The 124,916-nt window shown below is 42.6% G+C and overlaps 7 protein-coding genes, 1 long non-coding RNA gene and 4 pseudogenes across 13 annotated transcripts; 8 read left to right on the top strand and 4 right to left on the bottom strand.

Annotated features, from left to right (window-relative positions):
* Positions 1-12,219: 12,219 nt before the first annotated feature.
* Positions 12,220-16,223, bottom strand: LOC115132820 (cystein proteinase inhibitor protein salarin). Its single transcript, XM_029665559.2, has 13 exons — positions 16,120-16,223; positions 15,791-15,915; positions 15,011-15,153; positions 14,747-14,782; positions 14,603-14,660; positions 13,863-14,005; positions 13,622-13,730; positions 13,365-13,507; positions 13,211-13,237; positions 13,042-13,102; positions 12,808-12,950; positions 12,616-12,651; positions 12,220-12,294 (listed from the first exon to the last, which is right to left on the bottom strand). Exons 1-13 carry the CDS (start codon positions 16,149-16,151, stop codon positions 12,289-12,291), a joined length of 1,062 nt encoding a protein of 353 aa, XP_029521419.1. The 5' UTR covers positions 16,152-16,223; the 3' UTR covers positions 12,220-12,288.
* A 3,706-nt stretch (positions 16,224-19,929) lies between these two features.
* LOC115132809 (bile salt export pump-like) lies at positions 19,930-32,218 on the bottom strand. Its single transcript, XM_029665550.2, has 29 exons — positions 31,953-32,218; positions 31,772-31,851; positions 31,642-31,660; positions 31,204-31,233; positions 31,074-31,125; positions 30,326-30,588; positions 29,760-29,847; positions 29,531-29,664; positions 28,856-29,027; positions 28,415-28,539; positions 27,787-27,961; positions 27,491-27,604; positions 27,259-27,369; positions 27,033-27,158; positions 26,629-26,832; positions 26,068-26,238; positions 25,609-25,810; positions 25,374-25,440; positions 25,106-25,193; positions 24,698-24,871; positions 24,504-24,608; positions 24,174-24,335; positions 23,763-23,966; positions 23,075-23,316; positions 22,742-22,898; positions 22,465-22,662; positions 22,116-22,322; positions 20,823-20,969; positions 19,930-20,561 (listed from the first exon to the last, which is right to left on the bottom strand). The coding sequence occupies exons 2-29, from the start codon at positions 31,839-31,841 to the stop codon at positions 20,361-20,363; spliced, it is 4,008 nt and encodes a 1,335-aa protein (XP_029521410.1). The 5' UTR covers positions 31,842-31,851; positions 31,953-32,218; the 3' UTR covers positions 19,930-20,360.
* On the top strand, positions 28,479-30,007 carry LOC135574089 (uncharacterized). The gene is made up of 2 exons (XR_010465174.1): positions 28,479-28,558; positions 28,769-30,007. It is a non-coding gene; the product is annotated as an uncharacterized LOC135574089 (long non-coding RNA).
* A 4,188-nt stretch (positions 32,219-36,406) lies between the features above and the next one.
* On the top strand, positions 36,407-42,939 carry LOC115132792 (retinol dehydrogenase 7-like; annotated as a pseudogene).
* Positions 42,940-44,987: 2,048 nt separating this feature from the next.
* LOC135574069 (ATP synthase subunit beta, mitochondrial-like) lies at positions 44,988-48,697 on the bottom strand. The gene is given in 8 exon segments (XM_065024946.1): positions 44,988-45,397; positions 45,715-45,916; positions 46,260-46,472; positions 46,605-46,790; positions 46,792-46,887; positions 47,922-48,106; positions 48,195-48,316; positions 48,498-48,697. Coding segments are annotated over 8 exon segments (1,251 nt in total). The 5' UTR covers positions 48,647-48,697; the 3' UTR covers positions 44,988-45,299.
* A 1,402-nt stretch (positions 48,698-50,099) lies between these two features.
* Positions 50,100-56,282, top strand: LOC135574066 (retinol dehydrogenase 7-like). 2 transcript variants are annotated; one of them, XM_065024926.1, is made up of 5 exons: positions 50,100-50,206; positions 54,510-54,824; positions 55,030-55,288; positions 55,464-55,627; positions 55,867-56,282. In XM_065024926.1, exons 2-5 carry the CDS (start codon positions 54,512-54,514, stop codon positions 56,088-56,090), a joined length of 960 nt encoding a protein of 319 aa, XP_064880998.1. In that variant the 5' UTR covers positions 50,100-50,206; positions 54,510-54,511; the 3' UTR covers positions 56,091-56,282. The 2 variants fall into 2 exon arrangements, with proteins under 2 accessions (XP_064880998.1, XP_064880989.1); XM_065024917.1 differs by lacking the exon at positions 50,100-50,206 and adding an exon at positions 50,996-51,035.
* Positions 56,283-58,329: 2,047 nt separating this feature from the next.
* On the bottom strand, positions 58,330-70,564 carry LOC115132781 (ATP synthase subunit beta, mitochondrial-like; annotated as a pseudogene). Its single transcript, XR_010465172.1, has 9 exons — positions 70,415-70,564; positions 69,370-69,543; positions 62,112-62,286; positions 61,809-61,930; positions 61,536-61,720; positions 59,947-60,229; positions 59,602-59,814; positions 59,057-59,258; positions 58,330-58,739 (listed from the first exon to the last, which is right to left on the bottom strand). The product of XR_010465172.1 is annotated as an ATP synthase subunit beta, mitochondrial-like (transcript).
* Positions 62,281-68,420, top strand: LOC135574067 (17-beta-hydroxysteroid dehydrogenase type 6-like). 2 transcript variants are annotated; one of them, XR_010465173.1, is made up of 2 exons: positions 62,281-63,822; positions 68,116-68,357. XR_010465173.1 is itself a non-coding variant. In XM_065024940.1 (2 exons), the coding sequence occupies exons 1-2, from the start codon at positions 64,638-64,640 to the stop codon at positions 68,403-68,405; spliced, it is 315 nt and encodes a 104-aa protein (XP_064881012.1). In that variant the 5' UTR covers positions 64,510-64,637; the 3' UTR covers positions 68,406-68,420. The 2 variants fall into 2 exon arrangements, 1 of the variants encoding a protein (XP_064881012.1); XM_065024940.1 differs by lacking the exon at positions 62,281-63,822 and adding an exon at positions 64,510-64,662 and having other exon boundaries at positions 68,116-68,420.
* On the top strand, positions 68,505-69,213 carry LOC135572474 (short-chain dehydrogenase/reductase family 9C member 7-like; annotated as a pseudogene).
* A 7,136-nt stretch (positions 70,565-77,700) lies between the features above and the next one.
* On the top strand, positions 77,701-106,381 carry LOC115132755 (collagen alpha-1(XXVIII) chain-like). 3 transcript variants are annotated; one of them, XM_029665494.2, is made up of 36 exons: positions 77,701-78,019; positions 78,194-78,341; positions 79,328-79,902; positions 82,543-82,563; positions 82,694-82,753; positions 83,510-83,563; positions 83,652-83,696; positions 83,877-83,903; positions 83,994-84,038; positions 84,544-84,588; positions 84,792-84,845; positions 93,238-93,306; positions 93,407-93,475; positions 93,613-93,681; positions 95,816-95,884; positions 98,815-98,883; positions 98,992-99,060; positions 99,175-99,243; positions 99,355-99,426; positions 99,537-99,605; positions 99,739-99,810; positions 99,904-99,972; positions 100,084-100,152; positions 100,301-100,369; positions 100,454-100,522; positions 100,650-100,718; positions 101,483-101,551; positions 101,659-101,727; positions 101,816-101,896; positions 102,028-102,063; positions 102,152-102,188; positions 102,323-102,880; positions 103,393-103,646; positions 104,058-104,292; positions 104,591-104,782; positions 104,882-106,381. In XM_029665494.2, exons 2-36 carry the CDS (start codon positions 78,200-78,202, stop codon positions 104,884-104,886), a joined length of 3,645 nt encoding a protein of 1,214 aa, XP_029521354.1. In that variant the 5' UTR covers positions 77,701-78,019; positions 78,194-78,199; the 3' UTR covers positions 104,887-106,381. The 3 variants fall into 3 exon arrangements, with proteins under 3 accessions (XP_029521354.1, XP_029521360.1, XP_029521366.1); XM_029665500.2 differs by having other exon boundaries at positions 78,186-78,341; XM_029665506.2 differs by lacking the exons at positions 77,701-78,019; positions 78,194-78,341 and having other exon boundaries at positions 79,703-79,902; positions 82,645-82,753.
* Positions 106,382-107,715: 1,334 nt separating this feature from the next.
* LOC115132772 (kelch-like protein 41b) lies at positions 107,716-111,914 on the top strand. The gene is made up of 6 exons (XM_029665514.2): positions 107,716-109,006; positions 109,240-109,397; positions 109,523-109,630; positions 110,583-110,768; positions 110,951-111,097; positions 111,488-111,914. Exons 1-6 carry the CDS (start codon positions 107,897-107,899, stop codon positions 111,597-111,599), a joined length of 1,821 nt encoding a protein of 606 aa, XP_029521374.2. The 5' UTR covers positions 107,716-107,896; the 3' UTR covers positions 111,600-111,914.
* Positions 111,915-120,529: 8,615 nt separating this feature from the next.
* On the top strand, positions 120,530-121,770 carry LOC135572565 (2-oxoglutarate receptor 1-like; annotated as a pseudogene).
* The last annotated feature ends 3,146 nt before the right edge of the window (positions 121,771-124,916 follow it).

Here is a 124,916-nt window from a genome sequence, read left to right as displayed (position 1 = left end):
TAATCGAAACAGAAACCAAATCTCCATGTGACACAGTCGAATAAAATGATTTATTTACCTCTCCGTTATGCTTTCATGTGTTTGGAAGGGCTGGTGATTCAGTCTTTATTTACCTGTGTAGGAAAGGGAGGGACTAGGGATGTACTGACTGGCAGAGAAATATTACCCTCTCAACAATCTAAACATTATCATCCCCTTTTATGTCTCTTTACTATATCTCCCTTATATAGGTACATGTAAGCCCTGATCTGTGAACAGTACTTGTCTTTATCTGATCATCGTTATTATCAATTCCAAGCTCAACTGACTGCAATCTAACATCTGAAGATCTGCACTCAGATCAGCATGCCCATATTGTCACAGTGTAGTTCCACCTTTATGGGATGTTTCAGCTAAACGCATACAACTGTCCAAAAGATTAATAGCTGGCCTTGTCATTTTTTCATTTCAAGGGGATTTGGCTCAAGGTTATGGTGTTTCTTCAACTTAAGAGGAAAGAAAATATGTGTTTGTGCGTGTTTGCGTGTGTGTGAGTGTGTGTGAGATCGAGAGAGCGCGAGAGAGAGAGAGAGAGAGAGAGAGAGAGAGAGAGAGAGAGAGAGGGGAGAGAGCGAAGGCAGGTGTTTTATATGCAGACAGGTTTGTGGCTGTGAGGACAGAATGAGGCATGAAAGAAAGAAAATTAGCTGATACCATCTGTTCATCAGTCTCCTGTCCAAAACCCAAAAGCTACAAGGGTATTTCAGAGCGAGAGCGAGAGGGGGGTGCGACGAGTGGAAGTGTTTGGAGTGTCACACGGACAGTGATGGATCTTTGGTCTAGAGCTTCAATTTCCTCGGTGTCCAAATCAACAAGGACTTAACATGTCGATCTCAAGGCGCAAGAGGGTGGAGTGGATGGCCCAGTACATCACCGGAGCTGAGCTCCCTGCCAGTCCAGACCTCTATACCAGGCGGTGTCAGAGGAAGGCCCTGGAAAATTGTGAAAGACCCCAGTCACCCAAGCCATAGACTGTGCTCTCTGCTACCACACAGAAAGCGGTACCGGAGTACCATGTCCTGGACCAAAAGGCTCCTGAACAGCTTCTATTGTACCCCCAAGCCATACACTTTTTTCACCGTTATTTAACAATGATGGCTTACACCAGCCAAACCCGGACAACACTGGGCCAATTGTGTGCCGCCCTATGGGACTCGCAATCACGGCCTGGATTCGAACCAGGGTGTCTGTAGTGATACCTGATGCAGTGCCTTAGACTGCTGCGTCACTCGGGAGGCCATAAGACTGCTGAACAGTTAATCAAATGGATACCCAGATTATTGAATTGACCCTTTTTTGCACTGACACGTTTACACTGATTCTATGCACACTCACTGGACTCTACCCACACACTCCCACATGATTACACAGACACTCCAACACACACACACACACACACTACATATGCTCACACACACACTACAACACACATACACACACACACACTGTCCACATACACTGCTGCTACTCTGTTTATTATCTATGCCCCTACCTACATGTGTCATGGCCCAGGAGAAGACCCAGATGCAGACAGTTCGAAGTAATAAAAGTTTATTCCAAAAACAGGGGGCAGGCAAACGACAGGTCAAGGGCAGGCAGAGGTCAGTAATCCAGAGCAGAGTCCAAAAGGTACAGGAGGGCAGGCAGGCTCAGGATCATCCAGAATGGTCAAAACTGGGAAAAGTTTTTTTTAAATTAGAACGGGAAAAATGCTGATAGGCTCGACGAGACAAGACAAACTGGCAACAGACAAACAGGAGAACACAGGTATACATACACAGGGGATAATGGGGAAGATGGGCGACTCCTGGAGGAGGATGGAGACAAGCACAAAGACAGGTGAAACAGATCAGGGTGTGACAACATGTATAGTCGTAGCCCAAAAGTTTTGAGAATGACACAAATATTAATCTTCACAAAGTTTGCTGCCTCAGTGTCTTTAGATATTTTTGTCAGATGTTACTATTGTCAAGGTGCTACTGGTGGAGAAGTCCAGCGCAGAGTTGTGAACAGGTGCACACTTTATTAGGCAATAAAACAGACAAGACGCCACTGTGTCAAAACCACCAGCCAAAGGTCAAAGGGCAAAGAGCGAAACATTCACAAAAATGAGCAAATGTTTTACAATAAACATCCTTCATGAAAATACCACGGACTAACGGGAACAACCCAGCCTGGCGCGTACACACGAAACACGTAACAAAAGAACATGGGGGGGGGGGGACAGAGGAATAAATACATGCAGTGTGATTAGCGAATGTAAACCAGGTGTGCAGGGAACAAGACAAAACAAATGGAACAATGAAAAAATGGAGCGGCGATGGCTAGAAAGCAGGTGACGTCGACCTCCGAACGCCGCCCGAACAAGGAGAGGAGCCGACATCGGCGGAAGTCGTGACAACTATGGAATAATAAGTATAATTACAAGCATTTCATACGTGTCAAAGGCTATTATTGACAATTACATGAAGTTGATGCAAAGAGTCAATATTTGCAGTGTTGACCCCTCTTTTTCAAGACCTCTGCAATCTGCCCTGGCATGCTGTCAAATAACTTCTGGGCCACATCCTGACTGATGGCAGCCCATTCTTGCATAATCAACGCTTGGCGTTTATCAGAATTTGTGTGTTTTTGTTTGTCCACCCGCCTCTTGAGGATTGACCACAAGTTCTCAATGGGATTAAGGTCTGGGGAGTTTCCTGGCCATGGACCCAAAATATCGATGTTTTGTTCCCAGAGCAACTTAGTTATCACTTTTGCCTTATGGCAAGGAGCTTCATCATGCTGGAAAAGGCATTGTTCGTCACCAAACTGCTCCTGGATGGTTGGGAGAAGTTGCTCTTGCAGGATGTGATGGTACCATTCTTTATTCATGGCTGTGTTCTTAGGCAAAATTGTGAGTGAGCCCACTCCCTTGGCTGAGAAGCAACCCCAGACATGAATGGTCTTAGGATGCTTTACTGTTGGCATGACACAGGACTGATGGTAGCGCTCACCTTGTATTCTTTGGACAAGAGAAAATCAGAGAAAATTACTTTACCCCAGTCCTCAGCAGTCCAATCCCTGTACCTTTTGCAGAATATCAGTCTGTACCTGATGTTTTTCCTGGAGAGAAGTGGCTTCTTTGCTGCCCTTCTTGACACCAGGCCATCTTTCAAAAGTCATCACCTCACTGTGCGTGCAGATGCACTCACACCGAGCCTGCTGCCATTCCTGAGCAAGCTCTGTACTGGTGGTGCCCCGATCCCGCAGCTGAATCAACTTTAGGAGACGGTCCTGGCGCTTGCTGGACTTTCTTGGGCGCCATGAAGCCTTCTTCACAACAATTAAACCGCTCTCTTTGAAGTTCTTGATGATCTGATAAATGGTTGATTTAGGTGCAATCTTACTGGCAGCAATATCCTTGCCTGTGAAGCCATTTTTGTGCTAAGCAATGATGACGGCATGTGTTTCCTTGCAGGTAACCATGGTTGACAGAGGAAGAACAATGATTCCAAGCACCACCCTCCTTTTGAAGCTTCCATTCTGTTATTCAAATTCAATCAGCATGACCGAGTGATCTCCAGCCTTGTCCTCGTCAACACACACCTGTGTTAACGAGGGAATCGCTGACATGATGTCAGCTGGTCCTTTTGTGGCAGGGCTGAAATGCAGTGGACATTTTTGGGGGGGATTCAGTTCATTTGCATGGCAAAGAGGGACTTTGCAATTAATTGCAATTCATCTGATCACTCTTCATAGCATTATGGAGTATATGCAAATTGCCATCATACAAACTGAGGCAGCAGACTTTGTGAAAATTAATATTTGTGTCATTCTCAAAACTTTTGGCCATGACTGTACATATTACCTAAACTATCCCTGCACATTGACTTGGTACCGGTACTCCTTGAAAATATTCTCTTTATTGTTGTTTATTGTGTTACTTTTCATATTTATATTAGCACATTTTCTTAACACTCTTTTTAACTCTGCATTGATGGGAAAGGTCTCGTAAGTAAGCAGTTCACGGTAAAGTCTACTCCTGCTGTCTTCAGCGCTTGTGACAAATAAAACTAGATTTGATTCGATTTGATTTAAGTTAGAGGAGCTAAAGTAAAAGTGCAATATCAAAAAGACCAGTTTGGATGAACACAAGGTCAGTGATTACATAACTTTGGGTGTTAGTCATCTACCCTTTCCTTTCCAATCCATTTCATTTGGGGGAAGCTACCCGTCCCGGCTTCTCTGCTGGGGAAGATAATGGGAAAATGTAATTAAGGCGGTTGGCAGTGGGCTCTTGTCACAGGGGGATTGTGGGAGATATGGCTTCTGTGGGCTGATGGGGAGATAATCTGTGATAGGATAATGGCTGACAGGAGAATAGCACTGAGGTTCTTTATAGCAGTAATAATCAGTACCTCGACTGGCACTGCAAGGTGAGACACACACAAGCATGCATGCACACACACACACACACACACACACACACACACACACACACACACACACACACAACAACAACAAAAACACGTGCAGGGGCGGACACACACACCTGCATGCTGACACCACACACAAACACCCACACAGGGCTGAATGATATCAGTGTCAGCTGAAAGACTCCCTCCTGGAGTTGTATTGACTCAAAACACTTAGAGGGGCTCTACACTTACCCAATCATGACAAATCACTGTTCCCAATGTCTGGCTGTCACACCTGAGGGGACTGTAATGATATCTCAGAGCAAGGAAGGAAAGAGCCCTTCAACTCATAATGGAATCATTGGACCAATCATGTGTTCTGCTTTATCTTATTGCTCCTCCTTTATGTCAATTTGTGGTGCTGTACTGCTTTATTTTATTGCACCGTATGTCTCAAGTGCTGTGATTGGCGGATGCTTGTGTTGTGCGGTTGTTTCAGCCTGCTAATTTGAGTGCTTGTATTGTTGCTCTGGGTGATAATAGTGTCTGCTTAGTGACTAAAATGTCATGTGCATGTAGATGTAATCGTAATGTACTTCAGTAGGCGTCATCTTGTTGCTTCTATTGGAATGACCATAGATGACACTGAGAATGGATGTTCAGCTCTCCTAAAGCCTATATTTTTCATTATGTATGGCTATAATGTATGCTAGAGACAACGTTGCAAATTCAGGGTACAGGGACAAAAAATGGAGACAGTGTGTGCCATAGTCATTGCACATGCAAAAAAAGCCCTGCAATGTAATTACTGCCTGTAAACATCAGTCACACACACACATTCATGCACACATTCATGCACACACACGCACACACACACACTCTTCTCTTGGCTGTTGCCACTCTGTCTTCTAATCAAATTGAGCAGAAGTTTACCATAACCTACACAAAAACATGGCAATGTTGCATCTACTGCTCATGTTTATTGGTGCGATTTTGGGGAGACAAGAAAACTGGGTTGTGTGTGTGTGAGTGACGTTTGATAATGCAATGGCTCTGAACTGACTGAGAAAACTCTGCCCTCTATTGGTCAAGTCCACTTAATGTCCCACCCACATTCCAGGGATCAAATCAAATCAAATCAAATTTTATTTGTCACATACACATGGTTAGCAGATGTTAGTGCGAGTGTAGCGAAATGCTTGTGCTTCTAGTTCCGACAATGCAGTAATAACCAACAAGTAATCTAACTAACAATTCCAAAACTACTTTCTTATACACAGTGTAAGGGGATAAAGAATATGTACATAAGGATATATGAATGAGTGATGGTACAGGGCAGCATACAGTAGATGGTATCGAGTACAGTATATACATATGAGATGAGTATGTAGACAAAGTAAACAAAGTGGCATAGTTAAAGTGGCTAGTGATACATGTATTACATAAGGATGCAGTCGATGATATAGAGTACAGTATATACGTATGCATATGAGATGAATAATGTAGGGTAAGTAACATTATATAAGGTAGCATTGTTTAAAGTGGCTAGTGATATATTTACATAATTTCCCATCAATTCCCATTATTAAAGTGGCTGGAGTTGGGTCAGTGTCAATGTCAGTGTGTTGGCAGCAGCCACTCAATGTTAGTGGTGGCTGTTTAACAGTCTGATGGCCTTGAGATAGAAGCTGTTTTTCAGTCTCTCGGTCCCAGCTTTGATGCACCTGTACTGACCTCGCCTTCTGGATGATAGCGGGGTGAACAGGCAGTGGCTCGGGTGGTTGATGTCCTTGATGATCTTTATGGCCTTCCTGTAACATCGGGTGGTGTAGGTGTCCTGGAGGGCAGGTAGTTTGCCCCCGGTGATGCGTTGTGCAGACCTCACTACCCTCTGGAGAGCCTTACGGTTGAGGGCGGAGCAGTTGCCGTACCAGGCGGTGATACAGCCCGCCAGGATGCTCTCGATTGTGCATCTGTAGAAGTTTGTGAGTGCTTTTGGTGACAAGCCGAATTTCTTCAGCCTCCTGAGGTTGAAGAGGCGCTGCTGCGCCTTCTTCACGACGCTGTCTGTGTGAGTGGACCAATTCAGATCATCAACTAGACTCAGCCATGGTCCGATTTCTTCTTTAAGCAGATGGTTGGGGGAGCGGAGCATAATTACAAATCATTTGGAAATTGCAAATTTACTGCAAGAAGCCCACACAGATATAATACTTGACTAAAACATCATATTTTCAAATTATTACATTTGTATACGATCACGTCTCTCTATAGGGAATACTTGGGAACAGAATTCCAAAATTAAAATCTTTGTTCAGTCTTTTATGAGTAGGGGTGTCCAAACTTTGGACTGGTACTATATAGTACCATTCCATTCAGAGGTTTTTCTTGATTTGTACTATTTTCTACATTGTAGCATAATAGTGAAGACATCAAAACTATGAAATAGTAGTAACCAAGAAAGTGATAAGCAAATTTTTGATTCTTCAAAGTAGCCACCCTTCGCTTTGATGACAGATTTGCACACTCATGTTATTCTCTCAACCAGCTTCACCTGGAATGCTTTTCCAACAGTCTTGAAGGAGTTCCCACATATGCTGAGCACTTGTTGGCTGCTTTTCCTTGACTCTGCGGTCCATCTCATCCCAAACCATCTCAAATGAGGTGAGGTCGGGTGATTGGGGAGACCAGGTCATCTGATGCAGCACTCCATCACAGTGTCACCAGCAAAGCACCCCCACACCATCACACCTCCTCCTCCATGGTTCACGGTGTGTCTCACAAAGACATGGCGGTTGGAACCAAACATCTTAAATTTGGACTCAGTGGATAGATTTCCACTGGTCTAATGTCCATTGCTCGTGTTTCTTGGCCCAATCAAGTCTCTTATTATTATTGGTGTCCTTTATTAGTGGTTTTTTTGCAGAAATTTGACCATGAAGGCCTGATTCATGCAGTCTCCTCTGAACAGTTGATTTTGAGATGTGTCTGTTACTTGAACTCTGTGAAGCATTTAATTGGCCTGCAATTTCTGGGGCTGGTAACTCTAATGAACTTATCCTCTGCAGCAGAGGTAACTCTGGGTCTTACTTTCCTGTGGCGGTCCTCATGAGAGCCAGTTTCATCATAGCGCTTGATGATTTTTGCAACTGCACTTGAAGAAACTTTAAAAGTTTTGGAAATATTCTGAATTGACTGACTGACCTTCATGTCTTAAAGTAATGATGGACTGTTGCTTCTCTTTGCTAATTTGAACTGTTCTTGCCATAATATGGACTTGGTCTTCTGTATACCACCCCTAACTTGACACAACACAACTGACTGACTCAAACGCATTAAGAAGGAAAGAAATTCCACAAATTAACAAGGCACACCTGTTAATTTAAATGAATTCTAGGTGACTATCTCAGGAAGCTTGTTGAAAGAATGCCAAGAGTGTGGAAAGTTGTCTTCAAGGCAAAGAGTGGCTACTTTGCTTCACCTGGAATGCTCTCAAATTTAAAATTCATATTTTTGTAAGCAATTTTTTGGTTACTATATAATTCCATATGTGTTATTTCATAGTTTTGATGTCTTCACTATTCTTCTACAATGTAGAAAATAGACCAAATGAAGAAAACCCTGGAATGAGTATGTCCAAACTTTTTTCACATTCAGTTTTTATTATTTCAATTCATAGGATTCATACAGTACATTTACAGATATATTTTTTCAATCCCCCCCACCCCTCACCGGCAATCTGATAGCATGTCAAATAAATTACGAGATAAAAACAATTAATATTACATAGTACATCTGCTGAACAATGCATCATATAGCCTCAGAAATAGTGACACATTATTGCTACACACTCGTGGATGTAAATGCCCGTTGGTTAAGAGTTCAGAAATGTCCACTGCTGCTTTTTTCCATGTGTCCAGAGTGGACACCTTTGGCCCTGTGGATCCTGGCCGTGGAGAGCTCCATAAGTACAATTTCCTTAAATGTGAGCAGCCATTGTTGCAATGGTAACTGATGAGGTGGAACCCACCTTTGTACAATCTTTTTCTTAACAGCTGTGGTTCCTACCAACCACACTCTCTGTTGCCTTTCTGACAAGTGCAAATCAGAGACATCACAAAGCAACATCCCTATTGGATCTAAGTACAGAGACGACATGGTTGACTTTCCCCCAGAATTCAACCACACCCAGTCATTTCCACAGCACATGCTGAAAAGTACCAAGGTCCCCTGTGGTGCAAAACTCACATAATGCTGATGGACTAATACCATGTGATGTCTTTTTGGAGGTGTTAGATAGGTTATATGGCAAAATGTTTTAATTCATTGGTGATTGGGGTTTCTAGATGATCCAAATGTATTTTCCATATTGTCTCCCAATTTATTTGTCTGTCGGCAAGAGTAAAATCATTTTCCCATACAGTGGATAGAGTTAATGGTTTTTGTGCTGCCAGAGTTAATTGACTATAGATATTAGACACTCCTTTTGAGGGGCGTCTGTCCGTTAGAAGTTTGACCAATGGGTGTACTGCTAGTTCTGCTGCCCAGGGGACCCCATAGGCTCGCGTGGATAGGCGTTGAAGGTAAAGACAAAATGATGAACCTGGACATTAAAACACAGGCGGATGTCATGGAAACCGAGGAGTCCATTCACATTGAATATGTCTTTGAACGTATAAATACCCTTCTTAGACCAAGACTCTGATATAAATGGTTTCTTACACGCTAAGAATTGTTTATTACGCCATCTTGGAGATTATGAAAGCCATTTAAGATTAGATCTCATATGCTTCTCTGTAGCTTTCTACACATTTACTGAGTATGCTATAATGGGTCCTAACAATAATGCACAACAACAAACAATAATGAGTCAATCCAGAAAATAATCAATCTTGTAATCTGAATGGTGAAACTATTGAATCTTCTATAGCACGCCAAGGAACAGAAGTCTTTGGGTTTCACCAGGTCTTCAGGAAATGAATTTGGAAAGTTAGGTGATAAAAATGTGGATTTGGAACTGTAAATCAACCTGATGCTTCCGTTCTCTGTCGTGTTGCATATTCAATCTGTGGTCTCTTTCCTCCCCCAAATGAACTTCTTTATGACAGAGTCAAGTTTAGACCAATAGTCTATAGGAGGCGGCAGTGGGAACATGGAACTCATAAAATTGATACGAAGGAGGACATTCATTTTAATCATTGAGATTCTAGCATGCAAAGAAGTGGCCATAGCAGACCATCTTTTTATGTATTTCTGGATATTCTGAAAGGTTTCTAAGTAGTTCTTCCTGAAAGTAGTGTGGATAGAGGGGGTTAAGTAATGTCTAAGTAGGTGGTTTGTTTCTTCACTGGGATAAAGGGTGGTAGTTGCTTCCCTTAGCTGAGTTTAAGAGGTAGTAGAGCTGTTTTAGACCAGTTGATCTTGTAACCAGACCGTGAGCTGAATGATGTGAAAATATTTTCTGAAAATGTTCTGACGTGAATGTCATCTGCATACGGAGAAATTGCTTGTTCGGTTTGATTTTGAAATGTGAAGAAGCAGAATTTTGACATATGCTTTGTGCCAGCGGTTCAAGAGAGAGAGCAAATAGCATAGGGGAGGCAGGACAGCCTTGTTTACGTCCTGGTTGTATGGTAAATGGATTAGAATGGGTAGTGCTTGTTGGTATAATAGAAGAAAGATTCACATACATTGTGCGAATCATAGGTATGACTCTAGCCCCAAAACCAAAATGTTCAAGAACATGCCATAAATATTCCCACTCAAAGGCTTTCTCTGCATCTAATGATAACACAGCACATGGGGTATCCAGAATGGAAGCCTCAGCAACCACATTGAAACAGGCAGTGCATGTTACTGGCTGCATGACTATCCTTAATAAACCCTGTTAGGATGTAAGAGCTTGTTAATAACTTTCTCTTGGCCAGGTTTTCCTAAACTGGAATACCCAGAGGTACGAGCAATGTCATCGGGGGTATGCCAAAGTTTTTGTAAAAAAAAAAAAAATCCTTCACATTTTCAAACAGTACATTTATATTTTCCAACGGGGGCTATAGTTTTTTTTCTCCGCCTGAATAGCCTCGTTTCACTACCAAAAATTAAATTAAACCATCTAGTGTTCAGCGAAATAACAACACAATGTCAAATACAGGGAGCCTAGTCAAATAATTAACATCCAATCACATTAACCGTTACTCTTTCGTGGGAAACCTTCACTCTTGCTCAAAAATTTAGAAATGCAACATCACAATTTGAAAAATAAGCCACGGGAGTTTTTTGAGCAAGAATAAAGATGACTTTCGAGTAGTAAGACAGATACCATTAACAAGAAGGGGCTAGAAGCGTCTTATATGTTGAGCTACCGTGTGGCGAGGACAGGCAAGCCCCATACTATTGTGGAGGACTTAATTCTTCCTGCTGCCGCAGATATGGCTGCGACAATGCTGAGGGAAGAGGCCCCAAAAAATATACAGACAATGACTTAATCAAACAACACTGTTTCACGACTCGTCAGTGACATGGCAGGAGATGTTTTGAAACAATTACTGCTTCGCATTCAAGCCAGGGAATTATATTTGTTACAGCTGGATGTTAACATACATGGCGAGCCTGGCACAGCTCCTGGTATATGTCCGTTACGTTTATGGGGGGTCAATTAAGGAAGACATCCTCTTCTGCAAACCACTGGAGGACAACATGAGAGGATATTTTTAAAGTACTGGACAGTTTGCGCTGTTCTGTGAAAGGAGTAGTACATAGCGTTGTACAAGATCTTCAGTTTTTTGACAATTTCTCGCATGGAATAGCCTTCATTTCTCAGAACAAGAATAGACTGACGAGTTTCAGAGGAGGTCTTTGTTCTGGCCATTTTGTTCCTGTAATCGAACCCACAAATGCTGATGCTCCAGATACTCAACTAGTCTAAAGAAGGCCAGTTTTATTCCTTCTTTAATCAGGACAACAGTTTTTAGCTGTGCTGACATAATTGCAAAAGAGTTTTCTAATGAGCAATTAGTCTTTTGAAATGATAAACTTGGAGGAGCTAACACAACGTTCTGTTAGAACACAGGAGTGATGTTTGCTGATAATGGGCCTCTGTACGCCTATGTAGATATTCCATAAAGAAATCTGCCGTTTTCAGCTACAATAGTCATTTACAACATTAACAATGTATTTCTGATCAATTTGATGTTATTTTAATGGACAAAAAAAGTGTTTTTCTTTCAAAAACAAGGACATTTCTAAGTGACCCCAAACTTTTGAACCGTAGTGTATATACATATTTTTTTTAAATACTTGGGTGTAACGATTCTCGTCCTCCTCTTCTGAGGAGTAGTAAGAAGGATCGGAGGACCAATGCGCAGCGTGGTAAGTGTCCATATTGTATTTATTATATGAACACAAAACAAAAAACAATGAGAACAAAACGAAACAGTCCTGAACGATGAAATACAAAACAGAAAATAATCACCCACGAAACACAGGTGAAAGAAGGCTACCTAAGTATGATTCTCAATCAGAGACAACTAACGACACCTGCCTCTGATTGAGAACCATACCAGGCCAAACACAAAACGCAACATAGAAAAATGAACATAGACAACCCACCCATCTGACGCCCTGAACATACTAAAACAAAGACATAATAAAAGAACTAAGGTCAGAACGTGACATTGGGGGGAGAAATAAAACCACCCACGGGCCAAATTCAGCCTACTGTCAGTTGGGGAAACCTGCCGTATAGGCTGATATAAAATAAAGGAAAAAATGGACACAAGAATTGAAAGTGTAGTGTTTATATTTATTGTAAATTTCAAAATTGTTCATTCCTCATAGTGTCAAAGCTTCTTCATTCTGTTGGAGGAAAAAGACAGTCTGTCAATATCTGATTCTTTTGTGAATTTAGGAGTGTAACATTAGTAAATGTGAAGGTTTCTTTAATATTTTTTAAAGACTATGGTCATTGTAGTTAAGGGTTGTGAATAGGACTGTAGTGAGTACAATGTTAGTAACTTATGTGACTGGAAGCATACCCTGTGATGAGATGAGTGGTCAGGGCCAGGAGGGTGAATGGGAAAGAGAAACGAGAGTTAACACAAACTTTACATCACTGTAAGTTCAGTTAAATGACATTGTTGCATTAAACTCATTACGTTTTGAAATGCTGATACCTTACCATGGGTAAAAGCCCTCTAGGAACCTCCTCAGTAGTCTGGAAGCAAAAAGGCGACAAACAACTTGTTTGAGAAATCTTATATCAACTTATAACTTATATCAACATAGTAATGTAATGTATAACTACAAATAACAACCCGGATTTCTTTCAGACTCATCTGAATTAATTTCACTATTAATAATAACACCATACCAAGTCAGCAAAGTGATTGACTGCCAGGGTGTAGCTCTCCAGGCCATTCTCTGCTCTCCGGTTGTGTTCCGTCACCATCTTCCTAGCAGCTAACCAGATCTCCTTACGCTTAGCTTCCTCCTCGGTGGACGGATAGGTCTTTCCTGCAAGCATGAAAAACGTCAACTTATTTCATGAGTTTGACTTTAAGTATACAGGAAATATCTATTTCAGTTAGTGGTGAACCAGTTTTACCATATTTAACTTTCCATGTTTGAAACTCCTTGTGCACTTCTGTTTCCTCCCCATCTTGAAGCTAAGGAATAGGAGAGTTCTCAATCATACAATTACCACCATAAATGATTGATTCATATTTTCACCAACCTTATAAGTGCAGCGCATTGCAGTAAGTGCGTGACCCTACCCTTCGTCCTGTAACCTCCGCAGTAGTCTGTGAAAGGAAGCAACATGCATTAGTATCAAGAAAGCCTGTAAGAAAAGTACCATCAGTAACCAAGGAAGCAGCCTCCAAGTTGAACTGTTTTATATAGTAGGCCTCTCCCTGACAGTGATCATACCCGGTCGGAAAGATGATTCATCCCCATGGTGAAGCTCTCTGAGCCATTCTCTGCTCTCTTGTTGTGCTCCATCACTCTTGCCCTAGTAGCTAACCAGATCTCCTTACGCTTGGCTTCCTCCTCGGTGGAACCATAGCTCTTCCCTGCAAATGGTCAGATAACATTGAGACGGAACGTCTGTATTGTTCAAACTGTTGTAGTCAACCATCACTGGTGTGTATTTTTGTTTCTTTCAGTGAGTATTGAACCCGTTTTACCGTGTTGAACCTTCCACGTTTCAAACTCTTTATCCACCTCTGCTTCCTCCCCTCCATCTCGACTGGGAAACACAACCAGAAGTCCTCCTCTAGGAATCTCCTCAGAAGTCTGGGGGTGTAAAAAAGACAGACTCAAAAATAAGACGATAAAATGTTAGACAAGCTGTTTGTAGCAGAATATTCTAAATACTTGAATCAATTTGATAATTATTTTGACAATAAATAACTGGTACCACCTTACCATGTCAGAGAAGGAATTCATCCCCATGGTGAAGCTCTCTGAGCCATTCTCTGCTCTCTTGTTGTGTTCCATCACTCTTGCCCTAGTAGCTAACCAGATCTCCTTACGCTTGGCTTCCTCCTCGGTGGAGTTATAGGTCTTACCTACAAACATGTCTCTTTAGTAAATATTAGCAGCCTAGCATTGGTGAATGCAGATAACACCACACTTTATTTTAAAAGCATATTTCCCTTTAATTATTTAGGGGCCATTGCACTACTACCAGTGGAAACAGTAGCCGTCTCCGAATACCAATACTAGCGTACTAAATAGAATACGACATTTAAAAAAAGAACAGTACTCCGAATATGTAATCTAATGCGCAATTGCGTTGATTCCCACCATTCATTCGTTTTGGTACAGCGCAACAATTTATCTGATTACCAGCTGTTGTCAAATACTTGAGTCGGAAGAAACAAGTGATTTCTACTAGATCATATGCCGAAATTAGTATGCATTTTAATTATGTAGTACGCTATTATGGGTATTCTGACACAAATGAAGCCTCATTCAGTCACAGGAGGCTAGTAATAATGGCCGGAATGGTGCAAATGGAATGGCATCAAACACCTGGAAACCATGTGCTTGTTGTATTTGATACCATTCCACTCATTCTGCTCCAGTCATTACCACGAGCCCGTCCTCCCAATTACGGTGCCACCAGCCTCCTTTGCATTCCGTTAGTATTAAACCAGTTGTACCATTGTGAGTCTTCCACATCTCAAACTCTCTGTCCACCTCTTCTTCCTCAGGTCGAGGCTGAGACAGAAGACAGAGTTCTTCATCATACTATTATTGTGATTAACCATATAGGGAATTGCGCTGTAATGACGGTGGCACTTTACCATGGGCAAAAGTCCTCTAGGAACCTCCTCATTAGTCTGTGAGAGGAAGCAAAGACACGGAGACTCAACAAAGAGACTCAACAGGGCTGCTAAGAAAATATCACAGAAGTAACTGACTAAAATATAAATCAATCATTTAAACTAAAACTATGGGCCTAAGACGGATTTGGAAATGTCATTGTAAAGCCAGTGGCGGAGATATAATTTCTAAACTAACTAACTCAATTGAAAGTTAATAATTGACCAGTAAATATTGAACCGTACCAGGTCAGCAAAGTGATTGATCGCCATGGTGAAGCTCTCTAATCCATTTCCTGCTCTCATATTGTGTTCCATCACCCTCTTCCTCGTCGCTAACCATATCTCCTTACGTTTGGCTTCCTCCTCGGTCGACGGATAGCTCTTCCCTGCAAATGTACTGTAAATGTATCTTTCTGTGTTGACATTTTGACAACTAATTCATTGTCAATGCAATTATACAAAGAGTATACCAAACACTAGGAACACATTCCTAATATTGAGTTGCACTCCCTCTCTAGCCCTCAGAACAGCTACAATTTGTTGGGGCCTGGACTCCACAAGGTGCTGAAAGCGTTCCACAGGATTTCTGGCCCATGTTGACGTCAATGCCTCCCACCTTTGTGAAGTTGGCTGGATGTCCTTCGGGTGGTGGACCATTCTTGATACACAAGGGAAACTGTTGAGAGTGAAAAGCCCAGCAGCGTTGCAGTTCTTGACACAAACCAGTGCACCAGACACCTACTACCATACCCTGTTCAACAGCATTTCAATATTTTGTCCTTGCCCATTCACCCTCTGAATGGCACACAAACAGAATCCATGTCTCAATTGTCTCAAGCGTCTCCTCCCCTTCATCTACACTGACTTAAGTTGATTGAACAATGAATGGTTCGATAAGGCATCACAGCTTTCACCTGGATTCACCTGGCCAGTCTATGTCATGGAAAGAGAAGGAATTCTTAATATTTTGTATACTCAGTGTAAATATCCATTGGTGAAATATTAGTACTGAACCAGTTTTACCATATTTAACTTTCCATGTCTCAAACTCCTTGTGAACCTCTGCTTCAGAGTCTTCAGGGAGGGGTTTAGACAGCACAGATGATACAGTAACAGCCACCAATAGAAGGAGCACGAGAGACTTCATTCTAGAGATGAGCGGAAAAGGTAGAAACACATGGAAAGATCTGGGTCCAGCTCAATATACTCAAATAGGCCATATTGATATTGATACACTCAAAGGCTTATCCACATCCTTTTACTTCTACCCCAAAACCACACACACACACACACACACACACACACACACACACACACACACACACACACACGACAGCAATGTTTTACTGTACCTTCTCCCTGTGATCGTAGACTCACAATGCATACCACTGCACACTGCTACTTTATATCCACCAGTGGCACAGTAGACAAACAAAACAGATGAACTCTGTACCTCTTTCAAAATCACATTGCACAAGCACACAATGCTGTCTTTCACAATCACTTACAAAACAGCCTTTTAGAGAAGTAAAATGAACCCTATGATTCGAAGTCACCTGGTAGGCTAATGACTCATCACTTTACAGTTTCTCTGTTCAAATAAGTGTCCTGTTTATATAAGTGTCCTGTTTAAAGCCCTGTTTATACCTGGTTCTAACTTGTGTCCTTTATCCTGATCTTGTCCACATTCTGATTGTGCCCGTATTTTTAGACAGGTGAAGATGAGTAAAAGGCACATTGTGATCAGATCTTCCTGGCCACCGTCAGAAAGGGATAACATATACATTTGAATACCATGTGTAGTCACATTTCTGGAAATGTGGGCACGATCAAAATGTAGACAAGATAAAGACACATTAGCACAAGGTATAAACAGGGCTTTTAACAGATGTATGTTATACAAACAACAACTGGCCAATTTCACAATCCGCTCCATGGTCATTGCATAGTCCACATTATTTGGGTTGTTCCACAAATAGTGCATTTTGATATTTTAAGTAGAAATGGTGCACCAATAGTGAATTTTAAAAGCCTTTTATATTAAATGAAATGCCCTTTAATATAGACTACATGAAAAATTAAATCAATCTGATAGTACATGTTCTACCTTGCTTCTACTCATGGTCTACACTCTGTTATTACATTACCAATTCAGTTCACTATAATACTTATGAAAAGAATAGGATACAATGCCACCAAGTGGTCAACTAATGCCACTGAGTTTACCACTAAAGTTTCATGTAATGCACTCCCAAGTGAATCAAATTCCATCTCCAACCAATTCCAACCGTGGACATGGTCTTAGATTTTTTTTTTTTAAATGCATCTAATTCAATACCAAAGCAACTTCAATCTCTGACAGGGCCATTTGGGAGCAGGCCTACCTACAGTCTTTGATTTAGTTGGACCCCTGTTCCTCATTCTCGTTGAGGCCCCTTGTGTCATCGGTGGATGATGGAGCATTAGAAATACAGAGGTCTCTAAATCACATTTACTGTCGCTGCTTAATACAAATGCATTTACTGTTCAATAATAACTTGGTGGGTGCTTGTATTTGTCTGGTTTCACACATGTACAAATATGCATGTTTGAATTGGAAATGTGTTTTCTGCATATCCCACTCTCCCTGAGACAGGGTCTGCCGTTATCAACGGCAACCCTGGGGCAATTAGGGTTGACTGCCATGCTCAAGGGGGGATTTTTCACCTTAATTCAAACTAGGTTCCTTACGGTTATTGGCCCAGCACTTTAACCGCTATGCTATCAGCCACCCAGTAGGTAGTAATGACATGGTAAGTGTGTTAAATCTTCTGAGGCTTGACTTTTCACCAGGGTGGAGGCTGAGGCATATGGAGAGACAGAGTAGGAGAGACAGTATAGGACTAGTAGGACAGAGACAGTATAGGACTAGTAGAACAGAGACAGTATAGGACTAGTAGGACAGAGACAGTATAGGACTAGTAGGACAGAGACAGTATAGGACTAGTAGGACAGAGACAGTATAGGACTAGTGGAACAGAGACAGTACAGGACTAGTAGGACAGAGACAGTATAGGACTAGTAGAACAGAGACAGTATAGGACTAGTAGGACAGAGAGAGTATAGGACTAGTAGGACAGAGAGAGTATAGGACTAGTAGGACAGAGACAGTATAGGACTAGTAGGACAGAGAGAGTATAGGACTAGTAGAACAGAGACAATATAGGACTAGTAGAACAGAGACAGTACAGGACTAGTAGACAGAGACAGTATAGGACTAGTAGGACAGAGACAGTATAGCACTAGTAGGACAGAGACAGTATAGGACTAGTAGGACAGAGACAGTATAGGACTAGTAGGACAGAGACAGTATAGGACTAGTAGGACAGAGACAGTATAGGACTAGTAGGACAGAGACAGTATAGGACTAGTAGAACAGAGACAGTATAGGACTAGTAGGACAGAGACAGTATAGGACTAGTAGAACAGAGACAGTATAGGACTAGTAGAACAGAGACAGTACAGGACTAGTAGGACAGAGACAGTATAGGACTAGTAGGACAGAGACAGTATAGGACTAGTAGAACAGAGACAGTACAGGACTAGTAGGACAGAGACAGTATAGGACTAGTAGGACAGAGACAGTATAGGACTAGTAGGACAGAGAGAGTATAGGACTAGTAGAACAGAGACAGTATAGGACTAGTAGGACAGAGACAGTATAGGACTAGTAGAACAGAGACAGTATAGGACTAGTAGAACAGAGACAGTATAGGACTAGTAGAACAGAGACAGTATAGGACTAGTAGAACAGAGACAGTACAGGACTAGTAGGACAGAGACAGTATAGGACTAGTAGGACAGAGACAGTATAGGACTAGTAGAACAGAGACAGTATAGGACTAGTAGGACAGAGAGAGTATAGGACTAGTAGGACAGAGACAGTATAGGACTAGTAGGACAGAGACAGTATAGGACTAGTAGGACAGAGACAGTACAGGACTAGTAGGACAGAGACAGTATAGGACTAGTAGAACAGAGACAGTATAGGACTAGTAGAACAGAGACAGTACAGGACTAGTAGGACAGAGACAGTATAGGACTAGTAGGACAGAGACAGTATAGGACTAGTAGGACAGAGACAGTACAGGACTAGTAGGACAGAGACAGTATAGGACTAGTAGAACAGAGACAGTATAGGACTAGTAGAACATAGACAGTATAGGACTAGTAGGACAGAGACAGTATAGGACTAGTAGGACAGAGACAGTATAGGACTAGTAGAACAGAGACAGTATAGGACTAGTAGAACAGAGACAGTATAGGACTAGTAGAACAGAGACAGTATAGGACTAGTAGAACAGAGACAGTATATGACTTCAAATCTGAGCTACAGTAGGTCAACAATAAGGTCAGGGATGGTGACTCATCTTTACAAGTGGATAACATCCTGGAGGTCGATGACTTGAGATTGAAAACACAAACTCAGTCCTTCTGCACTGGGCAATAGTGGATAAGACATATTAGAGCACGTTAGCCCCACTTCTCACCCATGAAGTCAACAGAGACCCAGACACTCACCACCACACTTGATTCCAGGACCTGTCTAAGGCGCGCCGGTATCAATCAATATTGTATTGACGCTACATGGCACAAAGTAAAACAGTGTCCTCTAAGTGTACAGGATGTGAGCAGAGAGCCAGGAAAGATTATATTGCTTCACCGGCATACTGATTCACCCCTGTCTGGGTGCTGGGAATCTGGGATGCACTGATGAAGACTCCATTCCTTAAGGTCAGAGCGGTGTGTGATCACATGGATGGATGCAGCAAATCTCATCCTGGTGTCAGGTCAGGGCGTCACGGTGTCAGTCATGGAAGCGTCAACAAGACCCGATGTAGAGAATACTGTAGTACTAGTCTGCCGTACTAGTCTGTAGTACTAGTCTGTGGTACTAGTCTGTCCCAGGCTCTTCAATGAGTCTGTTACCTTAACCTTTGACTAAGGAAAATCAACTGTTATAGAATGTATTATCGTCTGCAAGCAATTTAAATGCACCATATTTGGTTCAAAGAATAAAGGTTCAATTTAAAAATCAAAAACATTTTAAAATCACAAATGTATAATGGTAAGCACAGCACAAACGGTCGGCAATCGTAAACAGTTACTTCATACCCTCAGTGTAGATATTTTGGATTCAATTTATTCTTATGCAATACAGTTAATTACAAAAAAAAGTCAAAAGTCAAATATAAAAAAGGTAGCCACTCAAGACCTGCAGTACGTCTCAGACTTAACACTGGCCTGTGTCAATGTAAGACCATGAATAGAGCAGAATTATGAACCCCGGAAACCCCACCTTGAACACATGTCTTCAACAAAGTCATTGAACTAATCCTTCATGTTGTACACCACAGTATGTACAAGTAATGAATGCATACCAGCCATAGTTCTGTTTAAATGTAACGACAACGAATGAACACACAGCATGACCAATTAAAACTAAAGAATGTGTGACGGTTGACCGGATTCCTTCTGCAAAATAAATACTATATGACCCGGTGTGATGACCTGAACAGGCATTTCCTGGTTTGGCTCCTATAACCCTGAGGAGTTAGCTGATTGGTGCACCGGTGGTGACAAGTTTGTAATAGGCCCCTTTGAGAGCCATGAGCTGGTCGTGTGGTCCCTGTTCGATGACGAAGCCCCTGGACATAACGGCGATGATGTCAGAGTTCTGGATGGTGGAGAGACGGTGGGCGATGACGATGCAGGTTCGGCCCTCCCTCGCTTTATCCAGCGCCTCTTGCACCGTCTGTAACGCACGCACGCATATACGCACACACACACACACACACAAAGCTTTTAGCTGATTTCACAATCACCCATGACTCACCATGATTACTTGATTACTGCCTCTGCCCCATTCAGGCAAATTGCATGCTTGCCTCGCCTCGTACCAATTCTAAAGCTATTTGGAATTGAAAGATCTGTATAAATTGAATCTATCCTTATCAGGTTCAAGACTTATTCTACGGCTTGTGGTGATGACAGGCGGTTGTCATGGAGACATTACCTTCTCGCTCTCCGTGTCCAGGGCTGAAGTGGCTTCGTCCAGTAGCAGGATCTTAGGGTCGCGGATGATCGCCCTGGCGATTGCTATGCGCTGCTTCTGTCCCCGAGAGAGCTGGGAGCCCTGGGAACCTACGTTGGTGTCGTATTTCTAAAGGGAGAAATTCAAACTTTAAAGACTACTGTGTCAGACAAAGGGCTACAGATGCAGGGTATACTGTGACAGAGTTTTTGTGACTAGAAGTTTGGCACAAAAACTGGACATTTGTATTTGGATCTTAGTGTGCAGGTATCTTTGATAGAAACGAAGATGTTAGAATAACTGGCCACAACTGATTTAAATGCCATATCTAAATCGTTGGCGTTTCCTTCCTAATGGTGCTTCAAACTTGCAATTTTGTCTTGTTTTAAGTTAGTACACTGACCGTGTTGTTTTAAGTTAGTACACTGACAGTGTTGTTTTAACTTAGTACACTGACCGTGTTGTTTTAAGTTAGTACACTGACCGTGTTGTTTTAACTTAGTACACTGACTGTGTTGTTTTAACTTAGTACACTGACTGTGTTGTTTTAACTTAGTACACTGACTGTGTTGTTTTAAGTTAGTACACTGACCGTGTTGTTTTAAGTTAGTACACTGACCGTGTTGTTTGAAGTTAGTACACTGACCGTGTTGTTTTAAGTTAGTACACTGACCGTGTTGTTTTAAGTTAGTACACTGACAGTGTTGTTTTAAGTTAGTACACTGACCGTGTTGTTTTAAGTTAGTACACTGACCGTGTTGTTTTAAGTTAGCACACTGACTGTGTTGTTTTAACTTAGTACACTGACTGTGTTGTTTTAAGTTAGTACACTGACAGTGTTGTTTTAAGTTAGCACACTGACTGTGTTGTTTTAACTTAGTACACTGACTGTGTTGTTTTAAGTTAGTACACTGACAGTGTTGTTTTAAGTTAGTACACTGACAGTGTTGTTTTAAGTTAGTACACTGACTGTTTTGTTTTAAGTTAGTACACTGACTGTTTTGTTTTAAGTTAGTACACTGACAGTGTTGTTTGTAGTACACTGACAGTGTTGTTTTAAGTTAGTACACTGACAGTGTTGTTTTAAGTTAGTACACTGACAGTGTTGTTTTAAGTTAGTACACTGACCGTGTTGTTTTAAGTTAGTACACTGACAGTGTTGTTTTAAGTTAGTACACTGACCGTGTTGTTTTTAAGTTAGTACACTGACCGTGTTGTTTTAAGTTAGTACACTGACAGTGTTGTTTTAAGTTAGTACACTGACAGCAGCATTACCTCAGGTAGTGTCATGACAAAGTCGTGGAGCTGGGCTTTCTTGGATGCGGAGATGATGTCATTCATGCTGACTTCGCGCAGGTTGTCTCCGTACTTTATGTTTTCTCCGATGCTGCAGTCAAACAGAATGGGCTCCTGGGATACGATGCCGATCTTGGAGCGCAGGTACGAGACGTTGACCTGAGTCGAGTCATGGCCATCAATAATCTGCAATGCAACGTGGAAAATCCAGTCAACTTTCCTGTGAACTAATCCAGCTCCCAGGATACCCCCACCCTCTTACAGTCTTTATACCTCTAGAGACATATATGGGGATATTGCGTGCTGCTGAGATCAACTGAGGACTCACCACTTTGCCCTGGTCGGGGTCATAGAATCTCTCCAGTAGCTGGACGCTGGTGCTCTTCCCACAGCCGCTGCTGCCCACGAAGGCCAGCGTCTGGCCGGGCTTTACCGACACGTTGAGGCCGTTCAGCACCTGGATGTCTGGCCGGGTCGGGTACGTGAACTTACAGTCAATGAACTCTAAGTTCCCTCTGAAATCAGGCTGGACGAGAGCGAGAGGGGGCGTGAGCGAGAGAGAGAGTGAGTGTGTGTTTGTGTGTGCGTGCGCGGGTGACATGTACCCATTTGTCCCCCTCGTTGCTGTAGACGCGGATCTTTGGCACGCGGTCCAGGAGCTGGAAAAAACGGGCAGCTGAGATCTTGGCTTTGGCGTAGTCTGGGGTGTAGGAAGAGGCTCGGCCCAGCGCTGTGCCACTGGTCACTATGGCTGAGATCACTCTGAACCAATCACAGAGAGACAATGGGGTTTAGTCAAGTTCATATAAAGAAATAAACAAAGGTGGTGGAGGTAGTACAATACATCTTGGACAATGTGATTTCATGGTCTGTTTATATTGTTGACAGGTATGCAGGTAGACAGGCAGACGGACAGGCAGGCAGACAGTTTCTCTCACCTGAAGACCAGGCTGAAGTGGAGGCCCTCCTGGCGCACCAGGTACCCTCCAAACCTGTAGGAGGCGCTGTTGGCCATGAAGACGACACACTGGGCGAAGCCGTAGCAGGCGCCGTACACCTTGGCCTTCTGCTTGGCGGCCTGGTACGGAGCCTCCAGGTGAGCCTCGTACATCTCCACAAAGCGCTGTTCCTTCCCCAGCCCCGCGATGGTGCGGATGTTGTTCAGGGCCTCGCCAGAGATCTACAAAAGATACCACAGAGATGTCACAACCACCCACCACTACCACCTTGTAAGTCTAGAACAGGAAGTAGGAACTGTCTACAGTACAGGGACTACACGCATTATCTCTACCACACTGTAAGATAAGCTCTCCAGTGGGTCTACTGTGACGAGGATTCAGGAAGCGCTCACCTGATGTCTATAACATTACAATAGTTACAGGCTGAAATATCTTACAATCTGACACAAGGGAAGTTCTGTGGTAGTGACTTTGCTTGAATGACCCTAACAGAAGCTTTCGAGACACATGTTGATAACGTATTGATAACTCATGTGAGAAGTTAGTGTACAGCCTTGCTTCAATGACAATTCACTTCCAGTCACAGTAGCACTATGTGACTCCAGCCTGTGTTACAAACAGCCCTGGCCAGTGAGTCGGTGGAGTACGGTGGAGTACTGTAGCCTACCCGTCCTGCATCCTCCATGGCCTGTTTGTCCTGCTTGGCGAAGCCAGTGAGCATCTTAGCCTGGAAGCCTCCGGACAAAGCCAGGAATGGCAGGAAGCACAGGATGACCAGGCTGAGCTTCCAGCTGAAGTAGAAGGAAATGATGACGGCAACGCCAATGTTGGTCAGAGAGTTAACGATCATTCCGATCTGAGAGCCAGTGGCCTAGGAGAGAATGAGGGAGCGGTATCAATCAATCAATTTGGGTTCGGAATAGGTTATTTACCCAGAATGCCAGATGGGTGAGGTTGTCTTTTAGGTCTGCTGCATTAGTTCCACTCCATTAAATCAAGTATTTGAAAGACACTAGTACTATTTGGTCTGGGGTCTGGTAACTGCCCTCTATGAGGACTATATGAGGTCCATACTGACCCCTTGGACCTGGGAGGCATCAGTGGCCAGCCGTGTGGTCAGAGCCCCGGGGCTGTTCCTGTGGTCATCAAACCAGCCCACCTCCTGACCCAACATGGCGTGGAAACCCATCCTCCTCAAGCGCCTTGTCAGCAGCTCCCCAGACTTAGAGAAGGCATAGCCCTGGGGCAGACACCGACACCATCAGATCAGGTTAAGGGAAATGAATGACAAAAAACACAGAGAAATAGGCTTCACTTGTCGCAGAGTTTAGAGAAGCAGGAGAAAGGATCTGGTTGATGTGAAGATTAAGAAAGGTGAACATAAAGGATGGAAGGGAGGGACATGTACTTGGAGCATCTGGGTGATGAAGGAAGTCACTCCGACCAGCACAAAGAACATGCAGATGCCATTGATCTCCCTCCTCTGAGCCTCTGGGTCTGGTATGGAGAATGTCTACAGCAACACACACATACACTGATTAAGCTAATGAACCGATATTCAATGAATACTGTCTTGGTCAATACTAGAGCCCTCCACCTTACCGCCAGAATCTGACTGAAGAGCAGAGAGTACACTGGGTTGACTCCTCCGTTGACAGCAGCTCCGATGGTTCCAAACAGCATGTAGGGCCATTCAGGGGCATTGTACTTCAGGATCCTGGTCACTGGAGCAGGCTCAACTTGCTCCTCCACCTCTTCCTCCTCCACAAAGGCACTCTGGACACATTAAGACATATATATATATACATACACACACGTGTACGGACTATGGATACATGCATAACAAATGCCCACATGTCAACTGTAGATTACCTGGAAAGAGTAAGTGGCAAGTAACCCAGTTTAACTCTGTTGATGACTCCAACCTCCTTCTCTCTCTCTCTCTCTCTCTCTCTCTCTCTCTCACACACACACACACACACACACACACACAAAAACACACACACAGACCTTGCCCGCGTCTGCCTGAGATATGAAGGATTCTGCTTCTGGAATGAGGTTGGACAGCTGTGAGCGGGTCCTCTTCCTGATAGAGGATCTGCACAACAACAGACAAGCACCAAGTCAACGCACTACCGAGACGCAAAATGACACCGTCAGTCAGCATTCTGGCACAAAATGTCTGCCGTGCTTCACCCAGATGTGTGTCGGATTCACTGTAACCAGATATGAGTGAGGCCTTGTGAAGTGCATCATGAGAGACGTAGTTCTACAGTACCTGAGACTGGCCCTGTAACTCCCGGCCCTGGATAAACTCTTCTGCTCTGGCTCGTCATTCCCCGCCACTGACACAGGCAAAAGGAAGGAGGTTATTATACAAAATGTTATAAGAAATGTTTTGTTAAAAGTGTTCCTGCACATTCATTTCTCTCTTAATACTTTTTTATGTTGACAAAAGTGTGTGCAAGTCAACTTTATAATTTTGGCAGAGGATTGATCTCATAGGGACCTACTCTGTCTGGCCTTCTGGTTGAGAGCCTTGTCTCCTTGGCTTTGTAGGGTGACCAGAGTGAAGTAAACACCCTTCCTCTCCAGCAGCTCATCGTGCTTGCCCCTCTCCACCGCCCGCCCATGCTCGTAGCCCACGATCACGTCCGCGTTCTTAATGGTGGACAGGCGATGGGCTATGGAGATGGTGGTGCGGCCATTGCGTACCTTATAGGAGATAAACACGAGACCGTTATCCTACCTGGCTACTGTAAATATGGTTATTTTCATGGTTGTTTTTTCTACCATTTGTCACGTACTTAGGTCTGATCATGTTGTATGAAAGATGATACAGGAACACAATCTATCATCAGAGTTATCCTAACTATTATTACTATAATTAATTGATCCTAGCAGAGATACTTCCTGGTCACTTCCTGCTTTATTTAGGGAATATGGTGCTATTTGGGATGCAACCCACTCACTTTGTCCAGTGCCTCCTGTACCACAGCCTCACTCTCATTGTCCAGAGCGGAGGTGGCCATGTCCAGCAGTAGGATCCGGGGGTTCCTGACCAAGGCCCGGGCGATGGCGATACGCTGCTTCTGACCGCCGCTCATCTGACCTCCACCCTCTCCCACCAGCGTGTCAAATTTCTGTTTCACCAATCACAAGTCTTTATGTCATTGAACTGAAAGGCCATGTGACAGTAGATAGACAGTAGACAGTAGATGTTGACGTTTTTATGCCTTTGAAAAACACTGGAGACAAAAGTCACAAATAAGTAGACTGGGTTCCAGATCGGACTATCGTTGTCATGTTAGTGTAACAGTTTTCCTTCCGTCCCTCTCCTCGCCCCTGCCTGGGCTTGAACCAGGGACCCTCTGCCCACATCAACAACTGACACCCTCGAAGCATCGTTACCTATCGCTCCATAAAAGCCGCGAAACAACTACTTCAAGGTCTCCCCCCGCTAACTAGCTAGCCATTTCACACCGGTTACACTAGCCCTCAATGTATAGCGCGCTAAATGCTGCCAACCTCACCTGTGGTAGGTCCATGATAAAGTTGTAGGCATTAGCCTCCTTGGTGGCGTGGATGATGTCATCCAGGTTGACTCCGGGGCGACCGTAGCGGATGTTCTCCGCGATGGTTGTGGCAAACAGCACAGGCTCCTGCTCCACGACGCCCATCAACGAGCGTAGCCATTGGATGTTCAGGCCTCTGATGTCATGGCCATCCAAGGTCACCTGAGACAAGGCATAAACAAGGAGAAAGATAGAATTGGAGGGAGAAAAAAAGGGACATTTAAAATGTCTCTACACTATTTCCTCTAAAGACTCTCTCAGTGATACACTTTAGTGGAGGTGCGCTATTGTACTGATAGAAGTAGTATTATTTTACTAATGTGTTACATCATGTTAAATATATGTCAGGGACGATAACATACCATGCCCTCCTTGGGGTCATAGAAACGTTGGATGAGCTGCACGGCAGTACTCTTCCCAGCTCCACTGGGCCCCACAAAGGCGGTCGTCTCGCCAGAATTCACTGCTACACTCAGCTTGTCCAGGATCTGGCAAGACACAAAGCAAATTACAGACTGCATCTTTACGGAAATATTCCACAATAATCAGATGCATGTCGTCGTTATAGGAAATACTAAGCCACAGTACCACGACTTCAGGTCTGGATGGGTAGTGAAAGGTGACGTTATGGAACTCAATGTCCCCTTTGACCTTGTCCAGTTTGTACCCTGCTTCTGAGAGGCAGTCGATGTCCGGCTCCTAGGCACAGTGACACAGCCAGACAAATGGCAGTGTTAACCCCCAGGGCTGTGTAAAGTGAGCGTGCACACACAGTAAATTGATATGAAATGAAATTCTCCAACAATGTTGAGATTCCCACCCTGTCGATGGTCTCAAAGATGATGGTAGCAGCTCCTCTTCCTGCAGCAAATGCCTCCAGACATGGAGATGCCTGCCCTAAGTTCAGGGCTGCTATCAGCACACCAAAGAAAACCTGCGATGACAGACAAGACAGTGCACAGGACAGATGAGGTGATCATTATTTTTTAAGCTCTTACTGTTTATTATTCATTCATAAACCAAAGAAATTTGATTCACAGTCTATAGCTGAACTACATATGGACTCTTTATAAAGTATACCTTCATGGTGTTGGCCGTATGTTTATTAAATAGTACCTGTAACAGTGTTCCGGGGCTGTACTCGTGCGTGTCCACCACTAGGCTGGATCCGTACCAGAAGGCCAGGGCGTAACACAGGAAGATGATAAACCACATGTAGCCTGTGAAGAAGCCCATGATCAGGCCCTTCCTGATGCCCCAACGCTGAGCTGAGATCAGGTTCTTGTCATACCTGGGAGAGAGAGAGAAAGGGTTAGAGGGTTAAAGATGCAATCCGGGATCTTAAGCACAACAAAATCGTAACATATCATACAAAATCCAACGAACAATTGTGCTTTTTTTTGTTGCAGGATTGGAATTACACAATTGGATGACGTAGTACACAAAAAGCAGGGGCCCGTTTTGGCTCGTGAGCACTACTTTCAAAACTACTGGCTGAAATTATACAAAATTATACAAAAGTCCCTTTAAACTGGGATAGAGGCCCAGCACTCAATATAATATGTAAGGTGGTGCTACTAGTTGCCCCTTAAGGAGAAAACAATGAATGGAATTTAACAGTATATAGTGAGGTTGATCAAGGTAAAGAATGTCAAATCTGTCTGGCGAGTATTGGCACTTAGAAATTCAGCAAATAGCTAAAGGAGAAATTGTTAGGTCAGTTTCTGCTATGCTATTATATTACCTTTCCACTTCCTTTAGCTCTCCTCCGAAAGCAGCCACTGTTCTGATGGAGGTGAGCACCTCGTCGGCCACGGCTCCAGCCTTAGCATAGGCCTGCAGCTCCTGACCCGTCAGCTTGGCCACAAACTAGACGAGAGCAGAGGTGGTAAGTAGAAAGGTGCAGTCAGTACAGTACACTTACTAACTCCCACATCAATGGAGCTCATTGAGAATCGACACATAGTAAATTAACAATGTAAATTATAGGCCTAGTCCTAATACTCATAAATGAGCTTTCCTTGTCGCCTTTAACTTTCATTGTCTCCTTTACTAAGTGACCACTAGTAAATTGCTTTCATCTATCCATTCCTAACAGAGTTAAACGGAGAGGAGGGAAGGAAAGGGACCGTTTCAGTTTATTGGGACAGGAAGTGACCACATTGATTGACGTTGACCATCCTACCAGAGCCATGAGGGCGGCCCCGACTCCAATTAGAGGGCTGGCTGCGATGATGACGAGCGTTAACTTCCATCCCTTCACAAAGCCCATTGCAAAACCGCACACGAAGGTGGTGAAGCGCTGGATAAAGATGCTCACTTGATCCGCAATGGCGTCATTGATCTTGTTGATGTCACTGTGAAATAGCGGAGTCACCACAGACAGAGACATGAGAGTCATTAGCGTTTTTTCAGGTCAGGTCAAATTCAAGAACAACTACAGATATATATTCTTAATTTGGGCCAGTTTTCTAAAGCAGAAAAATAATCCTGCAGCAACAGGAAATGTGAATTATTATGTGGACCATAATTAATGGACATTTTTGTAGGAATTAATACATGTTTTGTTAGGGCAAATAAAGTCTGAAATTTCAACGCCCAACCAGGGAACAAAATTATTGGATCCGAGTACCTGTATACTTTATAGAACTGCAGAATTTCCCTAACAGTTCTTTTTAAAACTCAAATACACTACAATTATATATTTCCTGCTGTGCAGGAAAATTCTCAGCAACTAAAGAGTGATCAAATTAAGATCCTACATCTGTACTGGTCCTAAGCATGTTAGGAAATGCAAATGTTCCCAGAAATGTTTCTATTAAAACTAAACAGGGGAATTTGGTCTGTGTTTTTCTCTTACTCTGACATGCGTGTGTTTAACTCTCCAGTCGAGTTGCAGTCGAACCAGCCGATCTCCATCCTCATCACCTTCCTGAAGTACATCTTTCTGATGATCTGGATCTGTCGCGCTGCAGACGTCACCCACAACGAGATCTAAAAGAGAAATAAGGCATTCAAAGCAATCAAGATCTAGAGCTCTGTCATCAAACTGCTTGAACTCAGTATGTTGATGCCAACGATATACTTACTTGAAGGTATCCTAGCAAGAAAACTGCGCATCCAATGGCAACGTAATAGTAAGCAAAATTGGTCATCTCATACTCAATGTCCAGAAGCCTGAAAATGAGTGTCATACAGATGTAGGATCTTAATTTCAGCCAGTTTGCTCCAGCAGGAAAATAATCCTGCAGTTACAGGGAATGTGAATTATTATGTGGATTCTAATTAATTGATATTTTTGTAGGGGTTGTTACATTTTATGTAAGGGAAAATCAAGTCTGACATTTCAAAATGGAATTATAGCCATCAGAAGCTTTATTAAACCTTGAATACACTACAGGTTTTACATGTCATGCATCGCAGGAAAGTTTTCCTGCAAATTAAGAGTCTACATCTGTACACAAATTACAAAAGACAACAGCTTGAGACCCTAACCTTACCCTAAAATACATAAAGAGACAATTTTCCCTGTGCCCATGACAGTAGGCTACTATAGTTGTCAAATAAAATACATCTTTCTATCCTTAATCCTTGATATAGAAATTCCATGTACAGCAACGTCCTACTCTTGTGCGCAGCAATGAATAGGACTTACCCGCATGTTAAATTCTTCATCTTATCAGTGTTATTGCTGTCCAGCCAGTCTGTCCATGCTGACTGGTTCTTCCACTGTATGGTGTTGTTGATACATTCCTTCCTGGGGTCCAGGAGCTCCTGTAACTCGATGTCGTACTCGATGAAGGTGTCGGTGAGCATCCCGAACACCAGCAGCATGAGAGGCTGGGCGGAACCGTGGAGGAAGGCACACACACTACCCCCCAGCATCATCAGGGTCTCCCGGCATGTGGCGAAACGGAACTGCAAATACACACACACACCAAACACACACACACACACACACACAACCAACCAATGGGTCAGTCATCACAACAGGCGTTCTGATAATCTGACCTACCGTCTCAGAATGTACTACCTGGACAAAATATGCATGCTTTAATCACTGTAACCATGTAGATTGTAATATTGTCATTGCCACAACAAAGGCACCCCATTGGAACCTGCCTGTGTGTGATAAGTCTGGCCCATGATGCTCCATTCTCATATTGTACTACCATTCTTATACCCGTTTCTGAAGATTTCCAGTCCAGTTGTGGTTTAAAGTTCTTATGTACAAGAGTTATGAACCAGCTCTCCCACACATGAGATAACATAAAAACATCTTCATGTGACCTTCACACTACACTACACAACACAACCGCACAGTGAATTCACAGAAGGAACCATAGAGTTAGATACTGTTTTGTTTCATCTCTATGAAAAGAAACACAAATAAAAGACTTTACCAGCTGAAAGAAGCCAATCCTGATAGCAGCTTCATTCTTCTTGTTTGGAGACCTGGGACAATCACAGAGAAATGAGTCAAAGCCTAAAGGACATGAGGGGGAATAATGTAGGGGGAGAAGAGAGACTTACTTTGTGTCCTGTTTCGTGTTCCCCATCATCCTGCAGCAAAGAAAAAAAGAACATACTATTAATGTGTTTTTATGTGTCACAATTCTGAGAAACATTATAAGAAATGGGCTCCAGAGTGGCGCAGCGGTCTAAGGCACCGCATCTCAGTGTTAGAGGCGTCACTACAGACCCTGGTTCGATTCCAGGCTGTATCACAACCGGCTGGGATTGGGAGTCCCATAGTGTGGCGCACAATTGTCACAGCATTGTCCGGGTTTGGCCAGGGTAGGCCATCATTGTAAATAAGAATTTGTTCTTAACTGACTTGCCTGGTTAAATGAAAAAAATCCATAAACTTCTTTTGTTTAATTTATCAATTTTACCAACAAGAACACAAACCACACAGAATATAAGTCATGACAAGTGTTTGTTTTTTTAATCTGAGGAAGATGCACTTACATGTATGCGTCGTTCGGTTCTGTAATAAAGAAATTATAAAGAAATATTATACTTTTCAAAAGCATTGTTTATGTCAGGAAAATGACATCAAAATGATGCATTGAACATAATCATATTTATGCAGGTGTACCTTCATCAAAACCATTGTTTTCTTCTCCCAGCTTTTTGATGCTGTGTAATTTCACTGATCCAGCAGGCATCCTGGACTGTCTACAATACATTTGTAAGAGGAAAGATATATACTAAAAATGAATTACAAAGCCAAAATACATCCCATTTGAAATGTATTGTATTGTCACTGAGATACCTACCAACTTGTTGTTTCCCAAATCCAATAAAAAAAACAACGTATCTCCTCTTTGCACTAAAATCCTTTTGGAATCTGCTTCTTTACATTATAGCCGATCCAATTGTACAGTACACTAATGGTATCCAGTCCGTACTAAGACGTGCTGCCGAGTTCCCCTGACAGCTTGGTGCCACCACTGTGTGTCTGTAGAGATGGCAGGTGGTCACTGATAGTGGGTAAAGAGTAGACTGATAGGGTGACTGTGGGCTGGAAGAGGCTGAGGCCCTCTGCACCACGTACTTATTGAACAAACAAGCCAGGTCTAGGCTGGAACTTGGGGTCATACGATCGTGTTTAGAGGTAAGTGTCCTGTCGGCTTGCACTGCCCAAGGGGCCGATGACCCAGCTATGCAAAGAGTAGGAGAGAGCGTGGTACAAAAAAACAATCCAGACTACATAGCTCTCCTTGCAATGAAAAGGAATCAGGTCAAATCACTTGCATATCAGGGTTTTACACTTGCAATTGCACACACGGTGATGTGTGTTTTTCTTACTTTCTTTAGTTTAGTTTAGTTTAGTTCATTTTATTTTATTTTTACAGGGACAGTGCACATTAATCAACGTTTCAGTAAAAGTGCCGGTTTTAGCCAGCCGGCTAATTTTCAACCGCAGTCCCTGGGCAGGTTATTAAAAACAATTACAATATAGACAATAGCACCATAGAACAAGCAAGACATAGCAACATAGGACAAGCAAGACATAGCATACAGACAGAGCAACATAGAACAAAAAGCAGCAAGACAAAATTCATAAAAGCAACAAAGTGTTTCCACACCTCACAAGCTACAGACAACAGACAACATGGAAAGCGGCAACACACAGCTAGGGACCATGTTCACAAATCTGATTGACCTTCAGCCAGGTCTTCAAGCATTTTGTGAAAGTGTGATATGTGGTGCAGTTATGTGTGTCTGATGGCAGTGTATTCCAGACATGGGAAGCTCTCACAGAGAATGCAGATTTACTAAAGGTGCTTTTCCTTAGGGGAACTATACAGTCACCTCTCATGGCAGACCTTGTGGATCTGCTGCCATATGTCTGGGTTTTCTGTTTAACAAAAATATTGAGTGGAGGGGGAGCCAGGCCATTAAGGATCTTGAATACAAGACATGCGTCGGTGTATTGCACAAGATTTTCCCAACTCAAGAGCTCATGCTTTCTAAGGATGTGACAATGATGATGGCTATTGGGTTTCCTATCAAGCACTTTGAGAGCCTGTTTGTAGACAGACTGAATAGGTTTTAATGTTGTACAGCAAGCTTGGGCCCAACTAGTCAAGCAGTATGTTAAGTGGGGGAGTATCATAGATTTGAAGTACAGTTTTGCTACCTCTGTCGACCATAAATTAGGGCTAAATGGGTGTTATGAGAATGTCAGATAATCATTTTCAAGAATACATAACAAGTCATGATATTAAGCCACAATCACCATCACAATCTGAGGTACGACCTACTTTTGTTCTAGGATTTTTTTTAAGTGATCAAAGACCATGGCAAAATATATAAGACATCCATCGATGATTGGGCTCAGTGTTACACATTCATCGTATCACATTGATTACTTCTAAAGATATTACAGTTTATCGACCCTTCTGCATGTAAACACAAACCGTGTGCAAAGACAGAATACTTTCCAAGAGTTGAAGCTAAGTCAAACAACTTCCAGGTCATCACCCTCAGGGCTGCTGTCCTCTTCAGTCCTAAACAAGCCAATATGATCTGTCTGAAATTATGGTCATACATTTCTGTTTCATTTGCATTTTAGCAGTCTTGTCATAACAGGTTTTCTCCTAACTGGGATGTTTTACCTTAACACTGTTGCTTTTATTTGCTTTCATGGGGTTGGGAAGCCATTACTAACGAGCAACAACACTTCCAATTTGAGACCACAACCTTATTCAAGGAGTAGTATTTTAACTCAAACCAATTTTCCTTTTTGTTTGTGAATTGCGACTGTAAATGGTATGTTTTCTCTCACCATTGGGAAGCAGGTGAATAGGCCTGTGACACAGTGCTTGTGAAGGCTACTGACAGGTGAGGGAAAGGTTCTGGAAACATGCTTGTGAAACATGCCCAAATAAGCGAACAGTTTGTTACGTAATGATTAACTCCCAAAGTAAGTAGTGTTGCCCATTATAGCAACATTATGATAATTGACATTGCAGACCATTACAGGCCACTGCAAGCATTGTTCCTGCTCTATTGTAAACTATGGCTATTCAAATGGCTTGGCAGATAGTCATGTTTACTGACTACTAATACAGCTTGCCTAGATCAGACCTACGTCTATAGTAGTTCATCGATTAATGTAGCATGTTCTGTCCATTAAAAACCTAATACAAAAAATGTACTTAGAGTGGTAGATAAGGTGATAGATAATTGACTGACACAGATTTGGATGTGGTCAACGAATGTACAGATGTAGGATCTTAATTTTATCACCCTGTTGCAGGAGAACTTTCCTGCAATGCATGAAATGTACAACTTGTAGTGTATTGGAGGTTTAAAAAGGCTTCTGAAGATTGTAATTACTTTGAAATTTCAGACTTGATTTTCCCATACGAAAAATGTATCAAGCCCTACAAAAATGTACATGAATTATAATCCACATAATAATGAACATTTCTTGTTGCTGTGGGATCCATTTCCTGCTGTAGCAAACAGCCTCATATTAAGAACCTAGGATGAGCAGAAATGATTTATATTATTGATAATGCCCATTCTCAATAGCCTACAAGTATTTGCCACCATCTAGTGATCATTATAATACAAGGCAAAATATAAACGCAACATGCAAGACATTTTATTGAGTTACAGTTCATATAAGGAAATCAGTCTATTGAAATTAATTCATTAGGCCCTAATCTATGGATATCACATGACTGGGCAGGGGAGTAGCCATGGGTGGGCCTGGGTGGGCATAGGCCAACCCACTTGTGAGCAAAGCCCAGCCAATCAGAATTAGTTTTTCCCCACAAAAGGGCTTTATTATAGACGGAAATACAACTAAATTTCATCAGCTGTCCGGGTGGCTGGTCTATGGAGGTCCTGGGCTGGCGTGGTTGAACATGGTCTGCAGTTGTGAGGCCGGTTGGACATACTGCCAAATTCTCTAAAATGATGTTGGAGGCAGCTTATGGTAGAGAAATTAACATTAAATTATCTGGCAACAGCTCTGGTGGACATTCCTGCAGTCAGCACCCAATTGCACGCTCCCTCAAAACTTGCGTTGTGTGACAAAACTGCACATTTTAATGACCTTTTATTGTCCCCAGCACAAGGTGCACCTGTGTAAAGATTATGCTGTTTAATCAGCTTTTTGACATGACACACCTGTCAGGAGGATGGATTATCTTGGGAAAGGAGAAATGCTCACTAATTGGGATGAAAACAAATGTATGCACACAATTTGAGATAAATAAGCTTTTTGTACATATGGAAAATGTTGTGATCTTTTATTTCAACTCAGGAAACATGAGACCAACACTTTACATGAGTATGTCAAGAGTCAAGAGTATGTTAAGAAGTTTGAAGTTCCTACCAAACGATATCTAATCAAATCATTGTTGACCTTGTTAACTCTAATGACATCACTTGGCTCCGATTGGCCAGTACTAGACATGTGACGTCCTCGGGCAGAGTTTGGTCTTGCGTAGTTTCTGAAAACTGTTACTTTGTTGCGCTGGTAAGGAACCTCTCCAACAGGTACGACTTCAATATTCCACCAGACTGTAATGTTCTTGAACATGTAAAAGTTGAGGATAGGCTATCAATCACAATCTATCATCATTTATCGAACAAATCTTTATTATTATGTCATGTGCAGGGCTTTCAATTATGTAATGCGCCCTAACTTTCCATATTGTGTTATTTGAAACATCGAACGCTTGCATTTAACATGATATTCACATTACAATCAAATGGGAATATAGGAGTGTTGCACTTATTCCTTCCAGTTTATTTGAACCACATTTTTAATAGTATTTGTTAGTTGTGGTTTAAATTACCTTTGGCAAGTTTTGCAATTGATTACAGATAGCAATTGCACAAGACAGCCCACAGTGCACATTGAAACCGGTGTTGTGCCAGAACCCCTCCCTATTTCTATTGTCCTTAATTTTGTGGCTAGAGTCAAATACTTTCTGTAGCACACATCAGAGTCAAATACTTTCTATAGGACAAAATTCACGCAACCGAAATGAATAATTAATGTATCTGTGTTATATTAAACAAAGAGGGAGTCAAATGTTGGCAAGCAATAAACATTTCAGGGCGGCACCTTGCCGGGGACGGCACGGGGCGTCCCCGGGTGCGTGCGGGCGGGCGCTAAAGGAGGGGTTCGACCAGGGCGCCATACAAGCCAGAATACAAGCCAGAACCGCCACATACACTTGAAACAAATAGCCTAAATGAAAACTATTGACAAAAAATGCTTTCTGCTACTAAGATCAGTGATATGTAGGTTTAACTGACAACGAAGTGAAAGAGCAGAAATCTCAACTAGCAAGCAAGTCGCAGCAATGAATAAGGGGGGATTCGGGCAGGGTGAGATCTTAGGCACAACACCGGCATTAATAACTGTTGATCCTTGCTCTGTTCAATCCTGTCTCTGTCATTCCATGCGCTTCAATGAACTCTCCCTGAATGTGGTTGATCTTAAAATTATTTTCCTGATTATCTTATAGCTACAATAATGTTATTACTATAAGCTACTGTTATAAGATGCCTATTAGTGATGAACTGTAAAAGGCAGGTGCTATCATCCCACTTGATTTATGTCTAACCTCATATTGCGTAATGTGCGTATTTCTGTAACTTCCCGTGATGACCCTGGCATTTTGTTAGGTATACTGAGGAATGGGGGGTGGAGCTGGGTAGATGTGACTAGGGCTGTGACGGTCACGACATTTCGTCAGCCAGTGATTGTTAAGCAAATAACTATTGATCTCACAGTAATTGACCATTAAATTAACATAAACACATTTAGCATCTCCTGGCTTCCATACATTTTAAAAAGCCTAATAAATCCATGTAATAAGTCAAAGTAAAGATACCTTAATAGAAAATGACCCAAGTAAAAGTGAAAGTCATCCAGTAAAATCCTACTTGAGTAAAAGTATACTTAAATATACTTAAGTATCAAAAGTAAATGTAATTGCTAAAATATATCTAAGTATCAAAAGTAAAATTATAAATCATTTCAAATTCCTTACATTAAGCAAACCACATGGCACTATTTTCTTGTTTTTTACATTTACAGATAGCCAGGGGCACATTCCAACAGAATGCACAAAGCATTTGTGTTTAGTGAGTCCTCCAGATCAGATACAGTAGGGATGACCAGGTATTTTCTCTTTAAGTGCGTGAATTAGTGTCACGCCCTGGTCTAAGTATTTTGTGTTTTTCTTCATGTATTGGGTCAGGCCAGGGTGTGGCATGGAGTTTTTGTATTGTGGTGTGTTTTGTCTTGGGGTTTTGGTGTGTAGGTTAGTGGGATTGTAGCTTAGTGGGGTGTTCTAGGAAAGTCTATGGCTGTCTGAAGTGGTTCTCAATCAGAGGCAGGTGTTTATCGTTGTCTCTGATTGGGAACCATATTTAGGCAGCCATATTCTTTGGTTGTATTGTGGGTGATTGTCCTTAGTGTCCTCGTTGTTAGTTTGCACCAGTTTAGGCTGTTTCGGTTTTCACATTACGTTTATTGTTTTTTTTGTAAAGTTCGTGTTTCTTTATTATTAAATAAACATGGATTGCAATAGCCACGCTGCATTTTGGTCCGATCCTTGCTACACCTCCTCTTCCGAGGAGGAGATAGAAGAAAACCGTGACAATTAGACCATTTTCCTGTCCTGGCAGGAAAAGGGGGATGCTTGCAACATCTCAAGACATCAGTCAGGATGTTAAAGCTTGGTTGCTAATGGTGATCCCAAGCATACTTCCAAAGTTGGGGCAAAATGGCTTAAGGACAACAAAGTTAAGGTATTGGAGTGGTCATCACGAAACCCTGACCTCAATCCTATTGAAAATTTGTGGGCACAACTGAAAAAGTATGTGCGAGTAAGGAGGCCTACAAACTTGACTCAGTTACACCATCTCTGTCAGGAGGAATGGGCCAAAATTTACCCAACTTATTGTGAGAAAATTGTGGAAGGCTACCCGAAATGTTTGACCCAAGTTAAACAATTTAAAGGCAATGCTACCAAATACTAACTGAGTGTATGTAAACGTCTGACCCACTGGGAATGTGATGAAAGAAATAAAAGCTGTAATAAATCATTCTCTCTACTATTTTTCGAACATTTCACATTCTTAAAATAAAGTAATGATCCTAACTGACCTAAGACAGGGAAGTTTTACTCAGATTAAATGTCTGGAATTGTCAAAAACTGAGTTTAAATGTATTTAAGTGAGTTTAAGGTGTATGTAAACTTCCGAATTCAACTGTACATTTGTCTTATTTTATTGAGTTTGTCCATAAGGCCTATGTTTGTCCATTTGCCATATATGATCATAGGAAGTCGGCTTCCGAACCCAAAAGTCAGTGAACCATGTGCAAATGGCATATATAATGTCGAGATGGCCTATATACTGACCAAATGATATATATCACTATGTTAAGCCCTAAATCAACCTATAAGGTCTATTTGTCATGTTTGGTCATAGGAAGTCAGAATTTCTCATTGGTGTTGATTCAGCATGTCCATTTTGTAATGGGAAGTCCTTATAGATATACATTGGCAATGGACACTGTCAACTTGCAGAAGAGCATGTTCACACTGACATTATAGCATATGTGCAATGGACACAGTCCATTCTCTCATTGGTGTTGATTTCAGCCCGTCCATTTGGTGATGGTAAATCCCTCATTAAAAACATTGGAAATGTACAAATGTACACTGTCCACTTGCAATGTATTACAATAGGCATTTACCATCACAAATTGGACATGCTCTAATATACTGCTGAAATGCCCAATTGTCTGGCTCGTTGAACTCGGGATGGCCTAGCAGTGATAGTGGTTTCACTCCATCGCTTGTTGGTGTTGATTTCAGCCTGTCCATTTAGTGATGGTAAATCCCTCATTAAATACATTGGAAATGTACACTGTCCATTTGCAATATACAATGTACAATGCCAACATATTATACTACCATCAAGTCAGCCATCAGTCAATAAGATATCATTCTGACACCAAACTTATACATACTGACACCAAACTCACTTTGTCCAAATCTTTTAGAAGCCAACTATCAAATATTTCAGAGCCGGCCCACAATTCGTTGCTCCTTCTGTTAAAGCCATAAAAAACATAAACAACATAGTTACATTCGGGCTGTGGGTCCAGTTCTGACATTATGTGTAGGCCTAGCTGAGGCGACCTGAATCCTGAGTTTCGGATCTATAGGTCATTCAGAGCCCGAGCAGCGACCTTAATTAGTGCTGAAAATGCACTTTCTCATTGTTACCTAGCCCCTGAAAGAGCTATCGGCCAGAAACTTGTATGGTCCATCTCTATGGGCCGAGGCGGTTTCAATGCACCAAGTCTTGTGATTCTGGGACTTTTCTAAATGTCGTCATTTTCAAATTGAAGATATGGCAAATGGACAAGGCTGTTTCTCGGCTTGAGAACCTTCTAGAGCTACATATCTCACTGTGCACTACTGGCTTAAGCTCTAGAACAGGTTTATAAAGTTTCAGAGCTCTAGGTCTAGCGGTTCTTTGATGGTTTGAATGCCAATAACTATTGCAGGCTCTGTGTGTCTGTAAGCCCCACACTGTGTCTCACCATGTTTGTTTTAGCATCATGAAATGGACGCTGTATGATTTCTCATAAACTACGATAGATAAATGTTTGGTTCTATTTTTCCTTACACCGTAGGTTTATGTACTTTGACGTTGTCAAATTAGTGCTGTATTACCGTTTTCACTGAGTTTCGTCTTTGAAGTCTTTTCCATTTACGAGAAACGGCCATGTCCATTTGGTGATGAAATATCCATTTGCAATATACAGCCAGTCGCCATCTAGTGGAATATTCCAGTACAAGAGAACATTTTCTATTAAAACAACATTATATTGCGGAACAGAGTGTCCTGGAAACTTTATTTTTGCAATTCCCGGAAGCCCGGGCCCCGGAGGGCGACCCGAGGCTGTCGGTCTATTTTAACATAACCCCTGCGGACGTCTAGTAAGGGACTGTCCATTTGCCATGTGGAAATCCTCATTGATCATATGGGAGATAACGCAAGGGTCCCTTCATGTATGTTAGGTCCTGAGGCTATGCCAATTGGATGTGGGCTATACTAGTTCATTTAGCAGACAAGATTTACTTATAATTCCGTGGCATTATTTTATATTATGAAGAATACAATTGAACAAAGCTGAATAAAATATAAATATTTTTTCCAAATTATTTGAAAGAGTGCACACATGTTGAGCAGTTAACAAAGAAATAGGTACTCCTATATGGTTAATTTAGAGTTATTAATGTAACTTTAGTTGTTCTACAAATGTTGGGCTATTTGTTTAGATTTTTAATACATTGTAAGGTTGCATGATGAGACTCTAATGATGATTTGAAAAAAAGTCGCTTAAAAGGCACGAGCTCTGCTTTGTTTTTTACGCAGGGTGTACACACTCCAATAGTAACTCATTCCCAATATGGCAAGCACTTGATAATGCCTCGAATTTCACAGTGGAATCCTGTGACTGTAATGCACCTTTAAAAAATCCATGCTTTTTTGAGGCCCAGAGTGCTGCCGGCTCTCCGTCACTTGATCGGGTCTTTCTCACAGGCTAAGACAGACCCATCGGGGACGCAACTGTGTGCATCCTTATCCAATTCCGAGGTGCATATTGAAGATATTGGAAGAACTGTACACATTTACTTTTCATCAGCCAACAAGATGAGTAGGCCTAACGAACAGCAAAATCACTAGCCTATGTCTACTATCCCCCATAGTACAAAAGTCGACTATTCAATTCTGTGCGAGAAATAAATATTCAAAACATAGTCTGGGACAGTTGTGGCGTGCGATAGATCCCAAATTAATACAACCACTAGCATTTAAAAAAACTGTTTTATGCAATGTGGCTGACACAACAGATCAGAACCTTTAGCTTAAAATGTTGATAAACAAGAGATGACTTATTAAAAGGCTGTCTGTCTCATCCTGTCCCAGACATGTTTCTGTACATCCTTGGACTGGTGGTGTTTTACTACCTGTACCGCTGGTTCCGGGAGATCCCCAGAGTCCCAGACAAAGGAGACAAATATGTCTACATCACGGGGTGTGACTCTGGTTTCGGCAACCTACTGGCCAGACATCTGGACGAGCTGGGTTTCTGTGTGATCGCATCCTGCTTCACAGAGAAGGGAGAGGAAGATCTGAGGAAGGCCTGTTCAGGCAGATTCACCACCCTCCACCTGGATGTCAAAAAGAACGAGAGTGTCGACAAAGCAGCCGCTTTGATTAAAGATAAAGTTGGGGCTAAAGGTGAGTGTCAGTGTTTATATTGAAAAGCAAACAGTCCTATCATCATCATTTGTTTCAAGTTATACCAGTCAAATTATGCAATATTACCAGTTAAGTTGACATTCATGTTAGTGCCGGAATCTTTGTCCTTATGTCCTCTTCTTACCAAACACCTGTGAATATAATGGCTGTTCATAGAGCTACCTAATGACCTGTCACCTTCTAGGCCTGTGGGCTGTGGTGAACAACGCAGGTGTGGCCATCCCCTCGGCCCCCTGTGATTGGCTGACCATTGATGACTACAAGTCCATGCTGGACGTGAACCTGAACGGGGTCATCGCAGTCACCCTGAGTGTGCTGCCCCTCATCAAGAAGGCCAGGGGTCGCGTGGTCAACGTAGCCAGTGTGTTCGGCAGGATCAGTCCAGTCGGAGGACCTTACACTGTGTCTAAGTATGGAGTGGAGGCCTTCAATGACAGTCTCAGGTGAAACAAGAACATTATCCTATCCATGCCATATTTTTTATCAGTGTTTTTTAAAAATGTTTTACATATATTCAGTAATCTAGCAATGGTGAACCATAAGCAATACAACTTTGACTGTTTGACTTGATGAAACTATAAAAACCTGTAACAGAAGTTTTGTTACCTTGTTTTTCAGGAGAAACATGGTACCTTTCGGAGTCAAAGTCCTCTGCATTGAGCCAGGCTTTTTCAAGACCACCGTGACTGACTCGATAGTCCTGGGGAAAAGCATCAAGCAGCTGTGGGAGAAGATGCCACAAGAAGTCAGAGATGATTATGGACCTGATTATTTGGACAAGGGTAAATATAAGTTTTATTTTCTTACATTCTGGAATGTATTCATTTAACAAATGTTTTATTTATCCTATGCAAAATGTGGCCATTTTTTTATTCTGTCTGCCCACTGTGACACCCAGTCTTTCAAAGGATTTGATCTATTCAGAAAGCATTATTCACCCGATGTTCTAGTGAAAGTGGCCATCTTGAATAGCTAAAGGCAAACATGTAACATGGTTCCTAACCTTCCCTGTCCCTTCTAGTGGACGTGATGATGAGGAGAAGCTTGCCAAGATGTCTGACGCTGACCTGATGAAGGTGGTGAGCTGTATGGAGCATGCTATCTCTGCAGTCCGTCCCTCGCACCCGCTACTCACCAGGGTGGGACGCCAAGCTCTTCTGGATCCCTATGTCCTACATGCCAACCGGGTTTGCCGACTGGCTACTGCTCAAGGAAGCCATCCTACCAGCCAAGGCTGTCAACTAAGGCTGATTCAAGATTGTCAGTGTTTATGCTGTCAGAACAAATACTTGATTGTGCTGTGCTACTGATTGTCTTTAATGAATATAACACTTTTGTACCCTACGGTCTGCAGGGCGAAATACAGTATGATGTATGCTTTGCTAGACATTGTTTAACCTCTGACCTGTAACAAAAAAATAAAAGCCATAATTGATATTTGGTTGCATGGTGGATAACTGAAGATAGTTCACTCAGGCCATTCATCATTGAAAAAAAAATTCAGTTACAGTTTACTTAAGGGAATGGCTCTACCATGGACACCAATTCAATCGCAGCTGGGTCTGGTCTACTTAATTCATTGACTTCCATTGAAACAGAACATTTGTGGGATGTCTCGCTTCCTCTTCCATCCATGGTCCGTATGACATGGGCCGTGTTGGGTTGGTCTTTGAGAACTTTACAAGATAAATGGGGATGAAGATCAAGGTCTGAGTGTCTTTGTCCTTGATGTGCTGATATTGGTATGTTGAAGGAAACCTGCACCTGGAGGGAAGTGACCAAAAAAGGAAGTTCACAAGATTTGAATCATTCAGATTCTCTCAACTTCACTGATATTAGCAGATTCAAATACCACACATTCACAACTTAAATATTAAATTCTATAACAATTGTAAATATTGGTAGGAGATAAGTACGTCTATGAAAGATTTACACCCTTTTATTTCGATCTTGCAGCCCATGTCAGATTTCTACCTTAAATACATACAGTACCAGTGAAAACAATTTAGACACACCTTCTCATTCAATGGTTTTTATTTTGACTATTTTCTACATTCTAGAATAGAGAAGACATCAAAACTATGAAATAACACATATGGAATAAGGTAACCAAAAAAGTGTTAAAACAAATGTAAATATATTTTATATTTGAGATTCTTCAAAGTAGCCACCCTTTGCCTTGACAGCTTTGCACACTCTTGGTATTCTCTCAACCAGCTTCATGAGGAATGCTTTTCCAACAGTCTTTAAGGAGCTCCCACATATGCTGAGCACTTGTTGGCTGCTTTTCCTTCACTCTGCGGTTCAACTCATCCCAAACCATCTCAATTGGGTTGAGGTCGGGTGATTGTGGAGGCCAGGTCATCTGATGCAGCTCTCCAGCACTCTGGTCAAACAGCCCGTACACAGCCTGGAAGTGTGTTTTGGGTCAATGTCCTTTTGAAAAAAAAAATGATAGTCCCACTAAGCGCAAACCAGATGGAATGGTGTATCGCTGCAGAATGCTGTGGTAGCCATGCTGGTTAAGTGTGTTTTGAATTCTAAAATCACTGAGTGTCACCAGCAAAGCACCCCCACACCATCTCCTCCATACTTCAGTGGGTACCACACATGCATAGATCATCCGTTTGCCTACTTTGCAACTCACAAAGACAGCAGTTGGAACCAAAATCTCAAATGTGGAATCAGACCAAAGGACAGATTTCCACCGGTCTAATGTCCATTGGTCGTGTTTCTTGGCCCGAGCAAGTCTCTTTATTGGTGTCCTTTTTTGGAAGCAATTTGACCATGAAGGCCTGATTCAGTCTCCTCTGCGCAGTTGATGTTGAGATGTGTGTTACTTGAAATCTGTGAAGCATTTATTTGGGCTGCAATTTCTGAGGCTGGTAACTAATGAACTTCTCCTCTGCAGAGGTAACTCTGGGCCTTCCTTTCCTGTGGCGGTCCTCACGAGAGTCAGTTTCAACATAGCACTTGGTTTTTGCAACTACACTTGAACTTTGACATTTTCCAGATTGACTACCTTTCATGTCTTAATGGACTGTCATTTCGCTTAGCTTATTTGAGCTGTTGTTCCCTATTTGGTCTTATACCAAATATGGCTCTTTTCTGTATACCTCACCTACATTGTCAACACAACTGATTGGCTCAAATGCATCAAGGAAAGAAATTCCACAAAACATGGCGCACCTGTTAATTGAAATGCATTCCAGGTAACTACCTCATGAAGCTGGTTGAGAGAATGCCAATACTGTGGCTACTTTGAAGAATCTCAAATACAATATATCTTACATGAATGTGATATTTCATAGTTGTCACCATTATTCTACAATGTAGAAAATAGTAAAAATAGACAGGTAATGGCAGAGTGATTTCTGCATATTGCACCTTTCACATCTCAGCAGCAAGCTATACTGAAGCATTTTACAATTACTGTAGGTAGGTCTTATAAATTACATCACTGCACAAAGAATGACAAACGTCGCTCAACTTTAACAGCCGTTTTATTTAGTCACTCAAAGCCTTTGAACGCCATCTAGTGGATCATTGCTGTAGGATGACATTTTACAACCAGTCTGACAGCACCCAGACAGGAATAGCATTGCAACATTACATTGAAAAATGCCAAAATATACAGTAGAGACCAAACCAAAAACAAATCTTTATTCCACTGGAAAGATTACCTATAACTTTACATGACAGGGAATTGTTGCATGTGACATTACAAATCAAGTGCTCCTTTTACACAACCCTCCATTTATTTGCTTCTCTCTCTCTCCTCACAGTTAAAGATGAACTTATGCGAGATCCTTCGCCATCTGTGCGGCCTTCTCAACCACCTCCTCGATGGGTCCGACCATGTAGAAAGCCTGCTCGGGCAGGGCATCGTACTCACCTGGAGGGAAAGAATGACCATACGCTCCAATCAGAATGTCACACCGGCAACACCAAGGATATGCATTAGTTTAAGAAAGGTAGACGGACCGAAATGTTGCCATGAGCAGAACTGCAGATATTGCAACGAGTGAGATGCAAGACTAGGCGCATGACTCGATTGTTACGTGGGAGCCACGGCACCAAAACAGCCAGCTTCAACCTCGTGCGTTAACGCCCTTAGTAGTTGCAGAAGTTGACCCACTAAGCTGTTTACTTCATCCATCTACATCATATCGCAGAGTCCACCTTTAAAACCTAATCACAAGTACTACGTACCATTTAGAATGCTCTGGAAGCCACTGATAGTCTCCTTGAGTGGCACCAGCTTGCCAGCGTGACCAGTGAAGACCTCCGCCACCTGGAAGGGCTGGGACAGGAAACGCTGGATCTTGCGGACGCGAGAGACAATCAGCTTGTCCTCCTCAGACAACTCATCCATACCCAGGATGGCAATGATATCCTGCAGGGACTTGTAGTCCTGAGAGGGGAGAGTTGTTGGCATAATGTTAGGGGCAAGGTTGGTCATTCATCATTAGAATCGGTGTAGTGCCGCTTTCCATGTCTAGCTTGTTTTAAGCATCTTACGCTATTGTTAATGCACTGTCTGAATGCTACGTGTTGATTGTCTTATGTTGCTCTGCTTGTGCTCACTGCTCATTATGGGAATTGTTTTTAATAACCTGCCCAGGGTGTGCAGCTGAACATTTCAGGTGGCTAAATCCAGCTCTTTCCCCAAAACATTGATTAATGTGCACTGTCCCTGTAAAAATAAACTCAAAGGTCAGGGTGACTGGTAAACAAGGGTGGCTTAAGACACTAACCTGGAGGATCTTCTGCACGCCACGAGCAACGTCATAGTGCTCAGCGCCGACAATGTTGGGGTCCATGATACGGGAGGTGGAATCCAGGGGATCCACAGCGGGATAGATACCCAGCTCAGCGATGGCACGGGACAACACAGTGGTGGCGTCCAAGTGAGCGAAGGTGGTGGCAGGGGCAGGATCAGTCAAATCATCAGCCGGCACATAGATGGCCTTAGAGAAGACAGGTTGTTACATTCACAGGTAGCGTTTCAGTCTTGAAGCCATGTCAGACTATTGGGTGCTACAGACTGCCATGTTAGCGTGGTCCTCCAACAGGCCTATGCTGCTTGAACTCCAGCTTACCTGCACAGAGGTGATGGAACCCTTCTTGGTGGTGGTGATTCTCTCCTGCATGGTACCCATGTCAGTGGCCAGGGTGGGCTGGTAACCCACAGCGGAGGGGATACGACCCAGCAGGGCAGACACCTCTGAGCCAGCCTGGGTGAAGCGGAAGATGTTGTCGATGAAGAGCAGCACATCCTGACCCTCCCTGGTCACGGAAATACTCAGCCACAGTCAGACCAGTCAGAGCCACACGAGCACGGGCGCCTGGGGGCTCGTTCATTTGTCCATACACCAGAGCCACCTAGGGGTTTGGAGGAGAGGACACCATTAGAAAACACATCTAATAGAAACTAAAGGGGAAAGGCTGATGTGAACATCAAGTCAAGTGGGTAATGAGGTCAACTTTCCAGACTGGTGATATGCTACAACAACTTTTTGGGTGACAATTCATAGAAATGTGAATAAGAGACTAGCCATTTTCATTGAAAGCAAGTCTAAGAAGCAGTAGATATGATCCATTTCTATGCTTCACGTTAAGTTTCTGCATCATACTTTGGTACACCAGTGTCAAACAGCTGAAAATGTTTTCGTTATAGAAAATATATTTCATAGCGGTTTAGATGGCACTATGATTCTCTATGCTATTTTTTTTATTTATTTTTTTTATTTTAGAAGAGATGAAAAATGTTGGCCTTAATTCTATTGGGTTATACAAACGCATTGAAAAACAGGTTGTTTAGTTTTCGGGACTGTCTCCAGATATACACTACCAGAACTGTATTTGACTGGTATCAGGGGACCTTCAGAGGAGTCTTGAGGCCATCCTAGAGCAAACCATGTACATGCTTGAGAGGGTCACCCTTACAGAGGGGTCATACTAGTGCGTATCCCAAACTGTTATGACGCTACAGACAGTTAGCAGATCTGCTGTACCAACTTTAGACAAGTCCCAAGACACGTGTGGGGGGGGGCAAAACAGTGTTCATTAGTCTCATCTTTCAATAGAGGGGTCAAAGTAGTATGCAGGCCAAACCGGTTCAGGACACTACAGACAATTGTGAGAAGACCAATTTTCAGGATGGCTCATGGTCTGACAAACACTGCTCTAGCGTTGTCACCCTTCACTGCAGTTGCAGAAGTATTATAGGTGGATTGATACATCTAATGCAAAAAAGCAGATCTCTGGCTTAAACGGACGCATTATGGGGATTTTAAATGCTAATTAGTTCCCATGCGGGAGTTGACATTAATTAAGTAAAAAATAATTAAAAACCTCATCTTAAGGGTTAAATAGAGGCACCTGCTTATGACTGTCAAATGTAGCCAGTTGTTCACCTTGGAGGTGTCATCCTTCAGGTTGATGACACCCGACTCAATCATCTCGTGGTACAAGTCATTTCCTTCGCGGGTACGCTCTCCCACTCCGGCAAACACAGAGTAACCACCATGGGCCTTGGCCACATTGTTAATCAGCTCCATGATCAACACAGTCTTTCCTACACCAGCCCCACCGAACAGACCTATAGAAAAGGGCACAATTTGCTTTCATTAAACATTAGCTAAATATTTGCAAATATGTGAAAGAATGATGTCAGTTGTCCCACATACCAATTTTGCCTCCCTTGGCGTAGGGAGCCAGCAAATCTACCACCTTGATGCCAGTTACCAGGATCTCCTGCTCCACACTCATGTCAGTGAACTCTGGGGCCTCGGCGTGGATGGCAGCAGTCCTAAAATAAATATAAAGATTAGAGACAATATTGACCTGAACAAGCAATTTCCAATTGCTTATCATTCAGACAGACTCAAGACCGTTCTTTGAATCATGCATAAAAAAATATTGACTTCCTTAATTGTTGTGTTTACCATTTCTAAACCTGTTATGAATTGGCTGATAGACAAAGTGCTTACTGCTTGGTAGAGATTGGTCCCCTCTCATCAATGGGCTCTCCAATAACATTCATGATTCTGCCTAGGGTCTCGGGACCTACTGGGATTCTGATGGGATCGCCAGTGTCCACAACCTTCTGTCCACGGACAAGACTTTCTGTACCATCCATGGCAATGGTACGCACAGTGTTCTCACCTGAAAGTTGACAACTTATTGTGGAGCAATTCAAATAATATCTGAGCTGGATGTTACCGATTATGCAAAGTTGGCCAGCTTGCCTAGATCAGACCTACGTCTATAGTAGTTCATCGATTAATGTAGCATGTTCTGTCAATTAAAAACCTAATACAAAAATGTACTTAGAGTGGTAGATAAGGTGATAGATAATTGACTGACACAGATTTGGATGTGGTCAACGAATGTACAGATGTAGGATCTTAATTTTATCACCCTGTTGCAGGAGAACTTTCCTGCAATGCATGAAATGTACAACTTGTAGTGTATTGGAGGTTTAAAAGGCTTCTGAAGATTGTAATTTATACTTTGAAATTTCAGACTTGATTTTCCCATACGAAAAATGTATCAAGCCCTACAAAAATGTACATGAATTATAATCCACATAATAATGAACATTTCTTGTTGCTGTGGGATCCTTTTCCTGCTGTAGCAAACAGCCTCATATTAAGAACCTAGGATGAGCAGAAATGATTTATATTATTGATAATGCCCATTTTCAATAGCCTACAAGTATTTGCCACCATCTAGTGATCATTGTAATACAAGGCAAAATATAAACGCAACATGCAAGACATTTTATTGAGTTACAGTTCATATAAGGAAATCAGTCTATTGAAATTAATTCATTAGGCCCTAATCTATGGATATCACATGACTGGGCAGGGGAGTAGCCATGGGTGGGCCTGGGTGGGCATAGGCCAACCCACTTGTGAGCAAAGCCCAGCCAATCAGAATTAATTTTTCCCCACAAAAGGGCTTTATTATAGACGGAAATACAACTAAATTTCATCAGCTGTCCGGGTGGCTGGTCTCAGACGATCTCGCAGGTGAAGAAGTCGGATATGGAGGTCCTGGGCTGGCATGGTTGAACATGGTCTGCAGTTGTGAGGCCGGTTGGACATACTGCCAAATTCTCTAAAATGATGTTGGAGGCAGCTTATGGTAGAGAAATTAACATTAAATTATCTGGCAACAGCTCTGGTGGACATTCCTGCAGTCAGCACCCAATTGCACGCTCCTCAAAACTTGCGTTGTGTGACAAAACTGCACATTTTAATGACCTTTTATTGTCCCCAGCACAAGGTGCACCTGTGTAAAGATTATGCTGTTTAATCAGCTTTTTGACATGACACACCTGTCAGGAGGATGGATTATCTTGGGAAAGGAGAAATGCTCACTAATTGGGATGAAAACAAATGTATGCACACAATTTGAGATAAATAAGCTTTTTGTACATATGGAAAATGTTGTGATATTTTATTTCAACTCAGGAAACATGAGACCAACACTTTACATGAGTATGTCAAGAGTCAAGAGTGATGTTAAGAAGTTTGAAGTTCCTACCAAACGATATCTAATCAAATCATTGTTGACCTTGTTAACTCTAATGACATAACTTGGCTCCGATTGGCCAGTGCTGGGGCAGAGTTTGGTCTTGCGTAGTTTCTGAAAACTGTTACTTTGTTGCGCTGGTAAGGAACCTCTCCAACAGGTACGACTTCAATATTCCACCAGACTGTAATGTTCTTGAACATGTAAAAGTTGAGGATAGGCTATCAATCACAATCTATCATCATTTATCGAACAAATCTTTATTATTATGTCATGTGCAGGGCTTTCAATTATGTAATGCGCCCTAACTTTCCATATTGTGTTATTTGAAACATCGAACGCTTGCATTTAACATGATATTCACATTACAATCAAATGGGAATGTAGGAGTGTTGCACTTATTCCTTCCAGTTTATTTGAACCACATTTTTAATAGTATTTGTTAGTTGTGGTTTAAATGACCTTTGGCAAGTTTTGCAATTGATTACAGATAGCAATTGCACAAGACAGCCCACAGTGCACATTGAAACCGGTGTTGTGCCAGAACCCCTCCCTATTTCTACTGTCCTTAATTTTGTGGCTAGAGTCAAATACTTTCTGTAGCACACATCAGAGTCAAATACTTTCTATAGGACAACTTCACGCAACCGAAATGAATAATTAATGTATCTGTGTTATATTAAACAAAGAGGGAGTAAAATGTTGGCAAGCAATAAACATTTCAGGGAGGCACCTTGCCGGGGACGGCACGGGGCGTCCCCGGGTGCGTGCGGGCGGGCGCTAAAGGAGGGGTTCGACCAGGGCGCCATACAAGCCAGAATACAAGCCAGAACACTTGAAACAAATAGCCTAAATGAAAACTGTTGACAAAAAATGCTTTCTGCTACTAAGATCAGTGATATGTAGGTTTAACTGACAACGAAGTGAAAGAGCAGAAATCTCAACTAGCAAGCAAGTCGCATCAATGAATAAGGGGGGATTCGGGCAGGGTGAGATCTTAGGCACAACACCGGCATTAATAACTGTTGATCCTTGCTCTGTTCAATCCTGTCTCTGTCATTCCATGCGCTTCAATGAACTCTCCCTGAATGTGGTTGATCTTAAAATTATTTTCCTGATTATCTTATAGCTACAATAATGTTATTACTATAAGCTACTGTTATAAGATGCCTATTAGTGATGAACTGTAAAAGGCAGGTGCTATCATCCCACTTGATTTATGTCTAACCTCATATTGTGTAATGTGCATATTTCTGTAACTTCCCGTGATGACCCTGGCATTTTGTTTGGTATACTGAGGAATGGGGGTGGAGCTGGGTAGATGTGACTAGGGCTGTGACGGTCACGACATTTCGTCAGCCAGTGATTGTTAAGCAAATAACTATTGATCTCACAGTCAAAATTTACCCAACTTATTGTGAGAAAATTGTGGAAGGCTACCCGAAATGTTTGACCCAAGTTAAACAATTTAAAGGCAATGCTACCAAATACTAACTGAGTGTATGTAAACGTCTGACCCACTGGGAATGTGATGAAAGAAATAAAAGCTGTAATAAATCATTCTCTCTACTATTTTTCGAACATTTCACATTCTTAAAATAAAGTAATGATCCTAACTGACCTAAGACAGGGAAGTTTTACTCAGATTAAATGTCTGGAATTGTCAAAAACTGAGTTTAAATGTATTTAAGTGAGTTTAAGGTGTATGTAAACTTCCGAATTCAACTGTACATTTGTCTTATTTTATTGAGTTTGTCCATAAGGCCTATGTTTGTCCATTTGCCATATATGATCATAGGAAGTCGGCTTCCGAACCCAAAAGTCAGTGAACCATGTGCAAATGGCATATATAATGTCGAGATGGCCTATATACTGACCAAATGATATATATCACTATGTTAAGCCCTAAATCAACCTATAAGGTCTATTTGTCATGTTTGGTCATAGGAAGTCAGAATTTCTCATTGGTGTTGATTCAGCATGTCCATTTTGTAATGGGAAGTCCTTATAGATATACATTGGCAATGGACACTGTCAACTTGCAGAAGAGCATGTTCACACTGACATTATAGCATATGTGCAATGGACACAGTCCATTCTCTCATTGGTGTTGATTTCAGCCCGTCCATTTGGTGATGGTAAATCCCTCATTAAAAACATTGGAAATGTACAAATGTACACTGTCCACTTGCAATGTATTACAATAGGCATTTACCATCACAAATTGGACATGCTCTAATATACTGCTGAAATGCCCAATTGTCTGGCTCGTTGAACTCGGGATGGCCTAGCAGTGATAGTGGTTTCACTCCATCGCTTGTTGGTGTTGATTTCAGCCTGTCCATTTAGTGATGGTAAATCCCTCATTAAATACATTGGAAATGTACACTGTCCATTTGCAATATACAATGTACAATGCCAACATATTATACTGCCATCAAGTCAGCCATCAGTCAATAAGATATCATTCTGACACCAAACTTATACATACTGACACCAAACTCACTTTGTCCAAATCTTTTAGAAGCCAACTATCAAATATTTCAGAGCCGGCCCACAATTCGTTGCTCCTTCTGTTAAAGCCATAAAAAACATAAACAACATAGTTACATTCGAGCTGTGGGTCCAGTTCTGACATTATGTGTAGGCCTAGCTGAGGCGACCTGAATCCTGAGTTTCGGATCTATAGGTCATTCAGAGCCCGAGCAGCGACCTTAATTAGTGCTGAAAATGCACTTTCTCATTGCTACCTAGCCCCTGAAAGAGCTATCGGCCAGAAACTTGTATGGTCCATCTCTATGGGCCGAGGCGGTTTCAATGCACCAAGTCTTGTGATTCTGGGACTTTTCTAAATGTCGTCATTTTCAAATTGAAGATATGGCAAATGGACAAGGCTGTTTCTCGGCTTGAGAACCTTCTAGAGCTACATATCTCACTGTGCACTACTGGCTTAAGCTCTAGAACAGGTTTATAAAGTTTCAGAGCTCTAGGTCTAGCGGTTCTTTGATGGTTCGAATGCCAATAACTATTGCAGGCTCTGTGTGTCTGTAAGCCCCACACTGTGTCTCACCATGTTTGTTTTAGCATCATGAAATGGACGTTGTATGATTTCTCATAAACTACGATAGATAAATGTTTGATTCTATTTTTCCTTACACCGTAGGTTTATGTACTTTGACGTTGTCAAATTAGTGCTGTATTACCGTTTTCACCGAGTTTCGTCTTTGAAGTCTTTTCCATTTACGAGAAACGGCCATGTCCATTTGGTGATGAAATATCCATTTGCAATATACAGCCAGTCGCCATCTAGTGGAATATTCCAGTACAAGAGAACATTTTCTATTAAAACAACATTATATTGCGGAACAGAGTGTCCTGGAAACTTTATTTTTGCAATTCCCGGAAGCCCGGGCCCCGGAGGGCGACCCGAGGCTGTCGGTCTATTTTAACATAACCCCTGCGGACGTCTAGTAAGGGACTGTCCATTTGCCATGTGGAAATCCTCATTGATCATATGGGAGATAACGCAAGGGTCCCTTCATGTATGTTAGGTCCTGAGGCTATGCCAATTGGATGTGGGCTATACTAGTTCATTTAGCAGACAAGATTTACTTATAATTCCGTGGCATTATTTTATATTATGAAGAATACAATTGAACAAAGCTGAATAAAATATAAATATTTTTTCCAAATTATTTGAAAGAGTGCACACATGTTGAGCAGTTAACAAAGAAATAGGTACTCCTATATGGTTAATTTAGAGTTATTAATGTAACTTTAGTTGTTCTACAAATGTTGGGCTATTTGTTTAGATTTTTAATACATTGTAAGGTTGCATGATGAGACTCTAATGATGATTTGAAAAAAAGTCGCTTAAAAGGCACGAGCTCTGCTTTGTTTTTTACGCAGGGTGTACACACTCCAATAGTAACTCATTCCCAATATGGCAAGCACTTGATAATGCCTCGAATTTCACAGTGGAATCCTGTGACTGTAATGCACCTTTAAAAAATCCATGCTTTTTGAGGCCCAGAGTGCTGCCGGCTCTCCGTCACTTGATCGGGTCTTTCTCACAGGCTAAGACAGACCCATCGGGGACGCAACTGTGTGCATCCTTATCCAATTCCGAGGTGCATATTGAAGATATTGGAAGAACTGTACACATTTACTTTTCATCAGCCAACAAGATGAGTAGGCCTAACGAACAGCAAAATCACTAGCCTATGTCTACTATCCCCCATAGTACAAAAGTCGACTATTCAATTCTGTGCGAGAAATAAATATTCAAAACATAGTCTGGGACAGTTGTGGCGTGCGATAGATCCCAAATTAATACAACCACTAGCATTTAAAAAAACTGTTTTATGCAATGTGGCTGACACAACAGATCAGAACCTTTAGCTTAAAATGTTGATAAACAAGAGATGACTTATTAAAAGGCTGTCTGTCTCATCCTGTCCCAGACATGTTTCTGTACATCCTTGGACTGGTGGTGTTTTACTACCTGTACCGCTGGTTCCGGGAGATCCCCAGAGTCCCAGACAAAGGAGACAAATATGTCTACATCACGGGGTGTGACTCTGGTTTCGGCAACCTACTGGCCAGACATCTGGACGAGCTGGGTTTCTGTGTGATCGCATCCTGCTTCACAGAGAAGGGAGAGGAAGATCTGAGGAAGGCCTGTTCAGGCAGATTCACCACCCTCCACCTGGATGTCAAAAAGAACGAGAGTGTCGACAAAGCAGCCGCTTTGATTAAAGACAAAGTTGGGGCTAAAGGTGAGTGTCAGTGTTTATATTGAAAAGCAAACAGTCCTATCATCATCATTTGTTTCAAGTTATACTAGTCAAATTATGCAATATTACCAGTTCAGTTGACATTCATGTTAGTGCCGGAATCTTTGTCCTTATGTCCTCTTCTTACCAAACACCTGTGAATATAATGGCTGTTCATAGAGCTACCTAATGACCTGTCACCTTCTAGGCCTGTGGGCTGTGGTGAACAACGCAGGTGTGGCCATCCCCTCGGCCCCCTGTGATTGGCTGACCATTGATGACTACAAGTCCATGCTGGACGTGAACCTGAATGGGGTCATCGCAGTCACCCTGAGTGTGCTGCCCCTCATCAAGAAGGCCAGGGGTCGCGTGGTCAACGTAGCCAGTGTGTTCGGCAGGATCAGTCCAGTCGGAGGACCTTACACTGTGTCTAAGTATGGAGTGGAGGCCTTCAATGACAGTCTCAGGTGAAACAAGAACATTATCCTATCCATGCCATATTTTTTATCAGTGTTTTTAAAAAATGTTTTACATATATTCAGTAATCTAGCAATGGTGAACCATAAGCAATACAACTTTGACTGTTTGACTTGATGAAACTATAAAAACCTGTAACAGAAGTTTTGTTACCTTGTTTTTCAGGAGAAACATGGTACCTTTCGGAGTCAAAGTCCTCTGCATTGAGCCAGGCTTTTTCAAGACCACCGTGACTGACTCGATAGTCCTGGGGAAAAGCATCAAGCAGCTGTGGGAGAAGATGCCACAAGAAGTCAGAGATGATTATGGACCTGATTATTTGGACAAGGGTAAATATAAGTTTTATTTTCTTACATTCTGGAATGTATTCATTTAACAAATGTTTTATTTATCCTATGCAAAATGTGGCCATTTTTTTATTCTGTCTGCCCACTGTGACACCCAGTCTTTCAAAGGATTTGATCTATTCAGAAAGCATTATTCACCCGATGTTCTAGTGAAAGTGGCCATCTTGAATAGCTAAAGGCAAACATGTAACATGGTTCCTAACCTTCCCTGTCCCTTCTAGTGGACGTGATGATGAGGGAGAAGCTTGCCAAGATGTCTGACGCTGACCTGATGAAGGTGGTGAGCTGTATGGAGCATGCTATCTCTGCAGTCCGTCCTCGCACCCGCTACTCACCAGGGTGGGACGCCAAGCTCTTCTGGATCCCTATGTCCTACATGCCAACCGGGTTTGCCGACTGGCTACTGCTCAAGGAAGCCATCCTACCAGCCAAGGCTGTCAACTAAGGCTGATTCAAGATTGTCAGTGTTTATGCTGTCAGAACAAATACTTGATTGTGCTGTGCTACTGATTGTCTTTAATGAATATAACACTTTTGTACCCTACGGTCTGCAGGGCGAAATACAGTATGATGTATGCTTTGCTAGACATTGTTTAACCTCTGACCTGTAACAAAAAAATAAAAGCCATAATTGATATTTGGTTGCATGGTGGATAACTGAAGATAGTTCACTCAGGCCATTCATCATTGAAAAAAAATTCAGTTACAGTTTACTTAAGGGAATGGCTCTACCATGGACACCAATTCAATCGCAGCTGGGTCTGGTCTACTTAATTCATTGACTTCCATTGAAACAGAACATTTGTGGGATGTCTCGCTTCCTCTTCCATCCATGGTCCGTATGACATGGGCCGTGTTGGGTTGGTCTTTGAGAACTTTACAAGATAAATGGGGATGAAGATCAAGGTCTGAGTGTCTTTGTCCTTGATGTGCTGATATTGGTATGTTGAAGGAAACCTGCACCTGGAGGGAAGTGACCAAAAAGGAAGTTCACAAGATTTGAATCATTCAGATTCTCTCAACTTCACTGATATTAGCAGATTCAAATACCACACATTCACAACTTAAATATTAAATTCTATAACAATTGTAAATATTGGTAGGAGATAAGTACGTCTATGAAAGATTTACACCCTTTTATTTCGATCTTGCAGCCCATGTCAGATTTCTACCTTAAATACATACAGTACCAGTGAAAACAATTTAGACACACCTTCTCATTCAATGGTTTTTATTTTGACTATTTTCTACATTCTAGAATAGAGAAGACATCAAAACTATGAAATAACACATATGGAATAAGGTAACCAAAAAAGTGTTAAAACAAATGTAAATATATTTTATATTTGAGATTCTTCAAAGTAGCCACCCTTTGCCTTGACAGCTTTGCACACTCTTGGTATTCTCTCAACCAGCTTCATGAGGAATGCTTTTCCAACAGTCTTTAAGGAGCTCCCACATATGCTGAGCACTTGTTGGCTGCTTTTCCTTCACTCTGCGGTTCAACTCATCCCAAACCATCTCAATTGGGTTGAGGTCGGGTGATTGTGGAGGCCAGGTCATCTGATGCAGCTCTCCAGCACTCTGGTCAAACAGCCCGTACACAGCCTGGAAGTGTGTTTTGGGTCAATGTCCTTTTGAAAAAAAAAATGATAGTCCCACTAAGCGCAAACCAGATGGAATGGTGTATCGCTGCAGAATGCTGTGGTAGCCATGCTGGTTAAGTGTGTTTTGAATTCTAAAATCACTGAGTGTCACCAGCAAAGCACCCCCACACCATCTCCTCCATACTTCAGTGGGTACCACACATGCATAGATCATCCGTTTGCCTACTTTGCAACTCACAAAGACAGCAGTTGGAACCAAAAATCTCAAATGTGGAATCAGACCAAAGGACAGATTTCCACCGGTCTAATGTCCATTGGTCGTGTTTCTTGGCCCGAGCAAGTCTCTTTATTGGTGTCCTTTTTTGGAAGCAATTTGACCATGAAGGCCTGATTCAGTCTCCTCTGCGCAGTTGATGTTGAGATGTGTGTTACTTGAAATCTGTGAAGCATTTATTTGGGCTGCAATTTCTGAGGCTGGTAACTAATGAACTTCTCCTCTGCAGAGGTAACTCTGGGCCTTCCTTTCCTGTGGCGGTCCTCACGAGAGTCAGTTTCAACATAGCACTTGGTTTTTGCAACTACACTTGAACTTTGACATTTTCCAGATTGACTACCTTTCATGTCTTAATGGACTGTCATTTCGCTTAGCTTATTTGAGCTGTTGTTCCCTATTTGGTCTTATACCAAATATGGCTCTTTTCTGTATACCTCACCTACATTGTCAACACAACTGATTGGCTCAAATGCATCAAGGAAAGAAATTCCACAAAACATGGCGCACCTGTTAATTGAAATGCATTCCAGGTAACTACCTCATGAAGCTGGTTGAGAGAATGCCAATACTGTGGCTACTTTGAAGAATCTCAAATACAATATATCTTACATGAATGTGATATTTCATAGTTGTCACCATTATTCTACAATGTAGAAAATAGTAAAAATAGACAGGTAATGGCAGAGTGATTTCTGCATATTGCACCTTTCACATCTCAGCAGCAAGCTATACTGAAGCATTTTACAATTACTGTAGGTAGGTCTTATAAATTACATCACTGCACAAAGAATGACAAACGTCGCTCAACTTTAACAGCCGTTTTATTTAGTCACTCAAAGCCTTTGAACGCCATCTAGTGGATCATTGCTGTAGGATGACATTTTACAACCAGTCTGACAGCACCCAGACAGGAATAGCATTGCAACATTACATTGAAAAATGCCAAAATATACAGTAGAGACCAAACCAAAAACAAATCTTTATTCCACTGGAAAGATTACCTATAACTTTACATGACAGGGAATTGTTGCATGTGACATTACAAATCAAGTGCTCCTTTTACACAACCCTCCATTTATTTGCTTCTCTCTCTCTCCTCACAGTTAAAGATGAACTTATGCGAGATCCTTCGCCATCTGTGCGGCCTTCTCAACCACCTCCTCGATGGGTCCGACCATGTAGAAAGCCTGCTCGGGCAGGGCATCGTACTCACCTGGAGGGAAAGAATGACCATACGCTCCAATCAGAATGTCACACCGGCAACACCAAGGATATGCATTAGTTTAAGAAAGGTAGACGGACCGAAATGTTGCCATGAGCAGAACTGCAGATATTGCAACGAGTGAGATGCAAGACTAGGCGCATGACTCGATTGTTACGTGGGAGCCACGGCACCAAAACAGCCAGCTTCAACCTCGTGCGTTAACGCCCTTAGTAGTTGCAGAAGTTGACCCACTAAGCTGTTTACTTCATCCATCTACATCATATCGCAGAGTCCACCTTTAAAACCTAATCACAAGTACTACGTACCATTTAGAATGCTCTGGAAGCCACTGATAGTCTCCTTGAGTGGCACCAGCTTGCCAGCGTGACCAGTGAAGACCTCCGCCACCTGGAAGGGCTGGGACAGGAAACGCTGGATCTTGCGGACGCGAGAGACAATCAGCTTGTCCTCCTCAGACAACTCATCCATACCCAGGATGGCAATGATATCCTGCAGGGACTTGTAGTCCTGAGAGGGGAGAGTTGTTGGCATAATGTTAGGGGCAAGGTTGGTCATTCATCATTAGAATCGGTGTAGTGCCGCTTTCCATGTCTAGCTTGTTTTAAGCATCTTACGCTATTGTTAATGCACTGTCTGAATGCTACGTGTTGATTGTCTTATGTTGCTCTGCTTGTGCTCACTGCTCATTATGGGAATTGTTTTTAATAACCTGCCCAGGGTGTGCAGCTGAACATTTCAGGTGGCTAAATCCAGCTCTTTCCCCAAAACATTGATTAATGTGCACTGTCCCTGTAAAAATAAACTCAAAGGTCAGGGTGACTGGTAAACAAGGGTGGCTTAAGACACTAACCTGGAGGATCTTCTGCACGCCACGAGCAACGTCATAGTGCTCAGCGCCGACAATGTTGGGGTCCATGATACGGGAGGTGGAATCCAGGGGATCCACAGCGGGATAGATACCCAGCTCAGCGATGGCACGGGACAACACAGTGGTGGCGTCCAAGTGAGCGAAGGTGGTGGCAGGGGCAGGATCAGTCAAATCATCAGCCGGCACATAGATGGCCTTAGAGAAGACAGGTTGTTACATTCACAGGTAGCGTTTCAGTCTTGAAGCCATGTCAGACTATTGGGTGCTACAGACTGCCATGTTAGCGTGGTCCTCCAACAGGCCTATGCTGCTTGAACTCCAGCTTACCTGCACAGAGGTGATGGAACCCTTCTTGGTGGTGGTGATTCTCTCCTGCATGGTACCCATGTCAGTGGCCAGGGTGGGCTGGTAACCCACAGCGGAGGGGATACGACCCAGCAGGGCAGACACCTCTGAGCCAGCCTGGGTGAAGCGGAAGATGTTGTCGATGAAGAGCAGCACATCCTGACCCTCCCTGGTCACGGAAATACTCAGCCACAGTCAGACCAGTCAGAGCCACACGAGCACGGGCGCCTGGGGGCTCGTTCATTTGTCCATACACCAGAGCCACCTAGGGGTTTGGAGGAGAGGACACCATTAGAAAACACATCTAATAGAAACTAAAGGGGAAAGGCTGATGTGAACATCAAGTCAAGTGGGTAATGAGGTCAACTTTCCAGACTGGTGATATGCTACAACAACTTTTTGGGTGACAATTCATAGAAATGTGAATAAGAGACTAGCCATTTTCATTGAAAGCAAGTCTAAGAAGCAGTAGATATGATCCATTTCTATGCTTCACGTTAAGTTTCTGCATCATACTTTGGTACACCAGTGTCAAACAGCTGAAAATGTTTTCGTTATAGAAAATATATTTCATAGCGGTTTAGATGGCACTATGATTCTCTATGCTATTTTGTCACAAACTGAAATTAGACAGACTACTCAAATTTATACAGCCAGGAAACAGAGCGATTTCTGCACATTGAACCTTCAATTTTGACATTTAACAGTGGGTTGTCTTTCCTGTGACTGACAACTTCAAAATACCATCAGTCTGCATAAGACTCACATAGGAGTCCAAGCCAGGGGACTGCTAAGCTATATGGAATTGTTTTATGGTCATGCCACAAAACATTTGATTTTGAATTGTAACTCCTTGAAGTGTAAGTGTAAATATATATATATATTTTTTATTTTTTTTATTTTAGAAGAGATGAAAAATGTTGGCCTTAATTCTATTGGGTTATACAAACGCATTGAAAAACAGGTTGTTTAGTTTTCGGGACTGTCTCCAGATATACACTACCAGAACTGTATTTGACTGGTATCAGGGGACCTTCAGAGGAGTCTTGAGGCCATCCTAGAGCAAACCATGTACATGCTTGAGAGGGTCACCCTTACAGAGGGGTCATACTAGTGCGTATCCCAAACTGTTATGACGCTACAGACAGTTAGCAGATCTGCTGTACCAACTTTAGACAAGTCCCAAGACACGTGTGGGGGGGGGGGGGCAAAACAGTGTTCATTAGTCTCATCTTTCAATAGAGGGGTCAAAGTAGTATGCAGGCCAAACCGGGCAGGACACTACAGACAATTGTGAGAAGACCAATTTTCAGGATGGCTCATGGTCTGACAAACACTGCTCTAGCGTTGTCACCCTTCACTGCAGTTGCAGAAGTATTATAGGTGGATTGATACATCTAATGCAAAAAAGCAGATCTCTGGCTTAAACGGACGCATTATGGGGATTTTAAATGCTAATTAGTTCCCATGCGGGAGTTGACATTAATTAAGTAAAAAATAATTAAAAACCTCATCTTAAGGGTTAAATAGAGGCACCTGCTTATGACTGTCAAATGTAGCCAGTTGTTCACCTTGGAGGTGTCATCCTTCAGGTTGATGACACCCGACTCAATCATCTCGTGGTACAAGTCATTTCCTTCGCGGGTACGCTCTCCCACTCCGGCAAACACAGAGTAACCACCATGGGCCTTGGCCACATTGTTAATCAGCTCCATGATCAACACAGTCTTTCCTACACCAGCCCCACCGAACAGACCTATAGAAAAGGGCACAATTTGCTTTCATTAAACATTAGCTAAATATTTGCAAATATGTGAAAGAATGATGTCAGTTGTCCCACATACCAATTTTGCCTCCCTTGGCGTAGGGAGCCAGCAAATCTACCACCTTGATGCCAGTTACCAGGATCTCCTGCTCCACACTCATGTCAGTGAACTCTGGGGCCTCGGCGTGGATGGCAGCAGTCCTAAAATAAATATAAAGATTAGAGACAATATTGACCTGAACAAGCAATTTCCAATTGCTTATCATTCAGACAGACTCAAGACCGTTCTTTGAATCATGCATAAAAAAATATTGACTTCCTTAATTGTTGTGTTTACCATTTCTAAACCTGTTATGAATTGGCTGATAGACAAAGTGCTTACTGCTTGGTAGAGATTGGTCCCCTCTCATCAATGGGCTCTCCAATAACATTCATGATTCTGCCTAGGGTCTCGGGACCTACTGGGATTCTGATGGGATCGCCAGTGTCCACAACCTTCTGTCCACGGACAAGACTTTCTGTACCATCCATGGCAATGGTACGCACAGTGTTCTCACCTGAAAGTTGACAACTTATTGTGGAGCAATTCAAATAATATCTGAGCTGGATGTTACCGATTATGCAAAGTTGGCCAGCTTGCCTAGATCAGACCTACGTCTATAGTAGTTCATCGATTAATGTAGCATGTTCTGTCAATTAAAAACCTAATACAAAAATGTACTTAGAGTGGTAGATAAGGTGATAGATAATTGACTGACACAGATTTGGATGTGGTCAACGAATGTACAGATGTAGGATCTTAATTTTATCACCCTGTTGCAGGAGAACTTTCCTGCAATGCATGAAATGTACAACTTGTAGTGTATTGGAGGTTTAAAAAGGCTTCTGAAGATTGTAATTTATACTTTGAAATTTCAGACTTGATTTTCCCATACGAAAAATGTATCAAGCCCTACAAAAATGTACATGAATTATAATCCACATAATAATGAACATTTCTTGTTGCTGTGGGATCCTTTTCCTGCTGTAGCAAACAGCCTCATATTAAGAACCTAGGATGAGCAGAAATGATTTATATTATTGATAATGCCCATTTTCAATAGCCTACAAGTATTTGCCACCATCTAGTGATCATTGTAATACAAGGCAAAATATAAACGCAACATGCAAGACATTTTATTGAGTTACAGTTCATATAAGGAAATCAGTCTATTGAAATTAATTCATTAGGCCCTAATCTATGGATATCACATGACTGGGCAGGGGAGTAGCCATGGGTGGGCCTGGGTGGGCATAGGCCAACCCACTTGTGAGCAAAGCCCAGCCAATCAGAATTAATTTTTCCCCACAAAAGGGCTTTATTATAGACGGAAATACAACTAAATTTCATCAGCTGTCCGGGTGGCTGGTCTCAGACGATCTCGCAGGTGAAGAAGTCGGATATGGAGGTCCTGGGCTGGCATGGTTGAACATGGTCTGCAGTTGTGAGGCCGGTTGGACATACTGCCAAATTCTCTAAAATGATGTTGGAGGCAGCTTATGGTAGAGAAATTAACATTAAATTATCTGGCAACAGCTCTGGTGGACATTCCTGCAGTCAGCACCCAATTGCACGCTCCCTCAAAACTTGCGTTGTGTGACAAAACTGCACATTTTAATGACCTTTTATTGTCCCCAGCACAAGGTGCACCTGTGTAAAGATTATGCTGTTTAATCAGCTTTTTGACATGACACACCTGTCAGGAGGATGGATTATCTTGGGAAAGGAGAAATGCTCACTAATTGGGATGAAAACAAATGTATGCACACAATTTGAGATAAATAAGATTTTTGTACATATGGAAAATGTTGTGATATTTTATTTCAACTCAGGAAACATGAGACCAACACTTTACATGAGTATGTCAAGAGTCAAGAGTGATGTTAAGAAGTTTGAAGTTCCTACCAAACGATATCTAATCAAATCATTGTTGACCTTGTTAACTCTAATGACATAACTTGGCTCCGATTGGCCAGTGCTGGGGCAGAGTTTGGTCTTGCGTAGTTTCTGAAAACTGTTACTTTGTTGCGCTGGTAAGGAACCTCTCCAACAGGTACGACTTCAATATTCCACCAGACTGTAATGTTCTTGAACATGTAAAAGTTGAGGATAGGCTATCAATCACAATCTATCATCATTTATCGAACAAATCTTTATTATTATGTCATGTGCAGGGCTTTCAATTATGTAATGCGCCCTAACTTTCCATATTGTGTTATTTGAAACATCGAACGCTTGCATTTAACATGATATTCACATTACAATCAAATGGGAATGTAGGAGTGTTGCACTTATTCCTTCCAGTTTATTTGAACCACATTTTTAATAGTATTTGTTAGTTGTGGTTTAAATGACCTTTGGCAAGTTTTGCAATTGATTACAGATAGCAATTGCACAAGACAGCCCACAGTGCACATTGAAACCGGTGTTGTGCCAGAACCCCTCCCTATTTCTACTGTCCTTAATTTTGTGGCTAGAGTCAAATACTTTCTGTAGCACACATCAGAGTCAAATACTTTCTATAGGACAAACTTCACGCAACCGAAATGAATAATTAATGTATCTGTGTTATATTAAACAAAGAGGGAGTAAAATGTTGGCAAGCAATAAACATTTCAGGGAGGCACCTTGCCGGGGACGGCACCGGGCGTCCCCGGGTGCGTGCGGGCGGGCGCTAAAGGAGGGGTTCGACCAGGGCGCCATACAAGCCAGAATACAAGCCAGAACCGCCACATACACTTGAAACAAATAGCCTAAATGAAAACTATTGACAAAAAATGCTTTCTGCTACTAAGATCAGTGATATGTAGGTTTAACTGACAACGAAGTGAAAGAGCAGAAATCTCAACTAGCAAGCAAGTCGCAGCAATGAATAAGGGGGGATTCGGGCAGGGTGAGATCTTAGGCACAACACCGGCATTAATAACTGTTGATCCTTGCTCTGTTCAATCCTGTCTCTGTCATTCCATGCGCTTCAATGAACTCTCCCTGAATGTGGTTGATCTTAAAATTATTTTCCTGATTATCTTATAGCTACAATAATGTTATTACTATAAGCTACTGTTATAAGATGCCTATTAGTGATGAACTGTAAAAGGCAGGTGCTATCATCCCACTTGATTTATGTCTAACCTCATATTGTGTAATGTGCATATTTCTGTAACTTCCCGTGATGACCCTGGCATTTTGTTTGGTATACTGAGGAATGGGGGGTGGAGCTGGGTAGATGTGACTAGGGCTGTGACGGTCACGACATTTCGTCAGCCAGTGATTGTTAAGCAAATAACTATTGATCTCACAGTCAAAATTTACCCAACTTATTGTGAGAAAATTGTGGAAGGCTACCCGAAATGTTTGACCCAAGTTAAACAATTTAAAGGCAATGCTACCAAATACTAACTGAGTGTATGTAAACGTCTGACCCACTGGGAATGTGATGAAAGAAATAAAAGCTGTAATAAATCATTCTCTCTACTATTTTTCGAACATTTCACATTCTTAAAATAAAGTAATGATCCTAACTGACCTAAGACAGGGAAGTTTTACTCAGATTAAATGTCTGGAATTGTCAAAAACTGAGTTTAAATGTATTTAAGTGAGTTTAAGGTGTATGTAAACTTCCGAATTCAACTGTACATTTGTCTTATTTTATTGAGTTTGTCCATAAGGCCTATGTTTGTCCATTTGCCATATATGATCATAGGAAGTCGGCTTCCGAACCCAAAAGTCAGTGAACCATGTGCAAATGGCATATATAATGTCGAGATGGCCTATATACTGACCAAATGATATATATCACTATGTTAAGCCCTAAATCAACCTATAAGGTCTATTTGTCATGTTTGGTCATAGGAAGTCAGAATTTCTCATTGGTGTTGATTCAGCATGTCCATTTTGTAATGGGAAGTCCTTATAGATATACATTGGCAATGGACACTGTCAACTTGCAGAAGATCATCTTCACACTGACATTATAGCATATGTGCAATGGACACAGTCCATTCTCTCATTGGTGTTGATTTCAGCCCGTCCATTTGGTGATGGTAAATCCCTCATTAAAAACATTGGAAATGTACAAATGTACACTGTCCACTTGCAATGTATTACAATAGGCATTTACCATCACAAATTGGACATGCTCTAATATACTGCTGAAATGCCCAATTGTCTGGCTCGTTGAACTCGGGATGGCCTAGCAGTGATAGTGGTTTCACTCCATCGCTTGTTGGTGTTGATTTCAGCCTGTCCATTTAGTGATGGTAAATCCCTCATTAAATACATTGGAAATGTACACTGTCCATTTGCAATATACAATGTACAATGCCAACATATTATACTGCCATCAAGTCAGCCATCAGTCAATAAGATATCATTCTGACACCAAACTCACTTTGTCCAAATCTTTTAGAAGCCAACTATCAAATATTTCAGAGCCGGCCCACAATTCGTTGCTCCTTCTGTTAAAGCCATAAAAAACATAAACAACATAGTTACATTCGAGCTGTGGGTCCAGTTCTGACATTATGTGTAGGCCTAGCTGAGGCGACCTGAATCCTGAGTTTCGGATCTATAGGTCATTCAGAGCCCGAGCAGCGACCTTAATTAGTGCTGAAAATGCACTTTCTCATTGCTACCTAGCCCCTGAAAGAGCTATCGGCCAGAAACTTGTATGGTCCATCTCTATGGGCCGAGGCGGTTTCAATGCACCAAGTCTTGTGATTCTGGGACTTTTCTAAATGTCGTCATTTTCAAATTGAAGATATGGCAAATGGACAAGGCTGTTTCTCGGCTTGAGAACCTTCTAGAGCTACATATCTCACTGTGCACTACTGGCTTAAGCTCTAGAACAGGTTTATAAAGTTTCAGAGCTCTAGGTCTAGCGGTTCTTTGATGGTTCGAATGCCAATAACTATTGCAGGCTCTGTGTGTCTGTAAGCCCCACACTGTGTCTCACCATGTTTGTTTTAGCATCATGAAATGGACGTTGTATGATTTCTCATAAACTACGATAGATAAATGTTTGATTCTATTTTTCCTTACACCGTAGGTTTATGTACTTTGACGTTGTCAAATTAGTGCTGTATTACCGTTTTCACCGAGTTTCGTCTTTGAAGTCTTTTCCATTTACGAGAAACGGCCATGTCCATTTGGTGATGAAATATCCATTTGCAATATACAGCCAGTCGCCATCTAGTGGAATATTCCAGTACAAGAGAACATTTTCTATTAAAACAACATTATATTGCGGAACAGAGTGTCCTGGAAACTTTATTTTTGCAATTCCCGGAAGCCCGGGCCCCGGAGGGCGACCCGAGGCTGTCGGTCTATTTTAACATAACCCCTGCGGACGTCTAGTAAGGGACTGTCCATTTGCCATGTGGAAATCCTCATTGATCATATGGGAGATAACGCAAGGGTCCCTTCATGTATGTTAGGTCCTGAGGCTATGCCAATTGGATGTGGGCTATACTAGTTCATTTAGCAGACAAGATTTACTTATAATTCCGTGGCATTATTTTATATTATGAAGAATACAATTGAACAAAGCTGAATAAAATATAAATATTTTTTCCAAATGATTTGAAAGAGTGCACACATGTTGAGCAGTTAACAAAGAAATAGGTACTCCTATATGGTTAATTTAGAGTTATTAATGTAACTTTAGTTGTTCTACAAATGTTGGGCTATTTGTTTAGATTTTTAATACATTGTAAGGTTGCATGATGAGACTCTAATGATGATTTGAAAAAAGTCGCTTAAAAGGCACGAGCTCTGCTTTGTTTTTTACGCAGGGTGTACACACTCCAATAGTAACTCATTCCCAATATGGCAAGCACTTGATAATGCCTCGAATTTCACAGTGGAATCCTGTGACTGTAATGCACCTTTAAAAAATCCATGCTTTTTGAGGCCCAGAGTGCTGCCGGCTCTCCGTCACTTGATCGGGTCTTTCTCACAGGCTAAGACAGACCCATCGGGGACGCAACTGTGTGCATCCTTATCCAATTCCGAGGTGCATATTGAAGATATTGGAAGAACTGTACACATTTACTTTTCATCAGCCAACAAGATGAGTAGGCCTAACGAACAGCAAAATCACTAGCCTATGTCTACTATCCCCCATAGTACAAAAGTCGACTATTCAATTCTGTGCGAGAAATAAATATTCAAAACATAGTCTGGGACAGTTGTGGCATGCGATAGATCACAAATTAATACAACCACTAGCATTTAAAAAAACTGTTTTATGCAATGTGGCTGACACAACAGATCAGAACCTTTAGCTTAAAATGTTGATAAACAAGAGATGACTTATTAAAAGGCTGTCTGTCTCATCCTGTCCCAGACATGTTTCTGTACATCCTTGGACTGGTGGTGTTTTACTACCTGTACCGCTGGTTCCGGGAGATCCCCAGAGTCCCAGACAAAGGAGACAAATATGTCTACATCACGGGGTGTGACTCTGGTTTCGGCAACCTACTGGCCAGACATCTGGACGAGCTGGGTTTCTGTGTGATCGCATCCTGCTTCACAGAGAAGGGAGAGGAAGATCTGAGGAAGGCCTGTTCAGGCAGATTCACCACCCTCCACCTGGATGTCAAAAAGAACAGAGTGTCGACAAAGCAGCCGCTTTGATTAAAGACAAAGTTGGGGCTAAAGGTGAGTGTCAGTGTTTATATTGAAAAGCAAACAGTCCTATCATCATCATTTGTTTCAAGTTATACTAGTCAAATTATGCAATATTACCAGTTCAGTTGACATTCATGTTAGTAATCTTTGTTTATGTCCTCTTCTTACCAAACACCTGTGAATATAATGGCTGTTCATAGAGCTACCTAATGACCTGTCACCTTCTAGGCCTGTGGGCTGTGGTGAACAAGCAGGTGTCAAGGCCATCCCCTGCCCCTGTGATTGGCTGACCATTGATGACTACAAGTCCATGCTGGACGTGAACCTGAACGGGGTCATCGCAGTCACCCTGAGTGTTCTGCCCCTCATCAAGAAGGCCAGGGGTCGCAGGTCAACGTAGCCAGTGTGTTCGGCAGGATCAGTCCAGTCGGAGGACCTTACACTGTGTCTAAGTATGGAGTGGAGGCCTTCAATGACAGTCTCAGGTGAAACAAGAACATTATCCTATCCATGCCATATTTTTTATCAGTGTTTTTTAAAAATGTTTTCATATATTCAGTAATCTAGCAATGGTGAACCATAAGCAATACAACTTTGACTGTTTGACTTGATGAAACTATAAAAACCTGTAACAGAAGTTTTGTTACCTTGTTTTTCAGGAGAAACATGGAATCTTCGGAGTCAAAGTCCTCTGCATTGAGCCAGGCTTTTCAAACCACCGTGACTGTTAGTCCTGGGGAAAAGCATCAAGCAGCTGTGGGAGAAGATGCCACAAGAAGTCAGAGATGATTATGGACCTGATTATTTGGCCTAGAATGAAGGTAATGCCTTTGCAAAACGATGGCTGCATTTACACAATTATGATATTTTGCCCAATTATTAGCAAAAGGGTCAATCTGATTGTTCAAAAGACCAGTAAAAAGATACGAATTATACTGCCTCTAAACGGAGGCTAACATTTATTACTTACCAAGATGCTGTGCCACCTCCAGCACTAGCCTGGACTCACGCCCAGCGACTTCCAGGGCATTGAGGATGGGTGGGAGGCCCTCATCGAACTGGACGTCGACGACGGCACCGATGACCGCTACGATCCTGCCATGGGCGAAGGCGGCAGCAGCAGCAGGTGCAGAGTAGTCTCTGCCTGTAAAAGTATACCAATGTAAGAATGCATTGACCCAGAACCACATGACCTTGCAGTGAATGAACTAATAAGACGCAGTGATGTCTGCTGACCATTGTCAAGCTAGCCTACGAAATGCATTTAATAATAACACCTGTGTTGCTAGCCATGTGCGCAAAAGCAAAGAACCAGACTGACTCAATGTCAAGTATTTTCGGCCATGTTGTGTAGGATAATCAGTTACAGCTCATACATTAAAGTCATCAACTAACGTCAGCTTGTTACCAAATTCATAGAAAACGACTCCCTTCGAAGAACGACAAAATGTCTAGGCAACCAAGTAACTTTAAGCTAAGGTGATAGTTATACTTCTGCAACTTGGCCTAGTCAGTTAACGTTAGCTAGGTGACATATGTCTTGCTAACGTATCTAGTTTGCTAGCCAACGTACGACGAAAACAAAATTGGCAAATTTATACCTAGTTAAAGCAAAACATTTAGAAATTACTTTCTACTCGTCCAACGCTATTTGACTAGTTAGCGTCAGTGACAGTCATTCAATGCCAGTTAGCTGGCCAGCCACAGTACGCACTCGCTAGCGCGAGCCTCCAAACCTCATGTCATGACATACTAAGGTCATTTCTATTTGCACAAAAATCATGCCACGCAGCTATATGTACTTAGGTCAGATAGGACTATAGCAATTAAATTGAATACATGACACACGTTTCACGCTCAATATTAAATCAGTAGACGAAATTGTAGATTTAAAAAAAAGTGAGGCCTGCTACACTGAAGGAAGCCAGCTTGTTGCTTTAACCTAGCAGACCTAATACCAGGTCCGTGCCAAACAGCGTTTTTTCCAATGAATTAGCTACCCCTGCAAAACTTACGTCCAAGGACAGATGGCGATCCAACAAGGGCCTTCAGGGGCTGGACCCCAGGCTTAAGTGCCTGGAGAGCCCCGGTGCAGCAGCGTCCCACAGCTCCTAACATTGTCAAAATGGCTGAAGGTGGAAAGAGACGAAACGACTTGTGCCTTTATAATGAATGAATGTGAGCTGAACTGAGCGTGCGCGCAACGTCCGGGGCAAACTGAGCAGGCGCACTTCGTGACATCCGTCCAGCTGATTAGTATTGCATTGATATGACTGTCATAAGCTACAATACATTGTGATTCTCTTTCAAACGTTACAAATGATTTATCATGTCAATGCAGCAAGAATAATAATGCACAGTGTTCTAACAACCCAGACAACAACAGATACAAACTCAAGGTCACTACAGAATAGAGATACTACATGGGAGAACACTGTGAGGATTCTGGAAGGATCTGGTGTAATTTATGTTTAACCAATAACAATCAGTCTGGAGTCATGTGTGTGTGTGTGTGTGTGTGTGTGTGTGTGTGTGTGTGTGTGTGTGTAGCATGTGAAGAGGGCGCAACAACACATTTTCCCCCTCAAGAGACTGAAAATATTTGGCATGGGTCCCCAGAAAGTTCTACAGCTGCACCCTCGAGAGCATCCTGACCAGTTGCATCACCGCCGGGTATAGCAACTGCTCGGCATCTGACCGTAAGGCTCTACAGAGGGTAGTGGATATGGCCCAGTACATCACTGGGGCCAAGCTTCCTGCCATCCAGGACCTATATGCTAGGAGGTGTCAGAAGAAAGCCCCAAAAATTGTCATAGACTGTTTTCTCTGCTACCACACAGCAAGCGGTACCGGAGCGCCAAGCATAGGACCAAAATGCTCCTTAACAGCTTCTACCCCCAAGCCATAAGACTGCTGAACAATTAATCAAATGGCCACCGGACTATTTACATTGACCCCCCACCCCACTGCTGCTACTCGCTGTTTATTATATATACACAGTCACTTCACCCCTACCCCTTACCCCTACCCCTATATTTTTGTAAGATGTTACTATGGAATACTGAAGTATAATTACAAGCATTTCATAAGTGTCAAAGGCTATTATTGACAATTACATGAAGTTGATGCAAAGAGTCAATATTTGCAGTGTTGACCCTTCTTTTTCAAGACCTCTGCAATCCGCCCTGGCATGCTGTCAATTAATTGTCTCCTGACCCCCCCTGTCTCAGCCTCCAGTATTTATGCTGCAGTAGTTTGTGTCGGGGGGCTAGGGTCAGTTTGTTATATCTGGAGTACTTCTCCTGTCCTATTCGGTGTCCTGTGTGAATCTAAGTGTGCGTTCTCTAATTCTCTCCTTCTCTCTTTCTTTCTCTCTCTCGGAGGACCTGAGCCCTAGGACCATGCCCCAGGACTACCTGACATGATGACTCCTTGCTGTCCCCAGTCCACCTGGCCATGCTGCTGCTCCAGTTTCAACTGACCTGAGCCCTAGGACCATGACCCAGGACTGCCTGACATGATGACTCCTTGCTGTCCCCAGTCCACCTGGCCATGCTGCTGCTCCAGTTTCAACTGTTCTGCCTTACTATTATTCGACCATGCTGGTCATTTATGAACATTTGAACATCTTGGCCATGTTCTGTTATAATCTCCATCCGGCACAGCCAGAAGAGGACTGGCCACCCCACATATGCTCTCTCTAATTCTCTCTTTCTTTCTCTCTCTCGGAGGACCTGAGCCCTAGGACCGTGCCCCAGGACTACCTGACATGATGACTCCTTGCTGTCCCCAGTCCACCTGACTGTGCTGCTGCTCCAGTTTCAACTGTTCTGCCTTATTATTATTCGACCATGCTGGTCATTTATGAACATTTGAACATCTTGACCATGTTCTGTTATAATCTCCACCCGGCACAGCCAGAAAAGGACTGGCCACCCCACATAGCCTGGTTCCTCTCTAGGTTTCTTCCTAGGTTTTGGCCTTTCTAGGGAGTTTTTCCTAGCCACCGTGCTTCTACACCTGCATTGCTTGCTGTTTGGGGTTTTAGGCTGGGTTTCTGTACAGCACTTTGAGATATCAGCTGATGTACGAAGGGCTATATAAATACATTTGATTTGATTTGATTTGAACTTCTGGGTCACATCCTGACTGATGGCAGCCCATTCTTGCATAATCAATGCTTGGCGTTTGTCAGAATTTGTGGGTTTTTGTTTGCCTTATGATCCTTTTGAGGATTGACCACAAGTTCTCAATGGGATTAAGGTCTGGGGAGTTTCCTGGCCATGGACCCTAAATATCGATGTTTTGTTCCCGGGGCAACTTAGTTATCACTTTTGCCTTGTGGCAAGGAGCGCCATTATGCTGGAAAAGGCATTGTTGGTCATCAAACTGCTCCTGGATGGTTGGGAGAAGTTGCTCTCGGAGGATGTGTTGGTACCATTCTTTATTCATGGCTGTGTTCTTAGGCAAAATTGTGAGTGAGCCCACTCCCTTGGCTGAGAAGCAACCCCACACATGAATGGTCTCAGGATGCTTTACTGTTGGCATGACACAGGACTGATGGTAGCGCTCACCTTGTCTTCTCCAGACAAGCTTTTTTCCGGATGCCTCAAACAATTGGAAAGGATATTCATCAGAGAAAATGACTATACCCCAGTCCTCAGCAGGCCAATCCCTGTGCCTTTTGCAGAATATCAGTCTGTCCCTGATGTTTTTCCTGGAGAGAAGTCGCTTCTTTGCTGCCCTTCTTGACACCAGGCCATCCTCCAAAAGTCTTCGTTTCACTGTGCGTGCAGATGCACTCACACCTGCCTGCTGCCATTTCTGAGAAAGCTCTGTACTGGTGGTGCCCCGATCCCGCAGTGGAATCAGCCTTAGGAGACGGTCCTGGCGCTTGCTGAACTTTCTTGGGCGCCCTGAAGCCTTCTTCACAACAACTGAACCACTCTCCTTGAAGTTCTTGATGATCTGATAAATGGTTGATTTCAGTGCAATCTTACTGGCAGCAATATCCTTGCCTGTGAAGCTCTTTTTGTGCAAAGCAATGATGACGGCACTTAACCATGGGTGACAGAGGAAGAAAAATGATTCCAAGCACCACCCACCTTTTGAAGCTTCCAGTCTGTTATTTGAACTCATTCAGCATGACCGAGTGATCTCCAGCCTTGTCCTCGTTAACACTCACACCTGTGTTAACGAGAGAATCACTGACATGATGTCAGCTGGTCCTTTTGTGGCAGGGCTGAAATGCAGTGGAAATGTTTTTGGGGGGGATTCAGTTCATTTGCATGGCAAAGAGGAACTTTGCAATTAATTGCAATTCATCTGATCACTCTTCATAACATTCTGGAGTATATGCAAATTGCCATCATACAAACTGATGCAGCAGACTTTGTGAAAATTAATATTTGTGTCATTCTCAAAACGTTTGGCCACGACTGTACATGTCCAAATTATTATATTGTGTTACCTTTTATTATTTTTTATTTTATTTTATTTGGTAAATATTTTCTTAGCTCTTTCTTGAACTGCACTGTTGGTTAAGGGCTTGTAAGTAAGCATTTCAAGGTAATACATGTTGTATTCGGGCGCATTTGACAAATAAAGTTTGATTTGATTTGAGTCTGCATAATGCAGCAAGTGAATATTAATTTTCCCAAAACACAGCAACACACACATACACAGCTCCACATCCCCGACTGTGTTTAGAACAGTATGTACACTGTGCACAAGCTCAATTTCAGCACGTACACTGTCTTTCCACTAGAGTGTGGGGCTGCACTAGAAATGTTGGTCCTTCCTCTCCATCCTCATCCTTGGCAGGTAGCCTAGTGGTTAGAGCTTTGGGCCAGTAACCAAAAGGTTGCTGGATTGAATCCCTGAGCTGACAAGATAGGAATCTGTCGTTTTGCCCCTGAACAAGGCACTTAACCCACTGTTCTCCGGAAGGCCATCATTGTAAATAAGAATTTGTTCTTAGCTGACTTGCCTAGTTAAATGAAGGTGCTGACCTGTTGCACCCTCTACAACCACTATGATTATTATTACTTGACCCTGCTGGTCATCTATGAACGTTTGAACATCTTGGCCATGTACTGTTATAATCACCACCTGGTACAACCAGAAAAGGACTGGCCACCCCTCAGAGCCTGGTTCCTTTCTAGGTTTCTTCCTAGGTTCCTTCCTTTCTAGGGAGTTTTTCCTAGCCACCGTGCTTCTACATTTGCATTGCTTGCTGTTTGGGGTTTTAGGCTGGGTTTCTGTATAGCACTTTGTGACATCGGCTGAGGTAAAAAGGGCTTTATAAATACATTTGATTGATTGAATGACATTTGAAAAATAATTTCAAATCCTCTCTTTAATTGTTGCAACGTGGAATTAAGTGTGATCGTGAATGCTACCACTCAGTGTTAGAATTCCAGTATGGAATAGCTGGAATATCCTCTGTTATGGAAAGTGAAGAAGGCTACATGCCAAATGTGAAGGAGAGCCTTGACTATGGACTACATTACTATTTTTTAATATATAGATTTAAATTGTTTATTGACATTTTTAAAATGTAATTTATTGTGATGCAATGTTATTTATTTTCTGTATCGATTCATAATTAATTTAATCCATAACCTGCACTTTCTATCATCTCCAAACATTTCCTGTTAAATTGCATTGCTCATTGTATTGCCTAAGTTGTGGGCGTGGCTAATCGGCACAGGAGCCTACAATGTTTAATCGGGTCGGTTTTCTTGAAAAGGTGTTTCCTGACTGTGTGGAAGAGCCATTGGTTTTAGACACCAGCCATGTGCGTTTACTTTGTAAGTCTGCATTTTTAAAATGAGTACTTTTATTACAATTTATTTCTCAGTTCCTCTTTTAAGCCTTTTATATGACAAGGTTGTCACACCAACTTCCAAAATAAACATTCTTCTGTCTTTAAATACGAAAATGGATGAACGTTACTGAAGTACTGTGGTAATGATTTCCATGCCCCTGTCTCCTCAGGCTTTGTCTACACAGATGAGTCAGGGCTTTTCAACATTCTTAAGATGGTTTTGTCTGGTTAAGAAAGACATACACACTCTATATCTCAGTTCGTCGGGGCATGGGGGACTCTACAAGAAGTCAAAAGCGTTCTTGATATAGATGGGAAACTGTTGAGCGTGAAAAACCCAGCAGAGTTGCAGTTCTTGACACAAACCTGTGCGCCTGTTACCTACTACCATACCTCGTTCAAAGGCACTTCAATCTTTTGTCTTGCCCTTTCACCCTCTGAGTGGCATACATACACAATCCATGTCTCAACTATCACAAGGCTTAACTTGTACATCTACACTGATTGAAGTGGATTTAACAGGTGACATCAATAAGGGATCATAACTTTCATCTGGATTCACCAGTCTATGTCATTGAAAGAGCAGGTGTTCATAATGTTTTGTACACTCAGCGTAAATGATTTTCAGTGGCCTTGTGTCTTTTCTATGGGGCTATCTATCTGGTATTTGGTATATCTGGTATCTATAAACTGATAATTAACCATTTGTAACCAATTCAATTTCATTATACCTGAAAGTGTTACTGAAATAAACACAGATACTTAGTTTCATAAGTACGTATAGGATCAGAAGTCAGAAATTGGACTAGATTGGATTCTACAACATCCAACTTTCCCTGTCAACTATAATTTATGTTTTCACATGTTGGCCACACCTCTCTGGAAATCCTTCACTGGCTGTTTCATGCTCTTCTTCACATCAATGTTCGTGGCGGTTTCAGCCGACACCTCGGCCATTCATCATAATGAAAGCAGCTTGTACTGCGATTCATGACAGTCCGTGACATGACCACTTTGATGGAAGACGGTCTACAGGAGACCTTTGACCTTTCACAGACACGTTCTGGATTGGTTAGTGCTATCCGGGATCCTTGGGACATCCCCACACTAAGTTCTAACCTGCTAGGAAATCAAAGAGAAAGCCAACTCTGTACAGATTGCAAGCACATTGTGAATTGCATTAAGTGTGTGTTGAGAATGTACAAAGATGCTTTAGATTAACCACCTGGCTGCTCGACTTAATGTCAAAATCATGTCATCAGTTATCAGGAAAAGGTGAATTGATGTCCTTGCCAAACCCCTTTTCAATTTACTGTACAGGTGTACATGCACCACACAATATGTATATCCCACTGGGAAAAGACGTCAGATCACCACCTTGTCATCAAGCATGAATTCAACTTGAAATGAACCAAACCGTGAAACATAATTGCTTGATGGTTGAATTGAACTGAGCAGAGATCATTTTGGGCTGATCAGCACCATATAATAAGTGTCAGCGAGATCCTCACCGTGTTTTATTTCTCTCACCATGAAAGGGGGAGGTATCTGAACCAGATTTGAGCAGGCCTATTTCTCACAATGGCATTTTTGAGTGACAGCTCACCTCTGATTGCTTTCTGCCTCCAGGTTTGGAATACTGTGAGCTATAAAAAAAAAACACGCTGTCACCATCAAGTGCACAGCTGGAGCAGAGCTGCATGATTCTCTTTCTGGCGGCCAGAAGTCTGGCGGCCAGGGAAATGGGTTTGGATTTTCACTACCTTTGCATGAGCTCTATATTCCAGATTTGGTTTCGCACAGTGGAGTGAATCAAAAGTAAAAAAATCTTCCTATTTAAAAATGCCAAACCATAATGACAAGGGGAACGGGGAATTGTGAACTGAAACTGATTGTTGGAGTGCTAAATTCTCTGGAGGAGAAGCTACAGCTATTCTTTTAAAATTTTTATAGTCTTGCCTCACCCCCTGCAGCTGCAGCCAAAGACTAGTGCCTTCACATTAATGTGAATCATGGAAAACTGTGCTAGCAAGGTGTGCTGCCTAGAGCCCTAGAAGTAAATCTATACCAGTCTCCTTCCAAAAAGCTCTGCTTTGTTCTGTGGGTGAGGCTTCCGGAAGCCATTATTCCCAGAATGAGACATCAGGTGAATATGGGTCAGAAACGGGAATTTACCCTGGTTCACCAGTGGATAATAGTAAAAGTTACAAGGCAACAAACAAGAATGGACAAAGGCCCATATTATATATATGCATATGCATATGATTTTTGTTATTACAGCCCAGATGTGCCATCCCATCCCCTATTTATAAAAATGAAAACTATTATAAAAAATAACATTTCACCCCCACTCTCTCCCACAGCCTAGCCCTGCCCCTCGAGAGCTCCATGCCCCACCCCTCTCCAAACATGGAGTGGTTGTGAGTGAAAAGGGGCTGGTTCTGCCTCTACTGTTATTCAGTGTGTCTGTGTGAGGATGGCTGCAACTAAAGAGACCTCAGGGAACCCAGTGTGAGCCAGAGCGCAGCCTTTTCACAGACCCTCCCCTCACTGCTGCCGTACTGCAGACATCCTACCTGGCCTGACCAGCTCCCATCCTGCAGACTGGACACCATCACCACCACAGGAGCAGGACAATATCCGGAGTCTAAGTGGAACTTAACCTGAACAACACCTGAAACAGTCTTCATTTTTCCCTATGATTCTCTATTTCGCTCACGTTCACCTTACCCTGTCCTGAACACTGTACTGAGCTGAGTATATTGGAGACCTGAGCCTGCAGCACTGTCTCGTGAGTATGTGCAGGATCAAGTTAAAATGATACAGGTTATGGGTTTCAGTCAATGGTGGACTTTTGCACCTCTGTGTTGGTGTGCAGATGTTCATGTGAGTTTCTACCTGAACACAAGATGAATCTCTCTCTCTCTCTCTCTCTCTCTCTCTCGCTCTCTCTGGAGGAGAACAGGTGGTGATGTCCCCCTGTCTGTACTGGTTCTTGCTGCTCTGTAGACTCCACAGTCTCTGGGCTCAGGATGACTATGATGAGAGAACCGTGGACAGGAGAGGCAAGAACAAACTACTGACAACCAACGTCATACCCAAGAATGGCCAATGTAAGAGTAAAAAAAAAAAGTTTATTGTTTATTAGTTTGTTTATTAGTTTGAAAGGAGAGACACAGAAAAGCTTTTCTGAGACATAGTGTTGCTAGAAATGGTAGGATACCTTCACTTCAGAAAATACATAGGTTAAGCTTCCATCACTGAAAAAATGTGTGGCTACAAGAAAAACTTGCAATCATCTTATTTTAAAGAGTCTTTGGCAGAAGATGGGACCCACTTAAAAAATGATTATATCTCACAGCCAGGTTTAGAAACCCATCCATCTCAGTGGCAACTGTTCTGTTCCTTGAACAGAACAAGAGCTATGTATCCCCGGGCACATTCTCTCGGACATGTTTCTTTGAACATAAATGTGATTTATTCCCGGTTTATATTGGATCTTTGCCCTAGCTCCTTTAAAAATATTGTAGGTTAGGATGCCTCGTGTGAGTCGTGTCTCCTAGAGCCTTTTAGATATCAGACAGGAATCAGGAACATCAGTTCACAGTTCAAGTCATGGCGCCCCTCCAAGCTTCACTTCCACCTTGATCAATAAATCATATCAGACCTTTTCTGGGTTCAATTTTCTCTCTGTCATTAAGGTTCAGGATCTCAGAACTTAACCTTCTGACTTGTGATCAGTTGCTGGCCAATGTTGGTCTTGAGCTGGATGTGAGAAAGTACCTAGTTTGATCCAGGTCTGATCTCCTGCTTTGAAATGGTAGTGACCTCATCTCTGTGAACCATATAATGTAGCTAGCTAATGTTGTACCCGGTACGTACATGATGATTGAACGGATGAATGAACCTTCTTTGGTGTTAGCGGTTAACATAAGAAAGTACCCAGTTTTACCCATATCGGATCTCCTGCTTTGAAATGGGATTGACCCCAGCTCTGCCCTCTGCCAACCAAAGACTGACAAATTAGCAGTACCTCTTGTGTAATGTGCATGGTACATGATAAATTAACAATTGGTTAATCCTTTTTTCATGTTCTCAGCACTTTTGAACGAGGGCTGTGGCCTGGAGCTGGCCTTCCTGGTGGACAGCTCGGAGAGCGCCAAGGACAACCACGCCCAGGAGAAGATGTTCGCCACAGATGTGGTTGAACGCCTACAGGTGGTCAAGCTGCAGACGGGCCGGGCTCTCAGCTCGCGAGCCGCCCTCCTGCAGTTCAGCAGCCATGTGATCATCGAGCAGACCTTCAAGCAGTGGAGGGGGGTGGCTAACTTCAAGACTCGCATCGCGCCCATCAGATACATCGGCCACGGCACCTACACCACCTATGCCATCACCAACCTGACCAAGATCTACATGGAGGAGTCAGAGCCAGGGAGCATCAGGGTGGCCATACTGCTGACGGACGGCATCCCCCACCCCAGGAACCCAGACATCTTCTCCGCCGTGGCAGACGCCAAAAACCAGGGCGTGAAGTTCTTCATGGTGGGCATCACGCCCGCGGCCAATGACGCCTCCAACGTGGCACAGCTTCGCCAGCTGGCCAGCTCCCCAGCCAATCGCTACCTCCATAACCTTCAGGACAGGGGCATCGTGGACAAGGTCATCAAAGAGATTGTAAGTGCAACATCATCACGTTTCGTCATCTGGTTCAGGTTGTGGTTTGTTGAGATGTAAATTCAGTCCACATTTTTAGGTGTCTAAAGAAGAAGTCTCTCTGTAGTTTGCTGAATGTGTCTCATGGCTGTATAACTGCTGAAGGTAGAGCATTTTAAATCTGTGTGGACTCCTCCCTCTTGGGAATTAGCATTCACCATCGGAATGACAAATCAGGCTTTGTCAAAGCCGGGCCATAGTTTGCTCATCGCTTTTTGGATATTACCATGTTTTCAACAAACTGGGCCTTGACAATGTGTTGAGAAGAAATGGATGCAAATATATTTGGATTACACAATATTATGTAGGCTTACTCATGTCAAGACTCGCATGCTTTTTCTTTGCCGGTTGGAAAGTACTCATGTATATTTAGTGTTTAAGCATTCAGTTTAGGACTGAGAATAATTGATATACTTTTTGGGGGCATCCTGTGTGGTTTCAACTCACTGCACCTGCTAAGTTGTTGTCATAGTTCCTGGTGATTTGGCCCCCTCTGTCATCACAGACACAGTACCTTTATGATCATACTGTTATCGCTCTAGCAGCTTGTTTAGTCTAAACTTGACATGGGGAAATGCAGACGTCACTATTTTTGACTGTGGCCCCTGGCTGGTGTTCCTGAGGCATTTTGTTGGAAACCATTCTGGTGTTTCAAACTATTTGAACCACATTAACTTAAACCTCAGGTGTAAGTATTAAGGGAAATTAACCCATTGATGTCTCTCCAAGAAGACTAATTTGGGCATGAAACAGTACAGTAGGTCTAGAGACACAATGAGTTCAGGACCTGTTTAACTATAAAATATGTTCTACGTTAAAACTCTTTGTGGAAAACTACTGTGTGCAGTAGGAAGGAAGCTCAGCAAGATCATGCATGGCTAAGTAGCTCTATGAGTCTCAGGCACACCACTCGACTTCTAAACCAATTGTCGACGCAGGCGTTAGACAACATGATCAAGACAATCTGGTCATCAAATCCACATTAACCAGCAGCACTTGCATTAGTTAAGCGCTCTACTGCTAGATCCTTATGGACTGGTTTGAGTTTCAGTCGGGTACACAATAGCACCCAGTCCACACAGAGGCTTTCATCCTGTTTCAGGCAGCATCTGTATGTCATAAGACTGTCTGTCCCATTAGCTTGTCTTTTATCTCTTGTATGCTTCTGTCTCCGGCTGGTTCAGCTCCAACCCGCTCACAGTAAGAATAAGCAGACCTTCTGTGGTGGCTTCAGGTGCTTCTCTGCAAGCAGAAATATACTTTGGCTGCGCCGAGACGTTATATTGACCATTGCATGTGGTTTGTGTTTGTTTCTGTGGAATTTCAACCATTCTCCCACCATAAAGAATGTGGCTGGCTTTCATGTCCAGACAGAAAAGCAATAACAAGTTTTGGGCAACAGAAGAATTTTTGTACCACTTTTTTTTAGGATTAGGTCTCCAGCTGACAGGATCAGGGGCTGGAGGTTGTAGTAGACTTGTACGGTGAGATGGAGGCAGAGGTTGAGATGGACTAAGAACTAGTCACACAACTGAGTTTAGAGAACCCTGGGAAAACTTACCACTCCAGCCTAAACTTTCCTGAAATGAGCAACTTTAAAACAGGTTACATGAACCAACCCCATATCACTTGGATCATCCAAAATGCACCTCAACAGGTATTTCAGCAATCAACATTAAAATTACCAGTCTACACACAATCCACATCGGTGTAGCCTACACGTCGGTGATACAATGTAACTTTAAATTCTAATAAACGTTGTTAAACGTTAAAGCTAGGCTACTTGTGTTTAATCTTCTGTATAACAATATGAGATGTCTAGCAGTAGGAATTTGATTGAAATCGCAAGCAACATGAATAAACATAAGCCAACATTAGCAGTCTGTTTGTGGCCTAAACTATGGAAAGGAACTACTGGGCAAAAACTGGTTGAATCAAATTTGTTTCCACATCATTTTAACAATACAATTCAACATGACGTTGAATTAGCATGGAAAACTGATTGGATGTTTTTTTAAAGTCCTGTATTTTTTTTATACCCAGTGACATTTCTTTGTTGATTTAACATTGAATTCACACTAGTTGACATCAGTCACATAGTATAAATGATTGGAGACAGGTGGAGGAATTTGTAATAGGGGGGTTTAATACTCCACCCAAAAAGACATGCCATGAAAAGGTATGGGGACAAAGCCCAAAACAAACACGTATATAAAATACAGGGATGTAACCCAAACAGAAGAGCGAGGTTAAACCACAGGATGCGACCCGTAATAACAAGTGCACACTACTACTACTACTACTACTACTACTACTACTAATCAGGGGGGAATTGGAATCAGGTGTGCGTAATGAGACAGTTCAGTGACGCCTAGAGGCCGGTGATAGACCTGCACAGAATGAGTGCAGCAGTAGCAGTACCGGGGGAATCCGTGACAATCTCAACCAAACGTAAATCAAAACTAGACTTAAGTCTGCGCCAAGTGGGGAGAGGAATGTCCTGACTTTGTTCAACAGTCACTGTCTCGCCATGAGATATGTGTAGAATAAATATGAAGTGGACTACATTTTGACCAATGATTTGTTTTTCTCATTTCACAGACGGAGTTGGCTGATGAGGGGGTAAGTCCCAGTTATCTAGACCTACTAATCTTGATATACTGCATCCTTTTCACACATTAGTCAATGAACTCTCCTCTTTAGGAGTCTGAACTCCTGTCTGACCCCCTATGCTGTGTCCCTGTGGTTTAAGTGTCCTCTGGCCCTGAAGTGTGCATGTGACAAGGGAGAGAGGGGACCCATTGGCCTCCAGGTAAGTGTCTGAACATGACCAGCATCACCCTCAAGCTCCCCCCGACATCAATACATTGAGATCACAGCCCCCTTTCGAATTGAACATCCTGTAGTGGACGATTTCTTCAAAACTGATGGACTGTACAGTACCAACACACAAAGCCTGCCTTGATGCTTACACGTGAGATAATTGAGGGGCTTTGGAAGGCTTTATTGATTTGCGTGGTTAGAGGAAATTCATATCTGCTTCCCTGAAGCAGTGGTAGTGTAGCAAATGCTTAACATTCCTACTTCACTTTATGATCAGCAAACTGGTACAGATATTGGCTTGGGAAAATCTGCAGAATTCTGCTGTTGTAGGTTACATAAAAATGTATGTTTCCAGGATATCTAATAAGGATGCATTCGTTTTTTTAAAGACAAAGGCAGTCACGATATCCTCACCAGTAAATAGGTAATTGTAGTCATTTTACCTAACTGATAATTACTACTGTAGACTGTTCCCTTGGTGACCAGACATTGTAGACGATCATAATCTAGAGGGTCAAAACCAGGAAGCCCCACTGGATGTACTTTGATGTACTTTAGTATTAGGGCCTGTACACAGTAATCACCGCCATTATCCTTCAACAGCCCAAAAGAGCAGTTTCCCAAACCAGAAGCAGCTGCCACACACTGATCAGATGCTGTTGAGGAGTACACACACACACACACACACCACAAATGAGATGTTTCTCTCCATACCATGCTGATGTGATTTCCCTTCCCTCCACAGGGCAAGAAGGGGAATTCTGGGGATGATGGGAACCCAGGTGTTAAAGGATCGAAGGTACTGGTGATTTGCTTTGCCTGTGTGTGTCTTCTTCCAATTAGTCGGTCATTCTGTTTTTAAAACCTTAATTCTCTCTTTCTTACAGGGTGAGAGCGGGCACAGTGGACTTCCTGGTCGAGATGGGGAAGAGGTCAGTACAGAGGGCATAACCAAAACACCTGCTGTTATATTATTAGATGAATGTACACAGCTATTGACACAGACTTCAACAACTCAGCATTGCTAACTATAAAGACAAGGATTCTGTTCTGAGGTCTGTGACAATGTTTTGATCACTGTCTCCTCGCTAATCAAGATTGTTTCTACTCAGGGCAAGCCGGGCTACAAAGGAGAGCAGGTAGAGTATGAATCTCCAGATCAATATCCCTCTGGGTGTCCTAGTATTTCATAAATGTGACACAATGTACCTACCTCATTTTCCTTGTAGGGGGAGAGAGGAGAATGTGGCACGCCTGGAATCAAAGGAGACAGGGTACAGTGTATTTTTCTTTTGTTTTTGTCATCAAATGTTTTTTGATTTAGTCAAATTAAGTTACAACTCCCCTGCCCCCGTCCCAATCGCACCCCTACCAAGGACCTAAGGCAGGGGTGTCAAACATATGGCATGCGGGCTGGATCCGGCCTGCGACGGGGTCCAATCCCGCCCTTGGGCGGTTTGAGTAATTAAAAAAACATATTTAAACAATGAACTAAATGAGTTTGACACCCCTGACCTAAGGGACCATTGGGTCAAAGTGTCTTCTTTAGCTCCATGAATGCGAGCTGCAGTGCATTTTTGTTTAATGATATTTGATGTGTTTAGCTTTAGTGTCAGTACATACCAGTCTGTTTATACTTTAGCCAACCTTTTGTGTTGCTGGCTAGTTTTTGTTTGTCTGGGCTATGATGTAGCACTGATGAATGCAGACAGTGTTGACTGTGCCTCCTGTTTGTTTGTCATGTTTTGACATGAACTGACTGACCCCCTCCTTCTCCAGGGGCCTGAGGGGCCCGTTGGCACCAGGGGAAACAGAGGGCTACAGGTAAGCCTCTGTTCTAGAATCCTTTGTGTCGGCCATCTTTGTTAAGAATGTCACAAGCAAGGTAGTTTCAATGGTTAGTCACTGACAGACCCCAGTTTACTATCTAAGTAAAACATGTCCTTCAAGCTGCCCTCTAAATTTAAAACTCAATTGTGTTTGTATACTTGTCCATTTGTAGACTACTTTATTCTGTCTTCTCACAGGGGTTACCTGGTCCAAATGGCGATGTCGGGCCTGAGGGTATCATGGGGAAAAAAGTGAGTTTTACTTAATAAAACCCAATACCTTTCATTAACAGTATCACTCACAGAAAGCCATTAGTTAGATGAACCACATCTGCCCATAGGATGGAAGAGAAAGAAACTACTTTGTGACTGACTGACTGACTGGCTGACTGAATGACTGACTGAATGACTGGTCTGTCTTACGTGCCAGAATATCCACCACTCCTAAGGTCACATTTGATCAATGGGTTGAAACTATCTCAAATCCATACGGATAACTAATAAACTACATCATAGTTTATTGACAGGACTACATCAGTTCTGTCTGGGTTTATGGAATCTGGTTTGGATCAGATCTGACACCAAGTCCAGACCGAGACCAGAAGATAGTCATTTTGTCAAATCACCACCATAATAAGAGTGTTTCTGTGTTCATATTTCAGAACAACATATGGATTCTTTAGACATTCAGAATAGTGGAAAAATGCATGCTGAGAGAAAATAGAGCCACTCAAATTATTACAGTGGGGAAAAATATGCCTTCTATAACATGAAAGAAGGGCTAAGGGTTTATAAAATCATTATTATAATTATATTATTCTTTTCAATGATGTTCTGATTTAATCTCTTCAGTTTTTGTTGGAAAGGAAAGGGTTAACACTGAAGTGAGAAAAAAAACATCCAATCAGGATTTTTATTTTGCTGGTCTCTGGGGAGATCAATCTAGCTAACTAAGTCAGCCATTGGCTAGGCCATCAGAAGCGCGATAGAAGGCATCTGCCATTTAACTGTATTTTAGCATCATTTTGGAATGACAGTGGAATCAACCAATCACATGTTGATTTATTGAGTGGGACCGTTTTTTACAAAAGCCTTCTCGAAGGCCAAGAGGTCACTGTGCAATAGCGAGCTGTAGTTTTCCCATGGCCTAGCTAGCTTTTGTTGTAGGCTAGTTTGCAGCAGCAGGTGTTATTGAAGAGGGTGTTGTTGCTAATTTGTTAGCTTCCCCCTTTTCAATAATAACTTCAACAAGAAGTTATGTTTCAAATAATCGTCATCTGGTGAGTGGAATTGTTTTTTTTTTATTGCAGCGCGCTTGCTGTTAGCCATCTCTTTGAAAATAACTTGCGTATGAAACATTGTTGCATTTTAACTTTAGTTTACCAGTTACTTTGTGTGCTAAACTTCAAATGTTTTTGCAATGGGAAATCATTTTGATTGGGAAATGCTTAATGGTTGTGTTTTTGTATGGTTTTATGATTGGGACCCACTGGTTTATTATGTCTGAGTGAATGGACTACTTATCCTTTAACATCATGCTGTGTGTGACTGTTGTCTTTCCATCGGCCCTATGTAGTGGTGACTGAAGAAACAGGTATACTCTAATTTTGCCAAAACGTTCCCAAACAGTGGGAAGGAAAGGCGCCCTGTGCGAAAATTCCTATGTTTTCCTATAGGTTTTTCAGATTTTCACTCTCAACATCAACTTTTTTTGTATAGAAAAAATATTAAGATGTTATGTTCTAAGTCCACAACAATGCTTAAACCAGATTATATCTGGGTGGGCCTGGCCAGTAGCGGTGGGTGGGGGGAAAAAAAAAATCCAAATTACAACCTATGTTGTGATAATTGCGTTGTTTGCTCTATAACCCATTAATTCATGCGCCACCAATATATACAATAAGGTTGTGACAACAAAAAGATAAGTCACACAGTGGTGGCATAAATTCAGCTACACACACACGTTTTTTTTTCATCACAAAACCGGGGGGAGCTACAACTCCCCTGCCCCCAAACAGCTACAAACAGTTATCACCTGCAGCATGGTCAAGCAAGTTAATGTTTTGACAGTTTACTAAACAGCTACTGATTTAGAACCAGAGTTACCGCAGGTCAGCACAAAGACCACAGGGGCACTGCCTCCGCTATTCCAGCACCATTTCAACTTAAACATTTAAACATCATCAAATCAACAAGGCTATATATGCTTAGTTTAATATACTGAAAACAAATGTAAAGATACCAAAAGCAATTTAGTTCAATCAATGTTGCGAAATATCATGTGGCTGTCCCTGGTTCTGATTTTTGTGTGCATATTTTTTGCACTCACACTAGTTGAACACCAAGGCCATCCTCCTCTCTTTCATGTTGGCAAACCGGTCTATGGCTCTGTTATACAATACACGTTTAGCTTTTGCTGTCATATACTACCTAGCTAAAATGCTGGCTAGCCTGACCTCCTTGCATGGGCAACAATGAACCAGCTAAGTTTTCTAGCTAGTTAACGTGAGCCTACTAGGCTACATCTAGTCTACATATTGAACTTATTATCTCAGGCCTGTGGAACAACATTCAGTTATGGTTGGATCAGAATCCATGTCATAATCATTGGCCTGTGCAGACAGTTCATTCAAAACCACAAGTCCAAATCCCTGTCTCCATCCATGGTTTGCCAAAGGGCCGATTTAGCAATCTAGCTACTGCAGGCCATCAACATAGGCAGACCAGAAACAGACATGTTTTTTCTGGCTTCCCTTGGCAAACATGATTACACACCGCTTGGCCTGGCAGGTCCTGGCTCCCCAGCTTGTGGGACTATGTCCACCCATGCCTGCACCCCAGATGCAAACAGCACATGATGACAATTGCGCATTACAAATAGCCTACTAACCAACACTTCGGACCAAACTTGGTTTGCATACCCAACGTTGCCTTAGTTAGCATTTACTGGTAGATATCATAAGTTGAAACGTCTTTCCTACCCTCCTTGTTACCGAGAATGAAACTGAAGATCTCTTACAACTCTGTGTACTACTCTCCTCACAAAACAGCGCTAACTGGCTCAAACCAGAATAGAAAGGAGTGGGAGGCCCCTGTGCACAACTAAGCAAGAGGACAAGTACATTAGTGTCTAGTTTGAGAAACAGACGCCTCACAAGTCCTCAACTGGCAGCTTCATTAAATATTACCCGCAAAATGCCAGTCTCAGTGAAGAGGCGGCTCCAGACAGCGTTCCTTTGTCCAGTGTCTGTTCTTTTGCCCATCTTAATATTTTCCTTTTATTGGCCAGTCTGAGATATGGCTTTTTCTTTGCAACTATGCATAGAAGGCCAGCATCCTGGAGTCACCTCTTCATTGTTGGAGTTGAGACTGGTGTTTTGAGGGAGCAGTACACAGCGTTGTACGCGATCTTCAGTTTCTTGGCAATTTCTTGCATGGAATAGCCTTCATTTCTCAGAACAAGAATAGACGGATGAGTTTCAGACTAAAGTTCTTTGTTTCTTGCCATTTTCAGCTTGTTATCAAACCCTCATGCTGATGCTCCAGGTACTCAACTAGTCTAAAGAAGGCCAATTGTATTGCTTCTTTAATCAGGACAACAGTTTTCAGCTGTGCTAAACATAATTGCAAAAGGGTTTTCTAATCATCAATTAGTCTTTTACAATTATAAACTTGGATTTGCTAACACAACGTGCCACTGGAATACATGAGTGATAATGGGCTTAGGCAAAAAAGTATTTAGTCAGCCACAATTGTGCAAGTTCTCCCACTTAAAAAGATGAGGCCTGTAATTTTCATCATAGGTACACTTCAACTATGACAGACACAATCCAGAAAATCACAATGTAGGATTTTTAATGAATTTATTTGCAAATTATGGTGGAAAATAAGTATTTGGTCACCTACAAACAAGCAAGATTTCTGGCTCTCACAGACCTGTAACTTCTTCTTTAAGAGGCTCCTCTGTCCTCCACTCATTACCTGTATTAATGGCACCAGTTTGAACTTGTTATCAGTATAAAAGACACCTGTCCACAACCTCAAACAGTCACACTCCAAACTCCACTATGGCCAAGACCAAAGAGCTGTCAAAGGACACCAGAAACAAAATTGTAGACCTGCACCAGGCTGGGAAGACTGAATCTGCAGTAGGTAAGCAGCTTGGTTTGAAGAAATCAACTGTGGGAGCAATTATTAGGAAATGGAAGACATACAGAGACCACTGATAATCTCCCTCGATCTGGGGCTCCATGCTCCTGTGGGGTCAAAATGATCACAAGAACAGTGAGCAAAAATCCCAGAACCACACAGGGGGACCTAGTGAATGACCTGCAGAGAGCTGGGACCAAAGTAACAAAGCCTACCATCAGTAACACACTACGCCGCCAGGGACTCAAATCCTGCAGTGCCAGACGTGTCCCCCTGCTTAAGGCAGTACATGTCCAGGCCCATCTGAAGTTTGCCAGAGAGCATTTGGATGATCCAGAAGAAGATTGGGAGAATGTCATATGGTCAGATGAAACCAAAATATAACTTTTTGGTAAAAACTCAACTTGTCGTGTTTTGAGGACAAAGAATGCTGAGTTGCATCCAAAGAACACCATACCTACTGTGAAGCATGGGGGTGGAAACATCATGCTTTGGGGCTGTTTTTCTGCAAAGGGACCAGGACGACTGATCCGTGTAAAGGAAAGAATGAATGGGGCCATGTATCATGAGATTTTGAGTGAAAACCTCCTTTCATCAGCAAGGGCATTGAAGATGAAACGTGGCTGGGTCTTTCAGCATGACAATGATCCCAAACACACCGCCCGGGCAACGAAGGAGTGGCTTCGTAAGAAGCGTTTCAAATTCCTGGAGTGGCCTAGCCAGTCTCCAGATCTCCACCCCATAGAAAATCTTTGGAGGGAGTTGAAAGTCCGTGTTGCCTAGCAACAGCCCCAAAACATCACTGTTCTAGAGGAGATCTGCATGGAGGAATGGGCCAAAATACCAGCAACAGTGTGTGAAAACCTTGTGAAGACTTACAGAAAACGTTTGACCTCTGTCATTGCCAACAAAGGGTCTATAACAAAGTATTGAGAAACTTTTGTTATTGACCAAATACTTATTTTCCACCATAATTTGCAAATAAATTAATTAAAATCCTACAATGTGATTTTCTGGATTTTTGTTTTTCTCATTTAGTCTGTCATAGTGTACCTAGGCCTGTAATTTTCATCATCTCATCTTTTTAAGTGGGAGAACTTGCACAATTGGTGTCTGACTAAATACTTTTTTGCCCCACTGTATATATATAATATATTTTTTAACTACACTACTTTGGTACGCTCAGTGGGGATTAAGAAGTAAGTATACGCAATGCCCACTGAAAAAAAAAAGTGGGTATAAGGCTTATACAGTACCTGCATATACACCACACCACTGGCCCTTCGTGTTTTACAAAATATGCACTCTCCTACATGAGTGGGCTGGTATTGCGGTTGCTGTCCTTTCAGAATCACCAACCTGTCACACACTGGCCTGGGTCCAATAGGTTTGTGACTGTGCAAAAATGTATATAATAGATATAAAGGCTATTAAGATAGGACTGTGTGTATCTGGCTGACTGAATGGAAACTGATAATTCAATGTTTTTTTTTACTCTGAGTCAAGACCGAGTTCACATGTATCCAACACCCGAGACAAGACCGAGATACTCAATATGTAGTCTTGAGTAGAGGTCGACCAATTTAATCGGAATGGCCGAATTTTTTTTATTTTATTTTATTTTTATTTTTATTTTTTAATTCGGGCTTTTCATAACAATTGGAAATCTGTATTTTTGGGTGAGGATTTGCCTTTTTTCTTCAAGTCTTTTTTTTATACCTTTTATTTAACTAGGCTAGTCAGTTAAGAACACATTCTTATTTTCAATGACTGCCTAGGAACGGTGGGTTAACTGCCTTGTTCAGGGGCAGAACGACAGATTTTCACCTTGTCAGCTCAGGGGATTCAATCTTGCAACCTTACAGTTAACTAGTCCAACGCAATAACGACCTGCCTCTCTCTCGTTGCACTCCACAAGAAGACTGCCTGTTACTCGAATGCAGTAAGCCAAGATAAGTTGCTAGCTAGCATTAAACTTATCTTATAAAAAAACAATCAATCATAATCACTAGTTAACAACACATGGTTGATGATATTACTAAATATTATCTAGCATGTCCTGCGTTGCATATCTGACTGAGCATACAAGTATCTGACTGAGTGGTGGTAGGCAGAAGCAGGCGCGTAAACATTCATTCAAACAGCACTTTCGTGCGCTTTGACAGCAGCTCTTCGTTGTGCGTCAAGCATTGCGCTGTTTATGACTTCACGCCTATCAACTCCCGAGATGAGGCTCGTGTAACCGAAGTGAAATGGCTAGCTAGTTAGCGCGTGCTAATTGTCGTTGTGTTGCTGGTTCGAGCCCAGGGAGGAGCGAGGAGAGGGACGGAAGCTATACTGTTACACTGGCAATACTAAAGTGCCTATAAGAACATCCAATAGTCAAAGGTTAATGAAATGCAAATGGTATAGAGGGAAATAGTCCTATAATAACTACAACCTAAAACTTCTTACCTGGGAATATTGAAGACATGTTAAAAGGAACCACCAGCTTTCATATGTTCTCATGTTGAAACGTTAGCTTTCTTACATAGCACATATTGCACTTTTACTTTGTTTTTGCATTATTTAAACCAAATTTAACATGTTTCATTATTTACTTGATGCTAAATAGATTTTATTGATGTATTATGTTAAAATAAGTGTTCCTTCAGTATTGTTGTAATTTTCATTATTACAAATAAACAAATAAAAATTGGCCGGTTTTTAATCGGTATCGGCTTTTTTGGTCCTCCAATAATCAGTATCGAAAAATCATAATCGGTCAACCTCTAGTCTCGAGACATCGGTATTGAGTACTACGCTGGTATCATTCCCACTGAGTAGACTGACTAGCTCTGGTCCAGGGTGTTCCGTGCAGGATGCCGATGCTGAGCCTTCTGCAAGCCGCACATCACGCCCTGGACCAGAGCTACAGAAAGACCGATTTCAAGTGTGGCCCAAAAGCAGATGGCAGACGATTTGACCAAGTATGTGTACATTAATGTTTTGAATGGATACATTACTTTCTAAGTATCATCAGTCATTGCACGAACGCCACAGACCCTTTGAGGGATTTGTAATCATGTTATTATCTTGTCAGTTTGTTTTTCAAACTTCTCTCAGCGACATTACTGCCAAGTCTGACATATGCCCACACTCACAGTCAGGCAGTCAGAGGCTTAATTGTTTTGAAAGATTCTTCATGTTGCTTGTTTGACTGTCATCCAAGATCAAATGAATGGCAGACTAATGTCTGGCATTTAGCTTCGCACGACATGTTGGAAATGGAACAGAAAAAAATGTGCGGTATGTAGACTATCAGTCTTCTCACACTGCTATTAGAATTCCATACATAATTATTGGAACAGTGAAGCATGTTTTCTTCTTTTGGCTCTATACTCCAAAAGTTTGGATTTGAAATCAAACAATGATTTTGAAATTGAAGTGCAGACTGTCAGCTTTAAATTTAGGGTATTTTCACCCATATTGGGTGAACCGTTTTGAAATTACAGCACTTTAAGTACATAGTCCCCCCCCATTTCACTTATGTGTATTAAAGTAGTAAAATGTTAAGTATATGGTCCCATATTCATAGCATACAATGACTACGTCAAGCTTGTAACTCTACACATTTGAATGCATTTGCTCTTTGTTTTGGTTCTGTTTCAGATTTTTTTGAGCCCCAAAAAAATGAATGCTAAGTAATGTATTGTGTAATTTTGGAGTCACTTTTATTGTAATTAAGAATAGAATATGTTTCTAAACACTTATACATTAATGCAGATGCTACCATGATTACGGATCATCCTGAGTGAATCATCAATAATGATGAGTGAGAAAGATGCACAAATATCATACCCCCAATACATTCTAACCTCTCACCATAACAGTAACAGGGAAGGTTAGCATTTTGGAGGGGTATGACATTTGTGTGTCTAACTTTCTCATGGGGGGGCACAAAAAGTGCACGATTCACCTGATATGGATGAAAATACCTTTAAATTAAAGCTGACAGTGAACTTTAACCTCAGTCAAACTTTTGGAGCATAGAGCCATAAGAGAAAAAAATGATTCACTGTCCCAATAATTACAGAGGGCACTGTGTTTTGAATAATGGCTTTTAACAATAGTGATTTGACTATGAGGGAATTCTCCAGGAGTTTCAGAACACCTAGTGCTAGCCTGAACCCCCCCATTTGATTGATGGAAGATGTGTGAGGGGGAAAAAGTTCAGGTTTGAGGTCAGTATGTGTATTGGTTTATGTGGTGAGGTAATGGCTGGGTTAGTGATGGAGATGGTGTGAGGTTAGAGATGAGAGGAATTCAAAGGAAATGATGTCACCTCATTCGAAGAGTTCTGGTGTTGATGGCCCATAGTGGAAGAGAAGGAGGGAGAGACACAGAGTTATGAATTGCTGTTGTGCCAAACACTTTTCGATATGAATTTCCTGTATACTGAAGTGTGTGTGTCTGTTCCTGCATGGTTACGTGTGTGTGTGTGTGTGTTTTATAGGGGGAGCGGGGACTTTCTGGGCCACCTGGAATCCAAGGAGAAACTGGGATTGGGCTTCCTGGACCCAAGGTATCACTCCATCCCATTGTTTTGAAAAATGAGGGAATTACATTTTCCCCCAACCACCTGTTGTGTCTCACCTTGCGGGTGTTCCACTCTATCTCTGCAGGGTGATGTGGGGTTCCAGGGGCGACTGGGGCCTCCAGGGCCACCTGGCTTAGGGGAGCCTGGACAACCGGTGAGTTAGCACGACCACAATGTACGCTTGCATTTATGAATACTCATAAATGACTCAGTGAAATGGGTGTTCATGTAGCTGTGTATGGAGTCTATGGTTATTCAAGTCTGTTCACCATTGGTTGATTTGTTTCACAGGGGCCTCAAGGGCCACAGGGTGTCCAAGGAGAGAAGGGTCCTATAGGAGAAGGCTTCGCCGGGCCAAAGGTATGACTGAGCGTCTGCAGAGATGTGTCCCGGTCTGGGCTCCAGATATGTGGCTGTAAAACCAGCAACATCACATGGATGATGGTTATAGGAGAAGATGCAGCGCCATAAAAGTCCATCTGAATTACACCTCTATTTGGTATCACAGTGTCACATGCAATGGATCTATCGATCAGTGATTTCTTGTTCTACTACGGAGTAACATCCAGCATGCAGGTAGGCAGAGTTCCAAAGGATGTCAGGTGAACCCATACAGGCCCTGGGCTGGGAAACACCCAGAAGCTATTCAGAATCCCTGTAGAACATGAAAGGAGTGAGTCATTCAACTGAGACCAGAAGGAAGAAATGAGTCCATCTGCTTTTCACTGGGTTGCTCAGGCACACATGGGCCACATCTGCCCAAACCAGACCTCTCTCTTTCTCCCTGCTCTAACATATCCTCTGAACTCAAGTGTTACCAGGATACGGCTATGCTATTTGAATTGCAGTGAGTGTCTTGCCTTCAAAAGATATTATGTTATACTGTAGCTTACGCCCTTGTTGCGACTTGTAAGAGAATGGTTGTAAATGCAATGCAAACATGCCATTCCTTTAGAGAGAGCTGTGTTATGGTAATGACAGTTTTATATAGATATATATTGCCTACTTCGCGACAAGGAAAACATTATGCTTCCAGTGGCAGGTGAGGTAACACCGATCAACAAATGTTTTGATCATTCCTGAATGGCCTGTGTAAACAACGCTTGATTACGTTTTGGGAACGCACTTGAGTAACATCATGCCAAATGTGATCTCTGTTTGACGAAGTTGCAACTTTGACTCATAATAGTCTAGTCAACTGACTGAGGAGATGCATCCTTTTTATTGCATGTTTTTCATTGAAACCTCAGTCCACTCAGATCCTATCATTAGAGATATTTATCTGGCAGTTTACCCTGGAGAGAGTGACTGTGTGAGTTTCCACCAGTCATCTAGAAGCGTCTACCGTTAAGAGATGGCCTCAAGGCTTTTACTTTCCTGCATTGAAGCTGACCCCAGACACACAGCTCTGGTTATGAGCAGCAGTGCTCTGTTGCTAGTCACAAGTTCTGACAAGTTCCAGATTCATGAGAGCTGAAAAGATTTTTCCTGCTACCCTTGTCATCAACACCTGCTGGGGTGAAGAAATGTGGGATTTATGAGTACATTATATCTATGCTCCGGTGCAGGTATGTTGCTAGTTTGTCCTTAGGTATTGCTAATGCTGTAGCTGCAGAGTGTATTCTCCCCAGACCTGAGGTAACCTCTGAGGTAATGGACATGTTTTACACACATCTCTCTCTGCTTCAAATTTGATTATTGTGTAAAGTCCTTCACCATGTTTATTTATTTTAGTCTTCTATCATTTTCAAGTCGGAGCCTGACTCTTGCAGTAACTAAGTACAAAGAACACTCCGCGACATTCAGGTGGTCGCTGTGGTTTCCATCTCCCCCAGTGCTGATCTACTCACGCTCAGTGCCAAAGCCCTTCGCTGGAAAAATGAGAGTAACACTAAACATGTCCTCCAGCATCTCAACATCTGTCAGAACCCGCCTCGACCTGTGTGGTCTCCCTGGAACTTTCCTTGTAGGTCCAGAGTGGATGCATGCAAGGCTGGGAATATATCTGAAGAAGTTTCCAGAACCCCTTTCACGTTCCTGTTTAGACTTCCTGTCTCTCACGCAGGAACAGACACAGTAAACGAACGTCCGTTGTCACCTTGCGAACCATCCTCGGCGTGGCACATAGATAGACGTAAACACAAATTACAACAGAGTGCTTGAACCTTTTGCCAAGACGTAAGGAAAAGCTCAGTTTAGCGTTTCCAGAATGTTCCATTGTTCCCATCAGCCTTGTGATTGTTGGTTAGCGGGATCATGGTTGTTTTCCCATCAATTAATAACTGTCTGTGTTGCTGTTATCTATCTTAGAGCAGAATCCTAATCTGAAATCTATATCACTCATTGACATCAGTAGATGAAAGTCTGAGTTATGCGCACAGATCTCAAATTGGGATTCTGCCTTCACTGTATGGCTGGTGTGAGTTTCTCTCTCGGGTGTGTGAGAGACTGCAGAGTTGAAAATAATTTAAGAGCTGTGTTTGTCCCTCCGCAGGGGGACCGGGGCCTGGAGGGGCCGAGGGGGCCCAGAGGACAGCCCGGCGCTGGAATCAAAGGAGACGAGGTACAGTATAGACTGTAAAACTACATCTGGGTGAATGGCCTTCACACAAACACGCAGTGTTCCCCAGGAACATATAAAGCGCCTTGGGTAAGGAGTGGCCAGAAGCACTGGCGTCTGGGTCTCATTCAGACTGAGGTTATATATGAGGCCTCTATTGAATCTGTGTGGTGATGAATCACATAGGGGTCAAGGCCTGGACTCTGTGCTGTGAGAAAGTTCATGGGTGAAGTAAAGGCTGATGTAAAGGGTTCATATCAATTGTCTAAAGTGGCCTCCTCTCCTCATCTCTTCTCCTTCATTGTTTTTTAAAGGTCTGGACAGGTGGATGGAAAGTCCTGGTTCAGAAAGGTTCCTGTCTTTTGCTTTCACCTAGTCTGTGTTTTCAGATAAAGGGGAGGAGACAAGGAGAGGAAGCTACTTAACACTATTGGGATGAATCCTCATTCTACCTGAACAACGTGTGTACGGTCAGAAATAGAATCACGGTCCCACACTGATTATGGGATATGAATTGATGACGTTTGTAAACTGGGTGGTTCGAGCCCTCAATGCTGATTGGCTGACAGCCATGATATATCAGACCGTATACCACGGGTATGACAAAACAGTTATTTTTGCTGTTCTAATTACGTTGGTAAACAGTTTATAATAGCAATAAGGCACCTCTGGGGTTTGTGATGTATGGCCAATATACCACAGCTAAGGGCTGTGTCCAGGCACTCTGCGTTGCGTCGTGCTTAAGAACAGCCCTTAGCCATGGTTTATTGGCCATATACAACACCCCCTTGGGCCTTATTGCTTAATTACACCATTATGAATTAAGCAAACAGCGATAGAATTCCGGTAGCTGATGATCATCCTCACAGATTTAAACATTAATTGACCTTAAAATTGTGTTTGTTCTTGGTCAGATTAGTCTTGGCAAGTTTAGCCTTGTGGTGAAATTCATCCTTGGGATATTGGCAGTGCTTTCATCATATAATGAGTGCAATCCTTCAGCAAGAATGGAGTTAGCTAACATTCTGTGTTTACGCCATGTAACTTTATAGTGTCAACGGAGCTGTTATAAAGTGAGCCAAGCTGGCATTTTATAGATGAGGCATGCATGTACAGTGGGGCAAAAAAGTATTTAGTCAGCCACCAATTGTGCAAGTTCTCCCACTTAAAAAGATGAGAGGCCTGTAATTTTCATTATAGGTACACTTCAACTATGACAGACAATGAGAGAAAAAAATCCAGAAAATCACATTGTAGGATTTTTAATGAATTTATTAGCAAATTATGGTGGAATATAAGTATTTGGTCAATAACAAAAGTTTATCTCAATACTTTGTTATATACCCTTTGTTGGCAATGACAGAGGTCAAATGTTTACTGTAAGTCTTCACAAGGTTTTCACACACTGTTGCTGGTATTTTGGCCCATTCCTCCATGCAGATCTCTTCTAGAGTAGTGATGTTTTGGGGCTGTTGCTGGGCAACACGGACTTTCAACTCCCTCCAAAGATTTTCTATGGGGTTGAGTTCTGGAGACTGGCTAGGCCACTCCAGGACCTTGAAATGCTTCTTACGAAGCCACTCCTTCGTTGCCCGGGCGGTGTGTTTGGGATCATTGTCATGCTGAAAGACCCAACCACGTTTCATCTTCAATGCCCTTGCTGAATCACACGATACATGGCCCCATTCATTCTTTCCTTTACACGGATCAGTCGTCCTGGTCCCTTTGCAGAAAAACAGCCCCAAAGCATGATGTTTCCACCCCCATGCGTCACAGTAGGTATGGTGTTCTTTGGATGCAACTCAACATTCTTTGTCCTCCAAACACGACGAGTTGAGTTTTTACCAAAAAGTTATATATTGGTTTCATCTGACCATATGACATTCTCCCAATCTTCTTCTGGATCATCCAAATGCTCTCTAGCAAACTTCAGACGGGCCTGGACATTTACTGGCTTAAGCAGGGGGACACGTCTGGCACTGCAGGATTTGAGTCCCTGGCGGCGTAGTGTGTTACTGATGGTAGGCTTTGTTACTTTGGTCCCAGCTCTCTGCAGGTCATTCACTAAGTCCCCCGTGTGGTTTTGGGATTTTTGCTCACCGTTCTTGTGATCATTTTGACCCCACGGGGTGAGATCTTGCGTGGAGCCCCAGATCGAGGGAGATTATCAGTGGTCTCTGTATGTCTTCCATTTCCTGATAATTGCTCCCACAGTTGATTTCTTCAAACCAAGCTGCTTACCTATTGCAGATTCAGTCTTCCCAGCCTGGTGCAGGTCTCTGTTTCTGGTGTCCTTTGACAGCTCTTTGGTCTTGGCCATAGTGGAGTTTGGAGTGTGACTGTTTGAGGTTGTGGACAGGTGTCTTTTATACTGATAACAAGTTCAAACAGGTGCCATTAATACAGTTAACGAGTGGAGGACAGAGGAGCCTCTTAAAGAAGAAGTTACAGGTCTGTGAGAGCCAGAAATCCTACAATGTGATTTTCTGCATTTTTTTCCCCCTAATTGTCTGTCATAGTTGAAGTGTACCTATGATGAAAATTACAGGCCTCTCTCATCTTTTTAAGTGGGAGAACTTGCACAATTGGTGGCTGACTAAATACTTTTTTGCCTCACTGTATTACTGGGTCATTGGATCTGGAGTTGGTTTACTTTATTGCCTATCAAAATAGTAAATTGCATGAACATTCTCAATATTTAATAGCAAGGTGACTAGCAGGAGGATTTTTAGCACAGTATTTGTGTTATGTTGACTACTTTCCCTTCATTTAATAACAGTTAATGAAAGGGTGAATATCCAAACTAATATATATGTATGTATATGTACTTTTTGTATATTTATTTAATTCACTGTTCCTGTAACGCATCCACAAGCTTGTGTTGGTGTAACTATAGCTATGATGCCAACAATGACTCTCTTTGTGACCCTCAGGGTGGCTTTGGCCCTCCAGGTTTTCCAGGGCCTCTCGGCCTGCCAGGGCTGGGCATTCAGGGGGAGAAGGTACGTAGGCCCACCTATTCATTATTACAGGTTTCACCAAGTATCACCCATACATAATTTATGGATTACTGTCCTAATGTGCCTACTTTGTGCTTCCTGTCCTACCAGGGTATGGAGGGGCCTCGGGGGCCACCAGGGGGCAGGGGTCCACAAGGAGATGGATATCCAGGGCCCAAGGTCTGTGTTTGAATGCTTCTTCCTTGACTTTACTTTTGGATCAATTGTGGTTATGGTATGTTTAGGCGATCGCTAATGCTAATGACTGTGTATGGGTGCTCCTCTCATCCACAGGGTGACCAGGGCTTACCAGGGGAGCTAGGTTCAACAGGAGAGAGAGGGGCTGGTGAACCTGGGGCTAAGGTGAGTCCTCCTCCAATGGAAATGCAATGTGTAGTTTGTCCTCGTTGTGGTGTCACATTTGGATATGTAGTCGATGCAATGTGAGACAGACAACCAACGATCTCTCTTCAGGGTGAGCCAGGAGCATCAGGATTGGCTGGTTTTCCTGGCCTCCCAGGAGAGGATGGGGCCCCGGGACAGAAGGTATTTCATCTTCTGCCATCTCTCCGTCACCGTAGGTTGATACTGTACCTCTGAATGTGACCATTGGATTCATATGCTTTGCTTGTGTGTCTGTGTGTTTGTCTATATAGGGTGAACCAGGTGTTGGTGGTCTGAGGGGACCAGAGGGAGCTGCGGGGATTGGCACCCAGGGTGAGAAGGTAAGAAGATTCCCAGGTTTTTCTCCTCACATCGCTGCTTCAAGATTTTAATCTTCATTAATCTGGACAGCTGTGGTATTCTGAGGTTGGTTTTCTGTGCTGTTTCTTTGACGAATGATGTCTCTCAACATAGGGAGACCAGGGCCAGAGGGGCATTCGGGGCTTGGGTGGGCCTCCTGGAATCGCCGGGCCCTCTGGAGCAAAGGTGAGGACATTGTCCTCAATTATCATCAGTCAACACTCTGTATTGTAGTGTAATGTGGTCACACTGCAACCTTTGACTTCTGACCTCTTCTAGGGGGAGCCTGGGACACCAGGTCGACTGGGTATGCCAGGACTCCCAGGGCGGGGCATCATAGGACCTAAGGTAACAGCCCTCTGCCCCAAAATGCCTACAATTCACCATGTAGATAAGGTTTATGCCATATCATAACCATGTTATAACTGTCTCTTAACCATCTTATAACTCTTGTCTCAGGGCGATCTTGGCCCACCTGGTCCATCTGGACCATTAGGGGAGACAGGCTATGGGCTGCCTGGTCCTAAGGTGAGACACACTATGTCACACTACTAGAATAATAGGGAATAATTCATAGGATTGACATATTTATTGGAATAATCAGCATAATTCATTGATGTACTGATATTTATTTACTTGAATCTTGATGTACTTTTATTTAATCACAAACCTTTAGGGTGATCGTGGAGGTCCTGGTCCGTCTGGTCCATTTGGGCCCAAAGGCGATGGTTATCCTGGCCCTACGGTGAGCAACACTGCTGCTTATTCATGTGTTGCTATTGCATGAGTTGTACCAGTGTTGATCCCAGTGTTTACCTGTGGTTTGTAGGGAACTCCTGGTCTACCGGGGCTTCCTGGTGAACCAGGCCTGGAGGGGCTGGGCATCCCTGGACCGAAGGTAAAGATATGGTCTGTGTGAGGGTGTCGGATTTGGGTTATTTTGGATAGTGACAACAGCCCTGGGTGAACAGAAGACCTCAATTAGCAGAGGACATCGTGATAGCCGTGTGTTTTCTCCCATTTAGGGCGATATTGGCTTCAGGGGCTTGCCAGGTTTAGCAGGCCCCCCCGGCGAGGGGCTACAAGGTCTACCGGTACGTATTGTAGTCTGACATGAAGAAGTTGACCTGCTAAACAGTTGGCAAAGAATCAATCCCAGCTCTGATGCGAAACCCATTTAGCCTTGTTCAGCGCCATCATAAACCCACTGAGTCATGGTGATCGATACTAGTATTACCTCATGCTGGCAGACTCCACATTTCAGATCCACCTTGTACGTGTGAACACATATCCCCAGGGACCTTGTATTCAAAGGCTGTGATAATCAGCGTTTCATTCTTACAGGACATATATCAAGAACATGTGAATATACCCCAACATAAGGGTCTAATGAGAACCATTGGGGCCAGGGTGCCTATAACCAACACAATACCCAGAGCTGGCAGTCTAGCTTATAATATTACATCCAGGTTTCTCTCCAGGCTTTTCATCTCCTATAGCCCCAGAAGCCCTAGGGAGCGGGCAGACCTGAGGGTTGAGGTAGCCCTGTCCATCACATCAGTAGGTCTGGTCTCCTACAGTAAGTTTGCTAATGTGTGTCAGGCTATGAACAGTAAAGCCAGAGGCAGTCAAGCTGTGAAATTGCCTGCTCGTGAAATGGCTGCCCTGTGAGATCAGGTCACTTTTTAAGTCTAGGTTTGTTAAGTGAAAAGTGAAGGATTTGTCCCTTGGCTTAGCTCATTTTGTGTGACTAGCTAGGTTTGACACAGGTAGTGCAGTGTGGTTGGGCTATGTTGTGTTGTGCTGACACTTTTTCATTGCTATTGTACATATGGTTATAACTTCTGCTCATTTCTAGGGTGGCATTGGACGACCGGGCCCACCAGGGCCAACGGGGCCCCCTGGGCAGGGTATTCAGGGCCCAAAGGTAGGTCTAGTAATTTGAACTAAGCAAGCAAATAAACATTTTCTTGTTTCTTTAAAATGTTGAGTTGAGCATGACAAATCTTCTCTGTATTTTGTGGACCCTTTCAGGGCGAGGCAGGGTCTCAGGGCGTGACGGGCCCTCGGGGGCCACCAGGGGAAGGATTCCCAGGGGCCAAGGTGACGACAGACACAGTGGTTTGAAACGTATGGCAGTGTATTTGAACTTTTGTGACCTTTGACCTTGTGTTATCTGGCTCTATGACAGGGTGACCGCGGCTCTGGAGGGGAGAGGGGCCTGAAGGGGGTCAAAGGTGATTTGGGTGACCCTGGAGTTCCTGGCCAATCAGTGAGTCATGTCATGGGTCACTTTTATAATCAGGGCGATTCATTCGATAACAGGGATACATACTGTAATAAACAATTAACTGCAATCAGAGTAGAAACTGATCAGACCAATGTTTTACTGCTTCCTTTTAGGGCAGACCAGGGTTCAAAGGCGACATGGGCCTCACAGTAAGTTCAGTCTTTAGCTGTCTTTTGAGTTCACATTAGTCTTTTTTATTCCATTTAGTCACCATGTCAATCTGGTTTTGACCCACAGAGAGAAGACATCATTAAAATGATCAAGGAGATTTGTGGTAAATAAAGCATTTATTTGTTGTGCTTGTGTAGTATAATTTAACATTGATTGCAACATACAGTAGGCCTTTGTCGAGTGCATTGGAAAACATCCTTTCTACGTCCGAATCGTATATCTCTGCATTGTTTCCAGGTTGCGGAATCAAATGCAAGGAGCGGCCCATGGAGCTGGTGTTCGTCATTGACAGCTCGGAGAGCGTTGGGCCGGAGAACTTTGAGATAATCAAGGACTTTGTGGCGGCCCTGGTGGACCGCGTGACGGTGGGCCGCAACGCCACCCGCATCGGCCTGGTCCTCTACAGCCTGGAGGTCAAGCTAGAGTTCAACCTGGCGCGCCACATGACCAAGCAAGATGTCAAACAGGCCATACGAAATATCCCTTATATAGGTGAGGGTACCCACACAGGCACCGCCATCCGCAAGGCCACCCAGGAGGCCTTCTACAGCTCTCGCAAAGGGGTCAGTAAAGTGGCTATAGTTATTACGGACGGACAGACTGATAAGCGGGAGCCGGTGAAGCTGGATATTGCGGTGCGGGAGGCGCACGCAGCCAACATCGAGATGTACGCATTGGGGATCGTGAATACGTCGGACCCCACGCAGTCCGAGTTCCTGAGGGAGCTCAACCTGATTGCGTCAGACCCTGATAGTGAACACATGTACCTCATTGATGACTTCAACACGCTGCCAGGTAAGGTTAAAACGCCAGGTTAGTGTTACATTCAGTTGGTTTTGGTTTGTGTTGGTGTAGTCATCAGTGATTACTCACGAAACCCAAACAAAAAAGGCCATGATTTTTGGGATTATCACTCAATATAATCAGTAGAATAGTCCTTTGCAGGAAGGATTGTTGACATATATTTGACATTTCTAACGTTTTTGCCATACCCAGGCCTCCTTTAAGACACCATAGTATAGGTGGTGTCATATGATGCTTTAGGTCATTACACTGTTAGCTGAATGTTGAATGACCCTGGTATATTTGTCCTCTAGAGTTGTTCCTGGTCAGCTGACATGGTGAAGAAAAACTCCTGCCCCTTCGTTAGCAGTACTGTTATTATACGGTGTAGTCTGTAAATTGACCTAATGTACCAAGTTAACTGCATCAAGTTGCTGCAAAGTCTCCAAGGCTAATACCGGTACAATGTGATTCATCACCTGTTCCCAGTCATCACAACTCCTGTTACTGTCGCTCTCTCTCAGCTCTGGAGTCCAAGCTAGTCAGCAAGTTCTGTGAAGACGAGAACGGTGATCTGATATACAACCGTGTCACCAATGGATACAGGAACGGGAAGAATGGGAACTATGGCAACGGGAACTATGGCAATGGCTATGGGACCACCAACCAGGAGGACTTCAACAACGGGAGGCGAACAGTCACTACTACCAGCACTCAAAGTCAGGGTGGCAGCGTAGACCTAACCCAGCCTATCGACCTGGGCACTGCCACAGTACAGGTCTATACAGCACATTAACAGACATTTAGCAGAGGCACTGGCCAGAAAACAATCTACTGTCAATGTATAGTTGACCTGACTTGCATGCTCCATTGAACTAATGAAAACACTGTCTCCTCTTAGCCTACTGTACATTATCTCACTATAGTAACACTGTCTCCTCTTAGCCTACTGTACATTATCTCACTATAGTAACACTGTCTCCTCTTAGTCTACTGTACATTATCTCACTATAGTAACACTGTCTCCTCTTAGTCTACTGTACATTATCTCACTGTAGTGACACTGGTCTCGTTACTCTGTTTCAGGCTTTAAAACAGTGTATTTGTGTTTTGTTACTAATTGACAATAGGGTAAGGACTTTGTTGGTCCTCATTCTTCCTTGTGTGTTTTCTATTCCTCCGGCTCCAGAAAGGGCAGCGTAAGGGAGGCCAGAATGGAGGTGTTTACACCTCAGATTGGGAGACTGGTCGCGGGGATGTTCCCACGTTGAACCGCAACACGTCCTCCTCCAGGGAATCCTCATCTTCAAATACAAGAGGGTCCTCTTCCTCATCAGGAACGTCATCAGGAACGTCATCTTCATCCTCTGGGTCCTCAGGCTCTGTCCAGTTAGTGCCTGCACCACGACCCAAACTTCCCAAAGGTATGTTGGACCCACTGCCAACAACAGCTGAGCGTTGTGCTATATCTATGTAGTCATGGCGGTCTACCCTGTGTCTGTTGATTCATATGAGCCGTTCAGATTACTACAAAGCCTGTCGAAATCAATTACTGAATCATTCCAACTGAAATTGACCCTAATTTTGTTGATGCTTTAGCTATATCTGCCAATGAACAGAATCAGTATACTAGTGTGCCATGGCCTCTACATCCTTATATACACGTCTGTTTATTTAGTGGGCTTTCACTAACAATCTTCTTCGTGTGTTCTGCCCGGTCAGAGTTTGTGCCTCTGGACCCTCGCTGTGCACTGGTCCTAGACCAGGGCCCATGTCGGGATTACAAAATGCGCTGGTACTACGACAAGCAGGCCAACGCATGCGCCCAGTTCTGGTATGGAGCCTGTGAGGGGAACCAGAACCGCTTCGACACAGAGGAGGAGTGCAAGAGGACATGTGTGCAAGAACGAGCCGGTATTGTATAGCTCATCTTTCAATGATCTTTGGTTTCGGTTGAATATTCATCAAGTATGGGTTTTCTGTGAATGCTGTCATGTGGTTTCTTCACAACAGGCTGAGAAGACATCTGTCGTTGTCTCGCTCAATTCAGTCTTTAAACTGATGCTCCATGGCACCGTGTACTTCACAATGGAAGGAGGTCAAGTCATGACACTATGACACAACTATTGAATAAATGCTCCTTTGACACTCCCTAGTTCCTCTTTCCTACCCTTGACTTAAAACTCTACGCACTTATTATAAATATTCCTAAACTAATTCCAGTGACTGATTTGAACTTTAATTTTACCGCCAATCTCTGTAAAATGTTTCCTTAAAGGTCCAATGCAGCTGTTTTTATCTCAATATCAAATAATTTCTGGGTAACAATTAAGTACCTTACTGTGGTTTGGAACTCTCTTTCATATTGGTCCATTAACTAATTTACGATCTGGTGATGTCACCATGGAAGGCCAAAACTCCAACCCACCAAAACAGGCTGAAATTTCAGTCATTATTCAACCTTATAGTGTGGAAACATATATATAAATAACACGTTTTTGACTGCACTGGGCCTTTAACTTAACATTACCATTTTCATTCAAAATGAATGGATAGCTCATCATATAACATCATTTTAACACACAATTCAGTCAATCTCACTCAGGAATGTAGTCAAGAAATAATAGAAAATACCACTTTCTGTATTAGACACTGATTCACAGATTAATTAATACATACATGGTTCCAGTGCCAAATCAGAATGGTCTATAGATTTGTTTCGATAGAATCCATATGTATTGTATATATCTCATGTCATAACTATTTTATGCTGATCACTGATTTTATATTGCTAGCGTAATTGTAATATCTGCCTTGTTCAAATTGAGGAATAACAACATTGGTGCCACAACATGTTCCTGCAATAATGCTATACATATAGCTTGTGACCCAGTATTAACACGTTTACAGAAACTATGAGCAACTCATTTTATATCCAAGAACCAACCCTGTATCAACTCACTATGCTGTCAACAAACCATGCTAGGAAATGACAACTGTGCTCTACCATTCATGTCTAGGGATAGTTTTGTGCATTTGAATGTGTTGTTTTTTTTTACCAAGATTTTTATGAATAAAAATGTGATTTTGTTTGTCTGAATTTGCGATGATTGTCATACAAGTACATTAGCGTACAGTTTTCTACATTACAATTGTTGCCATTTATTTCACACTGTTTCACATGGATTATATTATAGTTGTATGGTGTCCTCTACTGGTGAAAAGTTGCCTTGCCTGATACACACCAGAAACGAGGGTTCGTCAAAGGTTCTTTGGGAAAGGTGATGGTTCTATGTGGAACCATAATGACTCAAAAAATCCTTTGAGCTCTTCAATGGTTCTTTACAGTTCACAAAAGGATTCTTTGCTCTTTTTAGTGATAATTAAAATGTAGGTGCGCCGGCTCATTAGAATATTTCGCGGCGCGGTTTGCTCACAGCTCTTTTTGAATGAGTGTCAATCCAGTTTATGTAATCTGTTGTGTTATGCTATTAAATACTGTATATGTCTATGGCAAGTGCAGTGTCTTGTGAAAGACTCACGAATGACCTTGTGTCCATTGAGAATGGTTGACTGAATCCGTCAGTGGTTCTCAATTCTCTCATCAGGGACCCCCAGCTGTTCCAGTGGTAGCTCACTTGATAACGCCTATAGAACTGTAACAATATAATATGTGCACATGTTGCAAATTCAATCCAGTTTGACAGAGATCAGACTTACATGGTCAGAAGAAATGGTCATAGTTAAAACGACAATCTATTTGATTGAGAGCCTGTAATGAGATGTCAACCATTTGTGGAACTTGTCCTAGTAATATGGATGGTGTCTGTCTACAAATGTATCATGCTCTGAGAAAATTACTTTTCATAGAGAGTAAATAAACGTCTGTGAGTTCAACTAAACCACTTAATATTTTCATCAATACTAACAAGATGAATGTACTTTGAAAGTATTCTCTAAATCCCACTTTCTATGGACTTAGGAACCTCTTCCTGTAGCCACAGCAATCCATAGGGATCCATTTCTAATATTGGCGAGGTGACACTAGTCTGTGCACTACACTATATTTATATTACGTGTGAGACACTCCACTCCTGTCCAAATGGTCTATATTTAGTGTCCACACTGCCACCCAACTCCAAACACTTTGACTTATAATTAAACTAAGTTTACCTGCTATATATTTTATCTGTAGTCATCTGAGTTTTACAGAGATTAAAGCCTACTCTGATAGTACAGTGTAATTCAGGACAAAGTGGCTATTTTCAGGGCTTGAAGTTGAAGGCCTCGCCCCTGTCAGCAGTCCTATGACCCCCAGAACAATGAAGGGAAAATGAGAGGTGTTGATAGGTGGAGAGGCCAGCTGCTGCCGCTCGACCATCCTCAACTTTTCTCAACCTTCCTCAGTAGAATCCAAGCCTTGTCAGTCTTAGGGCTAAATTCAAGCAAAATGACAGTACATTGTATTTTGTACAGTAGCATAGGGACATATTATCCAAGAATCCACTTTAAAAAGTTTAATTGAGAGGCATTACCATAGCTTGTATGGCTGTTTGGAAATGAAGGAATGGGAATGAAGGAATGAAAGAACATGTAACATCCTTTGAAATTATTTAAAGCTACTGAGATACAGGGTGGAGCCAGTGGTCAAAACAACCAATATTGGGTTATTAACCATTAGCATTGACAGCATTATCCCTCTTTAGCCACTACTAAACCAATGACAGTGTTGAGGCTGAATCATGGTAGTGGACTATAGCCCGGAACACCCCAGTTGCTTCTTTCAGTCTGTGACAGCTGTATGAGTCGGTCTCCGCATTCAGATTTGGCAGTGCTGAGATTCCTACCGACTGAGGCAGGCAGGCGGGCAGCTATATTTAGAGGGGATAGGATTAAATTGCAGTAGGCAGTGGGCGATTCAGGCTGGGAACCTTTTCTCTGCTCAGCCTTTTCTAGCCTGGACTGGGTGCCAAGAGGACCTGTGGCCACCATTTCTTCCCCTCTGCAAGCCACCGATTTCCCAACACCATGGACCCCAAAGCCATGAAGGAGGAGCTGCGCCTCTTCCAGAGCACCTTGCTCCAGGATGGCCTCAAGGAGCTGCTGAACGAAAACAAGTTTGTGGACTGCACTCTGAAAGTGCGCGATCGGAGCTTCCCCTGTCATAAACTCATCATGGCTGCCTGCAGCCCATACTTCAGAGAGATCTTCTTCTCCAAGGACAGCAAGGAGTTGGAGGCCAACAAGGAGGTGGTCCTGGACGATGTCAATCCCGCCATCTTGGACATGATCATCACGTATCTGTACTCGGCTGAGATTGACCTCACCGACGAAAATGTGCAGGACATATTTGCCGTAGCCAATCGTTTCCAGATTCCTTCAGTCTTCACCGTGTGTGTTAACTATCTTCAGAAGAAGCTCTCCGTGACCAACTGTCTGGCAATCTTCAGGATGGGTCTGGTCCTCAACGTGCCCAGGTTGGCGGTGTCCGCCCGTGACTACATCGCAGACCGCTTCGATATCCTCTCTAAAGACGAGGAGTTCCTCCAGCTGGCCGCCCATGAACTGTTCGCTGTCATCGGTGGCGACTCGCTCAATGTGGAGAGGGAGGAGATGGTGTTCGAAGCCCTCATGAAATGGGTCCGCAACGACAAAGACAAACGTCTCCAGGTACTGGGTGACGCCTTTGAGTGCATCCGCTTCCGCCTCATGCCCGAGAAATACTTCCACGACAAAGTGGAGACAGACGAGATCATCAAGGCCGACCCAGAACTCCTGAAGAAGGTCCAGATTATCAAAGACGCATTCCAGGGGAAACTCCCAGAGAAGAAGGAGAAGGTAGCTGGGGATAAGGGGGCGGATGGCGAGGGTGGCGAGGCAGAGGACGTTTTCCCAGGTTTCCTGAACGATAACCGTCGCCACGGCATGTACGTCCGCGACCTGATCCTGATGATCAATGACACGGCAGCGGTGGCGTACGACGTCAACGAGAACGAGTGTTTCCTGGCGGCCATGTCGGAACAGATCCCCCGGAACCACGTCAGCCTGGCGTCACAGAAGAACCAGCTCTACCTCATCGGAGGACTGTTTGTGGACGAGGAGGACAAGGACGCTCCTCTACAGTGCTACTTCTATCAGGTAACCAATTATTGTTCATTTAGAGTTTGGGTCACTTCTTCTGATGGTTTCAAATCTTTTATTGGTAATATCTGCCTTTCAGAATCTACGTTAGCTCCCTAAGTTACATCGACAAAGTCTTTGTTTGATGTTAGAATAAACTGTTTTTATTCAGAACACTTATTCGTAATAGATGAGTGCAGTCATTCAATCAGTCATTCATTCATTCATTCATTCAACCCTGTGTATTTCAGTTGGACACTCTTGCAGCTGACTGGGTAGCTCTGCCCCCCATGCCTTCCCCTAGAGCCCTTTTCAACATGGGAGAGTGTGAGAACCTGCTGTTCGCTATTGCTGGAAAAGACCTCCAAAGCAACGAGTGTTTGGACTCTGTGATGTGCTATGATGTTCAGTGAGTGGAATAGCATTCATATGACTCATTCACTCAGTACAGTATTAAGATATAGGACTTCTCAGCGCTTCTCTCTACCATTTGAAGTGTTTTTTACCCTCCTGTTTTGTAATGGCTTTCCCCAGGAAGATGAAGTGGAGTGAGACCAAAAAGCTTCCCCTGAAGATCCACGGCCATTCTGTGGTCTCCCATAAGGGCCTGGTGTACTGCATTGGAGGAAAGACTGATGACAAGTATGTGTGTGTGTGTGTGTGTGTGTGTGTGTGTGTGTGTGTGTGTGTGTGTGTGTGTGTGTGTGTGTGTGTGTGTGATCTTACATTTACATTTAAGTCATTTAGCAGACGCTCTTATCCAGAGCGACTTACAAATTGGTGCATTCACCTTATGACATCCAGTGGGACAGCCACTTTACAATAGTGCATCTAAATCTTTTAAGGGGGGTGAGAAGGATTACTTTATCCTATCCTAGGTATTCCTTAAAGAGGTGGGGTTTCTATCCTTGTTGGGACCTGAATTCCACATGAGGATAGTAAAACAAGGAAAATTCATGGGAAAAGTCAAAGGCTATTTTAAGCTTAGGGAATATGTTTAGGGTTTGGGATACAATTAGGGTTAGGTTAGGGAAAATAGGATTTTGAATGAAAAACAATTTTAGGTCGCCACGATGATAGAAAATCAAGTGTGTGTATGTGTGTGTGCTAAAGATATAGTGTGAGCTGCAGCTGTTTGTAGTCTATCATTCTAAGACCTGAGCATGTCAGACCATAGAGCTAGTGTAGAAGTCATTATTTTCATTATGTAACTACACATGTTTAAGTAAACAGTTATTCAAGTGTGACCGTAGTGAAAATAATGTTTTCTATGGGTTACATGTGAGCAGTGGAGGCTGCTGAGGGGAGGATGGCTCATAATGATGGCAGGAATGGAGTCAATGGAATGGTTTCAAACACATGGAAAGCATGTCTTTGATGTGTTTGATACCATTCCATTGACTCCATTCCAGCCATTACTATGAGCCGTCCTCCCCTCAACAGCCTCCACTGCATGTGAGCCCGTATTGTAATACATGTTGTCTGATTTATTGAATCCAAACCGTAAATGTAAATCCATCACAGTCTTTCTATACTGTTGCCAGAAGGACATTTCCTGAGATCTGACAACCCTGTCTGTCATTCTCCCGTGCAGCAAAGCCCTGAACAAGATGTTTGTATACAACCACAAGCAGTCAGAGTGGAGGGAGCTGGCTGCCATGAAGACAGCCAGAGCCATGTTCGGAGCTGTCGTTTACAACGGAAAGATTGTGGTGGCTGGTGGAGTCAACGAGGAAGGCCTCACTGCTGCATCTGAAGTCTACGACTTTGGAACAAACAAGTATGTAGCATTTTCTTTGGTGATCAATCAGTTTAAGAACTTGTTACACCTTTTAATATCATTCACCATAACAATACCATTTGCTGTTTCTGGATGGTAAACGTTATTAGTCATCTTGAGTCAGGATGGCCTTAATTATATAGAGTCCCCCTGATGCTATCCCTAATGACCTTCTTTCACAGATGGGAGACGTTCACAGACTTTCCCCAGGAGAGGAGCTCAGTGAACCTGCTGAGCAGTGAGGGGGCCCTGTACGCCGTGGGGGGCTTCACCATCATCCAGAATGACAACAAGGAGGTGGTCCCCGCAGAGGTCACAGATGTTTGGCAGTAAGTCCCCTCTTTTAACGTTATTATGTCATCAACCAGGATTTGAACCAAGGTCTTCTTCATAAATACAACAGGACTGTGTTAGCCCATTATGCTAAAGCCTAGGCAGTAACTCCGTGAGGTAACACAAGTTCACCTTGTTCAGCCCTGTTTGATGTGGGTTTGTTATTTTAGATGGCTTGCATTTCCATTCCTGTGGACAAAGAAGTAGAACATATTCATCTTAGTTCAATTATAATAATTTGTTATATAAATGTATGATAATAAATAAAAGTAAAGCTAAATGAAAAAATAAATGAGAGCGCCCTACTTGGTCAGTGGTACTGTACAAACAATCAACAACGTCTTGGTTTGTTCCTCATCACTGTATCTTCCTTTTCCCTGTGTTAGGTACGAGGAGGACAAGAAGGAATGGAGCGGGATGCTGAGGGAGATGCGTTACGCCGCTGGCTCCTCCTGCGTATCCATGCGCCTCAATGCTACCAAGATGCCCAAACTCTAGACCCTTGCTGCCCCGTCATATTTCCCCATGATGCCCTCTGTCTGCCTGGATTACCACCATCTTCTCTGGGTTGTCTTTCCATTTCAGTAATAGAGGGGGTGTCACCGTCACATGACAACTCAAATGTGGACTCTTATTGGTTGATTGTGTCAATTTGTCTATTTATGATCTCTGGTGATTTTCTGTGTAATAAAAACAGCATCTACTTTGCGTCAGTGAAGACCGCATCAGTATATTAGTTTCCCTCACTATAGAGTAACCCACAATGTGTATTTAGCTAGCTTTTTTGTAAAATAAACATTTGTTCAAAAACTACTGTTATGGTTGATTTGAATTTGGAGTAAGTTAAGTTTAGTTTAAACATCTGTCTGTCCATAGCACACATGTTTTACTAGAACTAGATTCAGGTCGAGATATGGTAAATAAGGAAATTAAATATAGGTGTGAGCCGTTTGGTATAGTAAAAACTAACAGGGTAAACACCAACTCATTGGCCGGTTTAAACAACTGTCCTGCATTATGCATACACAATGTACACAACAGTATGTGTCATACCAACACTGTAGGTCCTGCATTATGCATACACAATGTACACAACAGTATGTGTCATACCAACACTGTAGGTCCTGCATTATGCATACACAATGTACACAACAGTATGTGTCATACCAACACTGTAGGTCCTGCATTATGCATACACAATGTACACCACAGTATGTGTCATACCAACACTGTAGATCCTGCATTATGCATACACAATGTACACCACAGTATGTGTCATACCAACACTGTAGATCCTGCATTATGCATACACAATGTACACAACAGTATGTGTCATACCAACACTGTAGATCCTGCATTATGCATACACAATGTACACCACAGTATGTGTCATACCAACACTGTAGATCCTGCATTATGCATACACAATGTACACCACAGTATGTGTCATACCAACACTGTAGATCCTGCATTATGCATACACAATGTACACCACAGTATGTGTCATACCAACACTGTAGATCCTGCATTATGCATACACAATGTACACCACAGTATGTGTCATACCAACACTGTAGATCCTGCATTATGCATACACAATGTACACCACAGTATGTGTCATACCAACACTGTAGATCCTGCATTATGCATACACAATGTACACAACAGTATGTGTCATACCAACACTGTAGATCCCAGTAGATTTCCACAGTAGATTTGACATACACTAGGTTAATCTCCGCAACCAAAAATACCCTATTGTCTTAGCTTAATAGAAAATGTCGCAACTAAAAGTGAAAGTCACCCAGTAAAATACTCCTTGAGAAAAAGTCTAAAAGTATTTGGTTTTAAATATACTTCCATATCAAAAGTGTAAATCATTTCAAATTCCTTATATTATGCAAACCAGATGGTACAATCCTCTTTCTTTTTTATTTACAAATAGCCAGTGGCACTCCAAATAATTTACAAACAATGCATTTCTGTTTCGTGAGTCCGCCAGATCAGAGGCAGTAGAGATGACCAGGGATGTTCTCTTGATAAGTGCGTGAATTGGACCATTTTCCTGTCATGCTAAGCATTCAAAATGTAATGAGTAATTTGGGGTGTCAGGGAAAATATATGCAGTAAAAAGTATATAATTTTCTTTAGGAATGCAGTGAAGTAAAAGTTGTCAACAATATAAAAAGTAAAGTACAGATACCCCCAAAAACGACTTAAGAAAAAATACTTTAAAGTACTACTCAAGTACTTTACACCCATGGTAACCGAGAACTGGAAGTCCCTATGTCACGTAGTCTGTCCTAGAGATTAAATGTAGGTGAACTTTACACCAAAACTCTAGAAACAAATTCCACATTCACCACAAAGAATTTTAGGAGCATATGTTGTACTATTGTAAATGTGGGCATTTTCACTAGATCGTAACTTCCTCTAGATACCCTTTACATTCATGAGTTGAACTTGCACTGTAACATTACTAAATACTTATAACCACCACAGCTTTTGACCGTTTTCACCGGCATCCATTTCTAGTTCACTAATGTCTGTCATCAACATGTATCAAGCATATCAACCTGCAGGCTGATGCCAAATGCAGGACATGTGACACTAAACCACTAGCACTGAGGGGGAATAATGTCGCTCAATGTACTCCAAGTTATTCCTCCCTTTATTTAACTGCTGCACAGGAATGATGTACTGTACCCATAGTGAAGAGGAAGTAGTACTGTACTTCCCGTATATTTTCAATAGTTTCATGTCAAATACAGCTGAAATAGGATCTGAATTCTTTGTGAATAAGGGTTCTATGCAGAAGTCAATGAGGTAAGGCCCAACAAAGGCACAGTGCGTGACATGCTTGTGTTTTCCCGTAGTGAGGCCCAGACAGAGCTGTAGGAGGTTTAATGGAGCTGAAAGGAGGGACTAGAGGTGGCTGATGTATAAGAGAGAGGAGGAGGAGGAAAGTCTCAGACAGGATATCGATGACTGAGGGAACAGCACTGACTGACTGATTGTAAGTTGCCATATCACTGTGTCTCTAGCCTTGTTTATACCTGGTGCTAACATGCGTCTTTTTTCTGATATTATCCATATTCTGAATGTGCCAACATTTTTAATGTTGCATCTACACACGGTATGTGTCTCATATCCTTCCACTGTGTCTGCATTGTGACCAGATTCGATGGTGCCTCCCAGTATGCAGATTATTTGACACATTTTTTCAAAATAAGATGTATTTATTTATTTTAAGACATGGTGTTACCTGTCAATGATTTTAGAGACCGATATAGTGATGATTTAAATTATTTGACCATCCAGATCGGTTTATACTCGAATGATAATATCCAAATACTCTGGGTCCCTGACTACCTCCGGAGGTGGTCAGGAAGATCTGATCAGAGACAGATCACAATGCGTATTTCAATTGTCCACACCTGTCTAAAAATGTGGGCACAATCTGAATGTGGACAAGACCAGGACAAAGGACGCATGTTAGAACCAGGTATGAGGGTAGCCTAGCAGCCTAGTGGTTAGCCTAGTGGTTAGGGCGTTGGACTAGTAACCGGAAGGTTGCAAGTTCAAACCCCCAAGCTGACAAGATACAAATCTGTCGTTCTGCCCCCAAACAGGCAGTTAACCCACTGTTCCTAGGCCGTCATTGAAAATAAGAATTTGTTCTTAACTGACTTGCCTGGTTAAATAAAGGTTAAAAAAATAAAAATAAATAATCGGGGCTTATGACTCAATTGTTTACTCCATGTGTAACTCTGTGTTGTCTGTTCGCACTGCTATGCTTTATCTTGGCCAGGTCGCAGTTGCAAATGAGAACTTGTTCTCAACTAGCCTACCTGGTGAAATAAAAATAAAATAAGAAAGTGTATAGTACAAAGAAATTCTAAGGAGGACTTGTTTTATTCTAGTCTGGCATTGATCATACTTACTAGGTGGCTGCACATGTTACAGTATTTTCTGAAAGGAAGAATACATGAAGTGCAGAGTAAAAAAGTAAGGAACAAGACGAGAAGGAATAATCAGACCTGAGGTGTAAACTTTGCACTGGCATGGTGTGGATTTTTGTGTTTGTGTAGGCTGCCAGACAAACCTGAGACTGTCTCACACCTTTTGTGATAATGGGAGCAGAGGGAAGTAGAAAGGGTACTTTTTCATGAGTATTTTTATGTTAGTAGAATAATTTTTGAATTTGAAATTGTTAGAGGCTAGTGTTGAAAAATTCAGGGTAAGTGACTGTATTAGAAATAGTAGTAGAAGTAGTAGTATCAGTATCAGTAGTAATAGCAGTAGTAGAGGCAGTAGTAGTATCAGTAGCAGTAGCAGTAGTAATAGCAGTAGTAGCACTAGCAGTAGCAGTAGCAGAAGTAGTAGCAGCAGCAGCAGTAGTAGCAGTAGCAGTAGAATTAGTAGCAGCAGTAGCAGTAGTAGCAGAATTAGTAGCAGCAGTAGCAGCAGCGGCAGAAGTAGTAGCAGCAGTGTAATTAGTAGCAGTAGCAGCAGAATTAGTAGCAGCAGTAGCAGCAGAATCAGTAGCAGCAGAATTAGTAGCAGTAGTAGTAGCAGTAGAATTAGTAGCAGCAGCAGTTGTAGCAGCAGCAGCAACAGCAGCAGTAGCATTAGCAATAGCAGTAGCAGTAGCATTAGTAGTAGTAGTAGCAACAGCAGCAGTAGCATTAGCAATAGTAGTAGCAGTAACATTAGTAGTAGTAGCAGTAGTAGTAGAATTAGTAGCAGTAGTAGCAGTAGCGGCAGAAGTAGTAGCAGCAGTGTAATTAGTAGCAGTAGCAGTAGAATTAGTAGCAGTAGTAGCAGTAGAATCAGTAGCAGTAGAATTAGTAGCAGTAGCAGTAGAATTAGTAGCAGCAGCAGTAGTAGCAGCAGCAGCAACAGCAGCAGTAGCATTAGCAATAGCAGTAGCATTAGTAGCAGTAGTAGTAGTAGCAACAGCAGCAGTAGCATTAGCAATAGTAGTAGCAGTAGCAGTAACATTAGTAGTAGTAGCAGTAGTAGTAGAATTAGTAGCAGTAGTAGCAGTAGCGGCAGAAGTAGTAGCAGCAATGTCATTAGTAGCAGTAGCAGTAGAATTAGTAGCAGTAGTAGCAGTAGAATCAGTAGCAGCAGAATTAGTAGCAGTAGTAGTAGCAGCAGAATTAGTAGCAGCAGCAGTAGTAGCAGCAGCAACAGCAGCAGTAGCATTAGCAATAGCAGTAGCAGTAGCATTAGTAGCAGCAGTAGCAGTAGTAGTAACAGCAGCAGTAGCATTAGCAATAGTAGTAGCAGTAGCAGTAACATTAGTAGTAGTAGCAGTAGCAGCAGCAGGAATAGTAATAGTAATAGCAGTAGCAGGAATAGCAGTAGCAGCAGGAATAGGAATAGTAATAGCAGTAGTTGCAGGAATAGTAATAGTAATAGCAGGAGCAGTAGCAGCAGCAGCATTAGCAGCAGGAATAGTAATAGCAGTAGTAGCAGGAATAGTAATAGTAATAGCAGGAGCAGTAGCAGCAGCAGCATTAGCAGCAGGAATAGTAATAGCAGTAGCAGTAGCAGCAGTAGTAGCAGGAATAGTAATAGTAATAGCAGGAGCAGTAGCAGCAGCAGCATTAGCAGCAGGAATAGTAATAGTAATAGCAGTAGCAGCAGGAATAGGAATAGTAATAGCAGTAGCAGCAGGAATAGGAATAGTAATAGAATAATAATAATAATTAAAGGAATATTACTCAGAAATGTGAGGACTACGGATCGTATCCATTTAATAGTAATCAGATGTATTAGTTACACAATAGGAGTTTAATTAGAAAATGGTACATACCAGAAATCTTCACGATAAAAATAATACAAAATAAGTCTTAACGGCATAAAAAATTCACTACTATGACATACAAACATACATCAGGAGATCGGTTTACCAATGACTCCATGGTCAACGTTTAAACCCATCTTTTACTCGCCCAAGAGTGGCAAATCCCAGTATCTCCCATCATCTAATTACCGTCACTTTGCATTGCCCAAAAAAATAACAACAAAAGGTATGAAACTCAACACCCATTCTCTAATCTAATCACCACAGCTCAACACTGTATGATAAGAGCACACCCCTGTGTCGCTCCTTTTTTAACTATTTGTCTCTTCATTGAGATTGCCACAGATAAGGTGTGTTTGATCCTTGTGGTAGTCCACAGATGGTCTGTCATTCAAACAATGCCATAAATCGTGATTGAGTCATCACACTGGGCTCCGGGCCAGCAAGTCGCTAGACGCTTCTTCATCACTGGCCTTCATCATCGTTCACATTAGTTTACTCTCTCTATTTTCGACTACAATAATCCCCTGTTTGGCACCTCTGGGTTGGGAAAGAACCAGAGGTGCCATAGCGAAAGAAGTTGAAGTGGTCTTTCGAAGAGAGGTGATCCAATGTCTGCAATAGCAACACTGTACTAAAGTTATAGTTACCACAAGCTGGCTTGCCAAGACGCACGGGCGGTACACCCAGTCCCACCACGTGTATGCGTATATGGCTGAGGCAAGGGAGGCACTGGTCATGATAGTTGCGGTCTTCTTGGCCAGGTTGACTATGACCTGGGAGTGTGCAAGATGGTAGCTGGAATCCTGCAGAAGCTCCTGAACCATGGCCATAGACCATCAGAGACCTGGTGTTCATATCATAGGTATCCTCCCACAAGGGTGCAATATCAGTGTTCATGGGTAGCCTGCCTAGAATATTCAACTCTCCTATTGTGAAATCTTCAGTCACTTCCAAGCAGAAAGTGTGGTTAGCTGGACAGGTCAAGAAATAATTACAGTAATCTCGCTTATCACACGCCACTGGGTATGAGACACTAGGATAGGATGCAATGATTGCACGCCGTGTTCACCCGAGCGTACAAGCACCCTTCGAAAAACCAGCCATCATGAACCGAACAGAACATAGAAATAATCATGCACGACAAACATGGGGGAAACAGGGTTAAATACATGAACATGTAATTGGATAATGAAAACCAGATGTGTAGAAAATAAAGACAAAACCAATGGAAAATGAAAGATGGATCAGCAATGGCTAGAAGACCGGTGACGTCGACCGCCGAATGCCGCCTGAACAAAGAGAGGGGCCCGACCTCAGCGGGAGTCGTGACAATGTATTACAGGTGCAAATTACATAACTTGAAGTCTCAGGACAACAAGACCAAGTTGTTACCAACATATTGGTACCATTCACAAAAAAATTGCCAGCAAAGTGATCACATTTTATGATTGGGTCTTTAATGACCACCCACAAAGGGTGGAGCTCGAGTTGGAAATGTTTGGTCCGGAAAAATAAAAGGGAAAGTTAAATAAAAACAAATACAGCCAAAATATCCTCTAGAATTGTACATCACAGCAGCTAACAGTTCTGCATATAGAATATTCTGAATATTGTCTGACTTGAACCATTTCTCTAGTTCAAGTGAAACAATAAGGTTTTTCAGCGCATGGCGCTGCGCCTTACCCAGGCAGAGATCCAATATCTCCTGCCGTGCAGCTGTGAACAAGTCCTGTGTGTAAGTTGTGTTCCACAGTGTGGGTGTTGACAAAAACCATGCGACTAAGCGTCAATAATGTCTCAGCTTCTGACTTGATGGCCTTGATGATACTATCAACACCAAGCGTCAGGTGCTGAAAACCAGTAACTACTTGATTTGAAATCCATGCCATATATTGTCATTGTTTAGCCAGCTGATATGTCTTAGACATGGAGATTCCAGCCCAAAGAGGCCAGTCAAAGCTGTGATTAAGTCTACCCTTGTAACCTGAAATCAAATCCTCAATACGTGTCTTCAACCATGTGTGTTCTACCATTACTGCTACAATGAGCCTGGAATGCTGCCAGAATATTAGGTATGTTGTAGAACACATGAACCGTAACTAGACTAGTATCATGCAAGAGGGTTGTGTTAATGTTTCTTTTAACAGGACCAACTTTAGGGACTGGATATGGTTATGGACACTGTGTTGGATTGTGGTAACCGCATGTAGCACAGGAGGTTGGTGGCACCTTAATTGGGGAGGATGGGCACTTGGTAATGGCTGGAGCGGAATGAGTGGAAAGGTCTCAACAACATCAAACATGGTTTCCATGTGTTTTGTGCCATTCCATTAGCTCCGTTCCAGACATTATCATGAGTCGTCTCCCCCTCAGCAGCCTCCACTGACATGTAGTAAAGTTAAAACAATACGTTGTTGACCATGAACAACTCTTTACATTTGTCCAGGCTGTGAAATTAGCAGCACACGAACCAACACAGTACATACCCTCCCTGCAGTTTTGTCCAGACGAATGGTCTGGGTCTGCAGAGGTCACCTATAGGAAAAGACTGATTATACAATAACAATGTGCTGATGTGTCCTGTTATGACGTGCATCATGCTGGCACCTATATGTGACAGGAAGCAGATTCGTCATGTGGTAACACTTCTTGGGATTCATTGTTATAAACAGAATAAAGTGTGTTCAGTATGCCTATGGGTGAATTTGGTTTATTCAATAACTGGAAACAGATTGTTATTTTGTGTTGGAAACAAATGCCAAGATTAAACTTGATATCTATGTGATTGAACAGAAAGTCATTGTCTATGCAGGCGGGATTATTAAAAATGACCTTAACACTGAAATACAAAACAATAAACGATGTGATGAAAACCGAAACAGTACCGTGTGGCGACAAACACTCACAAGGAAACAAACACCCACAAACCAACAGTGAAACCCAGGCTACCTAAGTATGATTCTCAATCAGAGACAACTAACGACACCTGCCTCTGATTGAGAACCACACTAGGCTGAACACAAAAACCAACATAGAAAAACAAACATAGACTGACCATACCAAATAAAGACAAAAGGAAATAAAGGTCAGAACGTGACAGTCAGCAGTGAATCCCACTTCAAGTTAGCCTCTAATTCCCCATCAGAGACCATAACTATTTCTGATACTCCTTAAGATCCATAGCAGTAACACGAACTGCACTGACAGGTGTCGCATCTGTCAGAGTGATATCCCAAGTATCACCCTGCTTAGCAAGTTTGTCAACAACGCTGTTGTGTTCCTCATGCAATGAAGGGTCATCAGTGATGTGTGCGCGCACCTTCACGGCACCGTGGTTATGGACAATCCTGAATTAATCATGAATAACGAAGAGTGAGAAAATTACAGACATACAAATATCATACCCCCAAGACATGCTAACCTCTCACCATTACAATAACAGGGGAGGTTACGTTTCAAATCCAAAGCGCTGGAGTACAGAGCAAAACAATGACAAATGTGTCACTGTCCCAATACTTTTGGAGCTCACTATATATGTATATAGTTATATAACTGTCTGTCTCTACTTGGGCTCCTCTTCTAGGCCTATAACAACACTCACAGCATGGTCATGTCTAGTGCCATCTACAGCGGGAACAAATCCGACCATAACTGCACCAATGTGGACAGCCTGATGAAACGCTACTACCTGCCCAGCGTCATTTTCGTTGTGGGGCTGCTGGGTAACGTCACCTCCATCGCCATCTACCTGATCAAGCTACGACCCTGGAAGTCCAGCAGTATCATCATGTTCAACCTGGCGTTGACGGATCTTCTGTATGTTCTGAGTCTGCCTTTCATGGTCTACTACTACACCAACGGTGAATCCTGGACCCTGGGCGACTTCATGTGTCGCTTTCTGCGTTTCGGGTTCCACTTTAACCTATATGGTAGTATACTGTTTCTCACCTGTTTGGCTGTGTTTCGATATGTCGTGGCGGCGCATCCTCTGAGGGCGGCGCAGGTGCAGCAGAAGAGGTGGGGTATCTTGGCGTGCGCTGTGGTCTGGGCCATAGCCGTGGCAGAGATCGTTCCCATGCTCACCATGATCACCATGGAGACTAAAAACAACAAGACCCAGTGTTTGGACTTTGCTAGCGGCGACCCGGCTGTCCTGTGGTGGTACGGCTGGCTGCTGACCGTGCTGGGCTACCTGCTGCCCCTGGTGGTGGTGGTGGTGTGTTACGCCGGTGTGGTCCGTGAACTAGCCAAGGGGCCCCACACCCACAACCCTTGCCGCGTACGGGCACGCCGCCTCAACGTACTGATCCTGGTGGTGTTCGTGGTGTGCTTCCTGCCATACCACGTCTTGAGGATCCTAAGAGTAGACATGTATGCTGGTGCACTGGGTCCACACCGCTTATATCGTGTCCAGGCCCGTAGCGGGCTCAACACCTTCTTTAACCTGGCTCTGTACACCCTGGCCGGGGACAAGTTCCAGCAGGCCTTCCTCAGTGTGTTCCCCTGGGGCCCCTGGTGGACCAAGTTCAGGACTCACCTCAAACTCAGCCTGGCTGTCGTCAGTAAGCCCAGTAACACAGCTTCAGCCGAAAGGCCAGCAGCCACAGATATGGCATAAAATAAGGACATGAAATATAATACAGTGTTCTGTTTCATTCTGTGTGGACATTACTACCATGGCAATATATTTTCCTTCAATATTGTACATACTGGACTGTGATCCTGTAAATAGAAAACCTTTTATCAGATTTTATTGTGCCAATATGAGGTTTACAACATTGATGGGGTATCTATAAATATATTAGATACTTGTAAAGAGTGACTTTATATGTACTGTATAGTCTAATTGATATTGCCATATCACTTTATTATAAATAAATGTTTAACAATCCAATATCCATCTCAGAGCTCAGTGGGTATTTAATGCATTGTTCTGGCATGACTTGAGAGAAACAAGAACATGATACTTGGCCCAGGACCAGAAACATGTCAATATGATTCAGACACCAAATGTTTTCACTTCTATACCCAGTGTTGGCACTCTTTCAGGTATGTATTTCTCACGTACTTAACGTGCAAGCAAAAATGAAAATAGAGTCTAGGAACAAGGAACAGGTTGGCTAGGGACGAAAAGGAGTGGCTGGGCAGAAAGATTTCCTGCTGTTAAGTGACGTCTGTTTTACATCTTACATTATGGAGAATCACAGAACCACTTCCTAATAAGGTCACTGATTTTATTTATTTGTTATTTTACCAGGTAAGTTGACTGAGAACACATTCTCATTTGCAGCAACGACCTGGGGAATGGTTACAGGGGAGAGGATGGGGAAGAATGAGCCAATTGTAAACTGGGGATTATTAGGTGACCGTGATGGTTTGAGGGCCAGATAGGGAATTTAGCCAGGACACCAGGGTTAACACCTCTACTCTTACAATAAGTGCCATGGGATCTTTAGTAACCACAGAGTCAGGACACCCGTTTAACGTCCCATCCGAAAGACGGCACCCTACACAGGGCAATGTGATATTTTTGGGATATTTTTTAGACCAGAGGAATGAGTGCCTCCTACTGGCCCTCCAACACCACTTCCAGCAGCATCTGGTCTCCCATCCAGGAATTGACCAGGACCAACCCTGCTTCGCTTCAGAAGCAAGCCAGCAGTGGTATGCAGGGTGGTATGCTGAGAAGCAACTTTATGATCCTGTTTTTCCTCTGAAGGCTATTTACTACAGTATAATACATTAATAATGCAATTTGATTTCAACTAATTTCGTCATTTGATAGTATCAAATAGCTAACAAACTAGTGTCAGATTAGTGGTGCTTAAATGTTCATTTGAGGCTGTACTATTTGAATCCCACATCAAAGGGTGGTAATGTCCACTGTCCACCCTCCCTTGTGGGAGCCCAGACCTCACTTCAGATTCAAAGCTGAAAGCAAGTATCTAACACAAAGAAACACTTGAGTGAACTCTCTGACAGTAGAAAAGACCTCAGTATAGTATCTGGCTACCATAACACAATGAGAACAGTATAGAGGAGTGATAGGCTAGGATAGAAACTTGAATATGAATATAAATGAGTAGGCCTTTGTGTGTAACAAGTTTCTCCTGTCTCTAGCTGCAATTGATTGTTGGCTTTTGTTTCTTGTCAACTTTTCAATCTCTTCCTCTACCGTTCCAGTAAACATTGTTGAAAAGCTCCTTATTTAGGGAAGATAAGATTTTGAATGGAAATACATTTTAGGTCCCATTGACAATAGAAAATCAAGTGTGTGTGTGTGTGTGTGTGTGCGTGCGTGCGTGCGTGCGTGCGTGCCTCACTGCTGCATCTGAAGTCTACGACTTTGGAACAAACAAGTATGTAGCATTTTCTTTGGTGATAAATCAGTTTAAGAACTTGTTACACCTTTTAAAATCATTCACCATAACAATACCATTTGCTGTGTCTGGATGGTAAACATTAGTCATCTTGAGTCAGGATGGCCTTAATTATAAAGAGTCCCCTGATGCTATCCCTAATGACCTTCTTTCACAGATGGGAAACCTTCAGACTTTCCCCAGGAGAGGAGCTCAGTGAACCTGCTGAGCAGTGAGGGGGCCCTGTACGCCGTGGGGGGCTTCACCATCATCCAGAATGACAACAAGGAGGTGATCCCCAATGTTGGCAGTAAGTCCCCACTTCTCATGTTATTAAGTTATCAGCTGGGATTCAAACCCAGGTCTTCATGTATGTGAAAGGACTGTGTTAGCCCATCGTGCTAAAGCCTAGGCAGTAACTCAGTGAGCTAACACACATTCACAGTGTTCAGCCCTGTTTGTTGTGGGTTTGTTATTTTAGATGGCTTGCATTTCCATTCCTGTGGACAAAGAAGTAGAACTTATTCATCTTAGTTCAATTATAATAATTTGTTGTATAAATGTATGATAATAAATCAATTTAAAAATCAATTTAAAAATAAATGAGAGCGCCCTACTTGGTCAGTGGTACTGTACAAACAATCAACAACGTCTTGGTTTGTTCCTCATCACTGTATCTTCCTTTTCCCTGTGTTAGGTACGAGGAGGACAAGAAGGAATGGAGCGGGATGCTGAGGGAGATGCGTTACGCCGCTGGCTCCTCCTGCGTATCCATGCGCCTCAATGCTACCAAGATGCCCAAACTCTAGACCCTTGCTGCCCCGTCATATTTCCCCATGATGCCCTCTGTCTGCCTGGATTACCACCATCTTCTCTGGGTTGTCGTTCCATTTCAGTAATAGAGGGGGTGTCACCGTCACATGATAACTCAAATGTGGACTCTAATTGGTTGAATGTGTCGAGAGTTTCTTTTTGTCTATTTATGATCTCAGGTGATTTTCGGTAAAATATAAACAACATCTACTTGCGTCAGTGAAGACCGCATCAGTATATTAGTTTCCCTCACTATAGAGTAACCCACAATGTGTATTTAGCTAGCTTTTTTGTAAAATAAACATTTGTTAAAATACTCCTGTCATGGTTGATTTGAATTTGGAGTAACAGTAGTCGCCATTTTTCATGGCTAGTTTAGTTTAAGGATTAAGCTCTTTTTTTCAATTTTCGTATAAAATGACATACCCAAATTTAACTTCCTGTAGCTCAGGCCCTGAAGCAAGGATTTGCATATTCTTGGTACCATTTGAAAGGAAACACGTTGCAGTTTATGGAAATGTGAAAGGAATGTAGTAGAACAATATAACACAATAGTTCTGGTAAAAGATAATACTTTGAAAAAAACAACCGTTCTTTTGTTTTTTTGTACCATCATTTTTGAAATGCAAGAGAAAGGCCATAATGTATTATTCCAGCCCAGGTGCAATTTAGATTTTGGCCACTAGATGACAGCAGTGTGTGTTCAAAGTTTTAGACTGATCCAAAGAACCATTGCATTTCTGGTCAAAATGTTGTATCAAGACTGCCCAAATGTGCCTAATTTGATTATTAATAACTTTTCATGTTCAAAATTGTGCGCTCTCC

Source organism: Oncorhynchus nerka, linkage group LG2 (assembly GCF_034236695.1).
Source record: "Oncorhynchus nerka isolate Pitt River linkage group LG2, Oner_Uvic_2.0, whole genome shotgun sequence".
NCBI classification, from domain to species: domain Eukaryota; kingdom Metazoa; phylum Chordata; class Actinopteri; order Salmoniformes; family Salmonidae; genus Oncorhynchus; species Oncorhynchus nerka.
Note: the sequence above shows the minus strand (reverse complement) of the source record. Positions and strands in the feature narration are given on the sequence as shown.

Bases quoted from the DNA above. Each gene is read 5' to 3' on its own strand.
- LOC115132820 (XM_029665559.2), bottom strand. From the start codon at position 16,151: ATGCATTGTGAGTCTACGATCACAGGGAGAAG. The intron at 13,103-13,210 runs GTAGGGTCACGC...CCTATTCCTTAG, and splicing joins CGGAGGTTACAGGACGAAGG to CTTCAAGATGGGGAGGAAAC. The intron at 12,652-12,807 runs GTATGGTGTTAT...TTTTGCTTCCAG, and splicing joins TCAATCACTTTGCTGACTTG to ACTACTGAGGAGGTTCCTAG.
- LOC115132809 (XM_029665550.2), bottom strand. From the start codon at position 31,841: ATGCCTGCTGGATCAGTGAAATTACACAGCATCAAAAAGCTGGGAGAA. The intron at 26,239-26,628 runs GTGAGGTTGGCA...TTGGTGAAACAG, and splicing joins TTATCATGGACCTACCACAG to AAATTTGACACGCTGGTGGG. The intron at 22,323-22,464 runs GTGAGTCCTCAG...GTTGCATTGCAG, and splicing joins ACCCCGACCAGGGCAAAGTG to ATTATTGATGGCCATGACTC.
- LOC135574066 (XM_065024917.1), top strand. From the start codon at position 51,011: ATGAATAAGGGGGGATTCGGGCAGG. The intron at 51,036-54,509 runs GTGAGATCTTAG...ATCCTGTCCCAG, and splicing joins TAAGGGGGGATTCGGGCAGG to ACATGTTTCTGTACATCCTT. The intron at 55,628-55,866 runs GTAAATATAAGT...TGTCCCTTCTAG, and splicing joins ACCTGATTATTTGGACAAGG to TGGACGTGATGATGAGGGAG.
- LOC135574067 (XM_065024940.1), top strand. From the start codon at position 64,638: ATGAATAAGGGGGGATTCGGGCAGG. The intron at 64,663-68,115 runs GTGAGATCTTAG...ATCCTGTCCCAG, and splicing joins TAAGGGGGGATTCGGGCAGG to ACATGTTTCTGTACATCCTT.
- LOC115132755 (XM_029665494.2), top strand. From the start codon at position 78,200: ATGTCCCCCTGTCTGTACTGGTTCTTGCTGCTCTGTAGACTCCACAGT. The intron at 84,589-84,791 runs GTAAGCCTCTGT...GTCTTCTCACAG, and splicing joins GGGGAAACAGAGGGCTACAG to GGGTTACCTGGTCCAAATGG. The intron at 102,064-102,151 runs GTAAGTTCAGTC...TTTGACCCACAG, and splicing joins AAGGCGACATGGGCCTCACA to AGAGAAGACATCATTAAAAT.
- LOC115132772 (XM_029665514.2), top strand. From the start codon at position 107,897: ATGGACCCCAAAGCCATGAAGGAGGAGCTGCGCCTCTTCCAGAGCACC. The intron at 109,631-110,582 runs GTATGTGTGTGT...TCTCCCGTGCAG, and splicing joins GGAGGAAAGACTGATGACAA to CAAAGCCCTGAACAAGATGT. The intron at 110,769-110,950 runs GTATGTAGCATT...CTTCTTTCACAG, and splicing joins TACGACTTTGGAACAAACAA to ATGGGAGACGTTCACAGACT.